At 31.8% G+C, this 144,179-nt stretch overlaps 6 protein-coding genes across 6 annotated transcripts in view; 4 read left to right on the top strand and 2 right to left on the bottom strand.

Annotated features, from left to right (window-relative positions):
• LOC134710144 (PAS domain-containing protein cky-1-like) overlaps positions 1 to 790 on the top strand; it is a 6,833-nt gene extending 6,043 nt beyond the window's left edge. Inside the window, exon 10 of the mRNA XM_063570356.1 lies at positions 1 to 790. This exon is cut by the window's left edge and continues 174 nt beyond it. The gene's annotated coding sequence lies outside the window, so the exon portion shown is untranslated.
• Positions 791 to 24,799: 24,009 nt separating this feature from the next.
• Positions 24,800 to 88,782, bottom strand: LOC134710143 (uncharacterized). Its single transcript, XM_063570355.1, has 13 exons — positions 88,647 to 88,782; positions 85,229 to 85,266; positions 84,472 to 84,512; positions 79,073 to 79,168; positions 75,333 to 75,457; positions 71,060 to 71,149; positions 69,352 to 69,466; positions 68,809 to 68,862; positions 66,801 to 66,862; positions 41,374 to 41,532; positions 40,695 to 40,829; positions 39,883 to 39,928; positions 24,800 to 25,781 (listed from the first exon to the last, which is right to left on the bottom strand). Exons 1-13 carry the CDS (start codon positions 88,707 to 88,709, stop codon positions 25,732 to 25,734), a joined length of 1,074 nt encoding a protein of 357 aa, XP_063426425.1. The 5' UTR covers positions 88,710 to 88,782; the 3' UTR covers positions 24,800 to 25,731.
• LOC134710372 (uncharacterized) lies at positions 88,764 to 119,972 on the top strand. Its single transcript, XM_063570728.1, has 14 exons — positions 88,764 to 88,956; positions 93,109 to 93,334; positions 94,455 to 94,562; positions 94,895 to 94,999; positions 96,376 to 96,405; positions 97,126 to 97,253; positions 112,474 to 112,612; positions 113,084 to 113,260; positions 113,603 to 113,799; positions 114,934 to 115,060; positions 115,753 to 116,046; positions 117,262 to 117,378; positions 117,965 to 118,122; positions 118,792 to 119,972. Exons 1-14 carry the CDS (start codon positions 88,847 to 88,849, stop codon positions 118,928 to 118,930), a joined length of 2,055 nt encoding a protein of 684 aa, XP_063426798.1. The 5' UTR covers positions 88,764 to 88,846; the 3' UTR covers positions 118,931 to 119,972.
• Positions 119,973 to 121,995: 2,023 nt separating this feature from the next.
• LOC134710142 (F-box only protein 48-like) lies at positions 121,996 to 125,385 on the bottom strand. Its single transcript, XM_063570354.1, has 3 exons — positions 125,253 to 125,385; positions 124,276 to 124,505; positions 121,996 to 123,776 (listed from the first exon to the last, which is right to left on the bottom strand). The coding sequence occupies exons 2-3, from the start codon at positions 124,495 to 124,497 to the stop codon at positions 123,612 to 123,614; spliced, it is 387 nt and encodes a 128-aa protein (XP_063426424.1). The 5' UTR covers positions 124,498 to 124,505; positions 125,253 to 125,385; the 3' UTR covers positions 121,996 to 123,611.
• Positions 125,386 to 125,398: 13 nt separating this feature from the next.
• On the top strand, positions 125,399 to 129,768 carry LOC134710140 (phosphatidylinositol-glycan biosynthesis class F protein-like). The gene is made up of 5 exons (XM_063570353.1): positions 125,399 to 125,659; positions 127,179 to 127,270; positions 128,041 to 128,157; positions 128,729 to 128,837; positions 129,446 to 129,768. The coding sequence occupies exons 1-5, from the start codon at positions 125,399 to 125,401 to the stop codon at positions 129,560 to 129,562; spliced, it is 696 nt and encodes a 231-aa protein (XP_063426423.1). The 3' UTR covers positions 129,563 to 129,768.
• An 8,415-nt stretch (positions 129,769 to 138,183) lies between these two features.
• LOC134710139 (uncharacterized) lies at positions 138,184 to 140,370 on the top strand. The gene is made up of 3 exons (XM_063570352.1): positions 138,184 to 138,635; positions 138,868 to 138,975; positions 139,369 to 140,370. Exons 1-3 carry the CDS (start codon positions 138,342 to 138,344, stop codon positions 139,504 to 139,506), a joined length of 540 nt encoding a protein of 179 aa, XP_063426422.1. The 5' UTR covers positions 138,184 to 138,341; the 3' UTR covers positions 139,507 to 140,370.
• The last annotated feature ends 3,809 nt before the right edge of the window (positions 140,371 to 144,179 follow it).

The following is a 144,179-nucleotide window of genomic DNA, read 5'->3' as shown; positions in this document are numbered from 1 at the left end:
ATACATTTACATGACTTTAAGTCTGCTGGTCAGACATTTTTACATTTATACTTTATTACTTTACATATTTGAACTTTGAACTATTATGTAATGTACATATGTTTTTACACATTATTGCGCAGGTCGCAAGTCTATTATGTAAATTAGTTTTGTGAATTGTAGTGCTGGTCACTACAGTATAATTTGCAAAATATTAAGCTATTAGTGCATTTGATTTATGTAGAGTTTATTATAAGTAACGCTGGTCGTATCATTCATTCATTAATTTTGATGCTGCTATTGTAATAGGATAGAGAATTCGTTTTTGATTTATTTATAGACTCTGTTCATATACAGCCCTGGTGGTTGTCCCTGTGTAGGTATGATTTTATATCTGAAGCTTGAACGTTTTCTCTCAACCAATGCTGGTCAAAACGAGGCTGGTCCTCTTTCATCTCATTCATGTTTTGCGTTTTATTTCCCCAAAGAAATATATATTAAAATTGTAATAATTTTAAATTAACCTATTTTAATCTGTTATAAAAGTTGACATTGTAATATTTAGATTAATTATCATCGTGCTTTGATTTATTAGTAGATCAGGTACATTGTGACTATAATACATCAACTATTATTACTTAAATTATTACTGTCATTTTAAGTGCTGCTGTGGTTATAAGTTATACCACACACCTCCAGTATGGAGGATTAGTGTTTCATGGTTTCTGCTGGTCAGAACCATATTGTCAGCTTTATTATTAATTAATATGTTGTTACATAACTGTTTTAATAAAGTTTGATGTAATATAAATCGTCTTGTTTAATGAATCATTTCACATGATTGAAACATCAAATATTTGAAAATGGGAAAATGCAACAATATTAATACTCACAAAGAAGAAAATCGAACAATTCATGTCGTCCATTATAGATGTGAATTAAAAGAAAAGGCACACATATAACTCAAAAGATACAAAGGGACAATTAAAATCTTATATAGGGACATACAATCAAATAGTCTATATGATAAAAAAAAAACGAAAAGACAACCAACAACAAGACCTTTTTAAATATAAGGAAAAAGAAAATCAAATTATGAAGAGTTTAAAACTGAGAACTGAGAAAAACTCCAAAATCAAAGAATTTAGTAAGAAGAATACAAATTTACTATAGCATAGAAAAAAAACCCCGTCAATACATGATTGGAAAACAACAGTATTGAGCAGTATCTAAACTTATTTAAACACGTCAATATATTAAAACTTCTTCAACACTGTTATAAGAAAAACGACTGAAATCGGCACTTTAAAGCATTTACTGTCAAAATAATGAAATGGTAAATGAATTCGAAATGTGTGTTCTAAACTAAATAGCGACATGTTTTCGCGGTCTTAAATAAAAGATACCCGAGTTGTCTAGTAACAATTGTGACATGCTGATATGAGTATGGATTCGTATAGAGGATGCTGCATGCATAGCAGAAGACTCATAATCTGTCAACACACCTGGTTTTGCTCCTTTTTGTGATTTAGGAATACGACAGTTGTTATCCATTCGTTTGATGTGTTTGAGATTTTTATTTTGCCTTTTGATTAGGGACTTTTGTTTTTGAATTTCCTCGGAGTTCAGTATTTTTGTGATTTTATATATCCTTGGTTTTTGTTTGTTGTGCAGATTTTGTTTTAATTGATCTGTGAAATTTGAACAATGGTTAACTACTGTTAAATTTATTCATCAACAATTGATACACATAATATTGTAAACTAAAAACTTATAAAAAATACCAGGTTTATAGTGTTGGACGTTAGAAGCAAGTTTCGTTGTTTTTAAAGACTTGTTAGTGTCGACGTCGCTCGAATCAAAACATTTTTTGATGTCCAAATAAAGTACGAAGTTAAAAAAAAAAGGAGGACCAAAATTTCTGGCAGGTTTTGTCAAGGTAATAAACGAGTACTACATAAATATTTCAAAAATTAAAAGATGAATCAAAGCTTAAGACAAAAAACACATAAAAAACGAACTAGAAGTTATGAAAGACCACAGTTCTCATACGCCTCAATCGAAATATATATAAAAAAAAAGTTAAAAAATTTGAAGACTCGCATCAAATAATAGAAACGAAAAATATTTTTTTGTAAACCATGTCATTAGAACGAATATGGAAACAGGAATCGTCTAAATAAAGGCAATCAGCAGGACGGAAGAATGGGAATAGACTAGTTTCCTTCCTTTCACGCTAAAAGTGTTGAAGAAAGGAGGCAAACAAGAATAATATTTATAATTTGTTTATCGAAATCAATTATGTACTGAAAAACTTCGGAAATTTATCTTAAAAGGACTTGACAGTCAGTGACGCAATTAAGGAAATACATACGGGAAAATCAAATAATACTTAATCACCATGGAGACCATTAACGTAGACATCCTTATGATTTCCGTAGGTGAACATTATGAGTACGGGCACTTTTAAATATGAAATTACTAACAACTAGGTCACAGTTGACAACATAGAATTAGGACAAATTGCAAGGACATACTGAGAATTCTGCATGCCAAAATCGATTGTTTTGAGGAAGCATTTCAATGTTAAAATAAAAAAAATATTTGAAGATATCGAACACGGATGACGTATTGATGTATCCAAAATCCTTTTCATTCATAGCAGTTTTAATTGATTGACCAATAACAGATCTATATAGGAACTTAATTAACACCAAGATGTTATTTTATGACACTAAATACCCCGCATTTATTATGGTTTTCAAAAACATATTTGCAAATCGCTTAAAAATATTCCACCTGAATTATTGTAAACTATCATTCTGCAATGAGAAATATATCTTGATGTAAATTAGATACAACAATTCGGGCTAACGCCTTCAATGTGTATCTTATACACACTATTATAAAATAAAAACATGAACTAGGAGGGTTCTATGTTTGTTTGTTTTGTTCATGCATTGTTTTCAATATAATGAAATTTTGCCCGACAGACATACAAATGAGAGATTTAGCTAGCTTTAATACCAGTTATTGTCCACCATTTTCTACATTACTATACTAATTCAGTAATATGACAGTTGTGTATCTATTTGTTTGATGTATTTGAGCTTTTCATTTTGTCATTTAATTATGGACTTTTCGTTTTGAATTTTTTTCGGCGTTCGGTATTTTTGTGATTTTCCTTTTTCGATAACTTGCATTGATGTAATGCGTTTATATTGTCGTTTTGAAATATACTCTTACTTTTTATTGTGAATTGTAAATAGACGAGACGTCTATATGACACATTCTCCATTTCCATTCTCAATTTTATTTTATCCTACACTTGTTTGTATATCTCTGATTGTTTTTGCAGTCTCTGTAGCTGATAATTAAACAGGAAACAAATATGACATTTACACCCAGGGTAGAAACATCAATATTAATTTCAAGTATTACCGGAAATTGTCACTTTAGGGAATAAACAACAAGTCAACATAAAAAGCGATATTTAATCTGACTAACATGAGCCTTCGGTGTTGACTGTAAATATTTATTGTTTATTTTGCTCAATTTAATGGTTTAAATATTTACTGACATTAGATATTATTACACAGATTAGATTAAAAATTGAATCCAGTAGTCAGTATAGCTTAGACTTTGTTTACTCTTATTTATTTTAAAATAAGCTGAAGTTGTCAAAATAATTTCTCACTGATTTGAAGGTCTTCAGGGTTTTTTTTTGTCTCTGGGATTCAGTAGCCAGTTAAGCTTAGACTTAAGTTTATTTACCCTTTTTTAAGCTGAAGTTGTCAAAATAATTTCTCACTAATTTGAAGGTCTGCGGTTTTTTTTAACTTTATTTGTGTCACAAAGTGTTGCTTATACTATGTTTTAACCACGGAAAGCAAACAGAGGTAACATTGGCAGTGAAATATATTAGTATTTCAACCATTTATTAACCAATCAAAGCGAAATAAATGTATAATCTATAACCAAACCAAGTTTATTATTAGTTTTTTCACATAAAACAAAGGTACCAGGATTATAATTTAGTACGCCAGACGCGCGTTTCGTCTACATAAGACTCATCAGTGACGCTCGTATCAAAATATTTATAAAGCCAAACAAGTAAAAAGTTGAAGAGCATTGAGGATCCAAAATTCCAAAACAAGCAAGTTACATTTTGTCTGTGAATAAGCATTACATATCCGATTAAAACCATATGATACGTTGGAACTATTTGGTTTAAATATTTACTATTTTCTAGTATGTTGCATCTTACAAAGTCTATCTGAATCATTTTGCAGAGAATTCCGTTCAATCCGGCGCATATGCTTGTCTGAAACTTGCAGTGAGGGGATATGTTGGAGTTTTGCTCCGTCTTGAAGAATAACGACAAAAGCGGTGCTCCTTTGCTTTTGTGTGATTTTTACTGTGCTTTAATGGTATTATTTCATAGATAGATACCAAATATCCTTTTTGTCTATTTAGCCATGTGCTTTTTTTTGTATTCACGTGTTCTTGTTTATACAAATTCGTCACTTGAAGCGAGGGGATAAGAGCATGTAAACTACAGAATATCTGTCTGTAAACAATGAAATAACAGCATGTACACAAACACCAGCATACAAACAATGGACTGCCAGGTTGTATACCATGGAATATAAGCATGTTAACAATGGGATTTTATCTCGCAATAAAATAGCAGTACGTAAACAATGGGATATCAGAATGTGGCCATTGACACATCAACGTGCAAACAAATATCATCATGTAAACAATGAAATCTTGCATATAGACATTGAAATGAAAATGAAACATCAGCATTGAAAACAATGGAGACAATAGAATATCAGCGTGTATACAATGTAGCATCATGTAAAGATTAGGATATCAATATGTAGACAATGGAACATCCGCATGTAAAGATTGGTATATAAGTATGTAGACAATGGAATAGCAGTATGTAGACAATGGAATAGCAGTATGTAGACAATGGAATAGCAGCATGTAAAAAATTGAAATAGCAGCATGTAAAAAATTGAAATATCAGTTTGTAGACAATGGAATAGCAGTATGTAGACAATGGAATAGAAGCATGTAAAGATTGAAATATCAGTTTGTAGACCATGGAATAGCAGTATGTAGACAATGGAACATCAGCATGTAAAGATTGGAATATCAGTATGTAGGCATTGGAACATCAGCACGTAAAGAATGAAATATCAGTATGTAGACATTGGAACATCCGCATAAAAAGATTGGAATATCAAAATGTAGACATTGGAACATCCGCATAAAAAGATTGGAATATCAAAATGTAGACATTGGAACATCCGCATAAAAAGATTGGAACATCAAAATGTAGACATTGGAACATCAGCATGTGAACTAAGCAATGTAATGTCAGTACTAGTATATAGACAATGGAACATCTGCATGTAAAGATTGGAATATCAGTATGTAGACAATGGAATATCAGTATGTAAATAGTTACATTAAAATATTTTGATCTTCTGTACCTTTTTTAATAACTTTTAATAACTTGTATTCTTCGTACGTTGTACATACATGTAGTCTGTTAATGATTATATTTTAATTTGTTATAATATTTTTGCACTTCGAGAAATGTGTTCATTTACATAAGAGTACTTCTGATTATGTATTAATACCAACTTTTGATTACTTATATTCCTCGTTCATTGTACATTTCAACTTCATACATATTCATCTACCTATCAACATGTCATCATGTCAACATAGATTTGTAATTTTATTTCATAATATATATATATAGGGAAATAGATACATACGAGAGCACTGATTGAGTGTACTAATCCAATTTAATTTTATGTAAATTGTATTTCTTAGTACTTCTATACATATATACTCGTACAAAAAGCATAAAACATGTAAAATATATGCAACATTGTGTATGCCCCACCTACGATAGCCCCCACCTACAATAGTAGAGGGGCATTAAGTTTTCTGGTCTGTGCGTTCGTTCGTCGGTTGTACCGTACCGTCCGTTCGTCTGTCTGTCCGTTCGTTCGTCTGTCCCACTTCAGGTTAGAGTTTTTGGTCAAGGTAGTTTTTGATGAAGTTAAAGTCCAATCAACCTGAAACTTAGAATACATGTTTCTTATAATATGATCTTCCCAATTTGAATGCCAAATTAGAGTTCTGACCCCAATTTTACGGTCCACTGAACATAGAAAATGATAGTGCGAGTGGGGCATCCGTGTACTGGGGACACATTCTTGTTTAACAATCAGTTGCTGAAGGCTCATTTGTTCTCAGTTTCACAGACCGTTTCTATATTTCTATTTTCTTTTTTGGAGAAATATTCGATAAATGACAAAAACATTTTTTAAGAAAAAAGACAATTGATAAACGTCTTAAATTCCATCTATATTGGGACTTTTGTTTTATCTAGGTAAAAATCCATATATGGACATTTAGCGAGATTGAATCCATTTTTATTTTATTATAACATCTTCAGCTGGAAAACAAAATATTTACAGAATTTGATTGTCGACTCTGTATACATCATCTTTTCCATAGTTTTAAAAGAAAAAGGTGTTCTTTTTATGGAAGAAAAAATGCTTAAAAATTAATATTGCTGTGCACACTTATAATTAACTAATAAAGTCTGCATATAGATAACGTCAGAGCACGCGAATAAAAGGCATTAAGATTCGTCAGGGTAAATCTTGTCAACCACATCTTTTTCTTCGGAAAATGTTCTATCAAAGTATGGAAGTTGTTTTGTAATTATTCTATTTTGCGCATGGTCTACCATTATATTGCCTGGTTGCGTTTTGTCGGTTTATTTGACATTTTAGATACTCTTTTCCTGTGAAAAAATATAGCTCTTTTCAAACACCATTTATATCCTTTTAAGTCTTTATTGTCACCTTCTTTGAACGTAATGGCGTGTTTGATGATGAAATTAAACCTGATATACGTATTCTTACATTCTAAACCGTTTGCGTCAAAGGCTGTTAAAACAATTAGATGTATCTGCGTAGACAATGGAATACAAGTAGGCGAATGTGTTAATAATTCACTACAATATACAGGTGCCAAGGGACATAACTTACGCAAATATTGTTGATTAAACCTCTCTGGAGGACGCTTTAACGACACTTATAACAACCAAGTGGATCAATGGAACATCGACATCTTCCAAGCTCTTACTCCTACGTGGAAATTAACCAGATAACAATTAGAACTTATTCTTTCTATAATTAATCAATAATCAAATTAAATTAGGTCATGAGGCTTTTAAGATAGATGCAATGTACATTTAAAGGTATAGAGATAAATATTACGTTTGCTACTTTATAGGTATATAGTGGCACACTTATTTCAGTGAGACATTAGGGATTTCCCGATTTTATATGCGTTCGATGAATGCCTCCATTATAAGTGCAGAGGGCTGAGGATCTTACAATTCTTTTCTTTTCTTCATTCTTTATTCTTCACTTTTTAAAACCATTTCTCTTTTCTTTATCTAATTTACCCATTATTCTCTAATTTCTATATTTTGGCAAACCAACATTCTCTATTCCCTATTTTTTTTTTGTTATATTTTTCTCTATTCCCTATTTTTTTGGGTTATATTTTTCTCTATTCCCTATTTTTTTGTTTGTTATTTTTTTCTCTATTCTTCATTTGTTTGCACCATTTTATGTAGTTTTTGTCCATTATTTTCCATTCTGTAAACCCCATTCAGACCCTCAAATATATTACTTTCTTGAGCTACAGTTGTGAAGTCCAAGATAAAACAGGTGTTAATATAACAGATTAGTCTTTTGTAATCAGTAAAGAAACGGAGAATGCACGAAAACTAAATACTGCAAAAAATAAACAAAAATTAAACAATCTAAGTTTTGATGTTGAGTATGAATTCCGGTATACGTGTACCTCTGGAGTAACACAATTCAGCATGTCCTTGACATCATATTATAGACCACATCAATGACGCAATGTAAATGATTGTTTTTCATTTGACGGTTCTTTTTCATTTAATCCCTTATATATTTGAGTATTTTATTGTGCTTTTTTCAAAGTTATTTCTCATGGTATTGCGGTTGTTTTTTTGTTGTTTTTTTTTACTTAATCTTAGAATTTCATATGTCTTTAATTTTTGTATTTTTGTGCATTCTTAATGAATTAAACCAGAGGATTTCGAAAATCCGATTTTTTTTTCTCCAAAACATGACAATCGAACTTCCTTAACACCCGGCTACAAAGGTAAAGAAAAGGCGAATAATGGCAGTCGTTATTTTCCGCTGCATGATCTCCGATTGCTACTTTAACCTCTATAGGCTATAGGCCGCTAGAGGGCACACCATTATTCGAGTTACATCTAAGGGAGCACTTGGATGCAGGTTTTTGTTTTGTGGTCACGTTCCTTTAAGCACTCCAAGCCACGTGAATACCAAAACAATAGTCTTAGTATGGTATCCCTGGATCAATAAAAATAAACTGCGTATAACAAACTAAAAAACATGATCGTATTGGCCCGCGGTTTATCATTGAGATTTTATTGTGAAGCCATTTTGAATCATATCAGCAGCCAATGGACAAAAACACTTTTCACATTTAATATATAGATTTATCCGTATTCTTAATCGATTATTCCACATCTTTCTCTTGAATAACTACAAAATATCCAATTCAAAATTAGGGAAAAAACCTGTTATACAAAACTATAATGACATGTTTATATATGGCGTTACTTATGGTTGACGTGACACAAAGAATATACAAGACACACTATACTGTATAAAAGTATCATATAGTGTAGCTAATGCTACATAACCTTCAAGCGAAATTAAAAGAAGAATCAAAAGATTCATATGAAACATAAAGAATTACGTATATTCTCAAATTGCTTCTAGCTAATAGTTGGCAAAGATTGTCTGATAATTACTTCTAAGACAATGCGTAGGTGTGGGTGGAGAAATTTAACATTTAAACTTCGAACAACATATTGGTATATATCAGGTGCATACACTTGGTGTCAGAATACAAATTATATACAAGTTATAGTCATACACAAAGAAGACTGGAAAAGTTTACCGAATAAAATGTATTACAAGCTAGGACAGTCACAACCACAGGCAGTTGTCTCAGAAGATAAATTTCCTATATACCTTATAACATTTACCTAATAAAGGTTTATATAGGAAAACATTTCTGATCCATGTGCATGTGAAACCCACGTTAGATTGAGACAATTCATATATGAGACAAAACGTATCTAATAAAAGTACACTAAATAAAAATGGCAGTCACTAAAAAGATCAAGACACTTTCAATTTGATAAAACTATATAAGCTAACAAAAGAAGAAAACCACACATTTAGTCTGGTACAAATTAGGGCTCCTATTATATTATTAACATATTCGCTCTCTAAATAATTATGGTTGAACCACGAGAGAACCTGTCATATGTGTCCCACGTACACTCACTCAGTGACGGGTACGACCATCCAAAACCTCCCACAAGAAACGTCCGCAATTGTGCTGGCTGTACATATACCAAACTCTTGTTCGAAGGGTCTCATGGTTCTTGCACTAAAAAGCCCCTTTATCATTATTCCTTAAAAGAATACCCATTTGTGACTAGCTGGGACTACATATTCGGATGCTATACATCCTTCCAACTTTTGTGTGAAATATAAAAAAAGAAGAAGTGGTATGATTGCCAGTGAGATAACACAAGAAACCAAATGACACAGAAATTAACAACTACATGTCACAATACGGCCTTCATCAATGAGCAAAGCCAATACCGCATATCATAGTCATCAACAAATGTGGCCCCAAAATGACTAAAGTAAAACAATCCAAACTAGAAAACAAATTGTTTTTTAATCATCTATGCAAGTTTCAAATACACTAAAACGTATTAAACCACATTTTATATATGTATTTCCCCTTCAAAAAAACCTTTTTAAAACCTTATAATGACTGGTGGATGTTTTACACTGGACCAGGATAGAAAAACCTAGTGAATCTTTATCCTTCATTGATTTTTTTGATGTTGTCCCTTATTTCATGTTCATTGCGTTTACATAGAAGTCTTAGTAAAACACCAAAAAGACACGTTTTAATTTTGCCTATTGAAAAAAACTCTTTCATTCGTCCATCAGATCTAACATACAATTTATGCAACTGTAACTATTATAATTTATTGCGAGATCAAACGAGTTTGTAGAACAAGTTCGAATTAAACGTTAATGAAGGAATTAAATATTTAAGTGGAATGTTAAAAAATTTATTTGATACAGATGTCTGAACAAGATTATTCTTGAAAAGAATAGTTTAATGATCTTTAATAAAACTAGAATGTCAAGCTTTCGTTTATAAGTAAAATAAATTAAGAAAGGTTAATACCCCTGTTATTTTGTATATAGATATAGGCACGTGATATAATGTAGGAAGATGCGGTGTGAGTGCCAATTAGACAACTCTCCATCCAAATAACAATTTAAAGAAAAAGTAAACCATTATAGGTCAATGTACATGTATTTTTGTCCCACTATACTCATACACGCGAATGTGTGGTTTTGAAGGTCAATGTAACAAAATGTGTTGCTTTTCAGTTTATAAATGAATATGAAATCATATATTTGTGTTCAACAGTTTAATTTTCCAAGTCCCAAAAAACAAATCTTTACTAAACCTTGTGAATCATTGTTTTATATTCTTTTTCAAACTGGTACCGTATGGTTATAATATTTAAGTACTAAGCATTCTTGTCCACACTGAACGGTAACGTGGCAGCGAATCGTATGGCGCGGTATTGAGGACACACTTAACAATGCGCATATGTCTGACCGATTTCGCAGTAAAGTAAAGCTATTTATCAAAATCATTGTAAATGTGCATAATCAAAGCGGAAATAACAAACAATCATCATAAAATATGTACCATGCGTAAATACGACAATAAAATAAGTATATTGTCTCATATGTAGTCTCAAAATAAGTATAAATCAATGATTTAAATGTCTGTCTGATTTCTGGGTAAATTACGGATATTCTAAAACGAGAACAATTTTAGAAAATATCAAACAACGCTCTAAATTATTTAAAATTGTTAAAATGATATCACGACCAACATTAAACTAACATGTGGGTCTGGGTACATGTAGGTCCAACGAAAAAGTTAATAATTGGAAAAGTTTATGAAATACAGAAAAATGGACTTAAAAATAGTATAGATAATGAGGGTGGTAAAGAGGGGGTACTTGCACGAAAAAAAACGTGAAATAATTTCTGTAATGAACGTTCCACGAATTTTTTTTTTTTTTATGTGAACCTTTTGTGACTCAGTCTTTTCTGTTTTCTTGTATATATTAAATCTTTGTTTTATTTGATATTCCCGATTAAGTATAAACATTTATAATATAATTGGTTTACGGCTTTTAAAAAGGTATTTCTTGACAATCCCTGCCAAGTGTTTGAATTTTATTTGAAAAATACCGAGCACGCAAAATAAGACTTTGAAAATCACGATGCACGTAAAATTAAATAAGCAGAACACGTTGAACGAGGCACCCGTCTTGCAAGACAGAACGTCAAATAAAGAGGTAAAAAACTAGTTGAACGTGAAATAAAAAACGGCGATCACGTTAAATGATTGGGTGCTAGAATATAACGAATAGAGAATAATGGTGTGCTAAATTATAGAGAATAGAGAATGAAAGAGTGCTTATTTATATATTTAGAATAGAGAATAATTGGTAAAATATAAGGAATAGTGAAAAAATAACATTATCAACGTATGCATGATTTATGGACCTCATCCAGACCCTCATAATCGTTAAATGCTGATCCCAACAGTGACATTTATATATATCTTTTTAGCAAAGTCAAATGTATAATAAACAATCTACCGTATACTAAATTAGTAATCTACATGCACATCAAAGAATATAAAACACCAACTTATTTCAACAAAGAATAAATATTTGAAATTCTGGGTTGGGGCTTGGGGGCTTAGGGTCTGGGTTTTTTTTTGGGGGCGGGGGGGGGGGGGGGGGGGGGGTTAATTGACGATTCTTTTTCAGCTGTTAAAACGTAAGCTTAATTTCTTTATGCCGCGGGAAAATTTATTCCCCGTTTGTGAATCATTTGTACATTTGTTTCTTGTATTTTGGATTGCAGATTATCCATTTTCACCCTGTCTCATGCATGCAAGGTTATTCATTTTCAGCTCTCCAACAGACCAGGTTATTCGCTATCCCCTTGATATAGTGTTTCCCCTTTTTCAAAACAAAAGCTTCGACATTATTATATCAAAATTATAATAAACTTTACGACACCAGAAACAGCACTCTGACGTAACCGAAAAATTGATTGATATACGGATTCTGTGTTCATGCTTCGGTTACAAGGCTGTAAACAAAGTGAAAAACCAGGAGCTGTATTTTAATCAGATTGGTATCCGAATGCTCTCTCATAAACCAGTTGTAAACCTTTTCGAGTTCGGTTGCTGTTTCGTTGTAATATATCCGGCTTGTCCATTTTATGTATGTGGTAGTGAAAAAAAAGTGTACTGTATACAACGGGTATATCGAAAAGAATAAGCCTCACAATTTTATCCATATCTGAAAATAACACAAAGTAAATATAATTTTGATTTGTTAGAAGCGGTTTGTTGGATGCATATCATCAGGGATGTATAAAAGTTAGGAGCTTAGTATTTATTACTATAGAAAATTGAGAATGGAAATGGGGAATATGCAGAGCCGGACAACAACTCGACAAAAGAGCACATACAACATAAAACATACATTTAAGGAACAGTCAAATCCATTAAAGGTAAATTTTGACCGAGGAAGATGTAATCTTTGTTTTTTTCAACATGTCAAAATTTCAAAATTTCAAAATGTATCAATTGCAAAGATATATATAGGAAAGGTATGTTCATGTGAGTACCGACGCACAAACTCTTGTTGTCGGATTTTAGTAGTCAACAAGTAGGTATCGACCGAGTTTATAAAAATGTTTTCAATCTACATGTGCTGCTGGCCATAGACTATTTCTATACATATCAAAGTGAAATATTTTCATTATTTCTTTCTATTCTACAAGTAATTTATACACATTTACAACCAGTCATGACTACATTGAACCAACTTTATCTCGGGGGAAACGCTAAAGATAGAAATAAGATTTTGTGTTTATTTAAATTCAGTCCACGAAGTAAAGGTGTATGTTAAGTTTCATAAAAATCCGAAACATCCTTTTATTTCGGATAAATTAACGTATATGTCACTTTCATATATATTAATATTCTATATATCGTGTTATCATCGCTAAAAATAAGATTTTTGTTTTATTAAAATTCAGCCCAAGGGGTTAAGGTGTTTGCTATAAGCTAAATAAAAATCCGAAATATCATTTTGTGTAGGATGAATTAACGTATATATCTCCTTAATGTAGAGACCTTATAATTATTCCTTATTGGGTAATCGCGTCTGGTTTTATTTATAAATAAGAAGATGTGTTGTGGCCAAAAGACAAACTACAGTAAACAAAACAAAAACAATATAGCAAAATAAGACAATAACCCCCCCCCCCCCCCCCCCCCCCCCACCCCGACTATATACATGTAATTCAAAGCGTATAGGCAGTAGAAACCACGCTGCTAGGTTTTTATACCACGTACTGTCAGCTTCTGTCATATATATGCCATTTATGGGGTTAGCGATATATTTTCTAGTTTGCGTTGTGTAAAAGTAAATTATTGAATTTGATTTCATCCCGTACTCAAAAAATGCCACCCCTCTCCGTGTCCGACTTTCTCCCTCGCGAGGTTACTGCAGCCCTCATAGAACATCGAAATATAAAAATTGAATTATAAGGGTTATGATAGTTGACAGGAATAGATCAACAGAAAACAATCAAACTGAGAATGGTAATGGGGAATGTGTCAAAGAGACAAGAACCCGACCAAAGAGCAGAACACAATCCAAGGCCACCAATTGGTCTTCAACACAGCGAAAAATACCGCTTGCACTTAATGACTTTAAATGTATCTGAACACACAGAACAAACTATTCAATATTTGTAAATATCAAAGATACTGCAATGTTTTGGGGAAAAAAATCTTAAAGGTTATAAATTGAAAACATAGAACTCCGGAGCATACTATCAAAATGTCAACGGTTATATTTATGGAGATAAAAAAGTTAAAACGATTTTACATACATGGAATGTGACATTAGTTGACAATGTGTCATATGTCACGCTATTAATATTACATATTACAACTTGTGAATATTGAATATAGCTACTGAAATTGAAATAAAGTCTTTTGTTTTTTATGTTTATAAAGAGATTTGGTGGAGTTTTGCTGAAGGTCAGAAAGTACCAGACAACCACAGGACCCAACACATCGCGTTTTTTGCAATCAGAACTTGAGATAATCTATTATATTATATTGTGGCTCAGATTGAATGTGTGTCTTTTTTGAGGATCCTTTATAGTTTCCACCAGGTTTCTCTAACAAGCTAGTCCGTATTTTTATTAAACTGCGATGTCTTCTATAGGTAAGACAACCTCCAAAAGGGTAGAAAATAGTCCCTTACACTTTACATTATGAAGGTGTTTTTTTTTATAATGTATTACTTACCTGGAAGATCACTAAAATACCTTCCAGTCAATAAACACTTATTTCTATGAGGCTCGAGAGGAGCTAAGAATTTATAGTTTGTTCTATTGAGTGGCTGTGTCCCTATTTGTTTTAAAAATCGAATGGCAATGTGCTGCATTTAAAAAATGTAGGTATTATATTTGAAGTGTCAATTTGGGATTTGAGGGTCGCAAACGCACTTTTGCTGGCAACTCAGAGCGAAACCTATAGTCCAGTGGTTGTCGCTGGTTCCTGTTTTCCGTAAATTGTTTTGTTATAAATAATAAAATTGAGAATGGAAATGGGGAATGTGTCAAAGAGACAACAACCCGACCAAATAAAAAAACAACAGCAGAAGGTCACCAACAGGTCTTCAATGTAGCGAGAAATTCCCGCACCCGGAGGTGTCCTTCAGCTTGCCCCTAAACAAATGTATAATAGTTCAGTGATAATGAACGCCATACTAATTTCCAAATTGTACACAAGAAACTGAAATTAAAATAATACAAGACTAACAAAGGCTAGAGGCTCCTGACTTGGGACAGGCGTAAAAATGATTGCAAGTATCTCAATCTCAAGACCGTTAGTGTTCTCAAATGAATTATTTCATATATTTCATGTTTATGACTATTAAAGCCGACAATATGGTATGGTATTTTCTTGTCGTCGAAGGCACTACGGTTGCTTATAAATGCTTAAATCCACTTAATTTGAATTTTTGTGGATAGTTGTCTCATTGGAAATCATACAACATTTCCCTTTTTTTTTATGTCTATTTATATTTTTCATATAAACGACATAATTTGCATGTTACAATAACAAAATAATTACGAGAAATAGTATTTGTAACTCATAATCATTTCAATATAACCTACGATTAATCTTGATCGTATGAAGTTTTGAGAACAGAGCCTCTGAAAAAAACAACAAAAACAAAACAATAAAAAAACAAAATGAATTAGAATAAATTTGTAGCTATATACTAATTAACATTGTGTCGACATCTAGAAATTTATTCATATAATTACCTAAATATGTCAGTACAGACAGATTTTCATTAGTTAAAAACCATATAGATAATGTCTCATTTGAGAGGTCTGACAGACTATGATGTTTAACGCTTTGGGCTTTTATTTTTGATTTTTGATAAAGGACTTTCCAATATGCATTTTACTTGAGTATGCATTTTACTTAAATATACATTTTACTTGATTATGCATTTTACTTGAATATGCATTTTACTTGAATATGCATTTTACTTGAATATGCATTTTACTTAAATATGCATTTTACTGGAATATGCATTTTACTTAAAAATGTATTTTACTTGAATATGCATTTCACTTGAATATGCATTTTACTTAAATATGCATTTTGCTTCAATATATGCATTTTACTTAAATATGCAATTTACTTATATTAATTTTTATGTTCGATACATTGGTTACTTTACCTTTTCAATAATTGTATCCCTAATCATCATTGTGTGCTGCATAACTTTCCCTTCAACCAAATTCGTATTATTTTTTGATTAAACGGCCGTTGTTGTCTTATTCTTTTTTTTAGGTCTCGATATACCGCCTTATTGTTCGCTAGCTTGTGCCTGGTCCAACCTTATTAATATTATTAAGTGACAATTTCTTTCAGTTGTAAAGTTATCTCTGAAAATTATTATACAGTATTGGTTTTGCTCATTGTTAAAGGTCGTACAGTACCCAGGTATTGTTTACTTCCATGCCGCCATCTGAACGTTAGTGAAAAGAATTCTCATTGGAAAGCATACCACATCTCCTTTATATGTTTATATCATATCTATGTTTCGAGGTTTGTCTTTATTAATTTTTCTCTACATAATTTTATGATATTTGGTATGCATATCAGGGAATAGTTAACCACATAACGGGGAAACTAGTGGTTAATGTTATGTTAAGATGGATAAATTTGCAATTATCTCAATTATATGCAAACATCGATGGTCCTACGTCCTGTTTATAGAAATAATTCGATGATCAATGGTCATTCAAAAACCTAGTTGATCTTGGTATTTTTGTCGTTTAACTTCAGGTCATGGCATTTCCTAACATTGGTTCTTGATGGGTCGTTGGCATCTTATAAATCCCCCTTGTATTCAATTTGTTTAAATTTTGATTGAAAATAACAGCATTATTATAGAATATAACATGATTTACTAGTTACAGTGGGAAGGAAACACGCGAAACGTACGCTTCTATTCCAAGCTCATACGTAATGGTTGAAACGCACGCTTCTATTCCACACTCATACGTAATGGTTGAAACGTACGCTTCTATTCCACGCTCATACGTAATTGTTGAAACGTACGCTTCTATTCCACGCTCATACGTAATTGTTGAAACGTACGCTTCTATTCCACGCTCATACGTAATGGTTGAAACGTACGCTTCTATTCCACGCTCATAGGTAATGGTTGAAACGTACACTTCTATTCCACGCACAAACGTAATGGTTGAAACGTACGCTTCTATTCCACGCTCATACGTAATGGTTGAAACGTACGCTTCTATTCCACGCTCATATGTAATGGTTTTAGTGTTAGCAAAACTATATGTACTTTGAAAAGTCATACAAAGACAAAACAGGTGCATATATATAGAATGTTCTAATTTGCAGTTGAAAACCGCTGCGAATAGCTTTATTAAATAACATAAATTAAAGTAACCCTGATTATGCAAATTATCAACCACTTTTATTTCCTGAATTCAAGCTTTTGACAGTAGTTGATTTTATAAAGCAACCTTTAGAATTGTGAAAATGAGGTCCATTTTTATCAAAGGTTACATTACCATTTATAACTATGTTTGTTTTATGTTTGTATTTGTAGTTCTTCACTCTCTGTATTATATATGTTTGTATTTGTGTTTGTTTGACCCGAATGGCAATATTTTGCAAAAATAAAATGATTACTAGTATACAACTTATTGCACAAATATTTAATAAAGTGATGATTAATTAAGTCATCAACTAATAAACCGGACATCATAAATTAAGAAAACGGAAAGCCATGGTGTAAATAGTTTCGGGGTATAATGTGGTTTTAAAAATCTTAATTTTCAAACACTTTTAAAACCATTTAAATTAAGTGCATCATTATGTCTGTCTTCAATCATCATAAACGTCTGTGTGAACATATTTGTGGTAAAACTGGTTATGATAATAATTAACAACCAGGTTGTTATTAAAAGTATGTGTTTTGATTGAAAATGAATTATTATTTTCTTAATTTGTATAAAATTCTAGAATGTATATAACTCCTTAAGGGAAAAAAAAGCATATACGTTTTTTTGTAATAGTTCATAAGTTTTAATTAATGCTGTCAAATCGTCTGCCTGAATAAACGCGCCATGAACAGATACAATTTCATTAGTGGGCGACCTTAGGTATTCTGGGTTTATCATTTATTTACGTCTGTTGCTGAGCATGCTTATATTCCCTATTGTACATATTAGTTTCCAGAAAGTTGTGTTGAAGAATATTCGTTTTCATCCTTTCTTGTGCAAAAATTTATAATCAGATCTTACGAGGCCAAGTTATTCATTTTCGAATCCTCCTGTTCCCCTTCCCAAGAAAAAAACCCATGAAATAGAAGAAATCAAATGCGCGTTTCCTTATTTCAATCTACCCAGTACATGAAGAATTATATCTGTCACGTTTTCTTATGAAGGTAATAAATTGGAGCAGGATATGTTTAACATTCTGATGATAATCCTGATACGGTTGATAACTATTTACCTCACTAAGTCGATGCCTCTGCTGTTTGACGTTTCGTCCCCGAGGGTATCCCCAGCCCAGTAGTCAGTAGTCAGTACTTCGGTGTTGACATGAATATCATTATATGGTCATTTTTATAAATTTACAGTTTACAAAAGTATTTATTTTTTCGAAAAACTAACGATTTTCCTATCCAAGCTAAAGATACTTGGCGCAACCTTTTGAAATTTTGGTTCCTCAATGCTCTTCACCTTTGTACTTGTTTGACTTTCTAACTGTTTTGATCTGAGAGTAAATGATCAGTCTCATGAAGACGAAACGCAAGTCTGGTGTACAAAATTAAAAGCCTGATACCATTGATAAACTATATCACTGCTTGGTTTTAGGTGGGGTTCAGTTTTCTTTAAATAAAGGCAACAGTAGTATACCGCTGGTCAAAACTCATAAATTCATGGACAAAAAACAAAATAGTGGCAACAAACCAAAACCGAGGGAAACACATTAAATATAAGAGAAGAACAACGACACAACATTAAAATGTAACACACACAGAAACGGACTAAGCATTGCTATGAACTGCATGTCGTTGTTTTTTTTGCTGGTTGTTTTCAGCTTTTAGCATCATATGGTCAGTTTGGTATCGACTTATAAGTTTGGATATCTTTTTTTGGTATCTGCGGCCTCTCCTTGACAGAATTTCAAAAAATAAGAGAAACAAAATCTTTTTAAAATCTAGTTTCTATGCATGTAAAATTTAATTGATGTTAACTGTCATAGAAATTTGATATGTTCTTGAATGTGGTTGTCACTCTCATCTTAAAAACAAGGGCAATCACTTAAATTTTACCCATTAAATTAAATTTTTATTAAGTCTTTGTTCTTTTGAAAAGATAATTAATATAATTATAATCATAAATTACTTACTTAAAACGTTCATACATCTTATAGATATAGGAAGATACTCATTTGAAGTTGACATATTAAATGATAATGAAATATACAGCAAAGGTCGTTTAAAGAAGGCATTGAAAGTATAATTTAGCAAAAAGTATATTATTACCATTCACCCAGTATATCAGAACTGGCACTGATGTTTTAGCAAGATTTTGTTAAATTCTAAGCTGATACATTTGTAATTTTTGCACAATAAACGTTAGAAAATGTTGACCTAAAGATTTGGTATTTGTTAATCTTTTTGGTGCATGACGCAACTAAGTTTTTGTTCTAACACGTCATGACGAAAGAATAATAACACCTATGCTATAATTTGGAGTACGAAAGTCATGAAATTCTGAAATATACATGTACATAAACACTGTAAAGTAAGAAAATAGCGTCGTATAACTTTCGCTTGTTTTTTAGTTGTTTTTGTGAATTTCAATTCCATCCCAATTTATTTTGAAAACAAGCTTATTATAACGTAAACAACCACATTTAAAGTTTATGAAGTTATTCGAAAATCGATACAATATTAATCAATTCTACATGGAATATTCTTTAGGTTATGCAAATACAGATAAAGTAAATTGCAGAAACTAACTTATTTACAATTTGAGATCAATTAAAGAGATTATAGTAAAGTATAGCGTATATAAACATAGGATCGACTATCCTTAATTTATCAAACCCCAAGGAATTGTACTTATCAATTAAAAAAAACCAACCCCAGTGATCTGTCCAGTGTTAGTAGTCAATGTACTTACGGTTGATAGAATTTGACAATCAGTAAGGTGAGTGTATAGAGGGCAAATAAAATCACATAAGTCATGCTTAATATAACAAGAGGCTCTCAAGAGCCTGAATCGCTCACCTTAATTCTTTTGGTTAAATCTCTCATCAAAGATTATTTTGGCTTTTCAATTTATTTAAATGTTTTTTGGATCGTCCTATTTTCTTCAAAAGCCAAAAAAAATAATCATTTTCTCCTATGTTCTATTTTAGCCATAGGAGCTATGTTTCTTGACATACAAGGAAATAAAATATAAAATTTATACTAGATACTCTGAAACTCATTTAGCCTAAGTTTGGCTGAAATTGATACAGCAGTTTCAAAGGAGAAGATTTTTTAAAGTAAGTCAACATGATGAACAAATTGTGAAAAAAAGTCTTTAAAGGGCAATAACTCCTTAAGGGGTCAATTGACAATTTTGGTCAAATTGACTTAATTGAAGATCTTACTTTGCTGAACATTATTGCTGTTTACAGTTTATTTCTATCTATAATTATATTCAAGATAATAAACAAAAACAGCAAACTTTCCTTAAAATTATCAATTCAGGGGCAGCAACCCAACAACAGGTTGTCTGATTCATCTGAAAATTTCAGGGCAGATAGATCTTGACCTGATAGACAATATTACCCACGTCAGATTTGCTCTAAATGCTTTGGTTTTTGAGTTATAAGCCAAAAACTGCATTTGACCCCTATGTTCTATTTTTAGCAATGGCGACCATTTTTGTTGATAGATCATAACTTTGGATACAATTTACAAACTAGATACCCTAAGGAACATTCAGTTAAAGTTTGGAAGTATTTGGGCCAGTAGTTTCAGAGGAGAAGATTTTTGTAAAAGATTACTAAGATTTACGAAAAATGGTTAAAAATTGACTATAAAGGGCAATAACTCCTAAAGGGGTCAACTGATAATTTCCGTCATGTTGACTTATTTGTAAATCTTACTTTGCTAAACATAATTCCTGTTTACAGTTTATCTCTATCTATAATAATATTCAAGATAATAACCAAAAACAGCAAAATTTCCTTAAAATTACCAATTCAGGGGCAGCAACCCAACAACAGGTTGTCTGATTCATCTGAAAATTTCAGGGCAGATAAATCTTGACCTGAAAAACAACATTAGCCCATGTCAGAATTGCTCTAAATGCTTTGGTTTTTGAGTTATAAGCCAAAAACTGCATTTGACCCCTATGTTCTATTTTTAGCAATGGCGACCATGTTTGTTGATAGATTATAACTTCGGATACAATTTACAAACTAGATACCCTAAGGAACATTCAGTTAAAGTTTGGAAGTATTTGGCCCAGTAGTTTCAGAGGTGAAGATTTTTGTAAAAGATTACTAAGATTTACGAAAAATGGTTAAAAATTGACTATAAAGGGCAATAACTCCTAAAGGGGTCAAATGACCATTTCCGTTATGTTGACTTATTTGTAAATCTTACTTTGCTGAACATTATTGCTGTTTACAGTTTATCTCTATCTATAATAATATTCAAGATAATAACCAAAAACAGCAAAATTTCTTTAAAATTACCAATTCAGGGGCAGTAACCCAACAACAGTTAGTCTGATTCATCTGAAAATTTCAGGGCAGATATATCTTGACCTGATAAACAATATTATCCCATGTCAGAATTGCTCTAAATGCTTTGGTTTTTGAGTTATAAGCCAAAAACTGCATTTGACCCCTATGTTCTATTTTTAGCAATGGCGACCATGTTTGTTGATAGATTATAACTTCGGATACAATTTACAAACTAGATACCCTAAGGAACATTCAGTTAAAGTTTGGAAGTATTTGGCCCAGTAGTTTCAGAGGTGAAGATTTTTGTAAAAGATTACTAAGATTTACGAAAAATGGTTAAAAATTGACTATAAAGGGCAATAACTCCTAAAGGGGTCAAATGACCATTTCCGTTATGTTGACTTATTTGTAAATCTTACTTTGCTGAACATTATTGCTGTTTACAGTTTATCTCTATCTATAATAATATTCAAGATAATAACCAAAAACAGCAAAATTTCTTTAAAATTACCAATTCAGGGGCAGTAACCCAACAACAGTTAGTCTGATTCATCTGAAAATTTCAGGGCAGATATATCTTGACCTGATAAACAATATTATCCCATGTCAGATTTGCTCTAAATGCTTTGGTTTTTGAGTTAAAAGCCAAAAACTGCATTTGACCCCTGTTCTATTTTTAGCAATGGCGACCATGTTTGTTGATAGATCACAACTTCGGATACAATTTACAAACTAGATACCCTAAGGAACATTCAGTTAAAGTTTGGAAGTATTTGGCCCAGTAGTTTCAGAGGAGAAGGTTTTTGTAAAAGATTACTAAGATTTACGAAAAATGGTTAAAAATTGACTATAAAGGGCAATAACTCCTAAAGGGGTCAACTGATCATTTCCGTCATGTTGACTTATTTGTAAATCTTACTTTGCTAAACATTATTCCTGTTTACAGTTTATCTCTATCTATAATAATATTCAAGATAATAACCAAAAACAGCAAAATTTCCTTAAAATTACCAATTCAGGGGCAGCAACCCAACAACAGGTTGTCTGATTCATCTGAAAATTTCAGGGCAGATAAATTTTGACCTGAAAAACAACATTACCCCATGTCAGATTTGCTCTAAATGCTTTGGTTTTTGAGTTATTAGCCAAAAACTGCATTTGACCCCTATGTTCTATTTTTAGCAATGGCGACCATGTTTGTTGATAGATTATAACTTCGGATACAATTTACAAACTAGATACCCTAAGGAACATTCAATTAAAGTTTGGAAGTATTTGGCCCAGTAGTTTCAGAGGAGAAGATTTTTGTAAAAGATTACTAAGATTTACAAAAAATGGTTAAAAATTGACTATAAAGGGCAATAACTCCTAAAGGGGTCAACTGACCATTTCCGTCATGTTGACTTATTTGTAAATCTTACTTTGCTGAACATTATTCCTGTTTACAGTTTATCTCTATCTATAATAATATTCAAGATAATAACCAAAAACAGCAAAATTTACTTAAAATTACCAATTCAGGGGTAGCAACCCAACAACGGGTTGTCTGATTCATCTGAAAATTTCAGGGCAGATAGATCTTGACCTGATAAACAATATTACCCCTGTCAGATTTGCTCTAAATGCTTTGGTTTTTGAGTTATAAGCCAAAAACTGCATTTGACCCCTATGTTCCATTTTTAGCAATGGCGACCATGTTTGTTGATAGATCAAAACTTCGGATACAATTTATAAATTAGATACCCTAAGGAACATTCAGTTAAAGTTTGAAAGTATTTGGCCCAGTAGTTTCAGAGGAGAAGATTCTTGAAATAGTTTACGACGACAGACGACGACAGACGACGGACGACGACGGACGCCAAGTGATGGCATAAGCTCACTTGTCCCTTCGGGACAGGTGAGCTAAAAAAGTAAAATAACAAATACACCGAACTCAGTGGAAAAATCAAAACTGAAATCTAATTTTGAGTATGAAATTAACACACGGGAGAAGATAGTCGATCAAAAGATTTGAAATATATCATACTTTTGTTGAAAAGGAGGTTTACAAAAATATTGAATTCCAAGGAAAATTCAAACCGAAAAGTCCGTACTCAAACATCAAAACCTAAAGTTCAAATGGATATATAGCAACTGTCATATTCCTGACTTGGTAAATATGACAAATTAAAAGATGGAGACAGACCTCCAGTTAACAGATAGAAGTCGGACTTCAAACCGACAGATGGAAGACATTCTTTAAGAATAATTGGAAGAGAAATCCAAAATGGCCTGAACATACCCATTGTAGGATAGTAAACTAACACAATCGAGAAGGATAGTCAATTTACAGATGTGAGAGGTAACATGAATTCATAGAAAAAAAGTAAAATAATGAAAATACGAAACTCAACAGAAAATTCAAAACGGATTTTAAATCAAACGGCAAAATCAAAGGTCCAAACACATCACACGAATTGATATTATAAAGCTACTGTCATAATCCTGACTTGGTACATATGACATATTAAAAGATGGAGACAGACCCCCAGTTAACAGATAGGAGTCGGACCTAAAATCGACAGATAGGAATTGGATCTTAAATGAACAAATAGAAGAGGAATCAAAATGTAGATAAAATGGTCTGAACTTACCAATTGGAGGATATGAATATAAATATAACACAAGGGAGAAGGATAGTCAATTAACATATTTGAGATGTATCATAAAATCAATGAAAAAGAAATTGACACAGATATGGAACTCCTATGAAAATTCAAAACCGAATTACAAAATCAAAATCTCAAACACATCAAACGAAAGGAAAATAAATGTCATATTCCTGACTAGGTACAGGCATTTCCTAATGTAGAAAATGGATAGTAAATTTACAGATAGGAGATGTATCATGAATTTATAAAAAAAAATATAATCAAACAAAAAAAAAAGTAAAAAAATAAAAGAGCACAAATTCTGCACTTCCAAGGAAATTTTAAAAACGGAAAGTCCCTTAACAAATGGTAAAATCAAAAGCTCAGACTAATCACACGAATGAAAAACAACTGTCACATTCCTGACCTTCGGCTTGTACAGGCATTTTATTATGTAGAAAATGATGGATTAACAGATGAGATGATGATATAAAGTTAATAGAATGTATAGAACAAACACAATAGTATAATGATGTAGTTTTTATTATTTATGACATACACATAATATACAGATCTATATATTACTATAAAAGGGATAGACATTAATGTATAAAAATCACTTAACCATAACAAGAAATAAACGAATATTATTGATATGGTCGTATTTATAAATTAATTGTTAACAAATCTTTTGAATTTTTGAAATACTAAGGCTTTTCTACCTCAGGAATAGTCTACCTTAGCTGTATTTGGCAAAACTTTTAGGGATTTTGGTCCTCAATGCTCTAAACTTCGTACATAATTTGGCCTTTTTAGCTTTTTGGGATTCGAGTGTCACTGATGAGTGTTTTGTAGACGAAACGAGTGTCTGGCGTAAATACAAAATTTAATCCTGGTATCTATGATGAGATTATTTACTATACATCCAAAATATACTGTAAAATACAACCAGAAAGTTGCTCAAATTATTGCAAACTCCCGAAAATTAAAATCTATATCTTTATTTTGTCTTTATTAGTGGTGTTTTAAAAGTACATCTGAACTTCTTCCTACCGCTTCTAGCTATTCTCATTTATATATCGTAAATTTTTGTGTCAAAGTAACACCTTTCCCATGTCGGTTTTACCCAATCTATGTTAGATATTTAACTTTTATATAACGGAAATACCATGTTGAATCAAACAAGACCATTAAAGTGGTACATAATATTTCATACATATCAAGTAATTTAAAAAAATAAATTTGGATAAACTAAGTCGTATGATCAAAGCCCCTCTCTCCCCCCCCCCCCCAAAAAAAAAAAAGAAAAAAAGAAAGGAAAGAGATAACAAATATCCATCAGAAATTAACAAGCCGCAAGGTCACTCATTAACTATAACAATTTGAAACAAATAATATAAAACTAAAGATTTAATAAGATGATACACTTGTAATACATATATTGCAATGTCGAGGTAGTATACATATGTTATCCATGTAATGAACTTCTATACTGTAATGGCACTGCCTCCAGCAAACCTGTCAAAATAAAACACATTTTACAATGTCAGCTGACATACATGTAGATAAAACGATTGAGATTAATTGATTGATTGGTGTTTTAACGCCATTTTTAACACTCTTGGTTATTTAGTGGTGGTTAGTTTATTTTATTGGTTGAGGTGTAGTGTTCCTACGAGAATCACCGACTGTTGGTAGGAAAAATGACAATCCTTGTCTATCAAGATTATAGTGATTCGAACGTTAAACACTATTGATATTTAAAACACAATGTACAGTGAGTCAGAACCGTCCATTCCCCCCTCCCCCCCCCAAGTAAAATTTAGTTAGTCGAGTTTATTCACTTCTCTGCAAGTAATTTCAACAAAAGTTCACCACCATTTCTAATTTCTTCTTTTTAAGAGGTTTGGCTGTTATGATGACCTAAAAATTATGCATCAGTTATATAACAGGCATTTAAACAAAACCAGTGGAGTATTAAAACAAGTAACTGGTAATATAACAAGAAAGACAACTCGTAAAAAATGCCTGCAAAGGCAGACAACTTGTTTATTCAAAAGTAGTAACAGCCCATAACAAACAGCAGCATCTCATGGTTTCCATTTGACCCCCACACTACTTTAAAATGCCTCGAGACAAAAAAAAGTGTCAAATATTTCATGCGAGACAACATGAATAAATATCCAATTTGTTTTTCTACATTAACATTTATTAATTATTAACCAAAATAAACAAACTTTACCGAAATAAACAAACACAACACCAATTTGTTTATTTCATAAAATGACAATCGTCACGTTTATAACCATGATAACAGGTAAACACTATTTTGAAAATTTGAAAATTTTAACATTTGTTTACAAACGGAATCGAAAATTTCTGTGATAAAAATTTTCATTATTAAAAATAAGACATTGATTTTACATATAATAATAGTAATTAGTCACGAAAGGCATGAAGAGCAAATGTCAATCAATGTCCAATATAGACTGTTATAAATTATTTGAAACGATGACGGATCAGACCATAACACTACCTGGGTACTACGGTAATTCACCAGATTGAACATCACACTTAGAGACTTAGATATGGTTACTCCGGTGACGTACAAGACTGCACAACACACATGGGGACTTAAATGGGGTAGTCCGGAGACTCACTAGATCACACATCACACCTGAAGACTTGGATATGGTTACTCCGGTGACGCACAACATTGCAAAACACACATGGGGACTTAAATAGGGTAGTCCGGTGATACACTTGTTGGCACATCACACTAAGAGACTTGGATTTCTCAAAGTTTGCCCTTTGTCAAACCCGCTCATCTTATTTTCAAAAGTTCTGACAACAGACAATGTACACATCTCATCAGCCTGTTATTCTGTGGTTGTTGTTTCTTGTTATATTATTCTATTTTTTCGTTTATGATTTGGTACATACATAAGTTTTCACGTTCAACTTGACTAGTTTGTGTCCCACTAAATTTTTAACATTACAATGGCATATTTGAAGATATCTCTGCTCAAAACACTGGTGCTTAGAGTACGTAGGGTTAAATAAATTGTCAATTTGGATCATATAGACTTATTTTTATTTACCCCAGTCGATTATTTACCAATGTTTATTTTCAGCAATGACGGCCATATTGGTTGATTAGCATTTACAAAAAACCTTAACATTTTTACTTAGAAGTAATTCAGCATGTGTTAGAAGTGTCCAATAGTGTCAGAAAAGAACATTTTGATAAAAAAGGTTAACAACGATGTTGTAGCATCCTCCATCCCAACCCCGACAAAAACAAAACCTCACTGAAATATGTACAAAATGTTCTTCCGCAGACATACCTAGGCGTCTTGTCCATCAACTGAATCGACCTTTATCAAGGTTAGTCTCAATATCATACATATTTATACAGAATATGTTTTTGCCCTTTGTCAAGAGTTGACGAATGTTTTGATACACTTGTAAATTTTATGGATCATGTGATATACAAATGTAACATCCGTCATTTAAATAGAACAATGGGTGAACATTCTGAAGTGAAATTAAACATACAACGATACGGAGATTCCTTCAGACGCAAAAGTGAAACAAAATGAGAACGCCACAAAAACATATACCATAGTATGGATTGGCTGAAAAGAGTAGTCACGACCATAGCATTGGTATGCTAGATTGGTCCTTTTTATGGAAGGTTTGCTTATTTAATGCATCTGACAAAACCATGAAATTCCTAAACGTTGAGAAGCATCTGGAATTCGGGTGTATGAAAGACGCTCAAAAGTTTAAATACTATAAAATATGTACAAACATGTGTGTAGTAGGTTTATTTGGATTGATTACAATTCGATTTGTCAACAAGTTCTAATGCTTTTTTGAAATTTATCACATTTGAAAAAAAAAACAATCTTAGCTTTTGGAAGCGTAAAAAAAACGGAAAACAGAAATGCTCTAGTAAACTGACAATATACAAAATCAGACATTTATGACATCTGTCGAACTATTAAACATATTAGAATTGATTATATGGTGTTTTTCCTTTGACAAAACTAGACGACTATTTTGAAAAATTTAAATATTCAAGGCTCGCTAAATAGCCAATTACAATATTTGTCATTTAACTAGACCAGCAGTTGGACTTTTATGTTTGAGGCGAAAACAAGTTTGTCATAAAAAAATGGGAATTGTTTCCATTGGGCACAGATTATTACCCCGCTTGCATTGTTTTAAAACAAAAACAATGGGTCAAGTGTTTTTTCTTTCCTATGCAGGTTACATGAAAAATTAATTGAATTTGCAATTGAATTTAGGAACGGATTTATAAATAAACAGAACTCCATCTATAGATCATTCTATCAGTTAAACATAAACATGTTCGGTGGACCGATAAATTGGTGTCAATTCCTATAATTTGGTATAATATATTTTAATAAGTATACATCAATATATATGCATATACTAAGTTATTTTTATATGAACTCAGCGTAATGGTTATAAACCAAAATGGCAGCTCGAAATAAGACGGAAAATAATCGGCCCTTCAATCGTATTTCTACTTCAAAAAAACGTAATCAAACAGGAATTCTTCAAAACTGAATATTTTATATGAATAAGACCGGTAATTACTTTACAATCGGTCTTTGTTCATTCTACCAGGCTGAGTCTTCTTCCAGTTAAAGGCATTTGAAATTATCTATCATAAACCTGGTACTAGATTTTGATTTTGTTATTGTGTCAAATATTTTTTAAATGTTCGCTACAGAAGTTGTTACCTTTGTAACGACTACACATTACTATGAAAAAAGAAGAAGAATAAAAATACCATCTTATATATAAATATTCAAATGTCAGTCTTTCGTTTGAGGGACGTGTTCCCCATAACAAGTAAGTTATTGCCCAAGTGTTGGCATATGTAAGCAATTGTATTTAATACACTACTTTAAAACAGTCCATCTAGTATTTTGTGTTCGTGGGTTGCAATCCCGTAGACGATTTTTACTATACTATATATAAAAATATTAATTTTCGCGAACCATTTAGGTCACGGAAATTCCAAAATATGGCATCAGTAAGGAGAGTTGAGCAAATATTGTGAACACACAGAACCCCATCCAAATCGTCTTTAGCTAAAAGTATTCATCTTTTTCTTTTAATTTTATATGTACTAACAACATTTCATTTTTTAAAATTTCGATTAAAATATTCCAAAATCTGGATTAAAAAAGGTCGAATGCCCCAAATAAACATTGTCTGATTTGTTGTTCTTTTAAAAAATACTTTTATATTATAGTACGTTTCTGTGTGTATTACATTTAAATGTTGTGTGGTTCTTCTTTTATATTTGATGCGTTTCCCTCAGTTTTAGTTTATAACCCAGATTAGTTTTTTTTCTCTCAATCGATTTATAAGTTTCGAACAGCGGTATACTACTGTTGCCATTATTTATTAAAAATCGCAAGGTACAATTTTGCGTTCAATTTGTGTGTTTAAGGAAACGACGAATTTAAATGTTCAAAGAAGAAAATTTTCTGTAGGATTGTAAACAATCTTTTGCGAAACAAGTGAATCAATTATGCAAGAAAATTGGTAACCACGAAAATAAATGAATCCACGGTATGTGAAAGTTTAAAAAAAAGATTTACAAACTTATAACGATAAAGGGTGGCTTGTGATTTAATTGTTATGTCGGTTACATAAACAAGAGTCGATTTGAACAGATTTATAAATAAACAGAAAATGCATCTTTATATCATCATAAACATAAACATGTTTTCGTGGGCCAAGGAATTGGTGTCAATACCCTTATTTGACATATATCTTAAAAAGTACAGATCATTATGAAAGTATGTACTTTTTCTAATGTGAACTCATCTTCATGGTTAATGCCTGAAACCAAAATGTCAACTCAAAACAGGACGGACAGATTTACGGGAGCGAATACCGGAAAACATTATTCACTTATGTCGTAGGCGGGTTTAAAATATACAACTTCGATCAAATTCCTACATCAAAGTAACTTTAATATCTAAACTGAAATTCTTTGAAACTGAAGATTTTATACAAATAAGACAAGTAATATAACTACAGAGTGCTGATAATATTCAGTATAGAATGGTTTCCAATTAATGCAAGATTTAATTCAACCCGTGTTCTCTGTAATAGTACCCACATAAAATCAAGAACTATAATTATTTGTATATGTATAATATAAGCTCTCTCCTTTGATTAACCAGAGAAGCTTCAACTTCTGACATACTATTCAAGGAAAACTTGTATAACATATTGATCGGGAAACTTAATTTTCTTTCCCCTGGTGTAAATTTATTATCTAATCTGTGTATATCGTATACCTTTTAACCTTTTCAATTATATCTAGTATTGAAATCCCATAATAGTGTTTATGACTATAAATCATTTTGAAGTATGAATTTGTATTGCAGATTATGCCAAATGAGCATATATGAGGGTCTGGATTAGGGCCCTTCATAACTCTTTAACATTTTTTTTTAGACACAATGTAAAATCACAAACATACTTAACTCTAAAGAAAATTCGAAAAGGGAAGCCCCTAATCAAATGGTAAAATCAAAAGCTCAAACACATCAAACAAAGAGATAACAACTGTCATATTCCTGACTTGGTACAGTCATTTTCTCCTAAATTATATGTAGAAACTGGTGAACTAAACCTGATTTTATAGCTAGCTAAACCTCTCACTTGTACAATGAGTCGCATCAAATTCTTTTTTATTTAAACGACGTGTGAACAAACTAAGCAGATTTAATAGGTAAAAAAAATCACAAAAAGGGGTACAGCAGTCAACATTGTGTTATAATCTTAATATTTTAATCAGAAGGTTATTTTTTCATTTCTCTGTATAATATTCACTTCTCTTTATATTTTTCACCCATTATTTGTAATTTATCTATACTTTATCTTTTGGGCCTATTTTCTCTATATTTATTTCTTAGCCCTATATCTTGTAGTATTGACACATTGTTCTCTATTCTATTTATGTAGACCATCATTTAATCCAATATTTTTGATTCACTGTAGTATGTGTAAAATTATAAAAAAAAATCAAATGGCTTCAAAGAATTATGACGAGAACGTTTTACCATAGCATGTGATCTATTCTTACAGCAGAATGCATTGCGTGTGTAGGTAGGGATAATATCTTTGGTTTGCTTGCTTGCTAGCTGAACCATGAAGTCGTTATTATGTTAGGAAAAGTACCTGCCTTTTCGAGTAGACTAGTCCGACAGTTAACAAATCTATTACGATTAGACTACGCCGAAAGGAAAGTAGTATACATAAACTTATAATGACTTCATGGATCAGCCTAAAAGCAAGCTAACCAAAGATTCTACTGTTGCTTACACACTCAATGCATTCTGCTGTAAATATGTTGGTTACAACACAATGCAATCATATCTTTGTGGTCGTTCATGCATCTATACTATTAAACGAGAAGACCTCATTTTTGGTGTCGCTTCTCCTCCTTCCACAATAAATTGATCATTGTGACTGTATGTCCTATAGGTACCATGCATAGTCGCATTTGTCATCAATTCTTATGATTATTCAGTTTCGGTTATTTTGGGAGAAAAACGGAAAAAAAGAAGTCCGGATATATGTGTCCGTCATCACTTAGGCTTTTATTCATAGACAATTTCCTCTTCCGTTTATTTTTCCAGAAGTATCTATACTATTAATTAAACGAGAAGACCTCATTTTGTGTGTCGCTGCTCTTCCTTCCACAATAAATCGCCTCTGTATCCTATAGGTAACATGCATAGTCGCATTTGTCATCTATTCTTATGATTATTCAGATTGCCCATAATTGGGGCATACACATTAATTGTTAAAAGGGAAAATAGAGAAAATAGTGATTTGGCAAAAATGAAAGTAAGGTAGAGATTAGAGGGTGGCAGGACCTTTTCGGGGCGTCGGGATCGGGTGTTTTTAAGCTCGGGATTCGGGGATTGCATGATCCTTACGGGATCCGGGAATATAGAACCACAACTATATATTATACGTCTTTAGAGAGGACAATTATTTTTCGCGTTTACCTACATGTAAACTACGATTATACTACTTTAATATATAGAGACTCTCTGTATTCTGTCTACTGTTTTTTTTAAATGTTCTCTATTTAAGGGGTCATACCAGTTGCATTTATATTTAAAAAAAAAAGTAAAACACGTGACACAAGTGCAACCAATCGTAGAGCGTTCTCCATATCATGATGTTTAGATCGCAAAATCACAACTCTTATACTTCCTTACAAAGGACAAATATTTTTCGCGTTTATCTACATGTAAACTACGATTATACTACTTTAATATATAGAGACTCTCTGTATTCTGTCAGGGAATTTCTATGTAAGTATAGAAAGTCCCTGATTCTGTTTACTGTTTTCTTTGAAATGTTTACTATTTAAGGGGTCATACCACTTGCATATATATTAAAATAAATAAAAAATGCTCAACTTCATCTAAACCTACCTCGATCAAAAACTTTTACCTGAAGTGGGAGAGACGGACGGACGACCGAACAAACGAAAACGAACGCACGGATGCACAGACTAGAAAACATAATGCCCATTTTTGGGGCATAAAAAATTATTGTTAAAAGAGAAAATAGTGATTTGGCAAAAATGAAAGTAAGGTAGAGATTAGAGGGTGGCAGGACCTTTTTCGAGGCGTCGGGATCGGGTGTTTTTAAGCTCGGGATTTGGGGATTGATCCTTACGAGATCCGGGAATATATTTTTCGAATTCGGGATATTAATTTCTTTAAATTCTGAATCTCGGGATTTCGTGGTTTTAAGCCCGGGATTTCGGGATCAGGACCCCTCCGATCGACAACCCCTCAAATTAGCCTTAGTCGGTATTAGTCATTTATACATGATTCAAATCCTACCATTGTCATGTTAATAAGGCTCTCAAAAAAAAAAGTACTGATGGATTGTGATAGAAGCATATTTTTTAGACTAATAAGGGTATATATATATATATAAAAAGTTACATTTAATTCATGTTTGAAACGGTGTAAATTTTTAATTTGATTTGACTTTTACCAAAAGAAGCATTTTTGCAAAGGAGAAGCATTGTGGTCGTAGGCCAGAAACACGAATATAATTGAATTTAACAGAAAGGAAATATATCGGACTTTGGAAAAAGGGAGATACCTTTTATGTAATTCTCGGTACATAATATATCTTGTACAAAAAATCATCCTACAACAGTTCACAAGCTGTATATGCCCGCGATTTCGCGGGTTTGTTCTAGTATTACTTAAAGTACAAAAACGTTTATGTACTCTAAAATGAAAAGGGAAATTCAAGCAAGTTGATTGGAAAAATAGATGTTAATATGTATTTAGACAATATAGTGTTTGATTAACTATTATAACTATATGACACAAGAATAGTCCTTTGATATCGCTAATTACCAGTATACATATTACTTGTGTATTGAACAATATAACACTCTCATTTATTCGTGAACTTATATGACTAATAATATGAACAAAAGTTTAGACATTAACACGTACTGATATAATTACACTAGTGCTGAAAGGTCTTACTAAAAATATCGCAAACAGTTATCTCCAATGTACTTAATACGTTAGAACCATTGCAGAAATATGCCTTATAGCCATGACATTATATACAAATAAAATACAATCAATTAATTAGACTCTCAAATATGAGTTTTTCAAAAAGGTAGGAAATTAATTAAAAGAAATAAGAAGGGGTGGTTAAGAAACAACTTTCCATGCAAGTCAAACTACTTGTATACAAATAAAATACAATCAATTAATTAAACTCTCACATATAAGTTTTTTCAAACATGTAGGAAATTAATTAATAGAAATAAGAAGGGGTGGTTAAGAAACAACTTTCCATTCAAGTCAAACTACTTGATGTAACTTTAACCGTTCTTGTTTTATGCCCTTTAAAAAGTAAACAATTAAAGGTCAAAGTACTGTCTCCAACACAGTGACTTTGCTCACACCGAACAGAAAGATATAAAGGGCAATAAAAGACTAGTGTAAAACAATTCAAACAGGAAAACCAACGGTATAATCTCTGTAAATAACAAGCAACAAGAAACACTTATGAACCATATCAACAATGAAGTCCCATCGGGACAACAGGCTCCTGACTTAGGACAGGTGTATACAAGTGCAGCGGGTTTAAACGTTTAAACAGGCGCCACCTTTCACCTTAACCTGAAACAGCAGTTAGAAACATAACAACATAAAAAGACAAAATGTCATTGATATCCTCTCGTCAGTTCTTATAAATGTTCTGATACAATTGACATATATAAATAAGGTCAAATTCACATATGAGATCATATGAGATTATGTCAGATGACATGTACAGCTGAGTCTCTCGCGTATGGCATATCGTTTGTGATATTCTTTACAGTCATTCTGTATGTGCCTTTCCTAAGTCTGGAGCCTGTATTTCGGTGGTAATCGTTTGTTGCTGTGTTAAACATTTGTTTTTTATTTTGTTTTTTTTGTACATAAATTAGGCCGTCAGTTTTCACGTTTCATTTATACTTGTCATTTTGGGAGTATTTAAAGCCTACTATGCGATATGGGATTTCTATATTGTTAAAGGCCGTACGGTGACCTATTGTAAGTTTCTGTGTAATTTGGTCTCTTGTGGAGAATCGTCACTTGGTAATCACACTACATCTTCTTTTTTTTTTATATATTTATACCAAATATAGTTGATTTATACTGAAAATATCCGAGAACCTGACCTTCTAGACGGAAGTTCTTACGAATTAAATTATATAAATAAATACTATATGGAAGTTCGTAAGAATGAAATTACAAAGTATAAATACTACAAGGAAGTCCTTAAGAACAGAAGTTATAATTTCCTCTAAATCATAGCCTCGCGCTAATTAAATGATTTAAATGACAAAAAAGGCGCAAGTCAGGACCGACAACCGAGCCAGGGCCGACCGTGCAAGAGCTGTATAGCCAGCCAAGGTCGTTAGAAACTTCCATTTGTTGTTGCCTCGTGCTCATAGGAGATTTAGACAAAAGAGATTCAAAGCATGATTACCACACCAAGAATTTGTCCTCTTTCATTTGAAGGTTATTGCTATGCAACTATACGGAAAACATCGTCAAGTTCAGCTTACTTTCGTCTTCCGTATCTAATCTTTTCATCTTTTCTGCTAATTTCCTGACAACCTTTTTACAATGTGTTATCTTTTTATGTAACAAAATGTATGAATTATATAAATCAATTATTTCTGGGTGTTTAAAAAAAATCTCTTGATTTTAAGATAAGAAGTGGGCTTAAACGGTCTTTGCAATTGTTAATTTTATCCTTTCTTCAATAAGTGAACGTCACCAACAGTTGGCTTATTTCTTATTATTACCTGAGAATCTTACCATACTATGAAACTTAAGATCGACCACTCAACCATAACGAAATTAAAATAAGAGATAACACAAATACAGCTGGGTTTGTCCCATACTTGTAATGACTTATCTAGCTAGAAATTGACAAAAGGGAAGATTTCAACTTTCCAATCGTGAATTTTACAATTATATATAGCAGCATTCAGTGGCATAAACATGCAAATTTGAAAGATTTATTGGCGCTTTCTCGCCGTTATGGGATATCTGTGTTACATTAAACCAACAAAATCTCAAACCATAATGTCGTAACCAAAGGTTTTCCCTTTTTTATTCCCTAATTATTCATCCCCATGATAAACATAACGAATGCTACATTTGGAATCGGATCTACTACCCTTCTTTGTTTTTATACTGTTATTGGACCCTAAAAATCAGACCAAAACACGGAGAATTGTTGACAGAAACTTCGTTCCTGAAGGTATCTAATGATAAAAAGTGTTTAACCTTCCTACATAATGCACAGCAAACAAAAGTACAACAGCTAGAATAGCATCCCTTTGACTAAAATCTGAGACAACATTTTCAAATAGAAGACATAAATCAAATGCCTTTAATTTTTGTTTCAGATATATAAATGAGGTGCTAGAGTCAATGCTTAAATTCAATGATTGATCAAGTCAACTTGAAATAAAACATATGACAAGACAAATGGTTTCGAGACACTTACCCCAAAAAAAATCTTGGAAAAATGGTAGTGAGTAATTAACATTTTACTTTATTTATAGTAATACTTAGAGGTTAGAAATTGAAAAAAGTCATTTCAACTAAACTTTTATACACAATGTTAACTTAAACATATATTCTTAGGTAATATTGATACTTCATTTATTCCTTTTCCCTTATTAGTCAATTTTCCAAATTAGCATATCCACATTCTCAAGTAGCAACACATCATATGCAGTCTTCGGCATTGGTTATCTAATGTGGTGAGGTTGGTTAGTGCAAGTTGTCATTACATCAATAGAAAAATCACAGGTGTGCTTTTACCTCAAAGACTTCTATATATGACAACTTTTCTCATATATTAAGAATTGAGCCGGTATTTGATCTACAGATACTTGTATATCGTATCGGTCAATCAATTCATGACGTTGAGTATAAAATGTATATACGAAGTTTCATGTGTTTTAGTTTGTAACCCGGATTTCGTTTTTTCTCTAAATTTGATTTATGCATTTCGAACAGTGGTATACTACTGAAGCCATTATTTATTTTAAGTAATAATTAGAGGTAAAAAAATATATGTGAAGAGTAAAAGCCTTTATTTAAATCTTTTACCTAATATTCCATACAAAATGGCAACTTGAATTTATCTCTAAAGTAAAAGTGAAGCCTATTTTTTTCTCTCTCACATTTTCAATGAGCATATCTATATTCTAGATAAGTAATACATCATCTATACAAGCCTTTGGCAGTTGTTATCCCAGTTGATGAGGTATGTTAGTGCATGATGTCATTCCAACGATTGTATTGGACAGATGTACTATTACAGCATACACAACGGTTATTTGTTATTAGGGAAACTACCTAAATCATCATTTCATCGCAACACTACATGAGCAACAGTGTCTCTTTGTTTCTATGCTTGTATTTTTTTCTAGTTTGAAATATCATCAGCCCAATTTAGTCAGCACTTCTGTGTCGACACTCATTATCATTTATATGGTAATAACTATAAATCAATGTTTACAAAACTTTTTCGAATGACTCAGCATTTTGTATGCCAAGAATATATTCCCTTAGCTTCATTTGGCTAAACCTTTCGAAGTTTAGAGCATTCAATGCTCAAAATCACATTTAATATAAAGAAGATAACATGGCGGAAATAAATCAAAGTGGGAAAATACAGAAAACCCAAACCTGGGAAGAAGTCAGTTAGGGAACAACCATTTAACTTGAAGGTGGGTGGGGTATGGGTTTTCCCCCAACAAGTATCTCTAATTTGATGAAAACAAATATTGTGGTCAAGCCTATGTAAACAAAATGGAATCCAGATTTTCCCGATGCCCCCTTAGAAGTAAAATGGTTTCCCCTTACTGTTTATAATCATGACAATCTTTGATGAATTTGTTTTCTGCTCCACAGGTTGACCATATAAAAAAGAAGATGTGGTATGATTGCAAATGAGACAACCGTCACAAGAGACCAAAATGATCTTTTTTTATACATGTTTTATTGGATGAAATTCGAATGATCAATGAAGTTGTATAGTAGGAAATGGTTCTATCATATTTTGCAGTCATTTGATACATCAAAGGTGAATAAGTTTGTATGTACATGGACACTTTTATGTCTAAGTGTTTTAAACAATTTAAAACCTATTATAACATAATTTGAATTTTACTGAAACTGTTTTTGCTCTGGTATTTAGTATCATTCCTTATAAGCAATCATGCTAAACATTCTAAAGCACATGACATTTCTCCTGTATGTTCTATAGCTATAATGCCAATTTCTTTATGACAACTTATATACCAGTCTTTTTACTGTAGCGGTTATCTGGGACCAATGATTCCTTGTTTGCCTCAAAAATTTGGTTTATGGAAAAAACACTGATCACTCAATGTATTATGGACAGCGGTTCAATAAACAATATTTATTACCAAATGCAATATGGAATCTCAGTTCAAATACCATTATTGTATTTATACATATGTTGTGATTTGTAGATGTATATACAAATATTGACTTTTCTCTGTGGTACATTTTTTATATGGGTTTTATTTGCTCTGAGCAATGTCATTGCACAAAAATGACTTCAAAGACCGACAGAAACACGTCTGGTCTAGATGTTTACTAAAAATCTAAAATCCTGTCCACTTTTACTTTACAGTAAAAGATGAAACTAAAAAAATAGTGTGATGAGACATACACAAGCAGTATCAATTACATGCGGACATTCTTACAAATTGCACGCATAAACTTTACAATAATATCAAAACTATTATATTTTGGTATCTTTTACTTTTCAACACACTCTACACTTTTTCTTATTCTAAATTAAAATATCAACTACATCTTCCCTACACTTAGAATGTATGTGTTGACTTCAGCTACTGTTACCTCGCATTTATAGCTTGTACACTAAATATATGAAGATTTCAAAAAAAGATAATCATAAATCATAAGTCGAACATGACAAGCAGGTATCACCATAATCAGAAGAAATCGAAAACTAACAACATTCCGCCAAAATCCTAAAATTAGTACTAAGGATTGACAAACTTTTATCTAACTATTTTCTTTATCAGGAACTTCAAACCCTTTAAAATTGAGTTGTTGGTGCGATTTGATACCACATTATTAGTCGATTTTATGATGTCATAAATTAAGGTACAGTAGTTTACTGATGGTAGAATATTATTGAATCAATTAAGAAGAGAAATCAAGGTATACAATGAAAATTCAGAGATTCCCAATCAGTATAGGGTGTGCCGTCATGGGGGCGAAGCGTCTCCATACAGGATGGCAAAGCATCATTTAAGGGATGGAATGGTAGTATGTGAAATTTATCTTTCAAATCGAACAACTAAATTCAAATGACATCCGTAAATCAAGGCGACAGCAGTTAACTGATGTTCAATTATCGCAAATTGATTGAAAAGAGTCGCAGGAAGACAAACAAAAATTTGAAGGAATTTCATTAACTCAAAATGGAGCGTATATAGTGGCAGCACATGCACTCAATAAAGTGTGAGAATAGGTTAAACGTTTCCTGATATACATGCATGTTTTACGTCAGTCGGATTCACATTGAGTCAAAATGTCACAATCTGGACTGTGACACAATCAGTCAAATTAAAGGTTAGACAACATTTTGGTATCTTAAGATCTAAGCCCACGAAATCATGTAGATAGTAGGTTGAGATTGGGTTAAAAAAGAGTATCACTAATCCGTAGAAAGAATCAAATGAGAAAGACATTCAAACTGGTTTTGTTTGCAGAAATAAATTTCATCGGTAAGATCAATTTAGAATGGCGTGTGTTATAAAGTCCAGTTTAACTGACTATTACAGTCATATCTTTCTTATTTCATAAATATGCATTCTAATGAACTGAAGAAACGTTATAAGACCATTAAATACATTAATATTTTAAAATATCTTATAAAAGGAAGGAAAGACAAATTTAAAAGAATCAATTTTAAAGTTACAAACCTTTTTCCTCTAGGATCTTCCTACTAAATAACTTTCCATAGTATTTCTAAAAAGAATACACATCTTCTATTAATAAAATATTGTTAACTTCTATAACATATAGGTTATTTATTTTCTTCCCTTTTAAATACATCTATTATCAAATATTTGCATTGCAAAATTTTGATTCCAGAAAAAAGTTAAAACAATATATGTAATAAATATAACAAAATGACGGCAAATGAAAACTGTTTTCATTCAGGTTAAGTAATTTGAACCTAATTTATATAACGACAAGCACTGGTTTATAGGGTTATACATATGTTTCTGCCATGAAGGTATCAGGGCCCAGTATTCAGGTCGTCTTCTGTTGACAAGAAATATCATGAATAGTTTCTTTTACTATAAATTTACTGTTTAGTAAATATTGAATAACTCGAAATACAAAGTGGCACTGATGTTTGATTCTACCACAATGCACACATTCCTTAATCGTAATTCGAACATGCATTATTTTATTTTTTCGGTCATTGTTGCTCTTCTACTCCGTCTTTTATTTGCTTTACCAATTGTTAAGCCATTGAAAAGTCTTTTGTAGATGAAACACTCGTCTAGCGTACCAAATTGCAAGCCTAGTACTTTTGATGATTTCGTTTAATACTAGTTTTCAATGTTTAACTTCCAGTGCCTCTCTTTCCCTAACTTCTTAAGGCATTTATACATGAACATGAAGTTAATCACCTATCTTATTGCTTGTTCTCTTTTATCTTGATAAGATAAAAAATAATCTCTTGGTGAACTTAGCAATGAACAGTCTGATTATGCTTTATTACCTGTCCAGTATCACACAAGCAAGTAACTATTGTATGGCCTGGTCCCATCAACTTAGCTGCTTGCACTGCCCCTACTACATTTAATCCCGACGAAGCACCAACAAAAAATCCCTCTTCATGTAATAAGCGAAATACCTAGATCAAAATACACATATATTTCAAATAATAGTTTATGTTAATAAAAAAAGATAGTAGAAATATTTGAAACAACATTTTACTTAATCTTCGATGATGTGTTTTTCGATCATCGATGGATTTATAAATTGTTTTTTTTAAAACTTCGAGCAGTTAGATAACCTTCAATATAAGTTGTTGAATCTATTGTATAACAGCTTCACTGTCAAAATAAATATTGTAAATTATGTTGAATATACGAAAACAGAAAAATAATTATGGTCGAAAAACTGAAAAAGGCCTTAGTGTCACATTTTTGGGTTTGAGCGATCCTAATGTAGTTTAGATGCACGAAATTATATGAATGTTGTTATTTGATATCTTCTTGTAAGACATTCATAATTTTCAGGCCTTCCACTTCTTCATTTTTATACTTTTAATATTCATATTTAGACTTTAATTATAAACATATATCTTCAAATCTCCAATTGACTGTGTTTGGGAGATAATGATACCCCAAAATTGTATATGTACACTCACACCACATCTTCCTATATCTACTAACCATTTCAACTGCATCTGTATCTTTTATCAAGAAAGCATCATCGATTGGCGTATCTTTTAAATTATCTGTCAACCGACCTTGACCTATTCCTTCTGCTATTGAACTTCCCTCTGATCGTTCTAATTTTCCGTGTTTAAAGTAATTATATAAAACACTGCCCTAAAATTATAAACATTGTTTTTCCTCAATAACACTTAGTTCTAACTCAAAGTTATTTGTCATATTAACAAATACTTTTATTTCTTAACATCTTAATAAAAATAATAATAAGAAAAAAAACCCAACTCTTTTCATTTTTCTGTTGAGTAAAGTTTTACCTGCATGCTTCTAAAACAATTCGCTTATTCGATACTTTTATAGGAATAAAAGTTGTTTAATAACTAATTGAGTCAATGCAGTCAAGAGCAACCAGACAGGAACTATACGCTTAGAACCGATAGAATTCATACATCGTGCAAGAGTAACTATAATTAAAAAAAAACATTTTTGAATAAATCACCATATGGTGTTATCCGGAATGAATCTTCAAAAGTCCATTATACTATCATGTCTGATAGAGTGAACATGGATACATAATAACTACAACTGGTCATCTTACTATAGGCTCCTCTCGGAAACCGTTAATTTAAAATTGTTTGATGCCTGAAGTTTAGAATATAAACATTTTACATTTCTCATTAAAATATCTTTGTGCTATCATCGAATAGCGAAATTGAAGTGATATGAATAATTTAAAGTACACTCAACCAAACAAGACATAGCAAACGAAAGTTAAGTATACTCTAGTCTAATGGAAGAAAGCACATAATTTTAATTGTAAGCTTTATTCATTGTTCACGTCATGATTACCAAGTTCACCCAAAGAATTCGTGCTGTGTCTAATTTCGTAAATCGCAGGGAATTGGAATATGGGTCAATACACAAGTACATTGTTGTTCATATAACTACAAAAAGTTCCAGCTAATATATGTAAATTTGTGTATTGTTGAATTACTGCCTAGACAAGTCAGTCGAACTTTTTTTTTACAGATTATTAATTTTGCATTTAACTCAGAATATTATTTTACACACATATCTTAAATTTTACAAAATTATTTAATTGATCATTTATGCCACAGAAAAAAACCAATATAAAAGCAAAGAAGATACTAAGTGTCGCTAGAAAATCATCTATAAGAAAGAAATAAACTCATCATAGATACCAGGACTAAATTTAGTATATACGCCAGACGCGCATTTCGTCTACAAAAGACTCATCAGTGACGCTCGAATCCAAAAAAGTTAAAAAGGCCAAATAAAGTACGAAGTTGAAGAGCATTGAGAACCAAAATTCCTAAAGGTTTTTGCCAAATACAGCTAAGGTAATTATGCCTGAGGTAGAAAAGCCCTAGTATTTAAAAAAAATCTCATTATAATACCAAAAATTTGTAAACAGTAAATTTATAAATATAAACATATCAATGACAATTCATGTCAGCACAAATAGTGCTGACTTCTTGGCTTGTGATACCCTCGGGGAAATAAATCTCTACCAGCAGTGGCATCGACCCAGTGGTTGTAAATAAATTCATCATAGACACCAAGACTTAATTTAGTATATATGCCAGAAGCGCGTTTCGTCTACAAAAGACTCATCTGTGACGCTCGAATCCAAAAAGTTAAAAAGGCCAAATAAAGTACAAAGTTGAAGAGCATTAAGAACCCAAATTCCGAAAAGTTTTGCCAAATACAAATAAGGTAAACTATGCCTGAGGTAGAAAAGCCCTAGTATTTCCAAAAAAATCCAAAAATTTGTAAACAGTAAATTTATAAATCTATACTATTAAACGAGAAGACCTCATTTTGTGTGTCGCTTCTCTTCCTTCCACAATAAATTATTCATCATGCCTCTGTGTTGTTTAGGTAACATGCATAGTCGCATTTGTCATCCGTTCTTATGATTATTCATATTGAGTTATTTTGGGAGAAAAACGACAAAATAGGTGTCCGGATATTGTTTCCGTTATCACACTGACTTTTAGTCATAGATAAGACTTCCGGTTTTAAACATGCACAAGAACAACCAATCGTATGATAGATTACAAAAATGAAAAATAAATAAGCCAATCAGAGCGTTTTCAATATCATGGTTTTTAGATCGCAAGAACCACAACTATTATACCTCCTTAGAGACAATTATGTGTTCGCGTTTATCCACCTGTAAACTACGATTTTACTACTATAATATACAGAGACTCTTTATTCTGTTTACTTTTTTCTGAAATACTTACTATCTAAGGGGTCATACCAGTTGCATATATATATTGAAATAAGTAAAACATGTGGAAACAAGAATGTTTGGGAGAAAAACGACAAAATGGTGTCCGGATATTGTTTCCGTTATCAGACTGACTTTTAGTCATAGATAAGACTTCCGGTTTTAAACATGCACAAGAACAACCAATCGTGTGATAGATTATAAAAATGAAAAATAAATAAGCCAATCAGAGCGTTCTCAATATCATGGTTTTAGATCGCAAGAACTACAACTGTTATACCTCCTTAGAGACACTTATGTTTTCGCGTTTATCCACCTGTAAACTACGATTTTACTACTATAATATACAGAGACTCTCTGTATTCTGTCTACTTTTTCTGAAATATTTACTATCTAAGGGGTCATACCAGTTGCATATATATATATATTGAAATCAGTAAAACATGTGGAAACAAGAGTGTGTCCATAGAATACGGATGCCACATCGTCACTATCATTTACTATGTTTAGTGGACCGTGAAATGGGGTAAAATCTCTAATTTAACTAGAAAGATCATATCATAGGGAACATATTTACTAAGTTTCGAGTTGGTTGGACTTCAACTTCATCAAAAACTGCCTCGACAAAAACTTTAACCTGAAGCGGGACAGACGGACGGACGAACGAACGAACGGACGAACAGACTAGAAAACATAATTCCCATAAATGGCGCATAAAAGTTATTGTTGAAAGTGAAAACTTTAACCTGAAGCCGGACAGAAGGACGGACGAATGAACGAACGGACGAACAGACTAGAAAACATAATTCCCATAAATGGGGCATAAAAATTTATTGTTGAAAGTGAAAGTATGTGTTTGGCCAAAATGAAAGTAGGGTCGAGATTAAAGGGAGGCAGGACTTATTCGGGACGTCGGGATCGGGTGTTTTTAAGCTCGGGATTTCAGGATTGATCTTTACAGGATGCGGGAATATTTTTTTTTAATTTCGGGATGTCGGGATATGAATGTCATGAATTTCGTTAAAATACGCACCTCGGGATTTCATGTTTTTAAGCCCGTGATTTCGGGATCAGGCCCCCTCAGACCACCCCTCAAATGAGCCTTAGTCATTTTTACGAGATTCAAATCCTACCATTGGCATGTTATTAGGGCTATCAAAAGGAAAAGCACTGATGGATGGTCCTAGAAGCACATTTTATTAGAATAACAATGGTCTATAAGCAGTTTCATTTATTTCATGTTTGAAGAGGTGCAAATTTTTAATTTAATTGACTTTTACCAAAAAATGCATTGTAGCAAAGGGGAAGAATAAATGTGGTATAAGGCTATTTTTCGTGCTTCACGAAAAATAATTGAATTTAACAGAAAGGAAACACATAACGGACTTTGGAAAAAAGGGAGAGGGCTTTTGATACCTTATATGAAATTCTCCAGTCATAATATCTTTTACAAAAATTCATCCTACAACAGTTTACAAGTTGTATATGCCCGCGATTTCGCGGGTGTGTTCTAGTATAACCATATAAATAAAGGGAACAGTAGTATACCCCTGTTCAAAACTCATAAATCCATGGACAAAAAACAAAATCGGGGTAACAAACTAAAACCGAGGGAAACGCATTAAATATAAGAGGAGAACAACGACATAACCCTAAAATGTAACACACACAGAAACGGACCGAGCATCAGACAAAATCCCACGAGAATAACAAATATAACATGAAAACCATACCAATGACAATTCATTTCAGCACAAAAAGTGCTGACTACTGGGCTTGTGATACCCTCGGGGAAATTAATTTCCACCATCGACCCAGTGGTTGTAAAAAAACTCATCATAGATACCAGGACTAAATTTAGTATATATGCCGGACGCGCGTTTCAAAGTCTTCCAAAAAACTTAACAAAATCAAAAGATTGACGCATGAAAATCAACGGCAAAATCAGTTGTTTCGAATAGATTAGACATTCCGTTAACACTAGTTCCTTGCTAAACTGATTCAATTTAAAATTTACACTTGGAGTGATTTGAAAAAAGGTTTATGATCCGGTTTTCTTCGCTTAATCGATTAATGACTGTTGAACAGCGGCATACTACTGTTGCCTTTATTCTTTCATATATACAAATCAATTTTCTTATGAAATCATATGCACAGAACAAAATGATAGTTTTTTTTTTTAAATTAAAACGACCCGCCGAAATTTTCCCCAGCAAGCATTTACAGAAATCAAAGAGAACCACTTTTATATGTGTTAAAACAGTGTTTAAAAATCATATTTTAGGTTTTTGGACATTTAACAACACAGTTATTTGAAGGGTTATGTCTAGTAGAGGATTGAGGTGTTTGATTAACAATATTGCGCAAACCAGTGAAAAAACATAATTTTTAAAAGTCGTGCAACAAAACGTGGATGTCAAGATCAAATAATAAAATATTATAAAATGACTATATTTTTCCTTCCTTAAAAAATCTTTTATTTGTCATAATTCTTAGTGAAGCAGCTGTGGTGTCTACCTATGGACAGTAATGTAAATCTATGGTCAACATTGGCATTCAAGAAGCTTTCACGTAGAACAAAAGATATGAAAATATAAACATTATCTGTTTATTTTTTTCTTCAATCCACGTGTTGTTGTTGGATATTTAGACCTTATAATATAGCAAAGAATTGACCATACGGTTCGTTTGGGAGTGTACAATGTCTACTAGTACAAGGTCAATAATCATCAACATGAAGGTCAACATGAAGGTCAATATGAAGGTCACCACGAGACTCTACTGCGACTCTTAGAGTTGTATGTCTCGACTTATTAATCTTTAATGAATATTCTATTCTCTCCTATGCAACAGGCTCCTGAAAGTATGATGAGGGATAAAATCGTTTTTATGTTCATAACAGTTTTTATCAAAGTCTGAAAAAGTAGCGATTTAAGACGATATTCCAAAAAGAATACTATGTGTGCAAAATAAACAACTGAAATTTTATTTTTTGATTTATTACGCCGTCGAAAAATTTAAAGGCAAGACTTTATAAATTATTTCAAATTTTATAATTCTTTTTTTAAACTTCCCGATGAAGATCGAATCCATTGGAAACAATAAAGTCGGTTGTATGCTGTTAAAGTGCATTTAAAAAAAAATCGATTGTTAATGCGTTTATGGATTTGATAACTTTTAAAGAAAACAGAATAATCAGAAAAGCACACCTTAAGATTATAACAGTTCATCTCGTGCACACATCCATTACACAGCCATCTGTCATATCCTTACGCAAGTGTTAAACGGTGCTGTAGGGTAACGTATGTTCTTATGTAATAGTAAATCAAAGACACACGTACCAAATAATCCATTTCAGAATCTAATTCATTAACTATTTACAAAAGCCTACGGTATAAGATTGAGACTGGAAATGAGACAACAACCTGACCAAAGAACAGAAACCAACATAAGAAGCTTTTTAGTCAAAACGATCTAAACAATGAAAAATCAACCAATGAAGTTTTAAAGTTATTGTCTGACATGTTGACGACGGACGGATGGATAGACAGATGGATGGATGGATGGACAGATGAACGAATGGACGAACAACGGTATACCATTGAAAGGTCATGAAAGTAAAAACGTAACCTTCCGAAGCATCAAAATCAGTATATGTAAGACTGGTTTTCTTTTAATGGGTCGAGTTCAGATTTACGAATGTATCATATTTCCAATAGTGATTGCTCTAACCACTAAGTAATTCGCAACTGTACATAACAAAACAGCGTCAGGACCAATTAGGTCTAAATCTAACTGAGACAGGATGGCTAAGGGTTCTTACAAATGGCATGTGTGTTCGATGATGTCTTTGTACATTTAGGGTTTCTTAGCATTTTGCGTTCAAAATAATGGTAAAAAAATCCACAGATTGACAATGCTAAACTGAATTATCCTTACTTATCGTCTTCTAAGATACAACAATTAAATAAAAAGTAACGCAGACTTTGCCCTTCTTATTCATTGCTATCATGTGTATTTTGTTTTCATGTTTTCTAAGTATCAACATTATAACAATCAAATTCTAAGTTTGTTATGTAGAAGGAGGGTTATATGATCAAAGAGACCTAAAAAGAATAGCCAATACCTTCTTTTGTCGAGTTTGTCCGACGGGAGTGAATCCTTAATATCTTACATTTTTTAGAAGCGTATGTGACAATTGGTGACAATGTCAGAGCAATGACGACTGTTTACTCTAATAAAAGTCTGTATCGACACTTTGATAAAATCTGAAAACAACAAGTAATGAAGTTGGTGTGTCCAACGTTTTTCTTGATTTCCTTCAGAACCTGAATTTTGAGAGTCAGGGAGCCATAGCACTTGAAGAGTTACGGGACCAATATATATATAAAAAGAATAACAAAACCAATGTTAAAAAACTCATCATAGATACCAGGACTAAAGTTTAGTACGTCAGATGCGAGTTGTATAACTTTGCCTGAGGATGTTGAAACCTTTGTTTCTTATCTTTTTTCAATATATTTATGTAACGTAGATTATGAATGATTCCAATGGTTTGTTACTGACTAATGGGCTGTTGATACCCTCGGGAACTACCTGTTTACCAGCAACAGTATAACGCAGAGCTAGAAAATCAAATAACACTTGATAAAACCAATTTTAGGAAAAAGGTCTCCAATTAATAAGTTTATATATCTTCAACATCACAAACCGATTTGTACAACAAAAAATAAGTCATATGTTGCTAATGATCAAATTTGTACTTTGTGCTGAATAGAAGAATGCAGTGCAATTGTCAAGAGTTTTAACGTATGTTAACTCGATTACATCTTAAACATTCTAGAGGCCTTTTAAGCAAGCATTAATGTAGACACAAAAGTTATCATAAATTTTATGACGGTATACACCATCTCTGTCTTTTTGTTTTACTTACATATTCTGGTCATTATGAGTTGATTCTATTCGACTGTCATACAAGTGAGAGGTTTAGCTAGCAATAAAACCATGTGTAATCTGCAATTTTCAACATGAGGAAATGCCTGCAATAAGTCACTAATATGACAGTTATTTTCCATTCGTTTGATGTGTCTGACCTTTTGCTTTTTAATTATGGACTTTCGCTTTAGAATTTTACTTGGAGCTCAGTATTTTTAATACTCTCCTTTTTTAACAACCCATTTTTCAGTGAAACGGTGTAATATAGTAAACAATTGAGCATTTTTCACTTTAATTTAGACTCCAAATGCAAGGACTCACGATTAAATCTGATTTGATATTTTTGGTGTTTTCACGCCAGTTTAAAGCATCGATGTTTTTGCTACTTGAGCCCCAGTCCAACTAGAACACGATCGCATCACGCTCACCGCGATCTAATATAAATTTAGACCGTGGTGAGGTCGCGGTATTAGCGGCAAGAAAATATAAATTTTCGTTGCTTTCACGATTCTACTACGTCCTCATTACGCTTCTACAGCGATCCCGCTACGATTATACCACGTTCTCAACGCGTTTATTCTGCGACCTCATTATCAAGATTTTCTTCGTTCACGTTCTCACTACGACCATACCACGAGTTATCCGATTGTAACACGATTTTACCACGCTTTTACTGCGATTATAGCACGTTATTACCACGATTATATTACGTTCATACCGCGATCTTACTTCGTTGTCGGTAATAACGTAAACACATTGTTCCATTCCTTCTATTATTGATTAAAACGTAGATATCTCGGAAATAATACAGTCATGCCAGCAAAATCTTCTAAAACATACAGGCGTGGTGGTAGGGGTTGATGTTAAGACAGAGGGAGCTCTGAAAGTAACGAATCCTGTTCAATCAGAGATTTCGGAAAGTACAATTCAACCTAAATTACAATCTTTTGCTGGTCCATAAAGCTCAAATGACGATAATTAAGTGGATGATAGCAGAGATGACACAAATGTGTTAATAGATATAGGAAGATGTGGCATGAATGCCAATGAGACAACTCTCCATCCAATTAACAATTTATAAAAGTAAACCATTATAGGCCAAGGTATGGCCTTCAACACGGAGCCTTGGCTCACACCGAACAGCAATATATAAAGTGCCCCCAAAATTACTAGGGTAAAACCATTCAAACGGGAAAACCAACGGTCTAATCTATATACAAACGAGAAGCATGGTTGAGCCGTTAGAGAAAATTGACAAGAAGTCCTAACTTCATACAGACAAACAAAACCTGGAATTACATAATATATTTTCTGTAAAAATGACAATGAGAATGAGGGTTGTAATACGAACGTAGTCAGGTCGTAAGAAGAGCGTGATGAGGACGGCATGGGCGTGCTAGAATCGTACTATGGTCTTGAACAGCGTGGTGTAAACGTGGTATAGTCGTAGTGAAAGCGTAGTTGGGTCGTGATGAGAACGTGATGGTCGTAGTAACGTCGCAGTAAGATCGCAGCGCAGTCCCTTCGAATAGAATAACTCTTTCGCTACGCTCTCAGTACGATGGTACAGAGACCTTTGCGATCTTACTACGACCTAAGTGCGCTCTCACTACGCTTCTACTACGACCTGATTTCGCCACGACCGCACCAAAATTGTTTTGAACATGTTCAAAATTGGCCACGCTAATCACGATCTTGAAGACCTTACCACGACCGTGATACGACCTTATTGTGATCTACACGATTGTACTACGATTTTTTTCACAGATCATAGTGCGATCGTGGCCTAGTGGGACTGTGGTATTAGACAACTCGGCAACCGAGGATCCGAGGATCCGAAATTACTAACGATCTGTTGATTTAAGCCGATTGCTACTGATTTTAACAGTATGTTTTTATATTCTGATTTTTTTCTTTTTTGTAAATTGTTTGCCTTTAGTTTTCTCGATGGTATTGATTTTACATTATTCAAGTACACGCCTTTTATAGCCGACTCCTAGTATATGATTAAGGTTATTTCAGTTGTTGAAGGCCATACGGCAGCCTTTTTCATTTAGTACCACTTCATGTAAACTTTTTTCTTCTTCATGTTTTTCATCATTGAAATCATACCTCTCCTCATTTTTATGTACATACATATAAATATGTATATAATAACCCAACAAATCTTTGATAATGTAAACAACAGTTTTCCCTAAAAGAGGCCTCACGACTGCTTTAATAGAGGTCTTTCCATGACTTTGTCTAGGTAATCTAATTGTGCATTTACTAATTCTACATTTCCATTAAAATTTACGTCAGACTGTTCACCCCAGTAACACTGGTGAACAGCTAAAGCATGCATCTGTGATCAATTATGAAAAAAGACTTAAAATGACAATACTAGTTTACAAATGTACTCAATATAATTGAAAGTATGCCAAGACTGTATAGGTATAATATTGATAGACAAAGATGTAGGCGGGAAAATAAACCACATCATATAAAACACCTTAGGTTTGAACGATATTGTTTCTTTTATCTTTAAAAAAAAAGCGGTAAAGGAAAACATAAAATGATTAAGATTGATAGTTTATGGGAAAGTTTAAAAGTAAAATCAATGTATCAGATACGATCTAATAACGACCCAATTCAAGAGGTTTCCGCATGAGAAAAACCATTAAACATGTAGGTCACATTCTACGACTAAAAGTAGCAATGGTTTCAGATTAACTGGGGTCTGACATACATATGTATATACGTGAGTTTTGAGGAGATTTGGTGTGTATCAAATTGTTTCTGGTGTTTTTTTTCAAGAAAATAAAGTGTTGAAGATATAAAAAAAAAACAAAAAACAAAAACCCATCAAAGATATAAGGCTTATATGTTTGAGCGAAAGACGCACATTTCGTCTACACCAGACTCTGCAATCACATCCGAAGCAAAACACTTTAAATAAAATTCACTCCAAATAAGTAGTTGAAAAGCATTAAAACCAAATATTTACTAAAAATTTAAGATAATGATAAGGTAATATGTTCCTTAAGTAGAAAATCTTTAGTAATATTAATTCAAATAATTCAAATAAATAGGGTGTGAGGAGGTTTGGTTTGATTCAAATTATTTCTATTATTTTAATAAAAAAAAATACACGACACTATAAGTACTTTTTACATAACAAGTTGTAAAGCGAGGAAATAGAAAGGACAATTTTCCTTTCCGAAGTTATGTGATCTACCCACGCCCTGGAAACATATACCGGATAAACATCTACATCTTGCATGTGAATGTCGCATATTAAGTATCAGGTGTCGTACTACTATGTTTACTACTGTAAGAGATCATAGATAATAATGTGGTATGACCTTAAAGATGTGATTGTTTTGTATGGTAAAAAATAATTCCGACAAAATGTTACCAAAAGTTAGCGTGTAATTATGCTACATGTATATCATTTTGCATAAATATAAATTAAAATTTGAATTAGTGACGTCAGCATTTTTAACATTTTTTTCAAGCTTTGCTATGTACTAATAAAAGGGTTATTTATTATAGTAAAAATCATAACTCGTAGAATCTATATTGCTCTGGCAAGCGCATGCAATATAAAATTCGACTCGGGACAATATTTTTCAAAATTAATGCATTAACCTTATGAATATTAACTGACTGATTTCATTAACATACACTATAATGGAATTTGATGCGCTTGTCACAATAAAATTGAGATTTAAAATTAAAATAGCACCTTAAAACAGGGTCAATCCACCATATTCTAAAAACGAAATTGCCCGTACCAAGTCAGGAATACGCAATTATGGTCCATTCGTTTGTTGTGTTTTATCTTTTGATTTTGCAATATGCGTTCAGAATTTTTTTTATTTCACTGTATACATTTTGTACTAATAAATCATATGATAACTCAACTCTCATCGGACGATTCAACGTCAATTGAGAATAACAGTTGAATTAAACCAAAAACCTTAAACTGGTGTTTTTAATTCGTTTGAAATGTTTGAGCTTTAAGAATATATTCTTACGGATCTAAACGTTGTGATCTAGCACATTAAACTCCGACTCCTCAGTGTATTAGTCTTTTCAAAATAAGGTTTATAAATTGTTATTTAACCTGTTATACAATTCATATGTTCTAATTTACCGTCTTCAATCCGTAACCAAGTAGATCAATAGAGGGGATTCATCTATCTGAATTTGAAAACAAATGTATACAAAAATGGAAACAAACTTTAACTTTATTCTATTGAAGCTTATTTGATCTCATAACACATCTCTACTATCATTTGAAAGTGTCTGTCCCAAACAGAGCTCGAATAAAATTTGAACTTTTCATATTTAACAGAAAATTATGTGGTGGGATCTTAATGCAGTCTCTGAAGTCTATTAAGAAGAGGTCAGACGAAGCCACTTAGGAAGCCACTTGAATTCAAAAATAAAAATAAAACTATAAAGCTATCAAATATCAAATAAACACCTCATAAAAACCACATAAGACACACGCCTTTCAGATTTAAGTAATAATGTTTATGTATTTTGTCTGATAAATAAGCTGTCTAAAAGTAACTCCAACGTCCTGCATTTATTGCATAACTGCACTTAAGTATCAGATTCTATCATTATAATCATTCATACACGAGGTTAAGACAATTTTGAAAGCATAAAAGCTTTTTTTTTCAATTTCAGAAACTAGACGAATGCTCTTTTCATAACGTCTTCTCTTCAGTTTAATGATGTTGTTAATAGATAAATTCATCATAGACACCAAGACTAAATTTTGTACATACGCCAGACGCGCGTTTCGTGTACAAAAGACTCATCAGTGACGCTCGAATCCCAAAAAAATTTAAAAGGCCAAATAAAGTACGAAGTTGAAGAGCATTGAGGACCAAAATTCCTAAAATGTTTGCCAAATACAGCTTAGGTAATCTAGAAAAGTTATTATGGTTTGTATTGTGATTAAGATTATAACTGCCACTATTTTTCACATTTTACCTATAATATATGTTTGTTTTGTTTTTTGTTCACACATTGATTCCAATATAATGAAATTTACAAGTGAGAGTTTTGCCAGCTATTAATTCATGTTTTATCAACTATTTTCTACATACGAAAATAATAGTGCCAAGTGAGAAATATGGCAGTTGTTATTCATTGTTTTGGTGTATTTTAGGTTTCAATTAAAGGACTTTCCATTTTGAACTTTCCTCGGAGTTCGGTATTTCTATTATTTTACTTTTTATTAGTAAAGAAATGATATGAAGAAAAATTCAATATATGTGAAAGTCTTGTTTATGGATATCTGTAATTCGAGCTTCACTGGTGAATCTTTTGTAGACGAACAGCGCGTCTGGTGCAAATATAAAATTTAAATCCTGGTATATATGTTGAGTTTATAAATGTATGGCAGTGAAATTACAGCTATGTTTAAAACAAGTTTGCAGCATGCCAGAAAGAAAGTGAATATTTATTACAGCACGTTTATATGAATGAACTTTTAGATAAATCCAAATTAAGATATATGAAGTATATATTAGGTGTAAACAAAAAGTCTTCTAACCTAGCTCTGCTAGGGGAGCTTGGTAGAGTCCCTTTATATTTTTCAGTTGTATTATCAATGCTAAAATATTGGTTTAGAATATAAAAAAAATATGAAAGATGGTTAACTGTATGATACCTATATGTGTAACAAAAACATGTTTAATAATAATATTGAATGTTGGTATTCATTCATACATTACATTTTTATAGCGAACCAAATGAAAGTTTTCCACAGAGTCGTCTGCTCTTTTCCAAGGTATTTAAACTTTTGCAGGTTTACCTGTCCCATTGAATCAATACAATAGCTATTGTTCTCTGTGTAGTTTATTCACTTGGACATTTAAATTTCTTCTAGGAGAAATCTATCACTCATTGATTTATTTGCCTGAACAAAAAAAAATATCTTCTTTGTTGATTGAAATACATGTATAAACTCACATAAACTGCATGTGATACAGTATTTATTCAATATCAATAATATATATCCAATCTGTTCAATATAAGCACTGATTTAATTACAAAAAGTTTATTTCTGATTTTTTTTAAGTACTGCATGCATTTATGTTTCAAAGAATCTGCATGTTTTTCGTGGTTCTTCAGTTATAAAGAATACATTTATGAAGACCTTTATTTAAACATTATCATTTTAAGTTTTTATTAGTGAACAGACTAAAAAATAGCCAATTTTAATAGGTAAAATGTTGAAATTTGATCAGAAATCAACTTTTAATTTTCAAATCAGTGTTTATATCAAACAAATTGAAAATGTGTTGTTGATTGAATGAATACAACATCACATGCAGTTTTATAATTACTTATTTGTACATGTATTTCCATCATTGACAGTTCAATTTTTTGTTCAGGTAAATTAATCAGTGAGTGATAGATTTCTCTTGCAAGAAATTTAAATGTCCCATCAAATAAACTATACAGAGAACAATACCTGTTGTATTTGTTAGATAGGACAATAGAACTGCCAAAAGTTTAAATCGACAGGTAACTTGCAGGTGAATCTGTAGAAAACTGTGATAGGCTTCGCAATAAAAAGCTGAATATTCATAATTTGGAGGGAAAGCTCTATCTTTTTATCAAGTCAGTTAAGCAAAATCTTTGTGAAAGTTTTGTAAAATTTTGGAACACAAAAAGAACCATTATATGTTTTTATTGATTGTTTTATTCTCAATATATCTAGATGAGTGTACCTGGACCATTGACATCTTAATGTCTCTAAAATTTCTTTATTCTCAATGTATCCACGCAGACAAATACAATACAAGACACCTGAAATGATTGATTTATTGATTGAGGTTTAATGCTACTTTAAAAAATATTACGATATTTCGAGGTAAACGATTTGATATTGTGGAGTAAGCCTGAGTGTCTTGAGAGTTACACCGACATTCAGTAGGAAAACCGGCAATTCTAGTAAATTAAGATTGGAGTCGAGTGTTCTTGTCCCGTGTTTGTTTGGAATTCACACCCTAGGCTTTTGACAGTCTAGTAATACAGTAGGTCATATACTTTGACCACTTGGATAATGAGGCCCTCAAGAACAAATAAAGGGTATTTAATGAGTGGCAGTTTTCATTTGAAGAGTTAAGAGAATACGTCTGAACTTGATAAAGTAAAACATGTATGCGGATGTAACAGAGAAAGGGTGTGTTTTAAGTGAGTTTCTAAATGATGAGTAATATTTCTGGTTGACTTTTTGAACTGCACATTCAAAATCGCAAACGAGGAAGTAGAAAAATCTGAATCAAGCAATTGAAAATGATATTTAATTGTTCACAGTCATCTAAATGTTCGTTTTTTCTTTACAAAACGTGACTTTTTATTGAATAGATAATGTTGGACCTTTAAAAATACCATTTATACTGGATTACATAATAAATACAACTAATTAACAATGTATGAGTATCAATGATGTTCTTTTCGAGATTTCCCCCCCTCAAAAAGGTTTCATCGCATTATACACCTGTCAAGCCTATGGTTTCATATACATTGTACCAGGAAATTGTCATATCAAATTCGCCATAAAAATATTACTAATTAATTTTCACTAAACAAAATCATTAAACTTTTAAATATTTATTGCATCACCTTCAAAGGAAGTTGGCTAATTATTCCCTTTTAATGAACTTTACTCAATTTACATGTAGATTCTTTTGTATAAATATGGCCCATAGCTTCTTATAATTGTTTAAATACATTTTTATGATTAATAAATCTGAAGCTTTTCCACACCCTTTTCATCTTGTACAAATGAAATACAATATGATATTGATTTGTTTATACTAATGTTCCATCAATTCCCATAAGAAATTAGTAATTAATAACTCGAATGTCACAAACAGTAATGGCCAGCTGATTACATATAATAGCATACATACTATATAATTATATACCCAAGGCTGAAAGTTTTCAGTAAAATAGCCTAATTTGATGGATATTTTTTCCTTTAAAGACATATTTGTAGATGATAGGTTATATTATTTATGTAATTGCATATTGTTGAAAAAGACCTAATTAATTGTTAATGTAATAAGTGGCCAGGTATGTTATAGGTTATGAGAAAACAGAAAAATATACTTTATTTTATGTATATTATGATCCTTTTTATGATTTGAATTCCGCTAGATTAAACTTTCAGAATTTAACCTTGTACAGGTGTAAAACGAAAAACATCTAAAATACTGCACTTCAAGGAATTCAAATTGGAAAGTCCCTAAAAAAATGCCAAATTCTCAAAATCTCAAACACATCAAACATATGGACAACAACTGTCATAGTATAGGCATTTTCGTATGTAAATATGGAATGTGAGAGTGAGAGAAACAAATTAATGTTCAGAAACTGGACTTATTGTTTTTATAGCTTCTATAATCATTTAGAAATAAATAATACAATGGTCCTTTAGAGAGAGAAAAGAGCCTTTTATAACTGACTATGTGGAATAGGTTTTCGGAATTTAATGCGATTGTCATACCAGTGAGAGGTTTAGCTAGCCATGAAACCAGGTTTAATCCACCATTTTCTTCATTCGAAAATGTCAAGTTATATTACAGTTGTTATCAATTCGTTTGATGAGTTTGTGGTTTCTATTTTGCCATTTGAATACGAATTTTCCGTTTTGAATTTTCCTCAGAGTTCGATATTTTAGTTATTTTACTTTTTTGTTCATTATTGAAGGCCATACTGTGACCAATATTTATGAACTTCTATGTTACTTGGTCTCTTCATGCAATCAAACCCGATCAGTACAATGGTCCTTTAGAGAAAAAAGGCAAATTGAAATCGCCCTAATATTTGAGTATTAAAATAATTTTGAACTCTTGCATCTAAAAGTACAGTACATGATCATCTATAAAATAGACATATGTTCTAAACACTCTGTTTAGTGTATTGATTAAGCATGTAAACTGATACAGTCATAAAGTTTTATACATCAACAAAAAATAACCTTCACCTTTAAAATACTGAAACATTTGACTACGTTTTAACATAATTATCAGAGAAAAAGTTATGTAATGCAGTGCAAAGTACTACAGAGAATTATAGAATATGCTAGCGACAGATATACCAAAGCTAGGTCAGAGAATCAAAATAGATTGAACTACTAAATTAATGAGATCAGCTCCTATATGTGTGCATGGAAAATGTTCATAATTGTAAATTCAAGGACAGACCAGAAGATACATTAGTAGTTAAATCAGTTCAAATGATGTTCAAAAACAATTCACATTTCCTTTCTGTTACTGACATTTTCGAAAGAAAACATCCTTTTGAATTGTATATTGTCTTATTCCTCTATGAAAGTTTTCCCCTTTTTGGAACAATCTTTTCAACAATATTAGGCGGTAAAAAAAAATTAAAATGAAAGTTTGCATAAAAAAGTAAAATCACAACAAATAATAACTGAGGAAAATTCAAAATGGAAAGTCCCTTATCAAAAGACAAAATAAGAAGCTCTAGCTCATCAAACAAATGGATAACAAAACGCCGACACATAATTCTGACTGTGAATGACCAGTCTTAGTTCTTACTCCTATATGATACATGCTTAGGAGAGAAGCAGCAAATACTGATTTTCCTTGAAGTCCTTGGTAAGTCTAAGCGGGAATCCAAGTCATAACCTGCTGCACTCCAGGCAAGTGAGCTACCAAGAGACCAACAATGTGGTTTTGCATGTCACATTGAAGATCTATTAATTTAAAAGAACTGAAACTCATATAATATAACTGCAAGAACCAGTGGTCAGTATTATAATCTTATTGAATTGATTTACCATAAAATAAAATCTTTCAATGGAATCTTTTAATTTGGCACTTGTAATACCTATCGATATGAGTACTCTTGAGAGAGAAAAAAACAAACTTTGCGAGTTTCTCAGATGTACCTCGTTTTGAATCATTTGAAAAGATTAAAATTATATCATTTCTAATTTTAAACAATGTAACTGCTATAAAAACTTAATTTAAATTTCAAATTTGAACATTAATGCAAATATCATTCATTTTCATCAGAAATGAAAGTTTCACAGGAGATAACATGCAGATGAATTAACATTTTCACAAGCCTTTGAAACTATTCACAGGGAAGAATTTCTTATCAGGCAAAAAGAGAATGTTTTAATGAGTTTTCTTAAATTCACACACTCTTTGCTATCTTTAATATACCGGTACAAAAAGACTGGCTGTGTCCTTTTTTGCATACAATACAAAACAGCATAAACTTTTTGCACTTCTTAATATCCACATCTGTGATCCAAACAGTATAAAAAATACCATTACATTTTCTCCTGTGGTGAATTCCACAGCCATCAAAGATATTTATTGAGAAGTTATATAAGACCTTAATAAAAAAATATCAAAAACAGCTCATATCTAAGCTAAAAATACTTATATCATACTGGGAAAATGAGGTTTTATTTCATTTCAATTGCTACTTAATCTTTTTCTTTCCCTGATATATATATATAACATCCAGTCTTTTTAGTAATAAGTTATATCACATTTCAAGTTGAATGACATATTAAAAGTTCACACTTGTAATACTTTAAAAAAAATTTGGTCGAATTCTTTAGTAAATGTTGTCAAAGATATTATCAGACGACAGGGTTTTCCCATTAAAAGTATTCTCTCATGAATGATAAAACATTTCCTGAAAGCATATACATGTATATAAAACAGGTCGGAAGGATGGATATTTGAAAAATATTTTAAAAATGGAACAAAAAGTGATAAAATATAGATCTTCTATTTTTAGGACCATCACCTATATATATGACACCAAAAATTTAAAGACCCATGACTTTTTGGCTGAGAATCTTTTCATTCATAGATTTAGCTTTAAAAATTCAATAAAGGTAGAATACTCAATATAAATATGAATACAAATATTTTATTGGTGTCTAATAAAAAATTAAAGAAGTCACCAAAATCTCACAGTTGCCATTGGCATATTAAAAAACACATATAACAGAAGGTGGAATAACGTATCCAGAAACGATAGGTTTTGTCCTTTTTGTGAATAAAAAAGCACAAAAATACTGAACACTGAAGAAAATTCAAAACGGAAACCAATGATTTAGGTATATATAATTCAATGTTTATGTTTGTATTATTCACATGTGCTTGAATATATAAAGAAATTGTTATTTCATATATATTTTCTCTAACTATGTAATTTTCAGTTATAATGAGAAATAAAATTCAAATTTACTATACAACAAAATAAACAAGAATCAAGAACAAAGCACTTCATTCAGCTCTCTGAAATATGTAGTGAAGGTTGTCATCATTGTATAATCATTGACAAATAAAACAAACTTTAAAAATCATTTGAAAATCAATAATGGATTGCTAATTGATGCGTAACGCCACTTTCAAAACCATTGTGCTATTTGGATAGTGGTCAGTTTTTATTGGTGAAGAACCACCGAATTTCAGTAGTATAACTGACAATCAAGGTCAGGAACTTAATTTTCGGCTCTCCCTTGACACCATTTGCAAGTATGGTCTTGAGGAAACGATGATAGTCCGTCATAAGGGGACGATAAATGGCTGACCTGTGTTTAAGAGAGAGCCATACCTCTTGCTGGTTAAAGACACCCTTGTAGATTTCGAAAAAAAGAGTAGGCTAATGCCGCTACAAGGCAGCACTCGCACCCGCAAAGAGGAAAGGGATTAATATAGGTAGCAAAACTTGTTTCCAAATCCACTATAAATAAATATGTTTAAACTAAACTAAACAATCAAGGTCAATTAAGATTGGAGACGAAGGCATCTGCAATGGGCAGTATTTCAGCTAAGAACCTCAGAGTTGATTTTGATTTTGATTTTTTGTGTGTTTGAACACCACTATTTCATGGCAAGTTTTAATTGGTGGGGGAAGTCAGAGTGCCATGTGAAAACCACTGACTGACCTTTGATAGGATTGGAGTCACATGCAGCCTCACCTAACAGGGTTCTAACTCACAAACTCAATGTTAACCGACTAGTGATACAGTAGTTGAACTACTTAGATCACTCTTCCACAGATGACCCCTTTATTTATTGAAGGCAGTAATAAACTATTTATAAAGCAATTACATGAATAATTCAATAACACAGTCCAGTAGACTATTGTTGAATGACATAAAAATGATGACTGTGGCACAATTCGCTTATCATTCTCTCAAGAGAAACATCATCTCAGATATGGGTATCAAGAGCCATATTCATAAAACTGTTTTTTTTATATAATAAATACAAATGAAGATACAAAAACAAATATGCAAGTCTCAAACCCAATTAAATATAAATAATTCAAAGGTTGCTAATAAATTTTGCATGTCTTTTGTTTTCATGGTTCTAGGAGTTGTTAAACAGCATCAGAGATATAGACTACTTGATCACTCTTCTGCAGATGACCTCTTTATTTATTGAAGGCAGTAATAAACTATTTATAAAGCAATTATATGAATAATTCAATAACACAGTCCAGTAGACTATTGTTGAATGACATAAAAATGATGACTGTGGCACAATTAGCTTATCATTCTCTCAAGAGAAACATTAGCTCAGATATGGGTCTCAAGAGCCATATTCATAAAACTTTTTATTATATAATAAATACAACTGAAGATACAAAAACCAATATGCAAGTCTCAAACCCAATCAAATATAAATAATTCAAAGGTTGCAAATAAATTTTGCATGTCTTTTGCTTTCATGGTTCTAGGAACTGTGAAACAGCATCAGAGATATAAAGAACATACTTTGATCAATATCTCAGTGAATGTTAATGAGTTCACACTAGACACAAAAGGTAATGCCCATATAAGGTAATGTAGAGTAGTAATTTCACACCTTCCATAAAAGGTATTGATCATTTGCAGCTTCTTATAATTACAAAGGCAATGGCCATAATTAATTATACATGTATATTTTCATTAATTCTTACTTTACAAGTTTAGATAATTTTTGTTACATACTAAGAATAACTGTAGAATGTTTTGGTCATTCTAAGGATTTGTATAGTAAGATACTGTAAATATGAAATTATTGGGTGCATTTATTGCAATTTTTGAAGAATAGAAAAAAAATTCAAAATTAAACTAGAAAAATCTACATACAAATATATATATGTATCAGATTCTAAAACACAAACTGGATTCATAGGCGGATCCAGGGGGCCTAGGGGCCCAGGCCCCCCCTTTTTTTCGGAAAAAAATAGGTTGATTGTATAGGGAATCATTGAAGCATGACTGAAGTCAGCTGCCCCCCCCCCCCCTTTGGAAAAGTTCTGGATGCACCACTGCAATACCTGCTCAGCCATGTTATTCCCATTAATAAAAACCTCGCATAAATTCTGAACTTACAGAATACATATCATGGTTATTTCTTATAATAAAAAGAGCAGATCTATGTTGTATATTTGCTAATGAGACAGCTATTCGCCAAAGATTATAAGACTCAAAAGTAAACAATGAGCAAAACTTTTACAACTTTCAACAATGAACGGAAACCTGAAAATGTATAAAGTAATTGAGCTATAGGTCTTATCACTATAACAAAATCTACCACACTTGATCTGATATTATGCAACACTTAAATTGGAACTATGTAGTGACATCATACAAAAAACACTTTTGCATTTTTGTGTCAGACATTTTTTCTCATGATGTCAAAATTTTACAGGAACGTCTGTTATATTCAGTAATAGCCGACATAGACAAATATCAATACATTGTATGGAAGGCCACAGAATAACAAAGTGAACAAATGAAAAACAGAAAACCGCCTGCCTAATTCAACCTAATAATATATAACTAAAAACAATTATAGAGACAGAAACAAACAACAATATAAAAACAGGTGATTTTAGGCATCAATATATCAATATGGCCTTTAACAATGAGAAAAACATGTAAAGTATTGTCAGCTATAAAAGGCGGCAACATAATAAAATATGAAACAACTTTTCTTATGATTAAAGTGCATCCCCATATTTATTCCTGTTGGCAAATATTAGGCTTGAAGTGGTCCTTATTTTCATGAAATTCACCAAATCTGTTCTTTTTACTGTAGTGAATTTTTGGGAAAATATGAGGAATTAATTTTTTTTCTTCAGTATAATTATTATTTTTTTTTTTAATTTGAGATATATACATATATAAGAATTGATATGACCCAGTACTGAGCTTAAAAGTGTAAGATGTGCCTATAAGGGATAACAAAACATATCAATATGTGAAGCTAAAACAGTTTATTATTGACACTGACAAAGGCTATTTGTTCAATTGAAATATTTTCAACACAAGTTATAACATCATCTACCTATATAACCATGTTATATTAGTATTATTGTTCAAATCTTATATTTTCCTAAACAGCGCACTATTGCCTATTCAGGATCCGGTACATATTAAATTTGCTGGTTGGTCCTTTTCATAGACATATATATTTACACCCATTATGTGACCTTGAACTTTGACCCATTTAGTCATGACCCAGTATTGAGCAGAGTGTCTGTTGTGTCTATGAAGGAGGCCAGACAAATGAACATGTGATCATAAGACCATGTGATACTATGACTTAACTTTCTATGAGTAATAAAAGACAGTACAGTAGGCCTATGGCCATGTACAAATTATGAGTTTGTCTATCTTTTAAGGAAATAAAAGTTTTTCCCAGTAAATCTTTGTTAATGAGAAAATGTCAACGACTGAAAGTGATTGATTTGCAAATGTTATTAGGTCTAACAGTGCAAATTAAGATCTGTAACAGTAAAACCTCAAAAGTGAACTATGTGTCTATTTCAGCTTTCTTGACCAATAAATAATGTCCCCCATGATGAAGCCATGAGTCATAAAGTGGCATTAAATTCCAACAATCAATTAATCAACCTTCAAAATTGTAAATACATAAAAAGACACCATCAAAGATTTGTCACCAACACCAAATTCTCCTAATCACCAAATAATAAGAAAAAATGATATAAGACAACAACTGACAAGGTTTATGACTTTATGTATGCTTTACTTTACTTTAATTTTCTCTACTTGTATTTACAAGCAGTGAATATAATGAGCTCTGACCTTAAATCTTCCTTCTAAGCTTTATAACTTAATTAAACACAGATGTATTTCCTATTTGATTTTATTACTATAGCCTTCATATTTTAAGTCAGATATATGTCAAATGATCTCTACTGATAAATTTTAAATATTTATATGATTCATAATTGTACAAAAAAATTCGGTCAAAGAATACATTTGAATACTCGATTTAAATATTTAACAGCAATTGCCTCTTAAAAATAAAAACCAAGTTATATACCTTTATATATAAGTTAACAGTGTTCTCCCCAGGGGCTTCTGGCATCATGGTAATGTGATGCTATATTGGTAAAATGTGATGCTATCTGAATATATTTTCTTATAAATAGTTATGGATGTGATGCTTCACTGGCAGATCTAGAAATTTTCATAAGTGGGGGCCCACTGACTACCTAAGAAGGGGGCCCACTCTAGTCACACTTCAGTGATTGCCTATATAAGCAACCAAATTTTTACCCAAAAAGGAGGGGCCGAAGCCCCCTGGTCCCCCCTAAATCCGCCTCTGTGCTATAATTTCTAAAAACAAGATGGTATTTCTTAATTTCCTGTTTACCAGGATGATACAAGAGAAATATAAGAACACTGAATATAGTAAGGTGTAAAAAATGTCTATGAGATGAAGTTCATTTTTGTGTTTTTACGTATATTTGAAAGTACATGTTCTAACCATAGATCAGCATGTGTTGATAATTTATGATAAGAAAAGGATTTCAAATGCATTTATACCTACGTTGCAAATCAACATTTCTTTACAATGATCAAAAGTAAAAATATTTAAGTATCAAATATATAATGATACTGAAGACATTTAAGAGTTTAAAAGTAGCCAATAAATTAAAAAATTAGCATGACTATTTTTACAAAAAATGTTATATCTATGAAAAACAAGGAAATTCTTATGCTGCAACTGATTTATAACCACTGTGAATATAGAAATAGAGGCAATCACATAATTTTAAAGCGAGAAAACACTTAGTGGTACTAATTTTTGTGAATTTTATTAATTGTAAATACAAGTACAAAACAAAAGATAATTTATTTCTGAATTATGAACAGACACATATTAAATATTCAAGAATAGAAAGTACAAAGTTTTGTCTTAATATTGTGTATTGCCATGCTCATGATATAAACCAGAACAAAATGCATGTCTATTGTTTTATGCACCAATCATGCACATAGTTTGATGCTCAGAGTTAAAAACTCACTGACCCATACTCTAGGATTTTAAATTATTTCTGATCTAGAAATTTTCTAGAAAAATTCCAGGCACACTTATAATGGATATATGTATCTTGAATGAATAATATATCCATCCCACAATTTAAGTACCATATCTAAAAGGTCCATTGGAAATTCATACAGGTCAGATCTGCGATTTCCTGTATTTTCATCTAATGATTTTTTTTACAAATCGTTACAATTTGAAACCAGGAATAAGCATACGATAATTTGATATGATTTAGTGAAAAAAAGCCATAAATCTCTCGATAATGTGATAAAACTTCACAAGTAAAAATTGCTTAGGATTTCATGGTATTTCATTCAATAATTACCTTAATATGTGTTCGAACGCATTTAGTTTCAAATGCCAAAGCGATTACATTTTACTAGTATAAATGGGAAAGGAGCAATAAATAGTTCAACTACCTCATATCCTTTTTTTTTATTTCAAACCTTGACCATATTTAATTTGCCAATACAGATGATACAGAATTTCTAGCAGGATTCTTACTGTGAAAATCGGAGGATACCCCCCCTCCCCCACCCCTATTGAATAGTATCTGTTTGTGCTGGAATTTTAAAATACTCTTCATCTTAGTACTGAATTTAATTGAAAGAACAGTATGCGATTCTATTGTATTATACTTTAAATTTTAAAGTTGCAACTGAAGTAAACAATTTACATCTTAACATTTAATCAAATAAAATTGAGAATGGAAATGGGGAATGTGTCAAAGAAACAACAACCCGACCGAAGAGGGGGTGTTCCCAACCCAGAGTAAAAGAAAGGGGTTCCAGCTATATGCTCCCATTTAAATGCATCAATCGGCGGAAAACAAAGGGGGTTCCAACCCCTAGAATTCCCCAGCCCCCTGGATCCGCCAATGTGTTGATTTGTGTTTCAATGGTGACCAGTTTGTATTTAAACCATTGAATATCTGTTTTAAAATTGTAAACAAAGAGGAATAACTCTGATAAGTTCAGACAATAAGATGTTATTTTGTCAAGACAAGTTAAACAGTTTCTTCATGAAAAATTTGTTGAAAATTGGAAAGTACAATTTTTTAACTCACCTTCATTTGTAAGTGTATCAATTATAGAATTTATAAGACTGAATTAGGGGTTTTGAAAAATATCTTTCTGTTCTCTCAACTGATTTGATGTATAATATTATTAAATTTAGATGTGGAAGTCACAAGTTGCCAATTGAGGCTGGTAGAAATGTTTTTCTATTGCTAGAATTTGTGATCTGTGAGGGGGGACAGGAGGGATCCTGATCTCTAAATCCTAGGCTTAAAAAAACAAATCCAGAGGTCCTGAAAAAGTCAATCTCAAAATCCTGAGCTTAAAAACACCCCATCCTTGAGTCCCGATAAAGGTCCTATCCCCCTCATCCATGTGATAAGGAACAACTAGGTGATGAGTTTCATTATATAATTAATTGCAAATTTTTTAGCGCTGAAAGACAGAAATTTATACCTCTTCATATCTATAGCAACGGTAACATTATTAACCTGTATGCCTTAATGAATGGTCACGATAAATAAACACTTAAAGGCCTGGCAAAATTTTGCAAAATTGTTATGTCCGTATTCAAATAATCATATTTGTAATGTTCAACTTCATGCTGCTATTATCAAGGTACTGCAATGGAAAAAGGAGATATTGGCTTTAATGATTCAAATAACCACATATTCTACAAACAACTAACATATGAGGGTCTCAATGGGATTTTAAGAACAATGAATAATTGGCTGAAAAGAAAAGAATAGAAATAACAGGGTGTACAAATTGCAGTTGATAGATAGGTGAGAAAACATAATAAATTGATAAGTAAAAATAGTCACATTTTTTGTAAAAGAAAACAGAACTTACCTGCGGATCAGCCAGATATACTTGTACTTTGGGGTTCTTTTCTTTCAAGTAAGTTCCAACACCTTAAAGATAAGTAAAACTCATAAATAAAATTGAGAATGGAAATGGGGAATGTGTCAAAGAGACAACAACCCGACCATAGAAAAAACAACAGCAGAAGGTCACCAACAGGTCTTCAATGCAGCAAGAAATTCCTGCACCCGGAGGCGTCCTTCAGCTGGTAAAGTATTCTAATTATGTGCCTTTCATTTCATTGTTCTGATCTATTGATATTTTTTTTATAAGTTTTCAATTAGCAGAACTGACTCGGAGTTATTTTAATTTGCTGCCATTTTGGATGACAAACTGATAGACTTTTGTATTCAATAAACCCAATATACACATGTGGTGCAAGCAAGTCCACTTATGGATGTTTGCTCCTCCTTTTTTAAATTTTTTGCCAGAATTTCGAATTCCTCTGTTTTTATCAATGTATTGTCATTAAAAAAATTTGCCCACTACTTTTCTTTTCATAATTTTATAACATAAAGTTTAAAAAGCCATATTTTAAAATTTTATAAAATTCTTGGTATTTTTTCATAGTTTTTGAAACAAATAAGGTGCCAATGTTAAATATATGAAAAATCTACAGAAATTTATTTCCTGCAAAATTTTTCAATGGCTTATATCTCAAATACGAGCACACGGACCCTCCATATTTTCTCCTTTTTTAGTTTCTTTATTAAAATACTATCAATTCATTATAGTCTTTTAAAAAGCTTGTTATTTCTTTACAGAGTAGCCAACATCCTTAAAGATCTTTACCAACTTGAAGGGATGAATCCTAAATGGCTTGAACAGATGAAAATTGTTTAAAAATTTGTTTTTTTATAGTCTTGTAGTCTTCAACAAGGTTCAATTTGGTTGATTTGTTTTAGTGAACATCATTTGTGCGTTTAGGGGCGTCGTCACTTCCATTCCTTTGTTGAGCGATAGGTGGAAAAACTGATAATGCTATATTGCAAGAATCATTCATTCGGCAAATAAAATTCTTATAATTGATATTCAGCACAGCTATCATAAGGGAATTATGATTAGGTACCTTCTGAAATATTATTTCTAATTTATCATGCACAATGATGATCACTAAGACGCCTGATGAACATTTATAATGCAGGGATACAGGCAATTCCCTTTATCTAGTAAATGACGTCATAAAGGCATGCATAATTGATAATTTTTTTCCGGTGACAGCAAACTTGAAAGGGGTCTATTTTTGCAGTATGGCAATAAAGAGAAATAACAATAACTCAAATTATATCAATGAAAACTATCAAATAAAGAAACACATGAATATCATATTTTTTTTATCATATTTCATTTAGATGTTTAAATATGTTATGTTTTAAAAAATTTCCATCACAACCCTACTAAAATATTGGAAAATTTTTAACTTGTGATCCACCAATACCATTAGTACCATTATTACAATTAACAGATATGTGTCATTTTGGTTTCTTGTGGAGAGTTGTCTCATTGGCAAGCATACCACATCTTTTTTTATATTGCCAACAGTAATTGCCAACTGTTAAGAGACATTGTCAAACATTAACAGACATTGTCAAACATTAACAGACATTGTCAAACATTAACAGACATTGTCAAACATTAACAGACATTCAGCCAACAGTAAACAGACATCGTTAAACATTAACAGACATTGTCAAACATTAACAGACATTGTCAAACATTAACAGACATTGCCAACAGTTAACAGACATTGCCAACAGTTAACAGACATTGTCAAACATTAACAGTCATTGTCAAACATTAACAGACATTCAGCCAACAGTAAACAGACATTGTCAAACAATTAACAGAAATTGTCAAACATAAACAGACATTGCCAACCGTTAACAGACATTGTCAAATATTAACAGACATTGTCAAATATCAACAGACATTGTCAATCAATAACAGACATTGTCAAACATTAACAGACATTGCCAACAATAAGTTAATAGCTCACCTCCCAATGTTCCCCCAGTTCCTGTTCCAAACACAACAGCATTCACTTTACCACCTGAAAAATTATATTTAGTGTATATGACAAAAACAAGCTGTCCTACCTTGAAAAGGGATCTTGGAGACACAATACAGCATTTAAAATAGCAAATGTTGTTCCTTTAATTTTGGTTTCCCTCACTATATTAGCCAAAAAAGAGCAAAAATAAGCCTGAAAAACCTCAGGACTGTAGCCAGGAATTTTCAAAGGGGGGTTATTTGGAATCACGAACTTGACTTTTACAGTCACAATTTGAACAGAACGTTGACTTTAACAGTGCTTATTTGTTTACAAAGGGGGGTTTGTCCGAATCCCCCGTGGCTACAGGTATGAACCTTCATGAATAACAGTCAACAGACATCTTGCCCTACTCGTTGTATCACAAATTTATGTTCACTGATTGAAAGAAATGGTGGCAAAACCTTAATCGAGGCCCATATTTTTGGCAGAGTGTTAAAAAAGAACCAAATCAACAAACAATTTAAATGGTAATTATGTCCTAAGCACCTGTTTCTTGCCAGATTTCAGGACCAGTTGTTTCTATATGAGCCAGCTTGTTAGCTGTGTTATCAAACTGATTAGTCCAAACAGCATTCTCTATACTCTCTGCAAATCTTTTAGCCTGTAAACAATATGAAAAACCTTAATGACTACAATTGGAGACCATTAAAGGCAAAGTTAAATAAACACTCTTGAAAAAATAAAGTATGTAAAAAACTTGATAATTTTTCAATATTTCAAAAATGACAGTAGTAACGGAAAGATATAAAGAACAAACTCCAGGTGCGGGAATTTATCGCTACATTGAAGACCTGTTGGTGACCTTCTGCTGTTGTTTTTTTCTATGGTCAGGTTGTTGTCTCTTTGACACATTCCCTATTTCCATTCTCAATTTCATTTATTACCAGGAATAACAAATATAAAATACAATGACCATGCAAATTGAGAAAATATGTCTTGTTTTCAGAACCAATTATTATTATTGTATGTAAAACACAAAAGTTCTATATGGCTTGATAGTGCCCTTTGTTGATGTATCTTTGATGTACCCCACACATCCCTTTAATAAACCCTTTCCTCCATTGACATTTTGTTTTTGCATACTTGATTCGCATGATATTTTTCAATAAAATGCTAAAAATATGCTTTAAACTTTTAAGTATAAACAAATTGCGAAAAAAACAAATATTTCATCAAATAAATTCTAGTCAGATATTCTTGTGAATATCCTTTTTATGATATTCTTGTGAATATCCTTTTTATGATATTCTTGTGAATATCCTTTTTATATTGGATACAAATTTTATTAAGTCTGAAGCAGACACTTTGTAGTCAAAGCGTTTCAAATGAGGTACTACACAGGCATCACAAGGTGTCATTAAGGAGTAAAGGGGGTGGCGTCAAAAGGCGTCACTATGGAGGAAAGGGTTAATCATAAACAAATGTATATTTTGAACTGCTTCACCCCTCAAGAAAAGAGAAGATTTTATGTTATAACAGTATTCTCAAAGTCCTGCAAAGGGGGCATAACCACAACTTAAATCAATTAATCAAAAAAAGCCCTCTTTTCTTAACCATTTATTCCGTAATAAAAATGATTAACCTATAATTAGACTAAGTGAGAAACTGCATCGCAATAAAATAACTATGATAATTATCATAACTATGATTGATCTAGCCTCATAGGGCAAAGACCATCACAAGATAAGCGATAATAAACTCTTCACAGAAACATCCCACATTTAAAAAGTAGTTTGTTTTTATGAAGTTGTAAAATTTGTATGTGACGTCTACAAAAAATGTAACTATGTGCCCTCGCCACTTCCCACACTATAGTAGTTTATTTTAATGAACTGGAAAAATCATTTGTCTTCAGAAAAAATAAACGTATTAGCACTTTTGGTATTTAGCTGTATTTTGCCTCCGAATGACCTAATATCACCTCCAAATAACCTTTTGACGTCAAGCAACAATCACTTTTTAGTTGTAACGTCAAATATTTTGAATTATGAAGTCAAGGTTTACGGGAACCTGCGTGATGTTATGTAATGGCAAACAAATTTGCGTACAAGTGTAAATAAGTCTATAACCAAGTGACCCCATCAACCCTACAAACAATGACCTGTTAGTGATTTTTTGTAAAGATCTTTCTAAGCAAGGGAGACCATTCAAAATCACTAAACTTGATAAGATCATTTTAAATCAAAATGCAAACCTGATGATTATAATTGTCTGGGTCTGTCCATGGCACAACAGGAACAGGTCGCACATCTGCTCCAAGCAGTTTTAACATTTCTATTTTCTCCTGAAAAAAACCACAAGATTATTTAAATTGCACAATGAATAGTAAGCTATAAAAGTCTTGAGTCGAGTCGAGAATGACAAAACTGAGAAAAAACGCTGGCTTGATTTAGAATACAACACAATACAAAGAGTGGGGTTTGATAATAATTTCAAATTTTATTTTTGTTCTTGTTGCATCTCTTATGTCATATTTTGCTAAAATATCTAGCAATATAGACCAAGGTCAAAGTTTAATCAAAGGCACATGATTGATGTATTAATCGTTGGTGTTATTGTTTTAACATTACTTTTAAGCGCCACTTTTGCAATATTTCGTGGCAGTCAGTTTTTATTGGTGGAGAAAGCCGGAATGCCAAGAGAAAACAGCCGACCTTTGATAGTATAACTGACAATCCATATAAGTCAATCAAGATTGGAGACGAGTGCACCTGCACGATTCGGGTTCCAAATTTACAACCTCAGTTTTGACTGGCTAGTGATTACAGGAGTTAAAGAACAACTTAGACTTCTTGGCCACAGAGGCAAGTTTAGTATGAATAAAAAAATGTGGAATTATTGCCACAGAGACAATTATATCCAATAATGTCTAAATGAAGCCGACTAAAGCAATTATGGGTCACAGAATAGCTTCAAAGTGAGCTAAACTATCTGATTTATGACAAAACAATTAACAAGGCAGTAGCAAACAACCACTGAACTACAAGATCCTGACCTAAGACAATCACACTGAGAATGAAGAGAGTATGTGAGCACTCAACCTCACTGAAACTAGGACAATGGTACAACAGTAATACATAAGAACAAACTGCAAAAATAAAGTAAAGGAAATGACTTGGCATTATGAACAAAACAGAAAAATTACCATAAGGACAAAAAACACAAAGGTCTGACATAAGATTACCCATAGTTACTGAAAGCTAGTGCAAAGCAAAAAACAAATAATGAATTAATCATGTATTCACCAAGACTAAAGTATCAATAAGTACACATCCAACAGATTTAGTGTAATTTGGGTATGTAATAACCATGAAAAAAAAATGAATGAATATTAATACCTTTTCCCTCTGAAAAGATGATCTTACAACAAAGCATAATCAAATTCACTCAAGTTTAAAATAGTGTTGTACTGTACAGGAAGACTTTATTGGCGGAAAATAACCAATATAATACCAGAGAACATACATTAAAGGAAACATATAAAATATATAGTGCATTTTATGCCCCTCCTGGTGAGCCAATGTTTGAAGCAATACACAGGTTGATTTTACTAACTACACTTAAATTAGAAAACAACAATTATGTGTCTATAGTACTTGGTTGTCTAAATCTATTAATCATTTTCAATGTTCAGTTGACCATGAAATTGGGGTCAAAACTCTTATTTGGCATTAAAATTATTAATATCATATCATAGACAACATGTGTACTAAGTTTCAAGATGGTTGGTCTTCAATTTCATCAAAAACTTTAACCAAAAACTTAAACTTGAAGTGGAACAGACAGATCATGAAAAGACAACTGGTTGTTCTAATGAGCTACTGTGGACTCATTATTTTTCGTTGGATACCAATTTTTGCGGGGTTTCGTGGATACAGGTGAACCGAAATCTAATGTTCAAGGAAATGCATATTTTTAGTAGGCTTTGTATACAGAGAAGAGAAGGTCAAAACCACAAAATCTACGAATATGCAAGTTTTCAACCATCCACGAAAATTGATACCCATAAAAATAAATGAATCCACATTAGATGCACTGTCCAAAAAACAAGTTGGGCATAAACAGGATTACAGTAATTGCATTTGTAGTGTGATTGTCTTGGTGTGTTTGATTGAAACTTGAGATCGGTGATGGAAAAATATGTTATCGGTAAAACGAAACAAAGTTGATGATAATCATAAATCTAAAGCTCAATAAAATTATAAAATGGACATTGTAATTAGAGAGAGAAGTCAGAAAAATATGATATCGGTAAAACAAAACAAAGTTGATGATAATCATAAATCTAAAGCTCAATAAAATGATAAAATGGACATTGTAATGGGAGAGAGGAGTCAGAAAAATATGATATCGGTAAAAAGAAACAAAGTAAAAGATAATCTTAGCTCCATAAAATGGACATTGTAACGGGAGAGAGGTGATGGAAAATAAATCTGACAATGAAAAATATGATATCTGTAAAAAGAAACCAAGTTAATCTAAAACTACATGAAATGATAAAATACTTATAGTTTTTTATAATGAGGATAATCCTGTTTGTAAGATTACACCAGAGAAATACAATACAATCATATATCATATGTCTCTGATTGTAACACCAATCTCAAGTGTTAATTGGAAATACTTTATTTGATATCGGCCATTTTTTTATTAAAATTCGGTTTCATCTATATTAACACATCCATATACATAGTAAATTACCTACATCCTTACAAAGTAAATGACCTACAAAGAATTACGTAGTTACATAAATTAATGTGCAATTTAGGTCACTAAACATCATATAAGATTAATTAAAGACAGCCTTTATTCTATACTATAAGCTGTTTAAGAAATATATCATGGCAGCCATAAATTTGTTTTCTTTTAACCATGGGGTGGGCATTAATATTCGATAATTTTACCCTCAAGATTTCTTGATCAACAAAAATTGGTATCCTTGAAATTGTAAGTTTTTAGACTCAAAGCTTAAAAAAAACATTTGCATCTTCTTAAGAATGCTTCAAAGTATTTGTGTACAGGCTATAAATACTAGTTTTAAGAATCTTTAAGTTTAGCTCAGCATTTTGTACACCCCTGGGTCATTTTTTATTGTATAGAGATATAGGAAGATGTGGTGTGAGTGCCAATGAGACAACTCTCCATCCAAATAACAATTTAAAAATTAAACCATTATAGGTTAAAGTACGGCCTTCAACACGGAGCCTTGGCTCACACCGAACAACAAGCTATAAAGGGCCCCAAAATTACTAGTGTAAAACCATTCAAACGGGAAAACCAACGGTCTAATCTATATAAATAAAACGAGAAACGAGAAACACGTATATATTACATAAACAAACGACAACTACTGTACATCAGATTCCAGATTATAGGTCTTTAACTGTTTCCGTTTATACATCCTTGGCTTTAAATATTTGTCTTTGAGCATTCCTGATAAAGGTAAAAAGCCTTGGATACATTAAGTTTTATACAATCATTTTCAGTTGCAGATCAAGAGGGGGGGTCCGGAGGTTGGAATCCCCCCTCTTTTTTGGCCGATAAATGCCTTTGAATCGGGACATATAGTTGCTGCTTCAGTAATTAACTATATTCAAGGACAACAACACAGGAAGTACACAGATTATTGTCTCAAAAAAGGGAGGTAATTTTTCAAATATTACATATTATCTACAATTATGGCACACAAATTATCAGTTAGTTTTGGTACTATTAACATTATAATAACTGATGCAATTGACAATAATTGACTGACTCTTAACATCATTATCATCCTTAGTACTTTACACTTTACACGTCTAATGAACACTGTTAGAACTCAATTATAGGGTTTTAATGTGTAATATTCAGTATTTTTAGGGAGGTAAAATATAAATATATTATGTCTATTTATTTGTTACTGTTAAATATAGAATTATGGAGAGATGGTGTCAATGGTAATGAGACAACTCATCTACAACAGTTCAGAATATGTGGAAGTAAGCAATTATAGGTCACTGTACAGGACAGCCTTGTAAACCAGTAACTATTTTTTTGTGTGAAAAGTGTGGCTGTTTAGTCTATATATTCTAAAAAGTACAAAGAAATTTTCTGACTTGATAGCAAACTCCTGCAATTGGATTTTATAATAAGTTAAAATTATACATTAATCATCATTTTTACATTTATAGAAATGAGTTCTGGTGGATCAGAATGGTTTACACTTTCATTGTTGACATTCTTTTCCTTTAAATAACTGAACATGCCTATTTCATGGGTAACCCATCTCTAGCTAAGGGGTTAATTCAAGGATACTTTCATATAGATTTAATGAGGTTGAATTATTCACTTGCAAATGAATAATTCATCAGCGAAGTTTCTAAATAGTTCATATTAACAAAACTGAATCATATCATGCTTTTTGTTTATAACAAGTGATTTTTTTACATTTTAGCATATGAGTCAGGAGGTGTACTATAGATACCTACTTGTGATTGGTTGTTTGGCATGTAAATGACACATTTGTATCCCATGGCAAAACACATGTGTGCCAGACCTATTCCTGTGTTGCCAGCTGTCCCTTCAACCACAGTGCCACCAGGTTTTAACTGTCCTAAAATAATAACAAGAATATGTATAATTATGAAATACAACAGACCATTTTCCAGTCTTGTCCTTCACCGAAAAAGGTCATCAATTATGCATCCCTTTATGACCTTATTTACCAAAAAGAGGGGATCGCCTGTATTCCTGCACTGTTCAAGTTCATCAAGCGTCTTCATGATTGTCATTATGCAGAATAACCTAAAGATAATGTTTGTTCGGTACATACCTAATCACAATTTCATAGTGAGAGCAGTGCTGATTATCAATTATAAGAATTTAATTTGCAAATGTTTTTGAAGGAAATGCCACACTTGAAAGTGGTCTATTTATTCACATGTTTACCAAAGTTTACATAAAGACACTTCTAATTATCAGATTAAAAGTTCTTGGATTCTGCAAGAATTATTTAATGGATCGATTGACTGATTTTTCATTTTTATGACTGCTTAAAGACAACCAACAAATATTACATGCATATACATAGCAGTAACAAGTTACAAGACTACAAAGACAACCAACAAATATTACATGCATATACATAGCAGTAACAAGTAACAAGACTACATAAAATTGCAAAAAAGAAAAATACTGCTGATTCTTGGCGACAATTTCGGTATGTTAGGAATCAATGCATAAATTTCATAAAAACAGCTAAACATGACTTTTTCAACAAACAAATAAATATATTAGAGAATCCAGAAACCAATGTTAAGAATTGGTGGAAGCTTTTAAGAAATTTATCTGGACAGCCTTCGAAAGCGCCAAATTACCCCCCTTTGTTAGTAAATAATGAATATATAGAAGACGATAATGAAAAATCAAACGCATTTAATCTCTTTTTTTGTAAGCAAGCTACCGTGGATGATTCTAAAGCGTCTTTTCCTAATACCCCCATGTCAGATGATATACCAATTTTAAACAATATTATAATAACCGAAGAGGAAGTGTTTGATCACTTGTCTTTGTTAGATGTCACTAAAGCGACGGGCCCTGATGAAATTAGCGGTAGGCTTCTGAAGTATGCTGCTCGAGAGTTAAGTAGGCCCCTGGCTCAGCTTTTCAATAAATCTATACGTGAAGCTGTGTATCCAGATACCTGGAAATTAGCAAGGGTTATACCAGTTTTCAAAAGTGGTGATAGAGAACTGGTGTCAAACTATAGACCGATATCACTTTTGTCGATCATTCGTAAGAGTATGGAACGTTGTGTTTTTAAGCACTTCTTTAACTTTTTAACAAAACCTAAAATAATAACAAGTGCCCAGTCAGGTTTCATGCCTGGAGATTCTACAATTAACCAACTCTTACACATAACAGATTTATTTGGCAAAGCTCTTGACGCAGGAAAAGAGATTCGTGTTGTCTTTTTTGATATAAGTCGTGCTTTCCATCGAGTCTGGCATGAAGGTCTTATTTATAAACTTAAAAATATTGGAATAAGAGGAAACCTATTAAAGTGGTTTATGAGCTATTTATCAAATAGAAAACAAAAAGTTGTTATTTCAGGTCAATCCTCTGATACTTTTGGTGTAAATGCTGGCGTCCCTCAAGGATCAATATTAGGCCCCTTACTTTTTTTAGTATATATAAATGAAATTGTAAACGACATAGACTGTAACATTAAACTATATGCTGACGATACTTCCCTTTTCATAGTAGTTGAAGATGAATATGCAGCAGCGAGCAAACTTAATTTTGATATAGAGACTATCAACAATTGGTCAGTCCAATGGCTGGTAAATTTTAATGCTAAAAAGACTGAAGCTATGACAGTTTCCAAGAAATCAGTTAAACCCCATTATCCACCTCTTTATGTGAATGATGATATGATTTCAGAAGTAGAAAGCCATAAACACCTCGGTTTAATTTTTCATGAGGATGGTTCATGGCATTCTCATGTCAATAAAATAATTGAAAAGATAACACCTAGATTAAATTTATTTCGTGCCTTGAAATTCAAATTGAAAAGAAAGTATTTACAAACTATATATTTAAGTTTTATTCGACCTTTATTTGAATATACAGATATCATTTGGGACAATATTCCAGACTATTTAAGTGACAAACTAGAAAATATGCAACTTGAAGCGGCTAGGATAGTTACTGGTGGTACTAAGTTATCGTCCATAAATAAATTATACGACGAAACAGGATGGGAGTTACTATCAGAAAGACGTAAAAAACACAAAATTATAAAATTTCATGAAATGTTTCACAATAAGACCCCTGATTATTTAAGCGACATTATCCCTCAACAATTGTTCAATATTCATAATTATGACACACGACGAACGAATGACATGCAACATATAAAGTGTAGAACTGCATTTTACCAGAAATCTTTTCTCCCCTCAGTTATTCGATCCTGGAATGCTATTCCGGACGATATCAGACTAAGTCCATCTAAGTTTACACTTAAAAATTACCTTAATCAAAATGTAAGAAAAATGCCAAATTATTATTTTTATGGAGACAGGAAAGGACAAATACTTCATGCCAGACTTCTGATGGATTGTAGCAATCTGAACGAACATTTATTTAAGAGAAATCTTGTAGAAAGTAAAAACTGTAACTGTGGTAGAATCGAGAGCAGTAAGCATTTTCTCCTCGAATGTAAGAATTACTCCCTTGTCCGAAAACGTACGATAGAAAAAATTCCCTTCCCATACAATATAGAAACACTCCTATTTGGCTGCAATAACCTCAATCAAGAGGAAAATTTACTCGTGTTTAAACAAGTGCAACAATTTTTGGAAGATTCGAAGCGTTTTGGCTAATAGCGTCGTTCGTGCATGATAAAGATCGTAATTGGGTGAGACAGTCTTGACAAAGTCCTGTAAACACACTCCGCCGCCGGTACATATATATATAGGAAAGATCTGATGGAAAAAAAAATCAACTTTTTAATTTGCAGTTATTTCCCTTTATCTTTTTTCTACAGGGAGACGGATTAATATAAGGGAAACCTTGTTTCCGAATCCTTTTGTAATATGTTATCACTGTATTTATAAGTGTATGCCATGTACATGATTTTTTGAAATAAAATATGTTTAAAGTAACAAGTTACTGGGATACAATCATATATACACTGCTTTGTTCTAAAAGAAAAGCATGCATCTTCAGATGCCCAATGTTCAGACTCCATGCATACAGTCTCTGTTATCACTCCTAAACACTGTGCCTGCTTAACTAACAATAAATGTAGCTCTCTAGACTCTACTGATGTGTCAGAGTGCAAAACTAAACAAGAATGTGTCCATAGTAACATGGATGCCCCATCCGCACTATCACTTTCTAGGTTCAGTGGACCATGAAAATGGGTGAAAATCTCAAATTCGGCATTAAAATAAGAAAGATCATATCATAACATTTGTACTAATTTTCAAGTTAATTGGACTTCAACTTCAACAAACACTAACTCGACCAAAAACTTTAACCATGAGACGGGCACAAGGATGAACAAACGAAGGGACAGACGAATGACCGAATGGATGAACAGAAGCACAGACCTGTAAACATAATGCCCATAAATGTGGCATAAAAACAGCTAACACGAGCAAGTATTCAAATATAATACATGTACATGTACATCATTGCTTTATTTTTTTTAAATGATTTTTACCTTTTTCCTGTGCATCTTTAATTAGAAACAATGCTGCTCTGTCCTTCACAGATCCTCCACCATTACAAAACTCAGCTTTAGCTAAAATTTCACAACCTGCAAGTACAAAAATCTGTAATAAATAGATATAAGAAGATGTGGTGTGCGTGCCAATGAGACATCCAAACCACAGTTAGTTAAAAGTGAACCATTATAGATCAAAGTATAGCCTTCAACACAAAGTCTTAGGTCACATTGAACAGCAAGCTATAAAAGGGGAAGAAGAAATTGTCTACATAATTGCATGCAATTTTTTGCAGAACCAAGTATCAAATATTCATTGAAATAAAAGATTTCTATGTTCTTATATTGCTTACAGAAATAATGGTGAGGTTTTTATTATTGCCAAAAATGCGACAAAGTTGTAAACACAATAATTTAAACTCACATTTTCTAAATATTTTATATGAATAAAACAGGATTTTATTAAAAATAGGTAAAAATTAAAATCGCAATTAAGTCTAAAATAACAAAATCGCAATAATATATGCACACAATAAATCTGAATTTACAGTATTTTTTTTTTATATTATTCAAAACTTTTAACTATTAGGATACCTATATATGATAACAATAAAGTGTCTGCAATTTTATTAAACTTGGTCAACATGTTTCGACTGCCTGTCATCTGATCCTGCATACAGAATAACAAACAGGAATATAGTACTGAAGTACGAAGCTTGGTACATTAAATTTTAATTGTACAATGTGTGTCGGTCAGGGTGAGAGTTTATTATATAATTAGGCATAAAAATGTGTTGGCATAGGTTGAATGTTATATAAATATAGTGTTATGAAAACAATGATCTATTTGGAACGAAAATTATTTTTTTCTTATTCTATAAATAGAAATAATCATCTATCCATATATCTATTCAATGAAGAATATAGTAACGTAATTTGAGAATCGTATGATAAATATTATTATATACAATGAAGTTTTTAATGAGAATGTCAGGTAAACATGTAGATCATTAGTACTGTAAATTCAGAAATTATTGTGTGCCTTTTTTATTGAGATTTGGTCATTTAAGACTAAAAACTAATTTTAATTTTTGTTATATCAGACCGAAAAATCCAGTTTAATTCATATACAGTATTTCAATATGCAAGTTTAAATTATTGCGATTATAACCCTGTCACATTTTTGGCAATAATAAAAACATTGCAATAAATAGAACTAAATACCACCAATGACCATACACATTTTAATCTGATACAAATATATAAATTCATTCGATTTGATTGATTGGTGTTTAATGACACTTTCAACGCTATTTAGGAGATAATTCTGTATTTCATTTGAAGCTCTGACAGCATCAATTGGTGATTTGATGGTCAGAAAATTAAGTTTACTGGCAATGTCAAAGCTTAAAATACAATATTGTTATCTCCATTCTAATGAAACTGACAGAAAACATGATCAAATCATACATTTAAAATCTTTCATACATCGTTTGCACTTGCCCATAAATTTTCATAGCATTATTTGTGAATTGATACCATGCGAAATAGTGATGTTGTCCATTCATAGTGGGTTATTTATAGTGTGGTTTAAATTTCGCTTATTTTCTCTGATAGATCAAAATCACTAAAATAAATTCTGTCAATTTTCAAGTGTACTTGCAAAGGTATTGATAAAAGTTTTGAATCCATGGAAATAATAATTGCCAAATTGTTTTGTATACATCAAGGAAAATCACAAAAATTTTACACCCACGAAAATAACACACTATATGTGTTTTTCGTGGAGGTAAGTTTTTATTGGTTAAGAAAGCCAGGAGAAAACCACCAACCTTTATTAGGAAACAAATATATGAAAAAAATTGACAACAGGTATTTAGTTACACAACTTCTGCAACAAAGTGCATACCTGACTGTCCAAAATACACTTGTGGACTCATTCTGCATGGTGTCAGTGCATTTCAACAAATATTATACATGATTGATGTCAGTCTGGCACTGTCTAGTCTCATCAAAATTAGGCATGTTTATCAAATTTTTTTAATTACTCGACTATGTGCTTTATTTTTCATTTTAGTTTTTACATTTGACGTAAGAAATTAAAAATTGGTACCTATTCAAACATTATAAGGTAGCCTTGTAGACTCAGGTCTTCATGTTCATAACCAAGGTTTTTAGGGCTCCATAACTGTTCATCTCACAGAACATGTGGCCTAATATATGTAATTTAACTTTACACATTTGAAACTGTATGGGGAAAGACATTTTTTGGAAAGAAAAAAACACATAGCTAAGACTTATTATGATCAAATTGTGACTTTTTGAGATTTAATAAAAAGAAAATGGGTTCTCAAGTGCTTGAATCACTCACTTGGTGAAAATATATGCTGTTTTAATATTTACTTTTACCTTTTATTGCAATCAGTTTTTTATAATGCTTATTTGTAAATAAATTTTAAATCTTATTTAGTGATGTTTCCTTAGTGTGCTTATAGTATCTGAGGTACTGACAAATTGACTTTTTGAACCATGAAAATATAATACTAGTTGACTGGTCCATGTAAGGTCAGACATGTAGACCTTGCAAGGATCCAATTGTGCTGTACTAGTAATTAGTTTTAAATTTCAGTTTACACCTGTAACTGTTAATACACATGCAGACTACTAATTATTATAATCATGACAATGTGATAAACATACGATCTGGAGTGAAATTAAAACCACTAAATCTTAATTCACATTGCTCAGCATGTGAAACAATTAATGCAAATTCTTTTAACAAATTGTAGCCAGTAAAGGATTTTTTTATCTTTTTTTATCAATAAATAATCTAATGGGTCAAATTTAGAAGTATCGAAGATATGGTACTGAAGATAAGGACTTATAAAAAAGAAGAAAGCTAGACATGTACACCTTACAATTATTCCATACACCAAATATAGTAGACCTATAACATATAGTATAAGAAAAACAGACCAAAACAAAAACACTTAACTATAACCACTGAACCATGAAAATGAGGTCAAGGTCAGATGACACATGCCAGTTGGACATAAACACCTTACAATCCTTCCATACACCGAATATACTAGACCTATTGCTTATAGTATCTGAGATATGGACTTGACCACCAAAACTCAACCTTATTCACTGATCCATAAAATGAGGTTAAGGTCAAGTGAGAACTGTCTGGAGGGCATGAGGACCTTGAAAGGTACACACATACCAAATATAGTTATCCAATTACTTCTAATAAGGGAGAATTTAACATTAAAAAAAATCCTAACTTTTTTTTCAAGTAGTCACTAAACCATGAACATGAGGTCAAGGACATTGGACATGTGAATGACGGAAAGTTCGTAACATGATGCATCTATATACAAAGAATGAAGCATCTAGGTCTTCTACCTTCTAAAATATAAAGGTTTTAAGAAGTTAGCTAACACTGCTGCCACCGCCACCGTAGCCGCCGCCGTATCACTATCCCTATGTCGAGCTTTCTGCAACAAAAGTTGCAGGCTCAACAAAAATGAACGAAAAACAAATATGTAACACATAAACAAACGACAACCACTGAATTTACAGGCTCGTGACTTGGGGACTTGTTGGACCATGGAAATTTTATCTTGATCACTGGTCCATGTGAGGTCAGACATGTAGACCTTGAAAGGATCCAATTGGGCTATGTACTATGTAATTAGTTTTAAATTTCATTTAATACCTGTTAAAACACATGTAGTACTAATCATTCTGTGATGTGATGAACATATGATCAGGAGTGAAATTAAAACCACTATATCTTAAATCACATTGCACAGCATGTGAAACAAATAATGCAAATCCTTATAACATGTAGCGATTACATGATTTTTTTAATAAAAAAAAAAGAAGATAATTATTAAAAAGTCTTAAGGTTTTAATTTCAGATTACTTTTGTTATCCTTGAGTGTAATAGATGAAAAGGAAACTCATATCTATTTTCCGCTTCAAAATGTATTCAGAGGAAAAATTCCATTATAAATATTCTATTGATTGATTGTTCTTAGTTTAAAAACCAGTGGCAAATATTTCATGTATATTCAGTTTTAATTGAGATTTAAAGTAGTTATTGAAAATTGGACTGCCACTGGAAAAGGGTAGTATGTTTGAAAATGACTTTCAATTTTTCTGTCTATGAAGAAATAACATCAACAATGTGGTCCACACTGAATAATCTGTTTTAAGGGTTATTTTAAAGAAAGCACCACATTTTTTATGTTATTTCGAATAGACAAAAATCATATTAGAGTCATTCCTTATAATCTTATTCTAAATTCCGTTTTAAACTTGATCAAATCATTAAAAAATGTATTGAAGTCTGACATGGTCACATGACAAAATTGTGACTATGATTATAGTATGAGCTGATAGACAAAATACTGTCACCCAATTGTATGCATTACAACCAAATTTAAATTATTTGTATTTAACCAAATTATTGCTTAGAATTTGGAAAGAAGCATAGAATAATACTTTTTTTTTAATCAACTCCATATGTAAAAAATATTCGGAAATATTATTTCAACTGGAAATAAATATTACAGTATATATTCCTAATGGAATAAATGGTATAGAATATTGTTCAAACAGGAACAGGTATTATGACATTGTTATTAAAATGTTTTCTGAGGAACACATATACCTTGACACGTCTTCCTCACATAGGTTGTTTTATTTTTTATCATTTAAAATTAAAAAGATGTGTTACAATTGCCAATGAGACAGTTATCAACGAGAGACAAAAGGATGGAATTTACAACTGTTTGGCACTATCAGGCCTTAAATAATGGGCAAAATCCATTCTGTATAGAAAGCTATAATAAACCCTGGCATGACAAAATGTGAAACACCTCAAAAGAGAAAACAGCCAGATTTATGCTAAAAAAAACAAATAAGGCAGTCAACAAGTAAAGCCAACCACTGAAATACAGGCTCCAGGCTGGAAAGAGGCACATAAAGAATGTGGCAGTTTAAACACTTTCAACAATACTCAACCCTTGCATTTACCAGGGACAGAGGTAATAACAACACTATACAAGAACAAACTATAAAAAACAGTTGGAAAAAGCATGAAATCAGATAGGCACTGTTAAAATCATGAAAATGTGTAATTAGTTAAGTTCTATTATTTTTTTTTTATTTCAGAGGTAGATAAAGTAATATTTTAATAGTTTTAAAACAATTGAACACTCCCCCTTTCTTACTTTCCAAATACTAGTAACATGAACCTAAACCAGTCTGCTAACATTGCCCAAACCTTATCCATCCTCAAAATGCACTCTTAAATTTATGGTTCTCTAAAGAAAGAACTGTCAAAATCATTACAAATCATGGATAAAGTGAGTATACAAATTTACCTGTTTCTTGGCTAACTTTGTTGAGTCTAACTAATGGAGTCCTGCAATAAGAGAAGGTTTTAGATATACAAAGATAATTTTAAATTTTACAGTATTTTGTAAAGGCCCATGAGAGATCTTATTAGATATTCAGTTAGATATGGATTTTATTAACATGATCAAAGTAACTTTTAATTAATATAGCCTGGAAGCAAAAATTCAATTAGTAAAACAACATACACAGCCAAATTTTTAAACTTATTCTATGTCTTTTTCTAATTCAGTGAGTGATTCTGAGCATGTATTTCAGTGTTGCCCAGTTAGGATTATGGAATTTGGAAGTACACAATGTATGAATACTCTTTCCCCTCCAAATTGACATATATATTACAATAAAATGTAAACCTTGAAAATAAGAATAAAAATATTCAACTTGATCATTGACTGTGGCAGATCCAGAAATTTTCATAAGAGGGGACCTGCTCTTGTCATGCTTAAGTGATTCTATTTATAAACAACCAAATTTTTCCCCAAAAAAGGGGGGCCCGGGCCCCCTGAAAAACCCTCTTAATCCGCCCCTGATTGAACATGTTTTTACAGAAAGTGTCCGTGCACCACAGATAAAACAATCAACTTTATAACATGATTCAAACGAGGGTAAATTTTTAAGAGCACTATCTTGTAATATTATAGTACACACAGACAGTTATCTTATGAATTCAGGGAAAATTTAACAGAAAAGAAATGGTATAACTTTATCAATTAATAATTTGCTTACCTTCCTACCATACCAACAAATCCATTTCTAATTGCCTCCTAAAAAAGATATTTAAACATAAATTTATGAATTAAACAAATTATCTGTTATACAGTATTCAATTAAAATGCATCAAATAAAATATTTAACAAATATTTTTATAAATCTGTCCACATTGCAAGTTAGAATATAATAAAACAACAGTATAAAGAGAGATAACTCTGATACCTATTTGGAAATTACTTTTTAATTGAGGTCTGGAGCTTGCATGTCAGTAACAGCTAGTAATCCTTTGCTAATTTACATTGATCATTGTCATTTTGCTTAGTTTCTTCTGTTACCTATTCTAACATTGTTCTTGAACTTCGTTTCAACTGAGTTTTAATATTTACTCAACTCATCGCAGTGTGTTAGTTTTATAATCAACATTGGCTCATGTTATAGGGGAGGGTTGAGCTCTCACAAAACATGTTTAACAAGCCACATTGTTGCGCCCAATTCAGGAACCTCAAAGCTTTGTTACTCTTTTGTGTTTTTTTTTCAAATTTTGCTTCATTTGTAAGTTGTTGAATCTAGTGTGGTGTCCATTTTTCTGAGCAACTGTAAATTCAGAAATTAATAGGAGGTTTTTATTATTGCGAAAAATGTGGCTTAGTTGTAAACGCAATAATTTAAACTCGCATTTTGAAATATTTTATATGAATTTAACAGGATTTTTCTCTAAATCGTAAACATTAAAATCGCATTTAAGTCTAAAATGACAAAATCGCAATAATAAATACAATTAATAATTTCTGAATTTACAGTAGTTTATATTTACATAGTTGCATGTTTAATGTCTGCTGATACTGCTTCAACATGTTTGGTTAGATAGTTGTCTTTTTGAGAAATTCCGTTTCAATTCTCTATTCTACTTAGTCGCAATAACATAATGAGTTATTTAGACAGTTTTTGCACCAGCTGATAAAAATTAAAATCTAAGGAGATCAACCAAAAATCATTAACCTGATCAGGAGGCTACTTGGCAATTCTAACATTTTTCCCTCAAAAGGTTAACAGGTTTGCTTGCTATCTTGGAATTCTCATTTTCTTTAAATTAACATGATTAATTTGGACATTTTGATTTATCTAATTCAGAAGTTATACTGAATTATGGGAATTCTGAACATAACTGATAGCTAGGTCCAAAATCATTCATAAATTTTAGAAAGAAGACACCAAAACTGTGCAAAATATTTTACAAGGATTGAAATTGAATTTTTAGTCTTAAGGTGAGGGTCACTCAGAACCATATTGAATACCACATTCTTTGAGTGCATATCCCCTGACAGTAAAGAACTTGTAATCGAGTGGTTGTCACAGGTTGCCATCTTTTATTGTTGTTGTTTTTAATACAGGAGATCTACATAAATGGACTGCCAGAACAACATGTAGTAACATCTAAAGCTAGATTATTTTCACAGATTCCTACTACTATTGAGAATACAAAACCACACTGAGCAATCATTTTTTCCATCTTCAAAATGACCTACCATCTGCTGTCTTCACAGCTTCCACAATGGAAGAATTCAAAGACAGCCTCCAGACACCTGCTTCATGTTAGATATTTCAGTTAAAAGCATGAGAACCATGAGACAAGGAGCTGTCGAGGATTTATTAATTTAGTACTAGTCCAAATAATTATGACTTCTGGCACACAGGCGCTTGGGTCTATGATACAGATTTTTTTTTTTTTTTTTTTTTTTTTTTTTTATTAAAATATCCAATTTTCTACATATATACTACATATCTATCACTTCTGTGCATGTCTCACCTAGTTTCGAGTGATTTAAACGACCCAGAGAAAATACCAAATTTTACTATCCATACTAAGAAACAAATGTTTGTGTTAGTATGGATAGTAAAATTTGGTATTTTCTCTGGGTCGTACAAATGTTTGTGTTAGTATGGATAGTAAAATTTGGTATTTTCTCTGGGTCGTTTAAATCACTCGAAACTAGGTGAGACATGCACAGAAGTGATAGATATGTAGTATATATGTAGAAAATTGGATATTTTAATAAAAAAAAAAAAAAAAAAAAATCTGTATCATAGACCCAAGCGCCTGTGGTCTGGCAAGGCTATTTTATTATGTTTCTGGGACACCTTCCGTAAGATAGAGGAAGCTGTCCCAGAAAAATAAATAAAATAGCCTTGCCAGACGTCATAATTATTTGGACTAATTTAGTACCAGAACTTTTTTTTTCTTAAATTGGTGCATGCACTGAATTCTTTCTTTTGCATATTGATTATCACATCTTTTTATGCATTATGCATTATGCTTTATGTGGTCATTTTATTTGAAATCAAATAAAGCTGTTTAAATTAAGAAATAATTCATGGAAGCCATAGATTATTGGAAATTTACACATGGCCTGGGCCGTGATATTCGAATTTTATCCTGAGCGTTAGCGAGGGATAAAATCAACGAATATCACGGCCCAGGCCATGTGTAAATTTCCAATAATCTATGGCTTCCATGAATCATTTCGATTCTAATAGGACAAATACGATCATTAAAAAAACTGAAGCGAGGGTGGGTAAATCTGTGTGTATGGCTGTTCTTTTTTACTCCCTGTTAGATAAAGCTCATCATTTTAATAGATCCGTAGCTTCCACGGATTATTTCGTGAACAACCGCTGAAAAAAAACATGTTTCATTCCCAAAACCAACAATTGTCATGTTGATTTATATGTTTTTTCCTGTGAGCTACCGTCAAATCCAAAGTTGACATTTCGTAACCAATGAGCCGCCATGTTGACTTGCTGAAATCAGTACATATGCGAATAATGCAATAGAATAGAAAATCAAACATAACCTACCTTGATAATCAATTTTAATACAATAGTAAACGACATGTCAATAGTTAACGTAACAGAAAACGTTCAACTCTAGAGTTTTCATTTGTATGACGTCATGTTTTGAAATGACTTAAATGCGCCAAAAACATTAATAGACTTTCGCGGAATTTTATTTTATTTTTTATTTTGTTGGTTTATCCGAGCTCTTATGCATTACTTCTTTTTATTATGCATCCGAATAAGAATAAAAGTGATTTTGTCTTTTCTGAATTGCAATTTTTTAAACAATTAAATCGACAAAGGGTTTGCAAATAGGTTTCAATACATGTGGATTTACGTGGGAAGTATATTGTAACAGCCATTATTATGTAAACCACGGAGTCTGCGCTAAGTATAGATATATCGAGAATTTTATCACAGTGTTGTTTACAAAGCGAAAGAAGCACGTCATATTAGAATATTCTTTATTAACTTGACTTGTGTATCCAAAATATGGGTCAAAATGATAACCAACTGATTTAGTGATTATAATTTGACTTTTATATATATGTCAACAATAGTTTGGACTTTGTGAATTGTTTTTTTTTCAAACACTTACACTGGACAATTGTGAACTGTTCATGCTTTTCAGAAGAAAGGCTGCAGATCTTTTGGACAGCATGATAAATGAAGTGGTGCATGTCAAAAACTAGGACGAAGAAAGTGAAAGTAGACTGGTTTCCGATTGCAACGGGCCCAGTGTCAAGGGGAAGTAATCAAGATGGATGCGCCCATGAAAATGAACAGAAAACTTAAAAAATGAACAATCAGACGATATTGTTGCTACTTTTGTTTTGTTTCATCAGAAATATTGAAAACATTGAACCAATTTCATCTAAAGTGCAATCTGAACGTGTAGATAAGTTAAGGTGTGAAGATTTTTAATTTTAAATTTTTGAATACATAATTTTTGTTTGGTTAACATGATATTTTTTAAAAACCCAAACTATTATGTATTTAGCAAGGCTTTTCACCTCAAATTTGAATCCCTTATTACATGAATCTTTTCAATTAACTAAAACTTTGGATTCTAGTGGCACCTATTCATGGTTCACTTTTGCAAAAGATATTCTTTATGAATCTAACATTGATATAGATAGACTAAAAACCTGTGATAATTTAAAACAATTAAAAAATATTAAAAGCTATATTAAACCCCAAATAAACTCATACTACAACAACCTGTTGATAAATAAGTTAACATCTATTGATGATAAAAGTAAATTAAATTTTTATAAAGCACTTGAGCCAAATCTATTGATCAAACCTTACCTCTCTAACCCAAACTTTGAATTTAGAAAATTAATTACAAAACTTAGAATCAGTTACCATTCATTATTAATTGAAAAAGGGAGGCATTTTAAAATTCCTCGCGAAGAGAGACTTTGCAAAAAATGTAAAGTACTAGATGATGAGAAACATTTCCTAATAAATTGTTCTCATAATTCAAATATTAGATTAACATATTTTGATTGCATTAATAGAGAAAGTAATTTATTTGCTAATCTCACTGACAATGACAAAGTTATATATATACTTAACCCATCAACACCAACACAAGTGAATAAACTATGATCCTTTATAAAAAAGTCAATGGAACTGAGGACAGGGGACCCTTTAATATTTACCTGAATTTGTGTATATATATTGAGTTACTTAGTTATTGTCTTTATTTGTTTTTGTTGTTGTTATGTGTCACAAACTGTAAAGTTTATATGGCAATAAAACTTTGAATTGAATTGAATTGATATTAAACTACAATATCCAGTAGAGCAAACATGATGTTTAATATGGTTAAAATATTGACTTAGATATTGTCTTGAAATTTAAATTCATTTTGAGCAAGGCTTAGAAACAGGGAGAAGGCCATTTGAAATGATATCATTCTGCTTTCCCTACCATAATAACAGAATCTGCCTGAGTTCCAACATGTTCTACACTACAGCCCATGTGGATTTTGCTTTTTCCACCAGCCCACCCGTGCCCACTCCAGCTAAAATCTCTTTATTTGTAAAAATATTGATTATAAACGCTCATCCGCTTTTTTTCAATTGATTGTACTTGTGTAATGTAGGGGGTCGGTGACGACACCTTCCGGGACATGTAGCAGCCAGTACTTCGCCCCTATTCAACCATTGGGATACCTGATATCAGATTATGGCTGAACAACAGACAATGAATCAAACTAAACTATATTTTATTCACAAATGTACAATGATTGCATGTATTAAACAAAGTCGGATATAAACAGGAGTCGGAAAACTTTCTAAACTGAAGTTCTAAAATAGAGTAATTTCAAAGGTAAAGTGCAAATGAAGTGTTCCCAGAGTTAGTCTTTTTGCTTCGCGTCATGTTTTAAAGTAGTGAAATTAGCACCATAAAGGGGTAACTATCTCTGGCGAACTTCACCCCGAAGTGGTGGCTAACTCTAAACTCAAGTGAACTGATACAGTCCGGCGAGTATTTGGAGGCCTGTGCAAGGCCGACTCCCCCTGAATATCAAATGATATTCTAAACTTGTCATTAAACAGTGTAACTTTAACTGAAACAGTACTGAAGAAAAGTTGAATAAGTTATAAATATTCATAAAACATTATCATGATTATAAAAACATCGAAAGTTAAATACTAAAACAGTTAAATTAACAATCCTTACTTTTATCTTACTGTGTTTAAATAAAATTAAACTAAAAATAAACATTTAAATACTAAATTATTAATCTGTCCAAATTAAGGGGAATTAACCAAGGCACATCAAGGCACATCTATTACATTTGCAAGTCTTTTGATTACACAAAATAAATTGCATGCCCTGTGTGGACAAGCTATAAGTTTTGCACCTCCCCATGCCCACTCCCACTGTGGATGGGTGGACAAAGGGAAATCCACCTAAGCTGTAGTGTAGCACTCCCTGGTGTTGTGATGGGGATATAGGTTGTCCTTGTAAATATTGATCATTATAAATACATTAGGGACACCTCTCCATTAATCCTGATAGGGAGTGTACATGGATTCCACTATACCCTTGCAGCTGTTAAGGGGTTCTTCACATAATGGAGGAATTTACCAGTAGATACATACAATGTACATACATAACATACATTAAATCTGCACTTCAATCTCAAACAAATTTTAATCTTTAAGGCATCTGACATACAAATGTATACAGAGCATGACTTCAACAGTTATATCGTACCGTTTTAAAGGTCATAATGTGGGTGACTTCAAGAAAGGTTATAATCGGGGATGACTGCACAAAAAAATAACGATAAAAAAAATCTTGCCAACTGACATTCAGTAACAGTATTTTTGGTGCATGACAATAAAATGTATTTCTTGTTTCTTTATGACAATAATCAAATAATCATTTTAAGGAATCACATTAATTTTTTTTCCCATAAAGAATAGTGAGGACGAACAAAAACAAGAGATCTCTAACATGATAGGAATATTTTGCTGAATCACAATAAAATCTTAACCAATTTGACGCTATCTGCAGCAGTAAATGAAACCTCATGGTTAAGGGCATTCCTACCCTCTGTCATCACCATGACTTGTAAAATATGATTTTGAATGGACTAAATATAAAAAAGAAGATGTGTTATGATTACCAATAAGACAACTCTCAAGAAGACACCAAAATGACACAGAAATTAACAACTATAGGTCACTGTACAGCCTTCAACAATGGGCAAAGCCCATACCGCATAGTCAACTATAAAAGGCCCCTGAATTACAATGTAAACAATTAGAATGGGAAACTAACAGCCTCTAAATATATAAAAAAATGTACGAAAAACAAATATGTAAATGTAACACACGACAACCACTGAACTACAGGCTCCTGACTTTGGACAGGCACATACATACATAATCTGGCGGGGTTAAACATGTTAGCGGGATCCCAACCCTCCCCTAACCTGGGACAGTAGTATAACAGTACAACATGCGATAGGATCTATAAAAATCAGTTGAAAAAATCAATTTAGGATTAAAACCATTGCCAACGTCATCCCAATCAAAACATTAAATTAAAACTATGTGATGTATGTGTGAAGAAATTTGTCAACAGTTACATCAAGGATTTGTAAAGTTAATTATACAAATCCTTGGTTACATGTACTTGCTTTTGTAACTTTATTTAAACTGAAGGTTACAGTTTATGTTAGCAGATTTATGATGCAATCACATGTGTTGACCATTCATTATTTCCTTCATTTGTCTCTCTTTAAAGTTGAACTTATGTGAATTGAAAAAAAGATAGAATATCAAAATGATGCAGATTTATGATGGAATCACATATGTTGGCCATTCATTATTTCCTTCATTTGTCGCTCTTTAAGGTTGAACTTACGTGAATTGAAAACAAATAGAATATCAAATTACTATACAGTACATAATGTAAGTTAGAAGAGCATTAATTATCATAAGAACCAAAGTTGTATATGAAAAGAAAAATGGGTGTTATGGGGCAAAACATTTTATCCTGTATAGAAGGGAAAAAACAATGAGTCCGAACACCTGACACAAATTTGTAAACCTGAACTTATTTCATCTTTTTAAAATCTGTATTTCTTTTATCAGGTGTGGTTATAACCTTGATACCCTCTGGACAGCTGAGCTTGCCCACTCTCCATTTGTAAACCTGACTCAATTTCATCCTTCAATGCTTAAGTCTGTATTTATTTAATCAGGTGTGGTTATAACCTTGATACCCTCTGGACAGCTGAGCTTGCCCACTCTCCATTTGTAAACCTGACTCAAGTTCATCCTACAATGCTTAAGTCTGTATTTATTTCATCAGATGTGGTTATAACCTTGATACCCTCTGGACAGCTGAGCTTGCCCACTCTCCATTTGTAAACCTGACTCAAATTCATCCTTCAATGCTTAAGTCTGTATTTTTTTTATCAGGTGGTTATAACCTTGATACCCTCTGGACAGCTGAGCTTGCCCACTCTCCATTTGTAAACCTGACTCAAGTTCATCCTTCAATGCTTAAGTCTGTATTTATTTTATCAGGTGTGGTTATAACCTTGATACCCTCTGGACAGCTGAGCTTGCCCACTCTCCCTTTGCTGCTGCTCCTTTGATATCTGATGTCGATGGCAACAGTAAAGATGAAATAATAGCTGCTCCATTTAGTGAGAGTTTTACTGTACTACAGGGACAGAATGGTCAGATATTACACCATTCATCATGGCCAGCTGTCAACCTTGATAACTCTGTCCATGCCAGTCCTTTACAGGTAAGTTATGAAAAAAATCAAAGGTTACTGTGGATTCATTATTATTGGTTGGATACCAATTTTTGTGGATTTCGTGGGAACAGACGAACAATGAAATTAAATATTCAATGAATACCAAATTTTCTATAGGCTTGTATGCAGATTTCTCCAAAACCACGAAATTAAATATCCACGAACATACAAGTTTTCCTCAATCCATGCAAATTGGAATCCACGAAAATAAATGAATCCACAGTACTTTAGTTATTGCATATATCATACTTTTTCATGTTTAATACAGTGACTTTTAAAATTGTTTGTGTTGCTGTCCACTTCAATGAAATTTTTCTCAAATTGCAAATTGTTTCATTAAGCATGTCAAGGCAAACTGTTCAACTGGTCAGAAATTAAAAGTTGAAACTGAACACAAGTGTTATAAAAAAATATTAATATGCCACAAAACAGATAACATAAACTTTACTAAGTTGAATCTTTTCATTAACAAGTGGTGAACACTCAACACAGGTTGATAGAAAAGTGTCTCAGTTTCTGCTGCACTTTTGATGGGTATTGTTAGACAAAAAAAAGAAATGTACCATTCATGCTAGGAATCTGTGTGTTTGTTTATTCTACATTGAATAGATGGGCAGGGGTGGGTTGAGATCTCTAACACCATGTTTAACCACTCCACATTTTCACACCTGTCCCAAGTCGGGAGCCTCTGGCCTTGTCTTGAATGTTTTTTTAAATTTTAGTTTATTTATATATTTAGGTTTAATGCACATTTTTTTAAGGATCCAGCTGGGTGTGGGATTTTCTTGCTATGTTGAAGGCCCATTTGTGGTGTTTGTATGTTATCTGCTCTTTGGTGGGGTTTTTGTCCCTTGACACTTTCCCCATTTCCATTCTCAATTTGATCTTTAAATTATATTTCTGTTTATTTTTTTGCTGCACTTCATTCCTTACCAAACTACTATCTCGTCCAGTGGTGGATCCAGAACATTCATAAAGGGGGAGGGGGAGACCGCTTCAATCATGCTTATACAGTGATTCCCAATAAACCAAATTTTTCCCACAAAAGGATCTGCCTATGCCTTCTATAAGTTTCATATACATGTAATAGATAAATCTATTTTTACAGTTCGACATTGACCATGACGGAATGTTAGATATCATGTTTACTCTGTCTTCTGGAGAGCTGAGATTTTACTCACCAGATGGCGTGAGGCTGAAGGATAAAACCTATCAGGTATGTCAATCCTGTAATTTACCTTGGCTGGAAAGTCTGTGAATTTATTGACAAAAGTAAGACTTTGAAACAAAATTACTAGCATGCATTGTTGCCTAGAATCTAGAAACTGACTCGAAAATAATAATTTGAAAAAAGTTCTCAAATAAAGTTAAACAGGTTTGTAGAGGTGGTCACTTATATAAAGCTATGAAAATCCAATGTTTTCTTTTTAAAGTTCAGACTACCATTGAAGTAGAATAAAGATACTCTCAAAATGGGGAGATAACTCTTTGTAAAACAACAATGTTGTATTATAGAACTGACATGAAATATATATTTTCTGGTTTCAGATAGATCCTGTCTATGTTTCCAAGGCTTGGTACCAGTATGAATTGATATTGAATACTCCAACAATAGATAAATATGCGTTTGTTGAAAAACCAAAAGGAGATGAGGTGAGAATTCTTTTACAGGTTATTATGCAGTATGGGTTTGCTCTTTTTTGAAGGCTGTACAGTGACCTTCAGATATATAAGAAAGAAGATGTGGTATGATTGTCAATGAGACAACTGTCCTCAAGAGACATTTACAACTATAGGTCACTGTACAGCCTTCATCAATGAGCAAAGTCCATACTACATAGTCAGCTAAAAAAGGCCCTGATATGACAATGTAAAACAATTCTAACTAGAAAACAAATGGCCTTATTTATATGTTTTGTAGTGGTAAATATGCTGTGAGCCTGCCCCAAATACATATATACACACCCTTATCATTTTTGACCTTTTGTGTTTGGAATTATATGTTAGAAATTTAAGATTAAATAGCATTTAAAAAAAGAAGCCAAATAATAAAAAATCTTTACCTGTACATTGGTATATAAATTGGAGATCAATAAATTTTGCATTATTTTCAGCTTAAAAATATCAAATAAAATTCAACATGTATTGATAGTACAATCATGCATGCATAACTATGTTCTATCTGCACTTGTTTTGTTTATTTACAGTTTAATAGATGTGGTATGAATGCCAATCCCAAGACAACTCTCCATCCAAGTCACAATTTGTAAAAGTAAACCATTATAGGTTATGATACAGTCTTCAACACAGAGCCTTTGCTCACACTGAACAGCAAGATATAAAGGGCCTAAAAAGGTTACCATTCAAACTGGAAAACCAACGGTCTAATCTATAAAAAAAAAACCAAGAGAAACAAGAAATACTTATGAACCACATCAACAAATGACTTCTGAACATCAAGATTCCTGACTGTATATAATTTTGATTAGAAATATGCACAAGTGTATTATTAATACTAAATAACTTTTTATCCAGTGATGCAAATATTTATAAATGTGCATAAGTAACATTTAATTAAAAATTCAGCATGTAGTACAATAAGATACACATGTACACATGTATTGTTTATTTAACAATTGTTTAATTGTTTTATTGCTTAATTTGTTAAATTGTTCCTTTTAAAATTGTTTCACAATGATGAATGCTGTACCCATATTTTGACTATTTTATTTATTGTGTCTGTTTGGGTAACGCATCATTGTAAATATAATGGAATTTGAAAAGACTGTCATCAAAGTGAGAGGGTTAGCGCTATAAAACCAGGTTTAATCCACCATTTTCTACATTTGAAAATGCCTGTACCAAGTCAGGAATATGACATTTTTTGTCCATTCATTTTTGATGCGTTTTGTTATTTGATTTTGCCATGTGATTATGGACTTTCCGAATTGATTTCCTGTAAATTAAGTATTTTTGTGATTTTACTTTTTCACATGTATACCTGTATTATTGTCATTGTTTATTTTCAGTTTCAGCATGTAGTACCAGTAGATGCACATGTACACCTGTATTATTGTCATTGTTTATTTACAGTTTCAGCATGTAGTACCAGTAGATGCACATGTACACCTGTATTATTGTCATTGTTTATTTTCAGTTTTAACATGTAGTACCAGTAGATGCACATGTACACCTGTATTATTGTCATTTTTTATTTTCAGTTTCAGTATGTAGTACCAGTAGATGCACATGTACACCTGTATTATTGTCATTGTTTATTTTCAGTTTTAACATGTAGTACCAGTAGATGCACATGTACACCTGTATTATTGTCATTGTTTATTTACAGTTTCAGCATGTAGTACCAGTAGATGCACATGTACACCTGTATTATTGTCATTGTTTATTTACAGTTTCAGCATGTAGTACCAGTAGATGCACCTGTACACCTGTATTATTGTCATTGTTTATTTTCAGTTTCAGCATGTAGTACCAGTAGATGCACATGTACACATGTGTTATTGTCATTGTTTATTTTCAGTTTCAGCATGTAGTACCAGTAGATGCACATGTACACCTGTATTATTGTCATTGTTTATTTTCAGTTTTAACATGTAGTACCAGTTGATGCACATGTACACATTTATTGTTTATTTACAGTTTCAGCATGAAGTACCAGTTGATGCACATGTTCACTTTTATTGTTTATTAATAGTTTCAGCATGTAGTACCAGTAGATGCACATGTATACCTGTATTATTGTCATTGTTTATTTATAGTTTCAGCATGTAGTACCTGTAGATGCACATGTGTTGTCCACGCCTGTTTTGGTTGACCTCAATAATGACAAGAGAGTAGAGGAACTCGTTATATCTGTTTCTTATTTCTTTGAGGAAGATGACTTTCTGTAAGTATCATATTTTTTTAATCTTAGTTCAACTTCTGAAACAAAGAAAAATTATAATCCATTTCAATTAAGATTGGAGTTAAATACTACTGCCATGTGCAGCATTTAAAGCTACAATCTCAGGGTTAAAAAGCTAGAGATACAGTTGAAGATTTTCTTCGACCACTTGACCACCAAGGCATGATAGATTATAAGAAATAGGTAAACAAATGATATTATAAACCGAAGTTGCCATCATTTCAATTAATTTTTATCAATGGTTATTCTTTATGATTAAGTTGATCTTTTCAATTACTGTAAATTCATAAATGATTTTGATTTTAATGCCCCACCTTCGATAGTAGAGGGGCATCATGTTTTCTGGTCTGTGCTTCCTTCCGTCTGTATGTTCGTCTGTCCGTCCTTTTGTTCGTCCCTCTTTAGGTTAAAGTTTTTGGTCAAGATCGTTTTTGTTGAATTTGCAGTCCAATCAACTTAAAACTTAGCAGAGATGGGTCCGATTACTTTCAATGTAATTGATTAAATTACAATTACTTTGTCATTTGTACGATTAAATTAAATTAACGATTACATTATTTCTGAAAGTGTTTGATTAAATTAATGATTACATTGGCAAAGTAATCATGATTACATCTGATTACAATGAATAAAAAAAAACCATTTTGAATGATGTGAATGAATCAACGTTTAATATAACTATAGCACTTTTTCAAAAGGATTTTGTTTTGTATATTATAAAATGACAACCTCAAACTTCATCTTTTTGATAAACCACAAAAGTTCAAGGCATACATACAGGAACAATGTGTCACCCATTACACTTTATCATCATTAATCTCTGAATTATTTTGACTTCAATTGAATCTAGCTTTATAAAGAGTTTGCTGTTTGTCTTCTGACCTCAGATTACCAGATAAAAACTATGTAAAATTTTAATAGAATTGTTTAAACAAATTGTTAACAAAATACAATACTATAAATCAATGCATTTTACATGTCCAGTCCAAGTACATACATGTACTAACATTTTCTTATTTTAAACAAGATATTTGTCCAACTTTTAATTTAGTTTGTGCTAATTAGATAAGTTTTCACATGTCTGATTAATCTTTTATCATATAGATTGTCCTACAGCTACATTATGTTAAACTCAATTGGAAATTGCAATAAAAACAAACATTAATTGGTTTCCTACCTGTCAATTCAGAGTTGACAAAAATAACAATGTTAACAAAAGATTATAATTCAGGGTTAAAGAAAAGTATAATATTACTTAGATATAATAGTTTTTAACCAAATATATATGTACATCTTTAAAATTTGTGAATATATGTACAGTATCTTTTACTAGAGACATAAAATTGGCTAATGATGGCTTTTAAATACTGTAACTGTTTATTTTTTACTGAAGTATACAAATCAATTATAAACATGCTTTATAAAGTAAACCAAATTATCTTAACTTGTTGAATATTCATTCTATAAGAAGAACAAAAAGGTTCATTTATTGACCATAAACATAGTTCAAGATGTTTTTTATTGTAATCAGAATGTAATCATAAAGTAATCAGGATTACAGGGCATTTTGAAAAGTAATTGATTAAATTAAATTACATGTAATCAGATTTTTGGCTGATTAATGATTACAATGATTACTTGGAAAATTGTAATCAATTACAGCTGATTAACGATTACAATTACAATTACCCCAAGTCTGAAACTTAGTACCGGTACACATGTTCCTTATGATATGATATTTCTTATATTTTCATATTGTATATGAAGTTTATTAACTTTTGTACAAAGATGCAAATAATGGTAAAATTAATTTGGTGTCTAATGTAAAAAAATTGTTATGTAACCTTGGATTTTATGATGTATGGATTTCACAAGATACTAGTAAATTATCGTTTGATTGTATAAAAACACGTATTAAAGACCAATTTTTACAAAGCTGAAATACAGCTTTCGAAGAATGTAATAAACTTTGTATTTATAAACGATATAAACTAGAATTTGGTTTTGAAAAATACTTAGATTTTCATTGTAATGTATCCATATTAACAAAACTACGTAGCGGCACACTTACATTAAATGTTGAAGTTGGTCGTTATCTAAATTCTCAAAGAGAAAACAGAATTTGTATGTGTTGTAATATGAATGTTTTAGAGGACGAGTATCATTTTGTTTTATCATGTCCAGCGTATAGAATTTTTTTCTCTGACAGTAAAACTATGTAACTATTTAAATGCAGCTTGGAAAATTAGATCACATATATTGTCATAATATTATTGTATACTCTGTAACTACTGTTCTCTGCTGTCTTTGGTTTGTCATATATTGTATATATTTTCGTTTGCCATAGCATGTATATGCTTCTTGCAAATAAAGTATTCATTCATTCATTCATATTTTAAAAACAAAATTAGACTTTTGACCCCCATTTTCACAGTCCACTGAACATAGAAATTAAAAGTGTCAGTTTCAGGTTAAAGTTTTTGGTCAAGGTAGTTTTTGATGAAGTTAAAGTCCAATCAATTTGAAACTTAGTACATATGTTCCCTATTGATTGATCTTTTTACTTTTAAGGCCAAATTAATTTTTTACCCAATTTCACAGTCCATTGAACATGGAAAATGATAATGGGAGTGGGGCATCTGTGTACTTTCAACACATTCTTGTTTATAAATGGAACAGTATAAGGTGTGCAATTATAAAAACTTCATATTTTCAGTTATAATTATAATTCTAAAAAATTTTGCAATGACATTTAATAGATTTTGCAGTTTTGTTGGAGCCAATAGGGTCACAATGATAAATGCACACATTGATTTCTGAATTAACTATGATAATAAATGATAGTAAAACTGTTTCTTCAGCTTTACAGATATTTTCGGTAATTATGGAAGGTATTGTGCATATCTATTTGACAGGATTCCTTTCCTGAATCTTGATTTATTGATCACTATCAAAGTGTGCAAAAACTATTTCAATACCCAAGCTTTTAATTTTACTTTGCAGAATTTTTTTATTGTTACATTGTATATGATATTTAAAAGAGAAATTGAAATATTTATGAGTGTTGAAATGGATCAATAAATTTCGTTCAAGAAATAATGCATAAACAAGAGAAACTATTTATAAAAAAGAATTATTAGTGCCAGATGATTTCATATGGAAAGATCAAATTACATACCAAAGTGAGGCTAGCATTAGGGTAGCATGTGTTATATTTCACAGTAATTTTTCAGTCACAAAGGAAAAATTTGACTAGTTTGGCTTTAAAACCAGAATTCAGAATAAAGCTGTTTTATTCATGAAGCTGAATAAAGAGCATTCAATCTTTCTTTCTGACATGATACATTGTTGTTGACTTCTACTTTATAACTAAGGAGTATGATTGGAAGACAGTGACAGTAAAGAATAAAAAAAATATTAGTCTTTTTGAAGTATGGCGTATAAACATAAACAACACAATGTAAGGGCAAGTAGTCTTCGTCACTCATCAGTATATTGTGACTTCTGTGAATCTAATGGGGTAAATATGTGGAGGTGTCAAGACTGTGATTGTCGACCTGTCATGTGTGATAAATGTAAAGACAATATTCACCCGAAAATTTCTAAGAACCACAGAATTGAGAGAATTACAGAAGAAGCACATAAAGATACTTCTGATTATTTAAAGTTTCGTAACATCAAGTGTGAGGAGCATGCGGGCGTATCTTGCAGCCATTACTGTAAAGCTTGCAGTAAAATAATTTGTTCACTGTGCATTACTAAAACTAAAACTCACAACCGACATCATATTCTTGTTGACGAAAAGATTTTGAGGACAAAAGGCAGCGTTTTGAAAAAGCACAGAGGAATAAACCTAAGTGGTTAATTAATTTTGATAGAATAAAGAATAGAAAAAAAGAGATAGATGAAAAATTTGATAAAGTCAAACAAGCTATTTTGAATCATAAAAAAGAATTACAAAGTATGATTGATAGGTATGCAGATAAGCTTAACAAGGAATTGAAGAAACACCAGACACTATTCATGATAGATATTGATATAGAACATAATGAAATTGAAGAGACATTAAAAAAAATACAGACTGCTGGTGAGATACTAGGTTCTAAACCTTGTACAACTAGTGAAGGAGTTATCTTTTTCTTAGAAAACTTTGATAGTCTTTTTGACTCACTGACACAAAAAGCACCTGTAGGAGAAAAAATGGTCCCCACAGCACTTATAAGTTTTCCACAATTTGAAAGTTGACGAAATAACGTATTGGGATTATGATGACATGGGAGGATACTAACACTAGAGAGAATATATTCTGAATTGGGAGGAGAACTTTTAAACCTGGAAAGTTATACCCAATCAGCGTGTAATTTGTCCCCTGATCATTTGTTTTGCAATGTAGCTTGTAAGAACAGTTTTGAAGAAACAGGTGAAGAGGAAGAAATTGATCAAACTGTGTAATCCAAAAAGATATAAATTGAAAAAAACTAAATTGAAATTAACATATAGGAGTGCACAGACAGTAGAATTTGTTACCTTTAAATTTTGCCCTATATTTCATAAAATAAATGATAAAAAGGGTGGTGTTGCAGGCGTTTATAGGTTGATTTTGACTATCCATGAGTTGAATTAAACAGAAAGACACCATGGTTCACTAGTGTGTTGTTTGGTCATGGTTTTTGTCTTGCCTGAGACAGATGTCCTAGTATGCAAGATACAGGGATTACAATATGTCAGCGACAACAGTCGAGGCCTCAACCTTTTTTGTATAGCTTAATAGTGAGACCTCAGTGCCTCATATGTTTAAGTATGTTGATGCCTTTTTTTATGAAGTTTTTATCTGTTGTATTATTTCATCATCTTGACCTCATTTTCATGGTTCAACAACTACTAGTTCTGTTAATTCAGAAATTATTGCGTGCATTTATTATTGCGATTTTGTCATTTTACACTTGAATGCGATTTTAATTTTTACGATTTTGAGAAAAGTCATGCTTAATTCAGTTAAAATATTAAAAAATGCAAGTTTTAATTATTGCGTTTACAACTCAGTCGCAATATTCGCAATAATAAAAACCTTGCAATAATTTCTGAATTTACAGTACAATGTACTTGAAAAATTGTATATGTTTTTGTCAAGTGAAATACTCACTTTTTATAAGTTATAAAAGATAATATCATTTGGTATATTGATCCTTTGCAAGGTCTACCTATACACCAGACAGGGTTCATCTGACCTAGACCTCATTTCATGGATAAGAGATCAAGATCATGATTTAAAGTTTCTTGGTCAATCCTTACATCAGATACTTTAAGTAAAAGGTCAAGTTTTTTTGTTGTTTACACAAAACTGACAATTTTGGTTAAAAGGTATGGTCCGGCGGCTTTGTGAAAAATTGTGCACGTCCTGTTACAAGCATGAAATTTGGCATAGACCTTCCTCAACTATTACTCTTTTATTTCAGATAGGGAGGCATTTGAAAAAAATGTCTCACTTCCGGTAAAATCCAAAATGGCGTACGTCATACTTAAATCAGCCCAATATCAAAGGCTAGCGTGTAAAATGTGTTATTATCATCCTACTATCATAATATTTGGTACAGACCTTTGTTTATTACTACTTTTGGATAAATCAAATAGATTAGAAGACTTCAGAAACCCCACATCCGGTTAAAATCCAATATGGTGGACATTGTACTTAAATTAGCTTATTTTTTAGGGAGGGTCATTGAAATGTGCTTTAACGTATTGCTACTATCATTACATTGTGTAGGAACCTTTCTTTGGTGCTTCTGATGGATACAATGTATAAAACATATGTCTTTAAAACCCTGACTTCCGGAAGTATCCAAAATGGCGGACATAGAAATATCATTTTTTTATTAAAATTTTTTCAAAATGTAAAGAAAATGATTTTATTTTGTGCTGGTCAATAAACTTTTGGCTTTAAGTTATCCCAAAAAGCACTTATTCTAGCATGTTGTAAATGTTAAGATATAAAGTTGACACTTCCGGTAAAAATATGACGTAAATTTCAAAAAAGAGTCCTCAATCTATTTCTTCGATGTAGAGTTTTGGATAGATTGATTAAAACAAAATAAAATCACTATAGTACTAAAAAATATTTAAAATTCGTACTATTTGGCCAAGAATACATCGTTTATTCACATTCACCACCACATGCACACAAGGCAGTGCACGGGAGACCCGATTTTACACATTAAAAATAACTGCGGCATCCTTTCTTACATCCATAATGTACAAGCTTCTGAAAAAATGATTAGGTCTTAGAAAGAGTTTTTTTTTAAAAGGGACCCTCTTTGTGGCTTCGCAATCCATTAGTGTCAAGACTAGGTAGCATAAGAGTCAATCCCAAGCTCGTCTCACTAAACACCTGCATTGGTATATGGCACGTTTTACATGCTTGAAAAGACTAGACCAATCGTGGGAATAACCTCATTTATAATGAGCTTTCCCTTTTGTGCAAAACTTTACTTTCTTGCTTCGTTAATCATGTTAGATATGATAAGTTTGTGCAATCTTACAGTAAAACCCCGGCGATTTCGGCTGATCAATCATCATCCTTTATGTTCAAGTCACATCTTCAAATACCATCAATGTCTCCCACGCAGTCTTTTTTTTCCTTTTCAAGCAAAGAAAGAACAGTATCACAACCTGTAAAGGTATGTTTCAGAAATAAAAGTGTGTGATCACTCATTGCCTAGTGCATTTGAAAGGCCATTGATAGATATTAATCCAAAGATTTTTGCCTCCCCAAACACAATCCATTGTTCGTCTGCCCCTATGTCACGGAATAGCGAAATAGTATTTACAGCATCATCAGTGACTGTTAATCATGACTCGTTTAAGTTCGTGTTTCACAGCATCAGACACATGCTCTATGATTTAAGTGTCAGTCTCTTTATGTGAACATGGTGCTACACTTAAAATACATCACGTGGTGGATAAGATAGAATATCCTGAGCATTTGTTTCTACAACTACCATACTCATCAAAGACTTCATCCACTCTCGTTACAGTTTTGAGGTATTTTATTAAGGTAATATCCAATCATCATACTCGTTAGGAAACACATTGAAACTGTAACAACAGTGGATGTAGTGTTGGATGTGAACATAGACAATATTGGTAGTTTGAATGCTGCTAAAAGAAGGAAGAGCAACATTTAGGGGAAAGGGAATACACAGCGAATCCGGGTTTAAAAACAGCCTAAAAATTGGCAAAGTTTTCTGAGAAATGACAACAGTAAGAAAGAACTTTTAAGGTTTCATTCACAGAAGCTTGCTCAATACAATTTTGAGTACAAGGTAAAGCAACAAATGCTCAGGATGTTCACTGTTATCCACCACTTGATGATGTTTCAAGTTTAGCACCATGTTTACACGAAGAGACTGACACTAGAATCAAGATCGATGTGTCTAATGCAGTGAATCACAGACTTAACTGAGTCATGACTCAAACAATCGATACTGATGTCATTGCTGTTTTGCTATTCCGTGACATAGGGGCAGACAAAATTTGGTTTGCATTTGGAAGGGGAAAAAGTATAAGATATATATCAATCAATGACCTTTCAAATGCACTAGGCATTAAAAGATAACACGTTTGCTGGAAAAGGAACTGCGTTGGTGACATTAATGGAGTTTGGACATGTGACTATAGCATTTAGAATGATGATTGACCAGCCAACATCACCATATGGATTTGATAAGTTTAATGTCATTGAAAACGATACGTGGTTTTGTTATAAGATCGAAATAAAGAAACAGATTGGGTTAACAAGGCAAGAAAATATGTGTTTTTGCAGAATTTATGGATGTGATAAACAATACCACAGTCTTTGTAATTGTTGGAAATCAGCTCTCCGATTGTGAATTGCGGCCTAACGAGTATCCTGATTAGGTATTATGTCCTTACCTTAACAAAGTACCTTGAAACTGAAATACGAGTGGATGAAGTCTTGGATGCGTATGGTAGTTATAGCAACAAATGGTCAGGATATTCTATCTGATCCAACACGTGATGTATTTCAAGTTCAGCACCAAGTTCATATTTAGAGGCAGACACTAAAATCATGGTGCATGTGTCTGATGCAGTGAAACACGAACCTAAACGAGTCATGATTCGAACAGTCCTTAATGATGATGCTGTCACTACTGTTTCGCTATTCCGTCACATAGGCGTAGACAAACTATGGATTGTGTTTAGGAGGTCAAAAGACTTTGGATTAATATCTATCAATAGCCTTTCAAATACACTAGGCAACGAGTGATCTGAGTGATCTGGCACACTTATTGATATCCATGCCTTTACCTGTTGTAATATGGTTCTCTCTTTGCTTGAAAGAGGAAAAAAGACTGCTTGAAAGGGGAAAAAAGAGTATGTGGGAGACATTGATTGCATTTGAAGATGTGACTTTAACAAAAAGAATGATGATTAATCAGACTAAATCACCGGGGTTTTACTGTAAGATCGCACAAACTTAACAGATGGGTATAACATGGTTTACGAAGCAAGAAAACAACTATTTGCGCAAAAGGGAAGGCTTTTTGAGGCTATTCCCTCAACTTGGTCTAGTCTTTTCTAGCATGTAAATCATGCAATATACTTAGGTAGGTGTTCAGGGAGACAAGCTTGGGATTGGCTCTTATGCTACCAACTCCAGGCGAGGACAAAGAGAATAACTTTTTAAAAACTTTTTTTGAGGCCTCATCATTTTGTCAAAAGCTTGTACATTATGGATGTAAGAAAGGATACCGCGGTCATTTTAAATGTGGAAAAAAGGGTATCCCGTGCACTGCGATGTGTGCATGTCATGGTGACTGTGAATACACATGTATTCTTGGCCAAATAGAAGTAATTTTAAATATTTTTTGGTACTATAGTGATTTTATTTTGTTTTAATCATTCTATTGAAAACTCTACATCGAAGAAATAGATTGAGGACTCTTTTTTGAAATTTACGTCATATTTTTTTCGAAAGTGTCAACTTTATATCTAAATATTTACAGCAGGCTAGAATAAGTAGTTTCGGGGATAACTTTAAGCTAAAAGTTTAGTGACCACCACAAAATAAAATCATTTTCTTTACATTTTGAAAAAAGTTGAAAATTTGAATAAAAAAATGATATTTCTATGTCCGCCATTTTGGATATTACCGGAAGTAAGGGTTTTTAATACATATTTCTTATACATTGTATCCATCAGAAGCACCAAAGAAAGGTTTCTACAAAATGTAATGATAGTAGCAATACGTTAAAGCACATTTCAATGACCCTCCCTAAAAAATAAGCTTATTTAAGTAGAATCTCCGCCATGTTGGATTTAAACCGGAAGTAGGGTTTCTGAAGATACCTTATCTATTTAACTTATCCGAAAGTAGTAAAAGACAAAGGTCTGTACCAAATATTAGGTAAGTAGCATGATAATAACGCATTTTTACAAGCTAGCCTTCGATATTGGGCTGATGTAGGTATGACGTCCGCCATTTTGGATTTTAACGGAAGTGAGTCATTTTTTTCAAATGCCTCCCTATCTGAAATAAAAGAGTAATAGTTGAGGAAGGTCTATACCAAATTTCATGCTTGTAACAGGATGTGCACAATTCGTCTGAAATATGCTTGTAGCCGCAGGACTATAATGAGGGGTTTTGGGAGCATCTGTTGGCAGTGCTAACTGTTTATTTTTTTTAATACATTCATGAATCTAAATATTTATTTGTTTTTAATGTTATTAAAACATTGAACAATTGTTTTATTTTCAACAAAAACTTATACATATATTGTTATAAAAGACAATAAAATACTTAATCAAGAGTATTGAAGTGGCTCAATAAATTTCATTTAAGAAATAGATAAGTGAACCCTTAATTGAAAAGAAATCTTTAACATTTTTGGTTAGTGTCAGATCATTAAAAAAACATAATGGAAATTATCAAATTACAAATGTTATTAAAACATTGAATAATTGTTTTATTTTTCAGCAAAATCTTATACATGTTATACATTTATAAAGGACAATAAAATACTTCATCAAGAGTATTGAAATGGCCAAATAAATTTCATGATATATTATATGAGAACTATTAGCAAATGATTAGGTATCGAAAAGAAATCTTTAACATTTTGGGTGGGAAATGATCCAACTATAAATTGAAGTAAGGTTAGCAATGGGGTATCATGTTCTATTGTTCATTGTTATTTTTAATTAGTGACAATACAATTATTTGAAAATAATAAATGGTAGCTTGAAAAATCAGAAAGCAGACTTAAAAGTCATTTGAATGTTTGTCTTATAAATATAATCTGATATGATACATTATTGTTGCCTTTCATTCTATGGCCAAATACAACTCTTTATATGTAACTATTCAGGTGTACCTTCAATGTTTTTAATAGGTATTGTCTTAATTACAAGTATGTATAATTGAAATGAAGTTTACAGTATAAAAACAAGAAATATAAGAAGTTTTCATTATAAAAATGGCATCTGGATATAGTCATTCCTTACATAAAGATATTGTAAGTACTCATAGTCAACATGCAGACCAGACCACAGTGTATTGTGACTTCTGTGAATCTAAAGGGATTTGGAGATGTTTAGACTGTGAATGTCAACCTGCTATGTGTGATAAATGTAAAGATAATATCCATTCAAAAATTGCTAAACACCACAGAATTGAAAGGATAAAAGTAGTGCATAAAAACTTGTCTGGTAGTTTAAAGTTTCATAACATCAAGTGTGAGGAGCATGAGGGTATGTCTTGCAGTCATTACTGCAAGCCTTGCAGTAAAGTTATCTGTTCACTGTGCATTACTCAAACTAAAACTCATAACAAACATCATATTCTTGTTCATGAAGATGACTTTGATGATAAAAAGGAGAAATTTGAGAAAGCACAGAAGAATTTAATTGAGTGGTTCAAAGGTTCAAATAGAATGAAGAAGATAAAAAAAAAAATTGATGAAAAATTTGAACAAATTAAACAAGATATTTTTGATCATAAGAAAAAATGTTTAAGTTTGATTGATATGTATGCTTATGAGCTTAGCAAGGATTTGCAGAAGCGCCAGAAATCAATCTTAATAGATATTGATATAGAACACACTGAAATTGAAGAGACATTAGAAAAATTACAGAATGCATGTAATATACTAGGTTCTAAACCGTGTACAACTAGTGAAGGTGTTATCTTTTTCTTAGAAAACTTTGATAGTTTTTCTGACTCACTAACTGAAGAAATACCTTATGTAACCTATATGTCAGAAAGAAACATACTTTTTCCACATTTTGTGCCAGGAGATTTTTCAGTTCTTAAATTTGGATCTTTAGAAGTTGATGAATTGCAAAATTTGAAGCGTGTGAAAATAAATTATTATTAAAGAGGAGGGTACTAACACCACAGAGAACAATTTATAATTTTGAAGAGATTTTTTTAACAAGAAAATTACTACTCAATCTGCCATTGATTTGTCACCTGATAAATTGTTTTATAAGGTACAAATGTACAAATGATGTAGCATGCCAGAAAAATAACAGTGTTGGGGAAACAAGAGAAGAGGAGGAAATTAATCAAAATTCAGATACTTTATAATCTTTTGAATTGGAAAACTTTTTAAAAGTATTACAGGAGTGCACAGTCAGTAGTATTTGTTACTTTTGTATACTGCTATATCATGTATATATTTTTAATATGATAAAATATTTAAATAAATAATTTTGAAGGCATTATTTTTCAATTTTAACAAACTATTAATTGAATGAAATATAATCAGAATGTCAGAAGTATGTTGTGTTTGTAGGTTAAAATGTTTTCGTCTTGCCTTGGACATCAGTCAATAGTTTCTGAGAATTACAATACACGTTATCGCTATTCCCTGCTAACTCGAGAAAATTTGTACCACTTGAACTATTGACTTCATACAACAGTCATTTTTCCATTGTGGTGTCAGACATTTTGAATTATGATGTCAAAATTTCACGGGGACCTGTGTGATGTCCAGTTATGGCAGACAAATAGCAATAAGGTGTATTAATCAGGCTATTGCATTGGTTGTGGCATAAACAATTTGTATTAAGCTTATTATTCCAGGAGGTATAGTACAATTGGATACCTCATGCATTTTGTGCGCAGATGCCTCATGCATTTTGTACGCAGATGCCTCATGCATTTTGTACGCAGATGCCTCATGCATTTTGTAAGCAGATGCCTCATGCATTTTTGTATGCAGATGCCTCATGCATTTTGTACACAGATGCATCATGCATTTTGTACGCAGATGCCTCATGCATTTTTGTATGCAGATGCCTCATGCATTTTGTATGCAGATGCCTCATGCATTTTGTACGCAGATGCCTCATGCATTTTGTACGCAGTTGCCTCATGCATTTTGTAATCAGATGCCTCTTGCATTTGTACGCAGATGTCCATGCATTTTGTACGCAGATGTCCATGCATTTTGTACGCAGATGCCTCATGCATTTTGTTCGCAAATGCCTCATGCATTTTTGTACGCAGATGCCTCATGCATTTTGTACGCAGATGCCTCATGCATTTTGTACGCAGATGCCTCATGCATTTTGTACGCAGATGCCTCATGCATTTTGTACACAGATGCCTCATGCATTTTGTACACAGATGCCTCATGCATTTTGTACACAGATGCCTTATGTTATGAAGTCATGAAAAAATGCATAGATATTTTATTAATTGAAAAAGTCACTATAACAATATAAGTAATATGAAAATATTATTTTGTGTATTGGATCCTTTGCTAGGCTTTCTTATCCACCAGGCAGTGTTGTATTGACCTTGTGTCATGGATCAAGATTAAGTTTTCTTTGTCAATTCCATATCTCAGATACATAAGTACTGAAACAACTTTATTAAGTGTACGCAATGATTGTAATGTGTACATATGTGACTGGCAGGTTTCATCTGACCTTGACATCATTTTCCTGGTTGATTGGTCAATGTTAATTTGTGTTTTGTTTAATCTATTCTCAGATGCTATATTTAAAAGAGAGACGAGATACCAAAGGGACAGTCAAACTCATAAATCTAAAATAAACTGATAAAATAGACCATGGCTAAAAATGAAAAAGACAAACAGAAAAACAACAGTACACATGACACAACACACATGACAAAACATAGAAAACTAAAGAATAAATAACCCGAAGCCCACCAAAAACTAGGGGTGATCTCATGTGCTCCATAATGGTAAGCAGATCCTGCTCCACATCTGGCACCTGTCGTGTTGCTTATGTGATAACAAATCCAGTAAATAGTCTAATTCGGTAGGTCACATTCATGAAAGGGAAGGGGATTGTAGTTACGACGTAAGGAACATATCCAATATCAATTGTGAAATGCTTATGCCATAACGGTCAACCAACTCGTGATGGCGTCCTTAAAATTTAAGAAGAGATGATTTCAACTTCACCATTTGAGACTCTTGGTTTAATAGCTTCCTTGTGAGCAGCAACCCTGTATCAAGGAAACCATTATAGGAAATGGAAGCACAGAAAAATCGTATCAATATGGAGATATACATGTATACTCCCTATGCAGGTGCTGCTGGAATGTTACTTCTTAGAAATGGAGTGTTCACAATTGGAAAGCTGAAATCATCTCTTTTGTCGTAAAGTTTTATTTTCAACCGACCCTCATTGTCAATTTCTAGATTTAAGTCAAGATATGTCTTAACTGTATCTATAGTATCCTTTATCTCTAGTTCGATTAAGTTGTGCAAAAGGGCAGTTTATTTGGTGTATGGAATGATTGTAAGCTGTACATGTATGTCAATCAGTTTTATATGACCTTAACCTTATTTACACAGTTCATTGGTAAAAAAATAAGTTTTATTTGTTTTATCAGATACTTAAAGGCAAAATATCAACTATGGTACATAGTGTATGGCATGACTGAAATGCTTACATGTCTGTTTGGCAGGGTTCATCTTTCAATGGCCTCATTTGGTTCATTGATCAATTGCAATATTAAGTTTTTGGATTGATTCTGTGTTTTACATGTCGTTTAGTAGGAACAATCTTACCTTTGATGGTATATTGGTCAATGTTGTGAGTTCTCATATACTATAAACAACAGGCTGACTATATTTGGTGTATGATATGATTTTTAATTGTTCATGTCTCTCTGGCAGCAGGATTCATCTGTTCTTGATCTCAGTTTGTAGATCTTTGATAGTGTTAAGTTTATGTGAGTAGGTCCAGTTAGACCCTTTTTGGCCCATAAATATAGCAGTTTTACAAAATTGCTAAAATGTAAACTTTTAGTTATTTATTGGAAAGCAGAATGCTTCTTCTCCATAATTATAGACTGTTTTCAACAATACAATGCACATATATCGGGTACTAGCATCATTAAGTCATGCTAAAATACTGAAATCTTCACAATTTTAGCATTTTTGTTAGATTTTAGACGATTTCTGTGTTCATATTCTTAATATTGAAATGTAAGTTGTATTTGATAAGAAATAACATATATAAAGGTTGAGAATGAACATGTATGCGGCCACTTTCATTTTTGACAAAAAACGATCTGATAAGTGAAATTGTTTGGCTTTTTGATAGGTTTTTCGTATTTAAGCTTGAATCAGAGTGTTTTGTTTAAGTGAATCAGTTAGAATTTTTCACATAAACTAACTGAAGCAACTGAAATAGATTAAAAAGTGTCCAAAATCTTTTGTCAGATGAAACTAAAATTACCGGACCTACTCCTTTAATCATGATAAGTAAAGTAGGCTAGACATTTTAGTGCAATCTTGTTCTTTAGGTATTTTGTTTTGTCCTAATGTGAATATATATCAAATTTCTGTACAAAAAGATACACTTGCATTTATGTTATCAGAACTGTCATTGTTTTAACATATTAATATAAGATTTATTGCCTTTGATAATTATTTCTTATACATCTAGAGATATATCAACATTACAAAAATAATCAGTTTCTTTCCTTTAGGAATACTACTCTGCTCTCGCATAATTATTTTTCAAATTTTGTTTTTTTGCCTTAAAAAATATGAACATTTTATGAATTTTATGCAAAAAATCCATGAGCCATTAATGCATATTTTTGTTGAAGGTTTTGTTGATGTTGGATGTCATACTGTTTATTAAATACTCTTTTTACACTGTATTTTTCATTTGTGTGATATTTTTATTTCAGAGAAAAGGGAAGCAATAAGAAAGAACAGTTAAATGGATTGAAGTATGAAGACATTGGCAAGTTTTTATTATCTGGGATAACAGTGGTCAATTTGACAACTTTAGAACCATTATGGACCAAAATATTAGACCTAACACAGGTATATTGTTATTATCATCCTTCCCTACATCTATATCATGCTCAGTCACTGTTATTCTCTGATCTGGGCTTTGAGACAATCAGGAACATCACAATGTCTAAGAAGATGTTATCAGCATATTACAATGTTACAGGACTGAGGAGACATTATGAAGCTTGCCTTCCTCAAGCATAAAACTGTCTTAGGGAGAGAAAAAGACCAGTAATAGAACGATAAACAGATAATTCAGTTTTCATCGTATAGATATAATTAAATATCAGCCGCTCAACACAATGTGATGGGTTTTAGCTTGTTTTGCTGCTTACACTCTCCAAAAAGGTTCTCATTGTGACTCAGGGCTGATATTTTACGAGTTTCCTGCTTCATTTTTCACTCCTACTGTAGTATATATCCAGGGAGACTTCAAAAAATGGTTTTCCCTTGTCTGTGTATAGGTATTTTATGTATATAAATGATTTTTTTTCTATTTAGATTACAGCTGAGTTTCCTGCCTACAATCTTTTCACTCCTACTGTAGTAGATATTCAGGGAGATTTCAGTCCTTTAGAGATTGTCCTAGGCACGTCAGCTGGTAATCTCTACATGTTAGACCATACTGGACAAGTTAAAGATGGTTGGCCTAAGTCATCTGGGTCGATACATGGACAGGTGAGACAAGTTAAATATGCTTGGCCCAAGTCATCTGCATACATTTTTATTATTATCGATATAGACTAAAGGGAAATAACTTAACTAACTTTTTGACTTGTGTTACAAATACTATGAAGTCATTGACACCATTTTTTAAGTATGGTCTTGAGAAATGATGATAGTCAGTCAGAGTAGTAAAAACAGTTTTATTCCATAATGCCTAGGATCCTAAAAATCTATATTTAAGCTCTTTCAAAACAATAACAAGATATAAAAAATGAAAAGGACTAAATGAATAACGACTAACTTAATGTCAAATTCATGAAATTTTGTGATTATGAAAAACATTTTGGTTTTCAGATAACTGTTGCTGACCTAAATGGTGATGATATCTTAGACATCGTTGCCATAGATACAAGTGGTGATGTCATCTGCTATAACTCTGATGGCAAAACTCAGTGGGAGATTCAGATCACAGGGACATCTACGGCTGGTAGTCGGTTGTATGACGTCAACAATGATAACGTGTTAGATGTCATCATTACAACAAATGTTGGGTAAGTAATGAGGCCCCTCATGGGGTGTCCAAGTAATCACATAATCACAAATAGTTTGCCAATATAATCATATAGTCATTATAAAAAAGAAGATGTGGTATGATTGCCTATAAGACAGCTGTCCACAAGAGACTAACATGAAATAGACATTAACAACTGTAGGTTACTGTACAGCCTTTAACAATGAGCAAAGCCCATTCCGCATAGTCAGCTATAAAAGGCCCTGATATGACAATGTAAAACAATTCAAGCAAGAAAAACCAACGGCCTTATTTATATATAAAAAAAAATGAACGAAAAACAAATATGTTACACATAAACATACAACAACCACTGAATTACAGGCTCCTGATTTGGGACAGGCACATACATAAATAATGTGGCGGGGTTAAACATGTTAGCGGGATACCAACCCTCCCCTAACCTGGGACAGATTTATAACAGTACAACATAAAAACAAACTATAAAAATCAGTTGAAAAAGGTTTAACTCATCAAATATCAAATGGACAAAAATACATGTGGACGTGGCCGGGTACTTGTACATCCTGACAACAAAAAGACACTTGGAACAGATCTGAGAGTACTTGCAGTTATCTGACAGTTATTTCAAAGCCATTAACAACTAATAAAAAAATCATGCATCTAAGACTAAATTATTCACAATGTTTTTAATCAATATGATTAAATGATAAAAATTTCAGTCCTAGTTTATTAAATAATTAAATAATCATGAGATATTTGGTCTGATGATCAAATTTTTACTTTAAAAACGTCCATGTAATCACACAATCAAGTTTAACCAAGTAGAAATATTTTCTAAGCTTGAACGCTCTCTGACTTTGTCAAAATAATGAAATAAAATATCCCACAAATATAGTTTTTCCTCAATCCATGAAAATTAATACACACGTAAATAATTAATCCACAGAAACATAAGTCAATACTGTGAAAAAGGGACTTTTTTGGAGAGACTTATTACGCCTTCTTTGCAATTAAAGTAAAATCATTTAATATCCCCTTATGTATATTTTAATTAAGGAAGATTATATCAAGGACTAGATTGTTATAGAAAATCACAAAATTTAAAGTTTACTTTACAGTACATGTATATAAATGTTCATTTATATTTCAGTGATATTTTTGCATTAGATGGCATAAATGGTCAAATATTACCAAACTGGCCAGTACAGTTAGGGAAGAAGATATCATCCAATGTACTTATTACAAAGATCTCAACAGCTCACTCAACACCAGATATGGTATGGTCTTAAAATTTGTTTTACATGTACAGACAGTATCTATATTAAATTGGTTGAGTTTGAGCAGGATATTTTATTTCCTTATACCGGTAGTCTTTTGTCTTCATAAGAGAGACTTAAAAATAACTATTTAAGAACGGGTATAAATTGTGTGCAAATTATGAAATTGTATGATGATTTAGAATTCTATGACAAAGAAAGTTTACAAACTTAAAAGAGTTCAGATCAGCAATACATTGGCTTACCCTTATAAGAGCAGTAACTGTCTTAAAACGGCAATTTTTAACCCACCTTTGATTTCTTGCCGTTTATTTTTAATGCTATAATAGATTGGTAGAAACTGAAAATTACAAAAATTATCAGCAATACAAGATCTGCCAAAATACTATAATGACCTATCCATTGGCCGACTCTGTATATATATCCCCTTAAATATAGATTTTGTTCCCCTATCATTTGAAGTTTAAACAAGTGCATGACGTAGATATTTATTAATCTCTTGTTAAATTAAAGTTTAGCTTAGAAGAAAGGAAAAAGTAAATAAAAGTTCCTTCAAATTTTGAATTGTGTGAAACCTGCATTATTTAAATGGGTAAAAAGAATGGTGCAATGTTTAATGGTGAATGTAAGACTTACACATTTCTTAGATTTTGAACTGCTGAAAATAACTGTTGTATCTATTTACGTTTCAGTTAGTTTTAACAGATGATGGATATCTACATGTCATCTCAATGGACCTCAAATGTAAAACTAAGTTTACCCTAGGGGAGACAACTCTTGTCCAGTTGTTGGCTCATGACCTTGTGGAAGGGTCAGAAGGATTGGAGATACTAGTTGCCACTAATGACGGAGCATTGATATGTTTAGGAAGCTCTGAGGGACCAACAGATATATTTATAGATGAAGAAAAGGATAAAGAAAGATTGAAATACAGTTTACAAAGTGAAACAAAAAGTCCTAATGATTTTATATTTGGAAGTATAAAGGTATGTGTTATAGTCGGTCTCATTGGGGTCTGAGCGTGACTGATATTTTGTTAGCGTGACATGTGAAAGTCAAATTATAATGTCGTGAAAACGGGAAAGGAGGTCTAGTGGGACCCGTGAAATATAAAAAAAATGAGAATTGCTTACATACATTATAAGTGTAAGCGGTATACATGAATCTGACAAAACAGTAAGCGGGATCCAAGATCGGAAGCCCCCAATGAGACCCCCATTATAGTCTACATGTCCATCCGACAAGGATCATCTAATCTCAATATAAAAAAATGTGGTATTATTGCCAATAAGACAACTATCCGCTCAAGTTCAGATGAAATGAATGTAAGCAATTAAAGGCAACTGTGCAGCTTCAACAATGAGAAAAAAACATTCAGCAGTCAGTCATAATGGTCTCACATGAAAAATATGAAACAATTCAATTTAAAAAAAACCAACCTAAAATGGCCTAATTTAAAACAAACAATTTAAATATGTTGAATTTAAAAGTGCTTAAACATGTTTTTGTGACTGAAATCATTTATAATATCTACCAGAAATTAAGAGAAGAGTATTTTTTAATATTTGTTCAAGGGGAGATAATTAATTCCCATTTGTTGAAGTTAAAATCATTGATGTGCATTAAATCATTTCCATTCTTTTTGAAAGAAATCAAATAAGATTCCAAATTTAACTAAACGTCTTAAATAAGTGAACTTTTGACTATATTGTTATGGCTTTAAGTACTTTTGATAACTTAGATATAGGAAGATGTGGTGTGAGTGCCAATGAGACAACTCTCCATCCAAATAACAATTTTTAAAAAGTAAACCATTATAGGTCAATGTACGGCCTTCAAAATGGAGCCTTGGCTTACACCAAACAACAAGCTATAAAGGGCCCCAAAATAACTAGTGTAAAACCATTCAAACGGGAAAACCAACTGTCTATATTAAAAAAAAGCCAGTTTTGTTGTTGTTGTAAATTTCCATTATTTGTAATGCTTACTGATTTGTTCAGGGTTTTAAAAATGACTACGGAAGATTGAAATGTTTCTTTCCATGTTTTAATCGTTTAAACCAAGACATCCATGAAAACAACAACAAACACTGAAGTTAATGCTGTAGATCTGTTATTCATCACTTTTTCTGCTTGATAGATTGATAGAAAAGCTTAAGGTTTCATCTCTATTTTGAAGCTCTTAGTCTATTTATTTTTCAGCCTAATCTTTACATAACACAATACAGTAGAATAGAAGAAGAGGTCACAGGGTCAGAGTTCTACTTAGAATATGCTATTAGTGATATGTCGAAGAAAGCAGGTCCATATGAAATTAGGGTAAGTCTTATTGAGGTATGGACTATTCCATTTATAATGTAAGTGGGAGGGTGTGAAAGGAGGTTTAATTTTTGCACATATGAAGTGGGTCATTTTTGACATGTAATCTATAAAATGTAAGAAAAATTACTTAGAGAAAGTTTGTTGATCATTGGGGATTTCTGAAGTACTACATCCATATAAAATGGAATAACTGTAAGTTTATCATAAAAATTGACTCACATGCTTAATCATTTATAGATCCTTATATTAGCTAGAAAGTCTAAAATGTGGACTTATTCAAATTAAATTGTTTTGGATGTTTTGTCTACAGATTGAAGACTCATCAGTGGAACTTAAATAGAAACAGTTTTAAGCCAATTCAAATGTGAAGTTGAATAGCATTTAAAAAATAATTCTGAACAGTTGTGCCAAATGCATCTAGGCTTTATATATATATATGTGGTGATGAAAAAAACCTTTGTACTTCGAATAATTCAGCATTTGATAAACATTAGTTTTAGAAAACATATCAACACTATAAGTCTATATTCACGCCCTGTTTAATTAGTGATAAAGTGTAAAGTGTATTTGTTCACTATTTCAGGTTTATTTTGGATTTCATCTGTTACAAAACACAAGCCATGCTGGTCCAGGGGTTTACAGTATAAAAGTTCCTGCCTTTGATGAACCAAGTCATGGACATATAATTGTTGTGATGAGGAATAAACATGGTATGATTGTTACAGACTCATATACAATCAGGTATGTTCTTTATAGCAACAATCATGGATAGAGTTGTAATAGTTCCACTGCAAAAGGTAAAATGAAAAATAGAAAACTATAAGTAGAGCTAAAAAGCATATACTCTTGGTATATATATTTTCCAAAATCCAGGTTTTGTCATGGGGAAAATCCCAAAATAAGTGGTTGACAAACATCAAAGCAATTGAACAGCTTGCAAACACTTATAAAGCAGATGACAAAAAAAATGTATGCTTAAACATTACAAACTCCTATGAAAATCAAAGTAACTCTCACCAAGATACTTGAGTTTGTGAGGTGTTTCTGAAGGGACATTATAATACCCTCAATTAAATTGTGACACTTGTTTTGTTGCCCTCTACTCTATAAAATTTGTCTAAGCATGGAAACACTTGAAAAGATGACGCCTCTGCTTGCATATAAAGTTATAAATAGACAAAAGTAATGTTTAGAATGTACAGATATATGGATGCACAAGTGGATGAACCTAATGCCAGACAAGGTCGCATTAAATGCACCCTCTGCCATGGCAAGGGCATAAAAATAACAGTATGAAAGATTTATATGTTGGGAACTGCAATACTTGGTGTAGATGATTTTTGAATTTTAGCTTTGTTTTGTTTTACTTATTTTGTCCAGATTTTATATTTTTTATTCTTCTATTTTCAGATTTAATCGTTTAATCATGGAAGATTTACAGTGGTTATTAGTGACACCATTTATAGCAATGTTGATTATTTTATTAGTTCTACATGGATTTCCAATGAAAGACTTATTACCATATACACATCAATCCAAAACCAGATAGCACATGGCTTTCAATAGGTTTATTTTATGATTTATGAACAATTCCATCCAATGAAAGGTTGTCTTGGAAAATGTACGAATAAGTGCTACAGAGATATTCAGTGAGAAACTGATATTGTGTACAACCAGACAGCATATGGCTGTCATTAGGTTTTATTTATAAATTATGAACAATTTTTTACAATGAAAGGTTGTCTTGGAAAAATATTAAAAAGTGCTACAGAGTTTAACTGACAGTGAAGAACTGACGTCTTGTCAAATAGAATGTAAAACCAAATAGAATATGCTTTACAATTTGAACTTGCTATTTGTGTATGTTATACAATATTGACATTGTCTCTCCCCTTTTTTTGTCCCAATCTTATTTATCTTTTTCTTAGGCCAAGTTCGGATGGATATCTAGAGTAGATAGGATTGACATGGTCATATATAACACCTGTTATGATTGGATATAGCTTTGCCGCCATTAGAACTCAATGAGCCCTGGGTTGTGGCAGGGTTACTAGAGATTGACTCGATATCCCGGATGTTATGACGTTGATCCAATCAAATTTGAATGTTAACATATTCAGAGTAGGGGCCTTGTATTTCCGGTAATGTAGAGTTCTTACTCTTCAAAATTATTTACCGTTCATATGGAACTAGAGTCAGTACTCGAGTTCCATCCAAACTTGGCCTTATATTTTATAGAAAACTTTTTATTTTAAAAGGAAACCTGAAAAGGTGAGGAATTCAAAGTACAGTCATGTTTTCATTGATAAAAACACATTTGAAATAAACAGATACTTAAAGGGTGTTATTTTTTTTTTTACGTTTAGTGTAAAAGATAGACCTTATTCATTTCCTTTCTTAAACACAATACTTTATTTTAAGAGGGTAACATATAAATACAGTTATGGTCCAAGATATCCATCTAAATCAATTAGCAGATGTTAAAAAAATGTACTTAAGGTCAAGTTACAGTAAATGGGCTATGTCACAGATTTCAGTAAAATTTTGCATACAACTCTGGCTCGATGAACTTCAACTAAAAATCGAAATAATAATGCATTTATCTCATTTATCATTTAAAATATTACTGATTGAATTCTTCCATATTGGTGAGCATTTGTATAGAAAGCACATAAAATCAGCATAAAACCTTCTAAAATTTGTCTTAAAATCGCAAAATCTCTAATTCTACTCCATAGATTTTTCTTAAAAAACTATATGTTGTTGATACATAAATTACCGTTATAATGATGTAAAATAAAGATAGGGTCACCGACTTCGTTTTTACGGTAAACATCATTCAATGTTGTGTTCTTTGTGAAAAATTCCTATAAAACATTGAAATAATCGTAACGTCGCTGTGTTGCGGGTCGTAAAACGTTGATTTTTTGACGTTTTTCACAACCAACAAGGTGAAAAAATGATTATAAGACAACAAACGAAGTCGGTGACCCTATCTTTATTTTGCATCATTATAACGGAATTTTATGTGTCAACAACATACAGTTTTTAAAGAAAAAACTATGGAGTAGAATAATAGATTTGTCGATTTTAAGACAAATTTTGTATGTTTTTTCGCTGATTGTATGTGCTTTCTATACAAATATTCACCCATATTAAAAGAAATCAATCTGCAATATTTCAGATAATAAAAGAGATAAATGCATTATTTTTTCCATTGTCAGTTGTAGTTCACCGAGCCAAGAGTGTATGCAAAATTTGAGCAAAATCTGCGACATAGCCCATTTACTGTTCCTTGACCTTAAATAATTATTTTCTTCTTTAATTTTTACCATTATAATAACCTGGATTATACTCTAGTATTTACTGATACTGTGTGTTATAAAAAAGTTATTTAATATCTTGTTTTAACATTTTTCTTTAGTATAACTATTATAATTGCTTCAAGTGCTTTATTTATTTAATCATTGTGTATTATTTTTTTTTAGTTTTGTGTCTTAAGAAATTGAAATTTTTCTTGTTTTTGACCATTAATATATGTGTAAAGTTAATATAGAGCAAAGTCTGAATAGTGTAGTCTTAATCCCATGTCCTTTGTTTTTTTCTATTAAATAAAATCCTGAAATTGCTGTAATCATTTCTAAATTACCATACCGATACAGACAGTCGTATTATTTACACTATAGAGGTAATAATTTTATTCATGATGAAAGATTTTTTTTCTTTTCAACTTTAATCACTTGAAGATATTTGTCACATGTTGTTACTGTCTATTGGTTCTTGTTAAATAACAAACCATACCATCACGGTGGTACATAACACTACAGGGAGATAACTCTGTAAAAATTAGCTGACAGCTTAAATTATGTTCTATAGTTAAAAAATATTTAGCTTTTGAATAATCAAAATAAGTGTTTTTCAAACAGTGAAACTGCTATAATTTCAATGATATGTTTTGAGACCACATCTTATATTTTAGTTGAATTAACAACTTGTTGAATCTCTATGCAATTGAAAACTTACTATGTGTTACCGACCATTTGACTATATGTTTTGAGAGCCTGCTGAATATGGAAGAGCACTAATAGATGTTAAACTGTTTGTTACTATATGTTGTTGGGTGATAGTTGAATTGTCATTTTACCCATATCACCCTTAGTCATCTTCACTTTTTATTATGAACCAAATATGATATTTTCATTCCTATACATTTATATCTATATATTAAATACATAATATTTATTACAAAAAGGAGAGAAAAATGAGAAAATTATGTATTTAATATATAGATATAAATGTTGGTTGGTTTTTGTAATTTTGTGACACATTCCTGTAGTTTTAATTTTATGGTATGTCAATATTTATTGTATACTTGTTTCACAACCATTTCTGTCAATCCTTAACATAACAATAGGTAGTTTTCTTATGATGTCATTTGAGTTAGACTTATTAACAGTGGCAGTGTATTTGCATTTTGATATGTGTACTAAGGTTTACATGTACTATTACAAACACATTTTGATCATGAAGTGTGCTAATTATTACAATGTGGTGTATAAACTAGTTGTTAGAATGTAAAAGTGTTGGTTACATGGATGAGAAATAATAAAAATTATTATAAAATGATTTTATTTATTTACAAGCACAGCCTGTGATGAGCACAGTTGAGAATATACTCTACAACAATCAATGTCATATGTTAAAACACTAAAAATAAATTAAATAAACACACCAAACAATATACTTTCATAAACAAACAAAGCAATAAAACAATCACTCATAAATAAACAATCACTCCCATAAAATCAAGTTCCAGACCTGATAAAAAAATAAAAATTAAAATCTACTGCATAATGATTAAATCAACACAAAAACAGATTTTTTTGGGCCAAACTCTGTGTGTTATGAGGATGATTTTTTTCTAAATAAAAAAAAACATCCTGCAAGATGGTAAAAAAAATGTGTAGGACAAAATGTCTAAAATATACGTCTACATATACCTGTATATATACAATGATAGCCAGTATCTCCAAAAAGTCGCTAAATTTGATATGTATTTGGTCAATCAAATGTACAAAATGACTGAACGAAATGTTCAATAGTTTAATAAACTATTGAATGTTCCAAATTGTATTTATCTCATACTGATTAAGGAGGATGTAAAAATCAAGCAAAAATTCACCAATAGAAATCACCATTTGGTTATTAATTCCATAAAATAATTTTCTGAATGATAAGAAATAAAATATATGTTTAAATCTTTCATGTTTTCTGAATACAATGTTAATGTTTACTTAAATTGTCTCCCCCTGAATTAAACACAATTTGGTCGAAATTATCTCCCTTTGCAAATTACAAGGTCTTGATAAATGATGAAATCAAATAGTTTTGTCTGTATCTTTGAGAATTGGCAAAGAAGCTTTGTAGAATATAAATCTAAATTGTGTCTTAATATATGTTATAAAGAGACATAACTCTTGAAAACAAATATAACATGAAAAACTTGTATTGTTTAAACTCTGTTTAAAATAGTTAAGTACATCAATATGGAATTTAGGTAATTTATGTTCAGTCTAAGCAGTTTTAATAATATTCTTCATCAATATGAACAATATTGCCTGCTTTAAAGGTTTTGATATATATATATCTCATTTACTTCCATATGAAAACAACAAACATATATTCTGTACATCTATATATAGCTACAGAGAAAACAACTTGCAAATAAAACTAAATCATAAAACTTATCATAAATTAAATAAACAAAAACATAAACATAAAAAAAAATAAAAAATTTGATAAATACAAAAATAACCTGAAACCATTAATAATATAATGAAAATACATGTATTTTCAAGCTGCCCTATAATAGATTGTTATAATAGATTAAGTCTTCAACAGTGAGACAACAAGTTTTTTGTACATGTCATTTAGTCCTTATGCTTATAAAGAATAATATTTAAGCTATTGCGGTAGATCTCTGTTTATATATTTACTTTAAAACATTTTTTTTTAAATTAAAAACCAAACAAGATGTTTTTTTTCAGGTTTTTCTCAAAATTAAACTGAGCATCAAAACTTTCTGGCCTCATGGTACTTGAAACATTAAGTATGCAATGAATTTGTCATTGGTAATCATCAATTTTAGTCTTTTTTTTAAATCCTTTTAGTAGGCTGTTCATATTTATTCTTCATTTCTACTAGTATCTTAAGTAAAATGGAAATATGAATCAACAACGATCCAGTTCCATCTGGAATATTTCACCCCAGCTCTCATCGTCCATTTTACAAACCAGTTTAGTTGGCAGTGCTTGGTAATTTTTTGGATTACTAAACTCTCCTTTCTTCCATTTCTTCTTTGTCTCGTTAGTGTTGTAATTCATCTTGAATGATGCCTGAAAAATACATTTGGAACTGTCAATATATGCAAAAGTATGTAAATTCATATTTTAAGATATATATGTGCACATGCATATGAAAAGTTAAATGAACACATCAGTGTTCTAAAAAGGATTTAAGGGCAGAGTGGTACAGTTTAAGGACGAAATGTCCCTTGTCCGCCTGATCATGTTTAAAAAAAAGTAATAAAAGAATGATGTATTGTATTTTTGTTTGGTTTGTAGTATTTGTTAAAAGCTTTTTTCCAGTAGTTAGACTGGATGTGCATTGAAAAAAATAATAACTTGATTTCAGGAAACATAAATACATAGGACTTGGAGACTTTATTTTGCATTTTACATTGCAACTTTAACACTGCACAAGTTCTAACCTGTAATCTGTTTTTGTCAGTGCTTTAAGTGATTTTTAGTCTCTGCTTTATTATATCATGAACTGTTCTTTTTGAGTATACAAATAATTTGTATCTTATAAAACCCTTTCTTTCCAAATTATTACCTGCCAAGATCTACCAAGCTCCCTGTCTGTTTGTATCAGCCTCCTGGTTTCATGCAAGGAAGAACATAGTTCTTTCCATAAAATGTCTGATTGACCAATCACAACATTCCATCTCTTACAAACCAATGAAGAATTGTTCAATGAATCAACATTACAGTAGCTAAATATCACAAGTAGAATTTCATTTGGTAGCTCATCAATTGTGGTCAAACTGTCACACATTTGTGTACCTTTAAAAAAAAATAACAAAAATTACCATGATATAATGTACATTTGTATGATAACCTCCCTTTTTTTACTACTACAAATATCATATTTTGTTGGATTGGTGTCTCATTGTGATGTATTATAACCCAGTATCGCCTGAAATCAATGACTAAAGTTGAGTCACAGGTACACAACATTTTAACTTGCAATTATAAGGGAACTGCTGCAGTGGATCTTGGATAATTTTGGGGAAAACATTTCATAGAACATTGAAACAGAAATATGTAAGCTACTGTTAGCATCAATTTGTTAAATCTGTACTGAGATTTGTCAGAAGCCTCAAATAATTATCAATACACTTTTTTTGGAAAAAAACTAACGTGATTCATCTTAATGATTCTTTTTTTTTATTGTCTAAAAGAAGGTGTACATTTTAACCTCATGCACCAAAAATTACCATTAATGCCGTTTAGCAAGATTTCTTACCATTACTCTTCATGAAGATCCCCCTCCCTTTCCCATAAGCAATCCTCATTATTTCCCTGTTTAAATGTTTTAATTTAAGGTATTCAGAAGTCAAAGCTATTTTTCTGCTTAGGTTGCTTATTCCAGAAACAATCAGAAAACATATCTGACGCCCTTTTCTATGGTTGCATTTATGAGAACGAAAACAGATGTCCAAAATTTGGTGTGAAGGGGGCGTGGCACTTCTATCCGAATATTTTAGCTTTCAATAACTATTGTGTTTGATAAATGAAAAATATAAATACCTAAAATGACAAAAATATTCCCGTTTTCAGTCTCTTTCCTCTAAAACGTTAAGATGTGTATTGACATGAACAACTGACGCTCGCGTGTATTTGTTTTGACAGAAACCGGAAGTTTTCCAAGGGAAGCAATCGGATCGTAAACAAAGATGTCAGCCCCCATGGCAAATCGTTTGCCAGCGAAAGAAACTCTAAATTCCTTACTAAAAGGACATCTTATATTCTCAATTAGTACATTGATGTTATTGTTCTTTAGCATAAACAATGAAAGTCTGTTTAGTATAGTTAAATATCGCTTTATTGTCACAAAACTATTTATATTGGTCATTAGCATATTCAATATCATTTTTTACAATTTTATGAATAGTCATGGAGGTACATCTCAAAGGAATGCAGGGATACTATCAAAAGTAAGAATGTATGAAATAATCAATGTCATGAAGTAAACACAGCCCTCCCTTTCTTCTAAGAAATTACTGATTAAATTGGTACGTTTATAACCTTTGCCCAACATTTGGAACAGGCACTTGTTTCTATCCATACAAAGGTCGACTATCCATATAAATAGAAGCAGTGGAAGAGACAAGCGGTAACCCTAGATAGACTGGCCACATACCTTCCCGCAGTAGCCCACGATATGGCGGCCACATACCTTCCCCTGATAGAGACCTGTTGTTTTACAGATGAATTTTATTTAAAAGTACTTTCTAGGGACGTCATGTACATAACAACCTTACAGGATTAAAAAAATCAACAGAAGTGAAGCAAGATATTTTATTTTTTTATTTAAACAGTCAAATAATAGAATCTGAGCTAAAATGTAGAGCTTCGGCATTGTCTTTAATAACTTGAAGTAAATTCAATTCATTGTCCTTTAAAGTATTGATTTTTGATTTGTCTGGACAAGAGGGTAATATTAAAAAAAAAATGTCACCCTCTCATCCATGTGATAGAGTAAATTAATACCCTTGAATTAGCCAATCAAAAAATGGCATTTTATTGTGAAGTTTATATTATAGCGAACCAAATGAAAGTTTTCCACAGAGTTGTTTGCTCTTTACCAAGGTATTTAAACTTTTGCAAGTTTACCTGTCCCATTGAATCAATAAAATAGCTATAGTTCTCTGTGTAATTTATTCACTTGAACATTTAAATTTCTTCTAGGAGAAATCTATCACCCATTGATCAATTTGCCTGACCAAAAAAATATCTTCTTTGTTGATTGAAATACATGTATAAACTCACATAAACTGCATGTGATACAGTAGTTATTCAATATCAATAATATATGTTCAATCTGTTCAATATAAACACTGATTTAATTATGAAAAGTTTATTTCTGATAAGTACTGCATGCATTTTTGTTTCAAAGAATCTACATGTTTTTCATGGTTCTTCAGTTATAAAGAATACATATTTTATGAAGACCTTTATTTTAAACATTATCATTTTAAGTTTTTATTTGTGAACAGACTAAATAATAGAAAATTTTAATAGGTAAAATGTTGAAATTTGATCAGAAATCAACTTTTGATTTTTAAATCAGTGTTTATATCAAACAGATTGAAAATGTGTTATTGATTTAAAAAAAACAACAGCACATGCAGTTTTATAATTACTTATTTGTACATGTATTTCCATCATTGACAGTTCAATTTTTTGTTCAGGTAAATTAATCAGTGACTGATAGATTTCTCTTGCAAGAAAGTTAAAGGTCCCACTGAATTAACTAAACAGAGAACAATACCTGTTGTATTTGTTAGATTGGACAATAGAACTTACAAAAGTTTAAATGGACAGGTAACTTGCAGGTGAATCTGTGGAAAACTATGATAGGATTCGCAATAATAATTCAAATTATCAATTTTTACCTTTAATGTTTAATGGAACTTGTACATAAAGTCATAAACATATATTTTTTTATTTCAGATAAGATTAATTTTGAAGAATGGATCACTGTTATTTTGTTCATCAATATTTTTTCATGTAATAGCAGTTTTATTTGGTGCACCATTCTTAGAGTGAGTAAAGTGAATATAAGACTACCCTTAGCATCAAAAATTACTTATAAACATTATTATCAACATTTGATAAGGAAAGTACATGTCTATTTAATATTCACCATTCAGACAAAAAGATTCAAACCATCTGATAAATAACAACTCACATTTACACATTCACATTAAAATTTCACCAAATATATTTATAACCTGATTTGTAAAGTCTTTGTACTGCTAATATTTCAATGTTGTTTTATGGGATAAAAATTGACTGGAAATAGAAAATAATATAGATATTCCTGCTAAATGAAACTTTATTTTTATAATATAGATGAATATAAGAAAAATGAATTTAAAATTTTACAATTTAATATCTATGACCATTTTCTTGGTAGCATTTACCTACATGTAGCTGCTCCTAAGTTCTGTGAAATATTTTTATATTATTTCAAAATTAAGATGAAAAATACAACAACATTACTATTTGGAAATTTTTGTAAAATGTGGGTACACTTTAAAAATATAAATAAAATAAAAATAGATTTTGGGGTTATAAATATGTAAATGAGTCTGTGACTCCAAAACATAAACGGAAGGACAGGTAGTATTATGCTAAGTCTCAAAAATATCAACCATCAAGTTGGCATAAAGACCATATTCACTTATCTCTCAACTTCAAAATCAAATGAGAAAAGACAAATCTTTATTTATAGAAAAAACAAGTTGACAAATGTCATTTAACGATTAGAGTACAGTTTTAACATTTAATGATTATTACCTTACATTATTAGGTCCTCAGCAGAGACATTTCACTTTGGTATGACCATGTCAGCTACAGTTGTATTACCAGCTCTGTGTGTGATGGGTACCAATACAGTGCAATGGATCAGAATATTTGCACAAAACAGGTAATTTTCTTTTGTTTTACTATCGTTTAAGTTGAATAAAAAATGCTATTTGTTGAAATTCAAAGATACAAGTACTGTTGACTTTTTAAAAAAAGATGTATTTTGGTTATTCAGGTACATGTAGAAGAAAATAAGACCTAAGGTTTTGACAAAATTTTCTATATTTATAGAAATACAAAAATGTATGTTTTAACAATGAATTTCTGATAATTGTCAGTTTTGACTTGAAAGTCAACATCTATATTTTTTGTTAAACTTGAATATTTGTACAGTTAATGTTTTCTACAGATAAAGGCATATGGTGTAAACTTAGTATATATATATTGTATTGTGTAAATCTCCTTTTACTTTTCCGATACAAGAAAGGAAGAGACTTGGCTTTAGAAATTATTTGATGTACAGTGCATTCTCGTATCTATGGAAATCAAAAGGTCACTTCTTAAAATATTATACATTAATTGGATGTATCTGCACAATTTCATAAAATTATATATTTTATATTATGAATAAATAATTGATTGTTCTAAACACATGATGATCTTTCTTTTAATGATCAATATTTCAATTGTAGTCCAGAACTGGGAGCAGAGTCTATTGTGTATTTCTCCACCATATGTAGTATAGTAGGAGCCTGGTTAGGAGCTTTCCCCATACCACTGGACTGGGATAGACCATGGCAGGTAAATGGATCTTAAGTGAAGACAATTTTGCAATCTGTTGATGCTTACAATAGAAACTAGAATTAAGAATTGTTACTTTCTTGAAAGTGGAGCTTGGACACAAGAAGTGTATTTAAATCAGATTGAAAACACATGGTCAATACTGTATAAATTATAATGCATTGTCAAACGTAGATGGCAGTTATTGAAAGTAAATTACATGTAGATGTAAGAATATTTGCATAAGTTCAGTACATGAAACATAGAACCATTTCCTATGTCAACCTCTATGAAGAAGAAACAATGCAATGCTCAAAACAACAGCTCCTAATACATGCAATGGAATTATGACAAAATTTGTTGATTTATGAAAGCAATTGTATTGTTGTTAAAGTATCCCGTCTTTTACAAATAATCATCTTGCATAAGTTTCTCAAGTCATGTCTACTTAACACATATTTCCCTTTGAAACAATGGAAGAATTTGTTAATTGTTTATTAATACATCAAATTTTGTTGTTGATTGCAATGTCTTGATAATTTCATAATTTTCCGTGTTTTCTTTCACATATACTGCTTATTGAAGAAATTCAATATATTTTTGTTTTATTTATAAATATCTTTTTTCAGGAATGGCCAATTACCTGTGTAGTGGGGACACTGTTTGGATATTGTACAGGTGTAATTATTGGTGCTGTTCACCTTTATATAAACTATAACAGAATCAAAAGGATCAAAATTACGTAAAACATGTGACACTCTGAATCTATCAGTCTATGAAAAGTTGTTGGACCAAGGTTCCAATGAAAGGAAATGCATTGTTCAGGTTCATGGAGACAGAGCAGCAGACATGCATACATTGCAGACTTCAGTCTAAAAACAACAACAATAATTTGTGTACTAATATAATTTATACGTGACATGTATTTTGTAAATAAAAAAATCATAAATGGTTTAAATTTATAAAGAAATATCTTGATATCAACTCTCTATTTTTTGAAGGAAATATGTATTGAATATTTCCCTTGTCACTAGTAATCATGTGGTAATGAAATACTGTTTCCTTTTTTAAGCAACATGGAGTTTAATTTCAAACAAAAACATGCATAGGAAAAAGATGCTTGTTAAAAGACCAAGTAATGTCTTAGCTTATAATGCTTATGCCAGGATCATTGCCAGATATCTAATAAACTGTGGGCAGTACATCCTGTTTAGAATTTCTATATCTATTGTTGATTGAGTATAATCCATATACAAGTCAAGTATTATTACATATTGACGATCCATCATTAATAAAATAGGCATGTAAAGTCAACTAAAATTAATTAGTAGATTTTCATCTAGATTTTTTTTTAAACTGGGGCGGGTGGGAGGATTTATTTTTAAAATTTTATTTCATACAAAACCCTCATGTGTCCAGTTCTTCATACGGCAGAGCTAAAGGCAAGTGTAAAATAAGCTTATATCATGTACATAATTTTTCAAACTCTTGAATAAATATCTCTGATTGGCAACCACTTTTATACATGTAATTACGAAATTATAAATGGTTACCGGTAACAGACATGAACAAAAACTGGAAATCGTAAATTTTCTAAAATAAAAAAATCAGGGTGGGACGATTTCAGAGGGGCAGACGGGGATGAAAATCTATCAATTAATTTTAATTGGCTTAAACACTGAATATACTATATTAAAAAAAACTATGCTTTGGGCTAGTCATCAACCAGTCATTTTTTTGTTCTGAAACCATCACCCTCCCCAAGCCACACAAACAATTTGAGTAGTTATGGTCAATTTGGTCATTACATGTAGATCTGAGAGAACTATAAATTACTGAAAGCTAATTGATTGATTGATTGATTACTAATCATCCAGTGGAAAATAGCTCATACATGTCAGGAAAAAAAACCCACATTAACAACAGATACAAAAGGTAGGATCTATAATAGTAGTCTTCCACAAGGTTTGGAAATGCCATTGGAAAAAGACGGTTTATGGGATAGGAACATAAATTTTGGCTGTCAGCAGACCACCTTTGGACCCATCAAAGAGTTATTGCAAGTGTTTGTAATGTGCAGAGAGCATGGAGTTCCCTCTTCACTATGCAGTGGATTAATCATCCCCATTCTTTTTAGATATGACTGCCTATTTGTACATCCTGCACAGCCAGACCCCACCCTCCCTTTTGGGAGTATTTTGTAGCTGGGACTAAGACCAAGTGGATATTAAGCTGGTTGAAAGCCAACAACAACTAATAAAAAGATAATGCACTTAGAATAAAATTGTCAAAGTTTGGATTTGTTGAGGATTCAAGTATTTGTTGATAGAAGTGAAATGACCTTGAACCTAAGATTTAATTTATAGTTTCTATATAATGTTCATACGATTCTATCCAAAACTCCATTCACTAAGGATGATAGACGAGTGTACAAATGACACTAAATAGTTATTAAAGAGTTTTTACGACTTCATGTACATTTACAGAAAAGTTGTCATTATTTCTTTCAGAATAAAAATTATCCATTGTATATGGATGCCCCTCTCGCACCATCATTTTCTATGTTCAGTGGACAGTGAAATTGAGTGGAAACTCTAATTTGGCATTAAAAGTAAAAAAAATCTTTTCTAAGGGTACAGGTGTACTTAGTTTCAAGTTTATTCATCAAACACTATCTTTACCAAAAAATTTAACCAGAAGCTGAACAAACAGTCCAACTGTGGACTGACGGACGAACAGTTGCACAGTACAGTGGATGAACAGAACTGCTTTTAATGTTATTTTTCTGATAGCAGAATTCGTGCTTAAATCTAAATAATGATTTTCGTCAAATTCATAGATATCTTGCATTGTTAAATTTATGTTCATCTTTGAAGTGATATTATCATCGGTGATTTATACAATAGATCAGAGAAGATTTCACAAGGTTTGTAAATCAACATTTCTTGAAGGATTGTTTGCAACTAATTTGACCATACTAGCTAACTATTTCATATATGTGTATGCATTTGTTTTATACAATCTTTGGTGGTGGTTTTTGTCGAGCCTTCGACGTTAGTCGAAAAAGCGAGACTAAGCGATCCTACTTTCCGTCGTCGTCGGCGGCGTCCACAAATATTCACTCTGTGGTTAAAGTTTTTGAAATTTTAATAACTTTCTTAAACTATACTGGATTTCTACCAAACTTGGACAGAAGCTTGTTTATGATAATAAGATAGTATCCAGAAGTAAATTTTGTAAAAATAAAATTCCATTTTTCCGTATTTTACTTATAAATGGACTTAGTTTTTTTTCTGCTGGGAAATATTACATTCACTGTGTGGTTAAAGTTTTTAAAATTTTAATAACTTTCTTAAACTATACTGGATTTCTACCAAACTTGGACAGAAGCTTGTTTATGATCATAAGATAGTATCCAGAAGTAAATTTTGTAAAAATAAAATTCCATTTTTCCGTATTTTACTTATAAATGGACTTAGTTTTTTTCTGCGGGGAAACATTACATTCACTCTGTGTTTAAAGTTTTTAGGATTTTTATAACTTTCTTAAACTATCCTCGGTTTGTACCAAACTTGGACAGAAGCTTGTTTATGATCATTAGATAGTATCCAGAAGTATATTTTAAAAAAAAATCCATTTTTTCCGTATTTTACTTTTAAAAGGACTTAGTTTTTGTGCGAGGAAACATTGCATTCACTCTGTGATTAAAGTTTTTAAAATTTTAATAACTTTCTTAAACTATCCTGGGTTTGTACCAAACTTAGACAGAAGCTTGTTTATGATCATTAGATAGTATCCAGAAGTAGATTTAAAAAAAAAAAATCCATTTTTTCCGTATTTTACTTTTAAAAGGACTTTAGTTTTTGTGCGAGGAAACATTGCATTCACTCTGTGATTAAAGTTTTTAAAATTTTAATAACTTTCTTAAACTATCCTGGGTTTGTACCAAACTTGGACAGTAGCTTATTTATGATCATAAGATAGTATCCAGAAGTAAATTTTTTAAAAAGATAACTCCATTTTTTCTGTATTTTACTTTTAAATGGACTAAGATTTTCTTCCAGTTAACATTACATACAGTCTGCAGTTAAAAATTTCAAAACATATATTACATTCATTAACAATCCTAGATTTTCACCAAACTTGGACAGAAGCTTCTTTATACAGTCAAAAGATAGTATTAAGAGGAATATTTTTAATGATTTTTTTCCTCATTTTTGTTGAGCCTGCGATTTACAGCAAAAGTAGGCGAGACACTGGGTTCCGCGGAACCCTTACAAATTTTTTTTTTAGATTTTGTTGTACATGCATTGGTTTATAGTTGTCATTTCTTTCTTCTTTTTTTCGTTTGGCCATGATGTTATTTTACTTCGTTGACTTTCAGTTTTAAACATGCATGAAATATTTGCCACTCTGACTGGACGTCAGCAATCAATCAATCCCTTAACATCGTCCTACATGCTTACAAGCAATACGATTAAATAGTGATCGTCCTGAATATGCATGAAATATTTGCCACTGGACGTTAAGCAACCAACAATCAATCAATCAATTAAATATTGTTATCAGTTAACGAAATTTGTAGAAGAGAATTCGAAGTAACTACATAATTTCTTCTTAAGTGATTCGAAGTAACTAAATTATTTTTAAGTGAAAAAATAATTGTATATGGGAGACAACTCGTGTGTCCTTCAGTTGTGAGCAGTCAACTTTAACTGTTGTTGATTGAATATGAATAAAATCAAATGTAGAAAATGCATTAACGAGATAGAAACTCATCGACACAAGTCACCAAAAAGACACATATAAGGCAACTTGCAACGATCCTAAACTAAACAAAGGGTAATTAACACTGCATAAAGATCATAGTTTTAATTATTTTTTTCTTCTTCATTTTCTCTTCTATTTTCCATGATAAAGTCAACTCTTGCGTTCGTTATCAAACTCTAAATCATACGAGTAAAGAAATATGTTCATAAATTTGACTGAGATTGTCGAGAATATGTTATAGATCAAAAATATACAAATGCATGAAGATAAAAAAAAATTCATGAAAACTAATCATCTCGGCCAAAATATAGCAAGTATAAGCAATAAATACAGCATAAAAAAAGGCGTTGAAAGGTCAATATAGTAAAACAAAAGACAAAATAAAACATTAACTAATTCCATACTAGTTTGGGCGGATTTTGTTTGGAAAAATTTGAAATAAATAGAATATCCCCTAGAGATAAATATATGAGACGTTGCAGCAAAACACACACATTTCTTACCATTGAACCGAAAAAGCACATAGCATAAGTTAGAAGGGACTACTCTTTGTAATTAAAAAGTATTTGAATTTTTTTTCAACGAATTATATTAGAAAACTCAAAAGAAATTAAAAGCTTACTATTTCTTACGGTTTGTCTTGATGTTGCTGCATGCATGTAGAGGTTAAGATAGTGTTCAAAAAATGTATGGAGCTTCGAAAAACAATTCTCAAACTTCATGCAGAGTATGACAAAGACAAATTTGCAGTTTTTGAAAATATTTATGAGATTTCAAATAAAACACTGTGCAATACAGTGACGCACGACTGTCTTACTCGTAATTGTCAAAACTGTGGTGTTTCAAAGTTAATGTTTTAGATGAAGAATTGGACAAATCTCCCAATGCTAAAGATGTTAACTGGGATAAATATGAATACTTGAAAAGCAGTGTTAAAGGTGGGAAAACAATAAGTAAAATTCAACTTGTGAAACAAGTCACAAAGCCCGGCTCACTTTTTGAATATTTCATCAAACTCTTGGAAAATTTTCCAGCGCACCAAATGAGAGCTAACTGGCAAAACTGCCAATATAAAATTATAAATCAAAATCTTCCACTTGGACACGCCGTATGTTTACACGATTACTCTGAAAATTATAGGTGTTCCGATCGCACAGAACTTCAGTCGGCATATTTAAAAAAAACAGAGGTATCGATACATGTAACTATTTTGACACGACATGCAATTTTAGAACTAGATGGTGTCGACAGTACAGTAAACTCTCCAGTTATTGTGTCTGAGCAGTTTTTTGTCATTAGTCCGGACTATCAACACGACAGACATTTCACATTTCACTGTCAAAAATTAATCTCAGACTACCTCAAATCAATTTCTGTCGACATAACAGTCATGCACGAATTTACCGATGGCTGTTCAAGTCAGTACAAAAGTAGAAACTGCATGGGGGACGTAAGCTTTGTTGCGGAGTCCGAATTAGGATATTCAAAACTAATTAGAAATTTCTTTGAAACATCTCACGCAAAATGTCCACAGGATGCAGCCGGAGGATTCCTAAAGCATCAAGCGGATTATGCTGTCCTGCGCGGAAAAACACATATACAAAATGCAAAAGATTTTTTCACATTTGCGGAAAAAAATCTTCAACAGCCAAAAAGTAAAAAAAGTTGTTACAAACGTCGTGTTTTCCGGTATGTGGAATCTATTCCGAGGGACTATGCTAAAAACTTCAAACCTATCGCAAAAAATAGACAAATACATCAAAAATTAACAGAGAACGGAGTTGGTGAACTTATAACCAGAGACTTGTCGTGTTACGAATGTGAAAAATGCATCATTGGTGATGTCAAAGACAGTAAAAATGTTTCCTATATTGGACAGTTCCGAAAAACGACAATGATTTGTGCAAATCCAGTTAATGATGATGGTACGGAAGATAACAGTTCCGACTCTGATTCGTGTAGACTAAGTGCTGACCTCATTTCCAAAAAATCTGTTATAGCGGTGCTCGCAGATGATCCAGATTATGAGTATTACTTGATGAAAGTTACTGTTGAGCCATTTAAAATAGTCAAAGAAACTACAGATTCGTGGGGATGTACTTTTCAATCAGGGGCAACTGTTATCAAAGGACTATATTACGATCGTGTTCGGACAAAGCCATTTTTATATAAGTTAGTGCCTAGGAAAATTGCAATTTGTCACACTGTTGCTGTTCTACACTTATGCAGTGAAGTTGATGCGGGTAATATGATATCCATCCCCGAAGAACTACATTTAGACATCATTGAATCCATTTCCACCGTGAGAGCAATAAAATAAAATACATGTTAATGTTTTTTTCTTTCTTTCTACTACCTATACATAATAATATTTATATAAGATTTTATGCATAGACTCGGTGACAGATGTTTGAATAAGACTATAGAAGTTACAAAAATAAAAACACCGCTATAGATTAGAATCCGAGGTGCAACGGTCTATATTAATCTATTATCTGACCGATTTTTATGTAATAAATACCATAAGATGTAGAAATTATTAAAGTGTTTTAGTTTATTTGGTCAAAATATTATTCAGGCTAGTTTTCATTTTGAGATGAAATTAATACAAAGATTTTTATTTGGAAAGATTTCTATGCTTTTTAACCAAAATAAGATTGTAAAAATTTGCATTTGTTTAATCACATCAATAAAATAAGAACAGTACTTGCGAAAGCAATAACCCACAAAATTATAAAACTTGAAATAGTTCTTTATTTTATGGTATTTATTAGGTCAAAATCGGTCGAGAAGGTACTCCGCAATAGTTTCTGAAAAATTGATGCGCAAATTAACTTTTTTAAATAAGAAAACGTCAACGTTCATAGCGTCAAAATTGCCAATTATATGTATGTTACGTCTTGCGACGCAATACCGTGCGTAGCGTCTCAGCTTAAAAAAAAAGTCTGTACTGCAAAAACTTAATTAATATGAAAAAAGGCAGAGAAGTTTACATATCTATACATTCCATACCAATATCTAATTATACTACATCTATTTGTGCCTTTGGTATCTTCAAAATTATTCTGTTTTATGCGGGGTTCACACATTGCCAATTATTGCTCCCGTTTGAGATCAGACAGCAATACGATATGAAAAGTGAAAAAGTCGGATTGGTATCCTCAATTATCTGGAATGTCCTATCATTGTCTGAACGCATTCGTTTTAGTTCGTAATAGATTCCTACGGATCGGGAAGGGTCCGAATAGTTCGGCAAAGCATCCCGACAGTTAGGTGCGTCCCGTAACATTCGGGGCAACTCAGCCGATTTTGTCTAATCGGATTACAATCGTGGCTATGTCGTGACAGATTCTGCTGTATCGGATCGAATTCCGAACAATGTCTTGTGTATTCTGGACGGTGTCCTGTGGAACGGGAATGATCCGGAGTCATTTTTCATAGCTGTTTTTCTGCCGATTGAGTCCAGATTGCATCCAGATCTTGTCGATTGCGAACCGTTTTTTGCCGAAACCGTTCCAAAACAGTCCCGTTATTAATACGAAATTCGTCAATGATACCCACGTCCGAGTCCCGACAACTACAGAATACAATACGACTGAGACCAGACAAAGCCGTTTGCAATGCGATAGAGCGGACCGTGATAGGATTACGTTCCGACAGTACCTGATCATCCCGAACATGCCGACAGTTTTCGAACAAATAACTTCCGTCAGCGTCGGTTCACTGTCTGGTCACTGTCTGATCTCAGTCGGATTACATTCGGTAGAGTCGGGACGCAGTCGTGACAGACTCGGTCGAATTTTACCTGGCGAAAAATACAAATCGGATTAGAAGCGGATTCAGAACTGGATTATCGGGACTTATTCGCTTAGAAACGGTTAAATATCGGTGCTTCCTGAACACTATCTGATTGTTGTCGTGATCAAATTATTTTTTTTACAAATTTTAATTTAAGTTTGAATTTCCATCCACGATTCACAGGATCTTGATCAGACTTTTAATAAATTTTAATCGGGAATGGTCCTGTCAAGAACGGTAGTAAAAATCGTGAATGTGTGACCCCAGCTTTAAGTTTTAAAGATCAATGAATAAAAAAAATTGGTAATTTCGTTTCATTGTTCATAATTTTAATTATAGTGCTTTATAATTAATGTTACGTTTACATCTGCTCGTTAGAAATATACTGTTCTATTAATAGTGTTTTTCTTAATTTATATGTATACATAGTCCTATTCAACAGATTAGTGTTAATTCTCCCAACTTGGTATCGTTCGGAACAGATTAGTCGTAAACGTAGTTGTCGTACTGTCTATCGTCGATATAGTAATTATAGGCAGGACAGATATATCATTTGAATAAATTCGTGTAATATGATTTATAGAAATATACCAACATGAACAAATTTTAAATTGATATATGTGTTATTGACTAAAAAGTGTGTTTACATAAATTCTCCTAACATCTAGTACACGTCAGTATTTCTATTTATACGTACAAGGTGTTTCCCATTAGCGGTAAAATGTCATTTCACAACGTGTAGTAACTATAATCATCATAGTCAATCATGCGGTTGGTATAAATAGGATTGAATGGGTTACCCAGAGTCATAAGAAATACGACCACAGAACGATATAGACGTGTTTAAAATTCAGAATGGCTCGATAAATAATGAATACAAGAGAAGTAAAGTTAGCACAAGAGTTTAAATTGACTTTTGCAAGTAATGTCAATAAAGACAATATATAAACAATAACAATGCTCGACTTCGAATGCCCAAGTCTGTGGATGACCCCACTGGACAGCTATCCAATGTCTGTACTTGAGACAGAAGAAGCCGATAAATTCATGGAGGCTACGTTCTTTTATGATGCTGAGTTAAAACCTTCTGAGCAGACCGATGGCTTTGCGGAAGCTACTTTAACTGCTTTGGAAACGGGAGAACTTACTCCATTAGTAAAAGAGGAATTAAAGTATACCATACAATCTAGAAGGTTGGCAAATGGTCAAGACGAACTAGGGGTGGAATTCACTGAACCAGAACAAGGACAGGTAAGCTAATGTTTATCTGTTGTATTTATATATAGTATATTTAATATTTGTAAATATCATTCGGGTTGTTAAGATAATGTGAAATAAAAAACAAAAATGAAGGGTGAAAAATATTCAATTGAACAAAATTAGTTTAGTCCTATTTTCAATCTTGTGTCAATTAAATCTCGTCCTTTAATTCTTTTAAAGATCTTTTTAAATGTATATATATTCATATTGTGATATATTTTAGCTGACGGAAGAGGAAAAGGAGAAAATAGTAAAAAGGCGAGAACAGAATAAACTAGCAGCCAGACGATTTCGTCAACGTCGTCGAGCGAAAGGACCAGTGTATGCAAAGGTAAGCATAATATTTAACACAAATAATGGGTTTTTCTTCTCCTAGAAGTATGTGTGCTTTTTATAGAAAAAATGGTATTTCTCTAATCATCTTATCATGCTTATTGAGCGATATGAATAACTTTTCGGGTTAAACGAAAACTTGGCAAATTATGCCAAAAATGTGTGCCAGAACTAAGTTAGTTTTATCATCATCCTAAGACCTTCTTGATGGAAGTGTATATGTGTACAACCAAAACGAAAAACACGAACACAATGAAAAACAACACATTACAAACAAACACCATTATGATCAATTATAAACAGAATAACAAATAAACAGGTATCAATATGTTCTCTGACATAATTTTGGATATGTTAATATTTTTTCTAATTTTCTAATTATTATTTTCAGGAAGTGAATGAATTAGAGGCGGACAACACGAGAAAACTGGCAGAGATCAGACGTCTGCGAAAAGAGCGGGACGAACTACAGGCCATGTTACATAATCATCTATTGGTCTGTCCCACGGTTACCATACAAACTGGATGAACATTGGACAAGGAGTTCGTGTGTGAAAAATAACAAGAATTCACTGTTTATAAGTACAGAGAATACAATATAAACCTGTGTAAAAAGCGCAGAGCTCAGCTCTGTGTATATATTTACAATATAGTTGTGTATTACATCTACAACGATTCCGAGGAAACTTAGACACAGAATGGTGTACATATATAAACTACATGCATGACAATACTGTCGTAGGGTTTATGTATTACACTAGTTATCAAAATGTGTTTATTTAATGTATATGCAGTTGAGAGCTGAAAATTGCTGTTTTCATTTAGTTAGTTACCAAAAAAAAAATAGAAACAGTATATTACGAAAAAAAATATAGAAACAGTATAAGAACTAAAAAAATACTTTTTTGCAATTACATTTTGTCTTGTTTGTCTATGAAATGATATGTTGCCATAACAAGACAGTGTTACTGTGATTTTGCCATACAACTGGTGCTTGCAAATATTAACGTATTTTATGTTGTATATTTAAAGATCTGAATCTTTAAACAGTTAGGAAGATTTTCAATTATGAAAAGTAACTAGTCCAAATAATTGTAGTTGTAACTAGTCGATAAAAAATAGTAGTGCAAACCTGTGATTAAAGACTTACATTTAGTATAGGTCTGATAACTAGAACTTTATAAATTCATTTTTTGACGATTTTTCATTTTTTAAAGTAAAAAATGTATTATGTGCAATATTTGTTAACCGAGTAAAAAAGAAATGTTTCTTGGCAGATTTTGTAGAATCTCTTACTCTAATGTTACCATTAAATGGTGTGATATATTGACACGAAATGGACGTGTATATTCAGATTATAGACTGTTATTTACATTAAATATTTCAAAGTTTACTTGTTGTCAATGTATTTATTTCACGTATTAGTTAAATAAACATAGAAGTCACTGTGGTACAAACAAAAATTACTCAGTGAAATATCATTAATGGGAAAAGGGGGGATAGCAGGACAATAGCCTGCATGAGAAGTTTGAGGCAAACTAACGCTATTCAGATTTTAAATGGGGCCAAAACGGAAATACTGAATTTTATACAAAAAGAAAAGTTGAAGGTTTAGATAGTCAATAGAATAATGGAGAAGACGGAACTAAGTTGGAAAACTTGTGTCTATTCCATTTGTTTTGAACAATAAAATATGTTTAAATTAATAGAATAATTTTGCACAAGGGGGAATCCGAAACGCAATAAATAGACAAAGGCAAATTTGTTTAATCTTGTGAAGTTTTTCTTTTATTCACGCAAAGAAGACAAATAAATGAATAAAGAATATACAAGATCTGAAATGCATGGATATCTATCAGAAAAAAAAATCCATAGTTCTACATAAAATTTCTGTCAATTGCAAAACTTCGATTTATCTTAAGCGAATGTATTATGAAATTTGGTACTGGAATTTATCCTGAGGATTTCTATTCTGCAGCCGCACGGAAACTCGTATATTGCCATTCTTCATTTTGACACATATACTGCGGTTCTTCATTTTGGTAGATTCTACAAAATCTTCGACAAGTTTGACTGATAGGAAAGAATAGTTAAAAAGAGGGACGAAAGATATCAGAGGGACATTCAAACTCATACGTCCACAATAACTGAAAACGCCAAGGCTGAAAAAGGAAAAAGACCAACAGAAATAGTATACACAACATAACATAGAAAGCTAAAGACTGAGAAACACGAACCTCACCCAAAACTGGGGAAGACCTCACATGCTCAGTATGTAGCACTCGTCGTTAAGCTCATGTAAGTACAAACCCGGGAATAAGTCTTATACGGTAGGTCAGTCACATTCGGGAAAAGAGACACGATTGCAGTTGCGAAATGAGGAACATATCCGTAAGAACATATCCGCTATCATCTGTGAAACGGATACCGGTATTCTATAACGACCAAACAACTCGTTATTTGATTGGGAGCTCCTTTTAGCAAATTTCCTCTTTCAAGGAAACACGATATGAGAAACGGACGTACTAAACGTCAAAGAAAATTCAAGTTAAAATAAGGCTTTTTTGATACACTAAAAACTTGCAAGTTCAACCAATGAAACCGAGAAAAATATTTTTTTCCCGTGCCATTTCCACATAAAGGGTATACAATTTATCATCTTGACTATTATATAATCTTAAATATCAATCCGATATTTACAAGGCAGCCAAGTTAAGTATCTTTAAAGCGAAATACCGAAGTTTATACTTTCCAAGCTCACCTGCTTAGTTTATTGTTGCTCAGTTTACTAAAATTGTTGAGATTTTTTATACCTTAAAATTTAAAAGAGGTCTTTAAACGGACCAAACTTGACTAATTATTTATTCCACTTATACATACACCCACATTTGAAAGAACTGGACACTAGGATTCCGTTGAAAGTATATTGATCCAGGCATTCTCATCTGATTCATACAAAAAGCCAATCGCACTGGACGTGAATACTGTACATCAAACACAGCTAAACAAGCATCTCTTGAATTTGTTTAATTTTCAAATGTGTGCGGCAGAATGAAAATAAAATATAACCTGATAACATTGGACATCGTAGACCCGTCTAAACCTCAGCGTTTATGCGTACGTTATACAGAAAACAGAATCATACATGTCAAGTAACTTGTGCAGTCTTGTGCACATATTCGTACCAGACCGGTCACTTGAGTAAAAGAACCATACAAAAATTAGTGACGTAAAAATAGAGAAAACATGTTCATATCGCTTAATCTAGAAAAATCTACATTATGTACGAAAACAGCTACAAAGCGAAGAATTAGATACAATATCATTGTCAACCTTACACTGAGCCCGAAGCTTAGAGCTCATGTTATCTATACAAACATTTAAGCCAGAAAAAAATAAACCTTTACACGAAAAAAGATGATTTATTCAGATCAGGATATAATCATTTCGATATTATTGACTCACTTTAGACAAACCAAGATTACCACGTGAAATATAGTCATTAAAGATCGTATGTTGGTTATTTTTTAATTTAGTGGTCAAGTTTTGTTGCTTGGTTACCGTTTTATCATATATCGGATGATGAAATAATCACAGAAATTACCAATTTGTTTGAATTTGGTATTGTGACGTATGATGCTGAACTTGTATCACATTATAGCATATTCATAATACGTTACAAATGAATAAAATTGAATAAAACAATAATATAAGAAGATCAGTTGTATCTTCAATACTCTATAGCGTAGTGACTGTGAATAATTTATTTATGTGTTCATCTTCTCCCAACACATTTAATCGGAATACCTCGGAATACTACGATATGAAATCTAGAAGGAGATTTTATGAAATAACAACATATTGTTGGAACAAATCACCAATATTGTTCAATTGATTACATTAATGTACAGACAAGAATGATACAAAGCATGAAATATTCATTGTGGTAATGTAAAACAACTAAAATGTCTTGCTAAAAATGATTGTTTCATTTAATAAAATCGAGTTAAGTGTTATATTCTCTCAACTCAAAAATCTGAGCGTTAAACTATGCTCTCTGAAATAGTATTTGATTAGCAAACTAATTATAATCCCCCTTTTTGGGAAAAAAATTTGGTTGCTAATATAGGGAATCACTGAAGTGTGACTGGAGCGGGCCCCCTCTTAGGTCAGTCAGTGGGCCCCCACTTATGAAAATTCCTGGATACGCCACTGTATCTATTGATTCATGTTTGTTTCACACTGATAAGGATGCATTGCCAACAAACATATATTAACATGGTTTAATAACAACAAATACTCGTAGAGTTGGTCTATATTTTACCTTTGTCATAACTAATCTGTTATTTGAAAAGTACTGAGACAGACGTTCTTTTCTTTAATCTGTCCGTCTATATGCATGCAATGACTAGTTTCTGTAGGCTAGCCTAGTCATTAGTAGGACATTTACATGGGTAGGGTGAAACTAGTTCAGTTTCTGAAATATTGCCCCCCCCTCACACACACACACACACACAGTGACACATTTGAATATCTAACACAGTTGATGAATATCAGGCTGAATTGAACAAGTAGAATTTAATACACATCAATTTGTGAAATGGTAAGTTTTATGACAAGGGTACATTTTCCTGTAAAAATATCTGAATCTTAGACTGCTATAACATTGTGCTATAGTTGAATCAGAAAATATCAATCATAATATGTTTACAATCTTTTATACTATACCTGTTTATTTGACCAATGGGATTTGTTCTATTTATATACAGAATTTTACTTATAAATAAACTGGCTATTTATAACTGTAGGTGTTTTCGTTGTTGATCCGCGGATTACACAACATGCGGTAATTTAACATATTGAATATGATTTGACCATTTTGGACAATAAGCTATTAATCTGTGAATCATTTCAAAATCAACTTGAAATTTTTAACAAATTCATGTTAAAACATATTTTGATCTAACATTTCGTAATATCTGGTGCTCATGATTATTTAAATTAACTTTATTAAGCATGTATATTAAGATTTTTCAGTAAATGGATATGGATAGTAAACTGCACATTTCTAGAAAACAAAGAAATATTGGTGCCAACGTTAAAAACATTAATTTATTTATTAATGAAATGCACATTTATACCCCTAGAGATTAAAGTCATATACATTGAATGAATATGCCATGACTAATATGTATAACAAAT

Source organism: Mytilus trossulus, chromosome 3 (assembly GCF_036588685.1).
Source record: "Mytilus trossulus isolate FHL-02 chromosome 3, PNRI_Mtr1.1.1.hap1, whole genome shotgun sequence".
Classification (NCBI taxonomy): domain Eukaryota; kingdom Metazoa; phylum Mollusca; class Bivalvia; order Mytilida; family Mytilidae; genus Mytilus; species Mytilus trossulus.
This window is presented reverse-complemented; position numbering and strand designations above follow the sequence as displayed.

Excerpts from the sequence above, each read along its gene's own strand:
- LOC134710143 (XM_063570355.1), bottom strand. The coding sequence starts at position 88,709 with ATGCTGTCCAAAAGATCTGCAGCCTTTCTTCTGAAAAGCATGAACAGT. Across the intron at positions 84,513-85,228 it reads TTTGTTGGTATGGTAGGAAG|GACTCCATTAGTTAGACTCA; the intron begins GTAAGCAAATTA and ends CTCTTATTGCAG. Across the intron at positions 79,169-84,471 it reads CAAAGTTAGCCAAGAAACAG|GTTGTGAAATTTTAGCTAAA; the intron begins GTAAATTTGTAT and ends TTGTACTTGCAG.
- LOC134710372 (XM_063570728.1), top strand. The coding sequence starts at position 88,847 with ATGAACAATCAGACGATATTGTTGCTACTTTTGTTTTGTTTCATCAGA. Across the intron at positions 96,406-97,125 it reads TAGTACCAGTAGATGCACAT|TTTCAGCATGTAGTACCTGT; the intron begins GTACACCTGTAT and ends GTTTATTTATAG. Across the intron at positions 113,261-113,602 it reads CTGGGTCGATACATGGACAG|ATAACTGTTGCTGACCTAAA; the intron begins GTGAGACAAGTT and ends TTTGGTTTTCAG.
- LOC134710142 (XM_063570354.1), bottom strand. The coding sequence starts at position 124,497 with ATGTGTGACAGTTTGACCACAATTGATGAGCTACCAAATGAAATTCTA. Across the intron at positions 123,777-124,275 it reads AGCTTGGTAGATCTTGGCAG|GCATCATTCAAGATGAATTA; the intron begins GTAATAATTTGG and ends TGTATTTTTCAG.
- LOC134710140 (XM_063570353.1), top strand. The coding sequence starts at position 125,399 with ATGTCAGCCCCCATGGCAAATCGTTTGCCAGCGAAAGAAACTCTAAAT. Across the intron at positions 125,660-127,178 it reads ATGCAGGGATACTATCAAAA|ATAAGATTAATTTTGAAGAA; the intron begins GTAAGAATGTAT and ends TTTTTATTTCAG. Across the intron at positions 127,271-128,040 it reads TTTGGTGCACCATTCTTAGA|GTCCTCAGCAGAGACATTTC; the intron begins GTGAGTAAAGTG and ends TTACATTATTAG.
- LOC134710139 (XM_063570352.1), top strand. The coding sequence starts at position 138,342 with ATGCTCGACTTCGAATGCCCAAGTCTGTGGATGACCCCACTGGACAGC. Across the intron at positions 138,636-138,867 it reads CTGAACCAGAACAAGGACAG|CTGACGGAAGAGGAAAAGGA; the intron begins GTAAGCTAATGT and ends GATATATTTTAG. Across the intron at positions 138,976-139,368 it reads AAGGACCAGTGTATGCAAAG|GAAGTGAATGAATTAGAGGC; the intron begins GTAAGCATAATA and ends TATTATTTTCAG.